This window comes from Schistocerca serialis, chromosome 1, assembly GCF_023864345.2.
Source record: "Schistocerca serialis cubense isolate TAMUIC-IGC-003099 chromosome 1, iqSchSeri2.2, whole genome shotgun sequence".
NCBI classification, from domain to species: domain Eukaryota; kingdom Metazoa; phylum Arthropoda; class Insecta; order Orthoptera; family Acrididae; genus Schistocerca; species Schistocerca serialis.
Window position 1 is genome coordinate 647,376,449 of NC_064638.1, and position 144,179 is coordinate 647,520,627.

Sequence of the window (144,179 nt, forward strand, 5' to 3'; positions counted from 1 at the left end):
ATATATAACAGATGTGAATGTCAGCATTTTCTTCTAAGACATGTCGTCTTTTCAAACATTATGTAATAGTTCCTGCTTGGCGACAGAACGCAACAGTATACGTCACTTTTTGGTCGTTGAATTGTATCGAAACAAACGAGATGTCTCAGACACTGAGCTCCCAGTCACATTATTAGTTCAAAGCAAACAAGCAGATCTCCGCAGTTTGGCCTTGACGGGCCGATCATGACCCACACACTGCCACGTCAACCTCTACTAAAGCAGTCTCTGGATCTGGTAATGGCGGCTAGCATTCCTGGATCTACCTGCTTACTACCTCACAGTCTGCCTGCACCCAGAATCCTCGTCCACCCGTTTCTTACCCCAGCATTAAGGTCCTGTGCGGCCCCGTCCCTGGCAGTCGACATCCTCTTGAAAATGAACAACGTAAACAAAATATCCTACTGCAAGAAGAAGAGCATATGACTATTAAACCATGTATGACTAACGACAATATAGTATAATTTGACCCTTACGCGAATTGTCAGTACGCTTCTCAATGTAATGCAGCGTAAAACAGTTTGTAGTTTGTGAATTAACACAACGAATTTTATTAACAGAGCTAATAATAGCTTCCAGTATTAGTATTTCTCAAATTGTAGGGATTAACAAGCAGAACATTTGAATATGGGTTGTGAGTCGGGACTAAATAAATAAATCGCACAGACAATTTATTTTAACCAGTTAATATGGAAATTCTTCTTTAGAGGATTTCGAAGTAAATTTATGCATGTGGTTGGGGCTGAGAACAACAGTAGATGCGATAGCAGCTTAGCTGACGTAATGATGTAGATGTAGTCATGCGCTTCTTTCTCTTCCATGAACAAAAACCACGTGCTTTGAGCTTCTTGCTACTGTACCTTACTCGTCAGCTTCTTGACGAAACACGTTTTTCCATCACTAAACATCACATCACTGAATAATATCACAAGTTCGTAGAAGGGCGAGTATTGTATTGATTGTATTGTCTACATCTACGTCACACTCCGCAAGCCATCTAATGGTGTGCGGCGGAGGGTATTTTTTGCACCACTAATTGAGCCCTCCTACCCTGTTCCACGCTATCTACATGGTCATCACGAGAAACATATATGACCGGAGGGGGGGGATTAATATGTTGTCCGACTCTTCCTGAAACGTGCTCTCTCGAAATTTCCGTAGTAAATCTCTCCATGATGGACAAGGCTACTGTTGTGCTCTAATCGCTCCAAAATCTTTGTGATACCCTTTTGCGACTTACCAAGCGAGTTAAACTAGCTTTCATCATGCAGTATTTACATATGATGCACAGTTTTGTGCCTAATTTAATAATAAACAACTTAAATACCGCGTCGTGATATTTATTGCCGCATACTACGAATAGAACAATCTTTGAAGAGCAGTCAATAGATGAATGGCCTGCTGTGCAACCGCCGCTCTTTACGTAGCACAGCGCGCACACAGGATGAGCTTGATCACAAACGATAGCGCGATGGTGTGTATTAAGTTAGGTTAGGCCTATTGACACCAGAGTGAGGCAGAGCGTTGCGCGGCAACGGCAGCGGCAAGCTTTTCCCGCGTTATCGCGGCTGCACACGGAATTAGCCCACCTGGAAGCTGTAGGCGCCAGCAGTAGCCAGTGACAGACATCCACTGAGATACCGGTGGGGACATTTCAACGTGCCCCCTGGAGACGGCTTCCTTCGACAACATGGCTCATAACGGTGACAGAATGTGCAGTTTCAGTACACGTATTTCAACCACTCTGCGAGTGTTTCTTAGGGATGCTCAACTATATCTCTAAACTACAATTAACATCATCATAGCAAAGATAGATATAAAACAAACAGCCACCCACCTTAGTGCTACATGTTTCCATATCTACCAACACCACAGCTGATGCACAGTTTGGAAGGATGTACGATAAAATAAAGAAAATTATTTAGATTGTTAAGGGAGACAAAAATTTGAAATATACTGAAAGACTGGAATCCTGTAGCATGGACAGGGAGATGAAATAGTAGATGAATATGAGTTAGGGTGAAGGAATGAAGGGAGTGGCCATATGGTAAAATTTTGCACAGAGCGTGATTTAATCATCACTAACATTTTGTTCAGCGGCCTTGCCTTGCCATCACCGAAGTTAAGCGCTGTCGGGCGTGGTCGGCACTTGGATGGGTGATCATCCCGGCCGCCATGCGCTGTTGCAATTTTTCGGGGTGCACTCAGCCTCGTTATGCCAATTGAGGAGTTACTCGACCGAATAGTAGCGGCTTCGGTCAAAAATACCATCTTACGACCGGGAGAGCGGTGTGCTGACCCCACGCCCCTCCTCTCCGCATCCTCCACAGAGGTGGCCTGAAGCTGGACTGTGCTAACACTTTGCTCAAGAATCATGAAAGAAAGATGTATACATGGTATACAGAAGACCTTTTGAAACCAAATTTGAAATTCTAAGACATTTCGAGGTGTTGGTGCAGACTGACGATAATTTATTTCAGGTTACAACGAAAAAGACAGCTAAATGCCGCGAATTAAGAGATGAAATCTGAATAATGTAAGACCCATAGATTGTCGATATTCTTTGAGGGATCATGAGGCAACGACTTATCGAAACAGAGGAAGGGATATATTACAAGACGAGCGGGTACCTTTGAGAGCACAGTTACTAAGAGCAGCAGAAGATGAAAGTGGGGAAAAAATACAGTAGAAATCCTTGCATAACACACGATATATTGACTTCAATTGACAGCAGGAGAAGTTATAAAAAACAGGGTAAATCAAGCAACCTATCGGAAATATAGATGTCTAACAAATTATACAGACAGAAAGCGCAAAATCGTAAATCAACAAAGGCTTTACAATTGGAAGAGACAGATGCTGCGCGTGGACAATTGAATTTAAAAAGAAAACTTTAGAGACAAGAAAAGCAACTGTACGAATATCAACAGCTCAGATGGCAAGCCATAACCAAGCAGAGTAGAGAAGATGACTGAAGTCTGGAATATGAAAGGAAGTGTGTACTGTGGAGGGGGGGGGGGGGGATATCCAAACTAAATTTAGCACAATGTTAGAATCCAGCAAAATGTGTGAAAACGTCTGACACTTTACTGATCCTACGATTTATCTTAGCAGATGGACTGAAGAAAGACAAACCTACGTTTATGGCATTTGCAGATTTAGAGAAAGCTTTTGAGAATCTTGACTGAAATACACTCTTAGAAGCTCTGGAGGTATCAGCGATAAAACACAAGGAGACAAATTTATTTGCAGCTTGTAAAGAAACCAAACTATAGTTGTAAAATTCAACGACTTGAAAGGGAAGCAGGAGTAGTTGAGAAGGCAGAAGCAGAGAAGACATAAAATGTAGACTGCTAATAGCAAGAAAAGTGTTATAGTCGACACAGTTGAATAAGTAATAGTCAGTAAAACACATTTAGTGCCAGTAACTACATTTTCACGTCCAGGTAAAATACATTGAACACAACAACCAAGGAACATTTAATTACATACATAAAACTCAGAGCGTACAATAGCACCAGAGAGTTCTACCATATTCCACATGATGCACTTCGCCGCCGTTTCACACGAAATATATTGTTCACACAATTCCAACACCCTCCTTTGAACATATATTTTGTGTCTTGCCTTCATAAGATAAAATAAATAGTTTTTCAAAGTTCTCTTCGTCCAAGGGTTTTGTCAGAAGGTCAGCCATCATGTCTTCTGTGCGCAAGTATTCCATGGCGACGTTCTGTTGCTCTATGTGGTCCCGAATAAAATGGTGCTTTAAATCAATATGTTTTATTCTCGCACTAGTGACAGCAAGGTTAATGGTTCCTTTATTCACACAGAAAGTCGTTACGGGTTCCACTAATAAACTAGGTTCTATTTCACATATTAATGTTCTTAGCCACAATGCTTCCTGTGTGGTGTAAGACAGCGCCATATACTCTGCCTCTCGGTACTCAATGCAACAGTTTTTTGCTTTTGACAGGACCATGAAATGAGGCCTCCCATTAATTTAAAGCAGCAGCCAGTAGTGTAGTGCGTATCTCCCAATTCACTCCCCCAGTCTGAATCGCTGTAGCCATCTAGTTTTGCATTCCCTTCTCCATGGTATCATACTTCGTTGTTTGAAATTCCTTTTAGGTATCGGAATACCCTTTTCACAGCTTTCCAGTGCGTTTCCTTAGGGTCTCTGCAATAACCGCTCACTGCATTAGTGGCAAAAGCAATGTCGGGTCGTGACGTTTCAGACAAATATAATAGACTCCCTATTGCTTCTAAATATGGAATATTCTTATCACATACCACATCTGTCTCATTTATATTTAATTTCACTCCTACTTCCATAGGAGTAGTTATGGGTTTACAGTCACTCATGCCAAATTTAATTAAGGTTTTTTCTGTTTATGATGATTGATTTATTCTCAATTCTTGTCTCTCTTCATCCATAGTAATCTGCATACCTAAATAATGTTTAATTTCTCCCAGATCATGCACCTTGAGCTTGGTTTGCAGCTGTTTCTTAAAAATTCTGATTTGACTCTCGTTTTCACACAGGATAATGAAGTCGTCCACCCATATTTCCATTATTATTATCCTTTCTCTGTCACTTTTATAGTATATACTGTGGTCTGACTTAGGTTCCTTCATATTCATATTTCTTAGAGTTTTATGTATACATCGATTCCAGGGATGTCCACTCCGTTTAAGTCCATAAATACTTGTTTTCAAACGCCAAATCTTTTCCCTTTCCGATTTTGTTTTCATAGCTTCTCTTGGTGACATGACATATATCTGCTCCTCCAATTTCCCATTTAAATATGCTATTTTTACATCCATGTAATGAACTGTTAAATTTCATTTTGCTGCCAAGATTAAAAGATATCTCAATGATGCATACTTGACTACGGGTGAAAAAGTTTCTTTGTAATCTGCCCTTTGTTTTTGCGAATATCCTTTTATTACAAGTCGTGCTTTATATCTTGGTGATGAATTTTCGGAAGCCTGTAATGGCTTCTTATCTGCTGGCATATTTACCCATTCAAAGGCTTCGTTCTGAGATATAGATTCCAATTCTCTCTCCATCGCTTCTTTCCATTCATGAGAGTTCGGGCCGCTCATTTCTTCTTCTGCTGCTGCTGGCTCATCATTAATAGAATGGGCTGCATAGATTTCAAAATCCGGATATTCTTTCGGTTTTCGTACGCGAGAAGACGCCTTACATTGTTCTCTTCATTTTGTTCGTCCTCAAACTCATTGTCATCATAAATAGTCTCCATTTGCCTTTGACTGTCGTCTTTCTGTTCTTCACTTTCTCTCTCTTCACATAAGGTTTCACCCTTGGAACTAGGTGCAGTTAACTTAGTAGTCTTGCCCTCTTCAGAGTCCTTTCTACTCTCAAAGAATACTACATCTCTGCTTGTAACTATACTTCTATTCAACGGGTCCATTAATCGGTAGCCCTTTGAATTCTCACAATAACTTACAAAAACATACTTTTCACTTTCGGGTCCCATTTTCTTCTTAGCTGTTTTGGCATTTGCGCCATTGCATCACACCCAAAAATCGTTATATTGCTTCGATCAGGTTTCCTTCCTACCCATCTCTCATAGGGGGTTTTATTCCTTAATGCTTTTGTAGGTGATCTATAGTTCAAATATAGGCCGGTGATACCGCCTCTGCGCAGAAATCTTTTGATAATCCAGCATCAGTTATCATGCTCCTGGCTTTTTCGACAGTGGTCCTATTAGCCCCCTCAGCAACCCCATTCTGAGATGAACTGTACCTTATGGTAGCTTGATGCCTGATACTCATTTTTGCCAGAAGTGTCTTCAATTTCTGGTTAATATATTCTCTCTCGCTATCAGACTTGATGATCTTAATCTTCTTTCCGTCCGCCTTTTGACCATATTACACTATTCCTCAAAAATGTCACTTATTTGGTTTTATGAGCTAACAATATAAACATGAATATATCGTGAATAATCATCAATAAACGTAAGAAAATAATGGCTCCCACCTTCGGATTCGCACTCCATCGGGCCACATACATCTGTATGGATTAACTGTGAGACATCTGTGGATTTACTTTTACTAGTCTTAAAAAGCTTGTCTCGCTTGTTTTCCTTTTGTGCATATCTCACAAGGGCCCTTGGTTGCACAATAATTTTGTATTCCTTTCACCATATCCCTCATTAAAGACATATCCTTTCTATTTAGGTGTCCAAGTCTGCGGTGCCATAAAAAACCTTCCGCTGAGTATACTGAATGACTAACATTTCTATATTTACTGTAAATGGTATCCAACTTAAAAATACAATTTCGTTACTTGCTGTAATTAGAACTTCACCATTTTCGTTGATTACTCTTGCTCCATGCATGTCAAAAAGACTGTATTTCCCTTCTCGACAATTTCCCCTACAGACAGTAGGTTAGTCGCAACATTTTTTTACATAATGAATATCATGTGCTGTATCAATATCGGTTTCACCATTTACACTTACATGTAGGTCTACTTTCCCAGCCAAATGACCCTGAAGCTTGCTGTCATCAACAGTAGATATTCCCATGTAAGTCACATCTTTAACAATATAAAGAAGAGATTTGTCTCTAACAATATGCACAGATACACCTAAGTCTAAAATCCATTCCCGTTGACGATTATCCACATCTCCAAAAGGATAAAAACATGAGACTGCCCTACCTTTATTACCGATCCCTTTCTCTGGGCTTTCAGTGACATATCTCTTTTGCTGCGTGTCTGACCTTGGGTTTACTTTCTCTCTACGCTGAGAAGCAATATGACCCTTCCTATGACGTCTATTCCACATCACTGATTTCTTCCTTTTGTTTTTTGAATAAAGAGCAGATGCAGTTTCTTTCTCCAATACATGACAGCTTGAAGTACTCACTACATCCTGTAGGATTTTCACTTTAACACTGTCACCCGTGATCGGTATACCTGAGCTTTCCTGTCCCATAATCATAGGGGCATACTTTTCGGGCAGTCCTGCCAACAGTAGTGTCCCTATCCATTCGTTAGCGATCTCAAACCAAATGTTTCTCAGTCGGTTCGACGTGGCTATTATTTTGTTGATATATTCGTCTACACACTTGCATTTGTCTAGTTGAGTGGTAATTAACTCACGTCATATTCATACTTTACTTGTAAGACCTCCATCCTCAAATGCACAGCGTAATTTGTCCCAGACTTATTTCGCCGTTGCAGATTTTTCAACGTGAAAATAAGTCACTGGGTCAACTAGTAACATCAAGTTTACTTTCCTATCCTTACTTGGATAATTCTGATCTGTGGATTTCATTGTCCCATCCACCACATCCCATAGGTCGTCTAAACGTAAATACGCTTCTACTTCAAATTTCCACGTTGTATAGTTTTCGCGACCCATAAGTCTTTCAGTCTGCGGAATTTGTGCCGTGCTCATTTTAACGGTAATTTCGATCTTTGGTTCACATGGCTCTGAGCACTATGGGACTTAACTTCTGATGTCATCAATCCCATAGAACGTAGAACTACTTAAACCTAACTAACCTAAGGACATCACACACATCCATGCCCGAGGCAGGATTCGAACCTGCGACCGTAGCTAACTTAGATCTCTCTTGACGAAGGAAATAATAGCGAAGAATAAGACAAGAGTTGAGTTTGTCTTGCAAGGATAACTCGTACTTCAAGCAAGTGCAGTACTTGGAACGTTTCCAATACTTTCTCACTATTATATGATGTGTATACATATTCCAAATGCATCGCTGGGCCCATAACCTGTTAGAGTCGACGCAGTTGAATAAGTAATAGTGAGTAAAACACATTTACTGCCAGTAACTGTATTTGCACTTCCCGGTAAAATACATTGAACACAAAAACCAAGGATCATTTAATTACACACGTAAAACTCAGAGCGTACAATAGCACAAGAGAGGTCTACCATTTCCACATGATGCACTTTCCGCCGTTTCGCACGAAATATATCCCTCACACAATTCCAACAAAAAGCATTCCTGAAAAAGAAAATATATTGACACCGATTATAAATTTAAATGTTGGGAAATATTTTGAAAACTATGGATTGTAGACTTGTATGTGAGCGAAATGTGGACACAGTTCTGTCAAGAAGACAATGGATGCTTTTTAAATGTGATGCTAAAGAAGAATGCTGAATATTAGATATGTGGATTGTATAAGTAATGAAGAGGTACTGAATCAAACTGAGGAGAAAAAAGAAATTGTAGCACAACTTGTCTAAAAGAAGTGGTTGGTTGACAGACATATTATGAGGCATCAAGAAACCATCGCTTTGGTAATGGAAGCAATACTGTAGAGACAACATTAAGCAGATTCGGCCGGATGTAGGATGCAGTAGTTAGGTAGAAAGAAAGAGGCTTACACCGAATAGACTACAGTCGAACGCTTTATCAACATAGTCTTCGGGTTGAAGACTATAACAAACATATAGGACAATGTTTTCTTGTTAACGCAACACTGCAGCAGCTACCAGCACCTTGGTTAACAAAAGCTATGCATCTATTTTCGGAGTATTTTTTTTTAAATATGGCAGCTAGTATTTGTGTGCACATTCCTCTAACTGCAAACAGTCTTGCATTAGGAAAAAGGTTCCAGAGTTTGTGGATACTAAATACGGTGCATGAAATATTGTATTTCATACTTTATGCCAAGGTGTTTCGCAAGGATGTGATTAGCGATGTACAAAGTTTTAGTAAAAGAAACTGACTGATGAGAGGCTATATATATCCTGCCTCTAAAGAATATTTTAGCAATGCCGTAAAGAATAATTGGCAGGTTGCTATTATTACACGTCATTCAAAAGTATTCTAAATGTTGCAAACAAACAAAGTTTCTTAAGGCCAAATGAAACAATTAATATTGTTGATATGCAGCAATTATTTCTTATGACATACCAGCAAACTGGTTTCTGTTCAAGTCATGTGGGTCTATATAGGACATTGTAAATATTACCATGTTATATGTCACTGTGCTTCTCATTTCACGTCCTTTTCAATGGTGTTTGAAAAGTACATCGATCAATTGTAAAAAAACAAAAATATGAACTATAGTAAGCTCCATATGTCAACAGATAAAAAGGTTTCGCCTATTTACCGTACGACAAAATACGCGACTCTTTGCGAGCTACCATTCGCAAAAAATGACATTTCGATATCTTGAACCGTTTACGAAATTTTCTGCTGTTAGATCACATGATTTACAACGAGCACGTCGACTTGCAAGCATGTCATTCAATATCTCGAGAACGGTTATAGCTAACCTTCTGCTCTCAACTTTAAAAACTATTTCGATGTGTAGGCTGTATTTCATACATAGTAAAGTATGAGACTGTGAGATGCGAAAGAATCAAATTTTTTCATCGAATAGTTTGTTTGAGATTGGGTGATAAGTATTTCATAGCTGCCGCCGCGTCCGCGCTTCGGCGAAAGTCCATGTGACTGGGGGTTCCGTACCTGGCGTCACGCTCGGCGCGTTCTGTGATAGGCGGCGCGGACCGGCAGCGCGGCACAGGGCAGCGGCAAGGGTTGGACGTGGGAGAACCGTGACGCAGAGCCGGCTGACGGCGTTTCCGTGGCAAACAAAGCTCCGCCGCGTTTTGACGCGCGGATGCCCTTGTGGAAACCGGCCTTAAGCCGCGATGCAGATCCCGAAATGCTGCACCGCTTTCCATGACAAACATGGTGCTGCCGCGACACTTTGACGAGCGGCAGCCTTAGTGGAAACCAGCCTTAAGGCGGCAACCACCGTGCTGTGTTAATGCGCCATCTATTTATCGCGCGCATCCTCTTGGTACATCTAAGGAGGCTGCGGCGGTTGTACAACAGTGCACTGCAATTGAGCACCCAGAAGGAGCCACAGTGATCACAGACAGCATCCCTGAGTGCCCCTGAGGGCTACAACGCTAAGGAGGAATCGCTTCTCAGTTTCTGACAAGATTAATACACTCCTGGAAATGGAAAAAAGAACACATTGACACCGGTGTGTCAGACCCACCATACTTGCTCCGGACACTGCAAGAGGGCTGTACAAGCAATGATCACACGCACGGCACAGCGGACACACCAGGAACCCCGGTGTTGGCCGTCGAATGGCCTAGCTGCGCAGCATTTGTGCACCGCCGCCGTCAGTGTCAGCCAGTTTGCCGTGGCATACGGAGCTCCATCGCAGTCTTTAACACTGGTAGCATGCCGCGACAGCGTGGACGTGAACCGTATGTGCAGTTGACGGACTTTGAGCGAGGGCGTATAGTGGGCATGCGGGAGGCCGGGTGGACGTACCGCCGAATTGCTCAACACGTGGGGCGTGAGGTCTCCACAGTACATCGATGTTGTCGCCAGTGGTCGGCGGAAGGTGCACGTGCCCGTCGATCTGGGACCGGACCGCAGCGACGCACGGATGCACGCCAAGACCGTAGGATCCTACGCAGTGCCGTAGGGGACCGCACCGCCACTTCCCAGCAAATTAGGGTCACTGTTGCCCCTGGGGTATCGGCGAGGACCATTCGCAACCGTCTCCATGAAGCTGGGCTACGGTCCCGCACACCGTTAGGCCGTCTTCCGCTCACGCCCCAACATCGTGCAGCCCCCCTCCAGTGGTGTCACGACAGGCTTGAATGGAGGGACGAATGGAGACGTGTCGTCTTCAGCGATGAGAGTCGCTTCTGCCTTGGTGCCAATGATGGTCGTATGCGTGTTTGGCGCCGTGCAGGTGAGCGCCACAATTAGGACTGCATACGACCGAGGCACACAGGGCCAACACCCGGCATCATGGTTTGGGGAGCGATCTCCTACACTGGCCGTACACCACTGGTGATCGTCGAGGGGACACTGAATAGTGCACGGTACATCCAAACCGTCATCGAACCCATCGTTCTACCATTCCTAGACCGGCAAGGGAACTTGCTGTTCCAACAGGACAATGCACGTCCGCATGTATCCCGTGCCACCCAACGTGCTCTAGAAGGTGTAAGTCAACTACCCTGGCCAGCAAGATCTCCGGATCTGTCCCCCATTGAGCATGTTTGGGACTGGATGAAGCGTCGTCTCACGCGGTCTGCACGTCCAGCACGAACGCTGGTCCAACTGAGGCGCCGGGTGGAAATGGCATGGCAAGCCGTTCCACAGGACTACATCCAGCATCTCTACGATCGTCTCCATGGGTGAATAGCAGCCTGCATTGCTGCGAAAGGTGGATATACACTGTACTAGTGCCGACATTGTGCATGCTCTGTTGCCTGTGTCTATGTGCCTGTGGTTCTGTCAGTGTGATCATGTGATGTATCTGACCCCAGGAATGTGTCAATAAAGTTTCCCCTTCCTGGGACAATGAATTCACGGTGTTCTTATTTCAATTTCCAGGAGTGTATGTGTTTTTCTTTTTTTTTTCAAACACTATCATATACGGTCATGTCACCAATTAGTTTAAATTTCATATCAATTTTGTTTAACTTTAATAGAGATAGAAAGAGACTCGTCCTTAGACAGTTTACAAGTAGACGAGTCGCTACACCCAAGGGTTTGTCTATGCCAAAATTTCCAGAGGTATCACTACGCATAGCAACTTCCAACTATGCAACAGCCGCAGCCACTCTATATTTACCAAGAGGCTGCGTGCGATAAATAAGTGGCGCATTAACACAGCCTGCTGCCGCCATTAACACGGAGGCTGCCGCTTTAGACAGCATCGCGGTATCGCTTGCACTCAAGGTCATTCCGTGCGCTTGCTGCTATATAAAGAGCCGCTGTTATATAACAGCTCACACTCGTCGAGATGCCGCCGCGACATACTGTTTGCAGTACCGACAGATCGGCGCCAACCATCTACAAAACTATTTGATATCGAGTGTGACTATAATATGGGTACGTGTACTGTTTCTCTTGTCGTTAAACGGTCAGCCCGTGTACCTCTGCAACAATTATTTTCAGGTTGTAAAATATTTTCGATACTGGATATTATTATATTTTAAAGTGTATTCTGGAAACATCTTAGCAAGCTTTGTATAAACCTGACGACAGGTTAAAATACGCACCGCGGAGAAACCAAGACGAATAATTAGCTTATAGATGTAAGGTTTTTTGTCACCAGTGACAGTTACTTTTAAGTGTTTGCAACTTACGAGAATGAGTAGTAAACTTTGGTTGGCTTTTGACGTCGAAATAATGTTGTTGAACGTCAAAAAATGGCTCTGAGCACTATGGGACTTAACATCTGAGGTCATCAGTCCCCTAGAACTTAGAACTACTTAAAACTAACTAACCTAAGGACATCACACACATCCATGCTCGAGGCAGGATTCGAACCTGCGACCGTAGCGGTCGCGCGGCTCCAGACTGTAGCGCCTAGAACCGCTCGGCCACTTGGCGGGCGGATGAACGTTGAAGATGTGTTACAGCGAGAATGGAATCTTGCAGTTATTGAAAAAAATACAATCGAGAGTGTTCTTCCTATCTGTGACAGGTACATTGCAAATTACTCGTTAATAACAAATTATAGAGATTGACACATTTTCCTCCAGTGGTACGAACTAAGTATCCGGCGCATTATACTGCGCAGTTATAGAGAAAGACAAATTACGTTCAATCTAGAGCCATTACTATCCAAAAAGGGTACTGAATCGGGACACTGGAACTGCGGACTGGATAAAAAGAAAGATTGTAACAGAAAGGTTAACAAAATAATCGCGATTGTCCTGCAGCGTTAAGTGGTAAATTTCCCATGAGCTTTCGGCCTAATTCGCCTTCAGTAATATCCGTAGTGCTGTCGATGGCCTACGTCGCCGATTGTGACGTCATTGGCGCTTACTGTACCATAAAATAAGGCAATAATTACGACCTGTATCTGCTTTGCCCGCTTTAACCACGTGATGGCCGGACTCCACTCTTTAACTAAACTGCAGGCCGCCGTCTTTATCGAGGGTATTTTCCAAGATTTTAATCTGCAATTGCTTGTTTTTTACGCTATTCCCAAAAACATTCGTCGTTATATGTGTCCTGTAACATAGTTCGGTATAACTTTATAAATCTTGCTATGCCATTGCCGATTTTTTTTGGAGATACCTCTAGTATCCAGTTGCTCCATATACCGTTTCCTCGGCGCAGTAGTAGCCATACTGGCTATCTTCCATGTGCTGACAGACCTGAACCTCCTATTGCTTTTCACTGGACCCACAAGCTGTCGTATATTTCATGGGAACCTGGAGATGTTTAATGTTGTGTATCTTTTGGGACCGAATAGTCTTTACCAAAAAAGACAACAACAAGTTCGGTAGTATTTTGCTTACGCGTATCAGGATCTAGCGCTAATTGTAGCCGTACTGCTGTAGTAGGGGATGGGCTGAATCAGCACCGCAGTGTACCGGTGACATCACAACAGCCATCGACGACACTACAGTCAGTTACCATTCGACAATGACCGAGGAAATGACTGATAGCTCGTGGAATTTTAAACATCTGATGCAGCTGAAACCATAGAAGCTCTGTTATTTTATATCACAAAGCAGTATATACCTACGTACGGTTGAAAGGTATATCATAAATATCTCGCCTGTCGCCTTCAGTTATTAATTATCGTCATGTCTCTCTGTTAGTGATGCACTTCTGCTTTAGTGTGCAAGTTCCAATCCGGGGATTATAGGAGAATGATCGGGTCGACTGTCGAATGGAAATAGCAAAAGTAAACAGAATCCGAACTTATCAACAGATCAGAAGACATTAATGACTGAAATGCATGCCGAAAGCCGTAAGTAAGTAACAGCATTTTACCATCGTATTTTTAGGAGAGTTGTTTCTCTTAAATATAAGATTATTATAACGATACTCTATAGAAGGTATTAGCTAGTGGATTACCTGTAATAGTAAAGATTAGCAAATGAATATAAATTACGCGCCAAGTATGTCACCGCTATTTTTTTCGGCAAAGTCTCCGTTTCTTATCAAGGGAATGCATTAACGTAACTGACCGGGTCACTCATAACGGCAGTGTTCAGTGTCACCTTGAACTTCGTTTCACCTTGATATCTTGTACGAATCAGGCTTCTTATCTGGATATTTCCTAACGAGCACGACACGCAAAATCTCAATCCGTCACTGCTTATCCCCTGTTCTTGAAGTTATATCGCACTAATTAGTAATGCACGCATTACTGCAAAAATGGAAGTAAGATCGGAAACGAGCAGGATTTCAGCACTGAAGCCCAGAATGACAACGTGCTTCAAAGTGTTGGTGTGGCTAGATGCAGCAGTCTGCGAGTTACATAAACATACAGGATATAGGAACTTCGTTTACAAGCCTTTTCAAATAGTACAGTCAGCCGTATGGATCTTCATGTAATAAACTCAGGAACAGCGAAGGCATTAAATTGCGTGGTGAGCTTTACAGACCGATTTACGCTCATTTTATTTCATTTAACTGGATCTACATCAGCCGGTACATACATACAGAAAAACACGGCAGTGGACTTATAATATTTATAAATTCACAGATGCGAACCATCCTAAATCTTTTCCCTTCAAAATAATATTTAGACCAGTATGATGCTGTTCTCTGTCTTTCCCTATTTGGAGGTAATATTTTTATTTCTCTGGACCTATAAAATTCATCATTCTCTGTAATGTGTTTTGAGTGTTCTAGTTTTTGGCTGCCCCTATTATTTTTCTCCTGTATTGCTCATTTAAGCACCTCCTCATCAGTAGTTGCATAAAGTCCTGATTTATTAAGCTATAATGTAGTATCAGAATATTTACGGACCGGTAACTAAGCTGTAGACTCGATCTGACCACAAATAATTACAGAACGCACACGCGTACATAATATGCGCAATAGTAAATGGTTTTCAGTAGTTGTGCACTTGAGAATCAAATAGTAGATATCCGCTCATCAGATTCTACACAGAAGATGATACAACGTCTACACTAGCAGCTTGTAGCCAAAAGCAGTACCATGACAATCTTCCTTCGTATCTGTAATTACTCAATCTACGATCGAAAAGAATTATTATTGAAATGATTCATCAAATCAATAAGAAATGATGTAATTCAAAATGGATTCATGTTTCTACCATGAGTACCTTTTTAGAAAATGGGTCATTTATTGCAAAAAATGTAGTTTTTTATTACAAATTCTTATACAGACTTACATTTCTGCGTCTTTTATGCACTAGAATAGCCCTGGCCCATAGTCTGTGTCTTCTTCAGTGCCACGACAGCTCAGTCCTTGCCTCCTCCTTTCCTTTCTTGCTTCCTTTGTCATTTGCTAACCGGCCAATTTTGCTTCACGTACTCGTAGCTCATCCAGTCCCGCAGTCCTTTAGCTATGTTCTGTCCAAATCTAACCCCTAACTTCTCCAGAACATTACGTTTTCATAGCTCCTACAATTTAAAGTTATTACGGCATGAGACACTGCTAACTTTAGTCATAAGGCCATGAAATACATTTTTAGGCACATGCCACACACACATTATTGAAGGACTCATTCACATTCTGGGTCTTCCCATGTAAACACTTCTTTAGTAGCTCAGGATTTGCCAAATCTCTGCTAATAGGTTTGATTGTCTCCATTACTGCCAAAGGATGAGAACGTTTATGTGTAAATTCATGCAGGGTGCTAGAAACTTAAACTTGCCTAAATTTACACCAAGTGTTTGGTGGAAGTGGACACAAACCATGATATGGCTTTTCATCGGTTGATATTCGATGAAAGAAAGAGCTCCACACGGCTCTTTTCATCTTCTCTAAATTGTTACAGTTTTGCTAAAGGCAGATACCACCCAAAAACATATGTTATTGTTAAAGCAAACACAGACAAAAGAACTTCAACCTCAAGAGGTCGCAGTTATCTCTAATGGCCTTCCCAGAATATTACTGTAATTCATCAATTACTTTGTCCATTATTCTTCCAACACATTTTATTGTCTTGCCATCAGACAGTTTTGTGTTACCCAGTTTTGCTTTTGATGCCAACTTTTGAGACGTAGCAGTAGGCACAAAACACAGCAATTCACAGCCTTCCAGACTGCGTAGTTCTCAAGATATGACTGCTCAAATGTGGCAGTATATGCATAGCCACAAAATTTGATAGTCACATGTCAACATTCAAAATATTATTTGAAGGTCTCACAATTGTCTAATTTTAATGTACACTCCTGGAAATGGAAAAAAGAACACATTGACACCGGTGTGTCAGACCCACCATACTTGCTCCGGACACTGCGAGAGGGCTGTACAAGCAATGATCACACGCACGGCACAGCGGACACACCAGGAACCGCGGTGTTGGGCGTCGAATGGCGCTAGCTGCGCAGCATTTGTGCACCGCCGCCGTCAGTGTCAGCCAGTTTGCCGTGCCATACGGAGCTCCATCGCAGTCTTTAACACTGGTAGCATGCCGCGACAGCGTGGACGTGAACCGGATGTGCAGTTGACGGACTTTGAGCGAGGGCGTATACTGGGCATGCGGGAGGCCGGGTGGACGTACCGCCGAATTGCTCAACACGTGGGGCGTGAGGTCTCCACAGTACATCGATGTTGTCGCCAGTGGTCGGCGGAAGGTGCACGTGCCCGTCGACCTGGGACCGGACCGCAGCGACGCACGGATGCACGCCAAGACCGTAGGATCCTACGCAGTACCGTAGGGGACCGCACCGCCACTTCCCAGCAAATTAGGGACACTGTTGCTCCTGGGGTATCGGCGAGGACCATTCGCAACCGTCTCCATGAAGCTGGGCTACGGTCCCGCACACCGTTAGGCCGTCTTCCGCTCACGCCCCAACATCGTGCAGCCCGCCTCCAGTGGTGTCGCGACAGGCGTGAATGGAGGGACGAATGGAGACGTGTCGTCTTCAGCGATGAGAGTCGCTTCTGCCTTGGTGCCAATGATGGTCGTATGCGTGTTTGGCGCCGTGCAGGTGAGCGCCACAATCAGGACTGCATACGACCGAGGCACACAGGGCCAACACCCGGCATCATGGTGTGGGGAGCGATCTCCTACACTGGCCGTACACCACTAGTGATCGTCGAGGGGACACTGAATAGTGCACGGTACATCCAAACCGTCATCGAACCCATCGTTCTACCATTCCTAGACCGGCAAGGGAACTTGCTGTTCCAACAGGACAATGCACGTCCGCATGTATCCTGTGCCACCCAACGTGCTCTACAAGGTGTAAGTCAACTACCCTGGCCAGCAAGATCTCCGGATCTGTCCCCCATTGAGCATGTTTGGGACTGGATGAAGCGTCGTCTCACGCGGTCTGCACGTCCAGCACGAACGCTGGTCCAACTGAGGCGCCAGGTGGAAATGGCATGGCAAGCCGTTCCACAGGACTACATCCAGCATCTCTACGATCGTCTCCATGGGAGAATAGCAGCCTGCATTGCTGCGAAAGGTGGATATACACTGTACTAGTGCCGACATTGTGCATGCTCTGTTGCCTGTGTCTATGTGCCTGTGGTTCTGTCAGTGTGATCATGTGATGTATCTGACCCCAGGGATGTGTCAATAAAGTTTCCCCTTCCTGGGACAATGAATTCACGGTGTTCTTATTTCAATTTCCAGGAGTGTATTATACACCAAAATGGTCAGGGAAGTCCAAAGTACGTTATAGAGTAGAAAACAGAAAATGTCAAATTTCAGCGAATTTCATGTACTATGTCCACCTTAATTGTTTTCACATCAGGTGGATCACATTCATACAAACGACGATGATTTCTTTGCACAGTAATCGGCGAATTTCTTTCTCAAAAAGACTCTACTGGTTGTGCACACTGCTGTGGAGTCGCCATTTTCACTGGCGACCAAACTTGCTACTTCTGACACAGGAGATGCTCTACAATGAGGTGCATCTTTCAATGTCATACCTACTGTGGTTTTTCTCTCCTGCGTCCTGTGCATTGGCTGGCTCTGAGCACTATGGGACTTAACATCTGAGGTCATCAGTCCCCTAGAACTTAGAACTACTTAAACCTAACTAACCTAAGGACATCACACACATCCATGCCCAAGGCAGGATTCGAACCTGCGACCATAGCAGCCGCGCCGTTCCGGACTGAAGCGCCTAGAACCGCTCGACCACCGGGGCTGGCGTCCTGTGCATTTTTCAATGTCATACCTACTGTGGTTTTCCTCTAATGGCTCCTGCTGGAAATCAGGGAGGTTTGAGTGGGACACCCTGTATATCAGTCAAATAGCGTATGCAAATTTCATTAAAAACGGACAGCTTTCTCGCTGGCGAATTGTTTGACGTACTGGCTAGTCTGGATTCCGCATCGTGTAGCATGAGCTTCACATACTTCCGGTCAAATTTAAATGTTAACAGCGTTCTGTTGCTTTGTACTCGAGTATTACGTGTTTCAATATCAAAAGAAGTTTTATATTTTTATCAGATACCAACCAGACGCAAACACGAGTTTGTAACTTTATTTACAGTAACGTTTGATGCTGAAGGGCAACGCAGTAACAGGAAGCAGCGGAACTAAATTACTGCAGAGCATACTCGAATAACGTCCACTGTTCACTGTTTCTCCAAAGAAAAATGGTCCAATAAGCCCCTGCCTGAAACTGCGAACCACACTGTAATCCTCGGAGCATGATGTTGTAATTCATAAAGTATTTGCGTTCTTTCACTAGGCCAAAAGCGTATACTTTTTTTGTTAAACACACCGTCCACATGAAAACGCGCCTCGCCTGAATATTATACGTTGTTGACAGTTTGTTCCGTGTACTTCGCCTAGCTGACAAACAGTAGTCTTTGCCACTTAAGTTCTGCAATGAGCTTCTACGTGGAGGTCATCTTGGACGGGTACATCCGGAGGCCACTTTGAAGAATTCCTGGAACGGAGCGTCTGTATGTTCTCAGTTGCACTGCTGCCTTGCCGGACGATTTGCTGGGGCTCATCTGGAGCAACTCGTACCGCTTTAATATTCTCCGATTGCACTCGGTGGCCGAACCTCCCCGGATGGGGCCTTCCGACCAACAATGTGATACGATCATTTCATTTCATTCTCCGGCGACAAACAGTCATCAACCGAGATCGCTTCACTTCCAGGATTGCTACATCCTGTTCAAATTTACCATGCAGCCGGTGAATGGTTCTCTTGCAAGGCGCCCATCGTGCATTAAGCTACTTGTGAATCTGCCTTTGAATGACAGCGGGACTTTCGGCTTCGTGAAAAAGCAAGACAACTGCCGATAGCTGCAGCGTTGTCAATTGTTCATTCTCGGCCACACTAGCGACGGAATCGTGAATTAACCGTCATTTTGTAACTAATTTGTTTTTCCAAGCTCTACTGCTACTGTTGTTAATCAACTCAACGGAATATCTAGTGCGACTAAAACTTATGTACGTAACAATTTGTGACACATTTGGTCTGCCACTCTGTTGACGTAGATCATAAGGCCACCTCATGAGCAATAGCTTGGATGGATAGAAAACAGAAATGCGGGGAATATTAGTGTAGTGATATCCTCACTTAATCCGAATAACAACCTTGTATTCGAAACTATTGAACCATGCGCATATACACGAATGAATAAGCACCATTATTAACCTCGGTTAAACCGGTGTTGTATACATAATTACATATACTCCTCACTTACACAAACGACGCTCCATACAAATAGATAAATAAACATAAGTGAAAATGCAAGACACATTACAATCGTTACAACGGTACTGAGCGTATGAATGGCTCTGTAAAATTCTTCTATCACTGCAAAGATTGCTATCGCCTTCTGCTCGTAAATACAGAGATGTGAATCGCCATTAAATATTTTACAAATTTACCCAGTAGAACTTGCAGTATATAATATAGGATACAAATAATACGCCACTCTTATAAGCCCAATACTTTTTGCCGGTGCACCAACGATATTAAGGAACAGCTTGATTATAGTCAGAGTTATTAATATAACATACACGGATTAACAAATGCTATCAGAGCAGTTATTTCCCTTTCTTTCAAATTAAATAATGCGCAATATTATGTACAGTGCACTCATGCATTATAACAGGGACTAAAATAAATGTATTAATCCATGGATACGCTTAATACGATGTAATGACGAAACAGATCTAAAATTGTAAAGACGCCGTTGCATAAACGATAAGCAGGTTTACTGAAACACATCTGAAAATTGTGTGCCATAAACGGAAACATAATGACAGAAGCTGTAAAAATAAATTAATTTTTTTCTTCTTTTATTCCACAAAAACATTAACAAAAATGGCTAGCTTACAATGAAATGACACAAATAAGGTGAAAGGTAACTGCAGTCATAAATTACAGCAGTAGCACACATTTAGCATCTTCACTGTCACCTTCAATTGGTGGCAGTTCAGCATGCAAATTTTCTTCTTCTGCAGCCTGAGGTTCTTCATCATCATTTGTTCAAACGTGTGTGGAATCTTATGGGACTTAACTGCTATGGGCATCAGTCCTTAATCTTACACACTACTTAACCTAAATTATCCTAAGGACAAACACACACACCCATGCCCGAGGGAGGACTCGAACCTCCGCCGGGACCAGCCGCACAGTCTATGACTGCAGCGCCTGAGACCGATCGCCTAATCCGGCGCGGCTCTTCATCATTTCCCAGACCCGAATTAATCATTCAGTAAATCCTTGATGTGTGTTCCTTTCAGGGTAAATTACGCCGACAGAAGAGCAGTCCCGAACAGAGACATCGCAAAGTCCTTCACTGCCTTGTTATTTCTTGTCAATTCCAGCCTTCTAAACGCATCCTTACAGAGTTCAAGATCTTCCTTTATAACAGGCACCAGATATCTGCTATACTACTGATTTATTTTTCATGTGTGACTTGCAGGTGAGGTTAGGGTCGGGAACGTGATTCAATCCATCCCCTCTGCGCGTGGAATCCACATGTTCCTAACCTATACCCATTCGGTTGAAGACAGTTCGGCGTATGTTACGTTAATTCTTATTGTGATTCTGATACTTGAGCTTTTCCTCGAATTCATTTTCCATATACGTCTTGTATTCAGTATGTTCATCGCTCCCAGTATTGTTAAAAATGTAACTTGTATATTTGCTCAGTTATTTTTTGCCTGAGGGTAGTAACTTTCTTCTGGTCTGAAGGCAGGTGGGCCAGCCATTACACCACAACAGCAGTATAGATAACACGGCTGCACAGACAACCCTAGTCCAATGCCCTCCCTAACACAAATTCCAATTCACATGGTCAGCTTACATTCCTCTAATTAAATCGTCACTATTGCCAAGGCTCTCCAACATTGGAATAGCACCCCAACATTGGACTTAATCGGGAAATCTTGCCTGTCCTTCAGATGCAGGTGATCTATAGACCTAATGCAAATAGATTTTCCTTCAGTTATTTGAGTCTCAACTTCATCGACAGTAACGACAGATGCTGAAGAAATGAATTAAAGTTTGCACCACAGCTGGAGCCTGAACCCAGGTCTTCTTCCTTACTAGGCAGGTGTGATGGCCATTATACCACCACAACAGTGAAAATAAGATATCTATACGGACTATCCCAGTTTATGTTAGGGAGGGCAATGGTCTAGGGTAGCCCATGCAATTGTCTTATTTATACTACTTTGGTGGGGTAATGGCAAACACACATGCCCAGTATGTAAAGAGGCTTGGATTCAAGTCGAGGCCATCAAGCAAATTTTAATTCACTTCTTCAGATTATACCATTATCATAGATAAAGTTGAGATTCAAATGGCTCAAGGAAAATTTAATTATATGAGATCCAAAAATGGAAAGAGTACTGTGGAAAACAAGAAAAGGTTGCAGCAACGTCGTTCATAACCTGAGCTTTTCAGAACTGTGCAGAACTTGTCAATAAATTCTTCATTACGTCACTTTGTTTGTCCACTTAACACATCGGCGGCTCTCTCTTCAAGTGAAAATAAACTTCCAAAGGTCGGTTTGAACATCTGAGCGCTTTACAAGCCATGGAGGTGGTGTGCCGCTGCCATCCTCCGACTTTTTAAGTGACTGACCCAGTGCAGTTCTACCTCTTGTTTTCACCAGATTCGTCCGTTTTGAATTAGGAATGAGCTTTAGGTGACTGTGAGGGAACGATCGGAAGTGATAGCAGTCACGTGTAGTAACTGTTCGAAATTTAGTACTGGAATATTCATATAACGACAAGGCTGTACACTTAAGTTACTACATTTACAGTTTTGCATGAAAATATAATAGGGGAGAAGTTAACAAGTTACTACCCTTATTAAAACCTGCATTCTAATAACGAGATGACTGGGGGAATGGGATGAGTATCATAAATAGAAGAAATTGACTTGAATAACGTAATACCAACACACGTAACAGACACTATTAAACTACGATTATATGAAAACACAAACAGTAAATTAATGGATGTAAAATCCGTGCTGTACAGTGCGCACTGTGGTGGCTGGTTGTGTGTGTAAAGTCGGCCAGTGTGGCCGTGCGGTTCTAGGCGCTTCAGTCTGGAACCGCGTGACCGCTACGGTTGCAGGTTCGAATCCTGCCTCGGGCATGGATGTTTGTGATGCCCTTAGGTTAGTTAGGTTTAAGTAGTTCTAAGTTCTAGGGGACTCATGACCACAGATGTTAAGTCCCATAGTGCTCAGAGCCATTTTTGTATGTGTAACTGTGCAATGAACATTCAGCATCAGTAATTACATGCTCAGCTTTAACACAAATTGCAGTAAACATAAAATAAAAAAAAAAACATTTTACTGAAGTGTAGACACTGAACATTAAACGGCTTAACTTGAACACACGTAACGGTAAAAACTGCTTGCACTGAAATTAGTATCGCTACAGTGCTTTTTCTGAACAGTAGTTGAAGTGATTTATTACCTGCGGCAGTCAGAGTCGTGATTTTCGCTACATGTCGTACAATCTGTGACAAAAAACTTGTTTCCCTCTGAAAATTGTAATATACCTTGCTCCAGCTTTAACGTGCAGACCTGTGAAATATGAATAAACTTTAGAGCATTGACTAGAGGAAAGAGATTCTTTCGCTGTTTACGAAAAGAAAACAGAATTTTTCATTTAAGTCGTAAGTAGAGTCATTTCTCAGACGCGAAAGAGAGCCTGGCTCTACAAACTACAGTACTTAATTACGCATGGCCGCAGGCTGTGAACGCATTCCGTATACGACGCTGCTTCTTTTGTAAAATTACCTGATAATCAGACCAGGCAACCCCTTGCTGTCCATTTCATAAGTACAGAAGCTGACTGTTAAGTAGCTTTAGAGTACGTGGCCAGCTTTACGGACACCGACGGCGTAATTTTAGAACATACTTGGCGGTTCAAAAGTAGGATTTTATACAACTCTAAATAAGTGGGCTTTTTCGTACACAGTGCCCATGACATGCTCGCTTCGCACTCTTTTCAACAGCCTCCACTAAAGTAGATGGGCTAGCAAGTCACTTTTTCTTTTGGTACTTTCCCTAACTTCTATACATCTCTGGTTTCGCTATAAGCACTGCTCTCTCTCTCTCTCTCTGAGCACATTTATCCGTTTTGACAATAACGTTTGTTTACCCAACACGCACTCCTGTTTAATAAGAAATTATTAGACAATAAACAAGTGCAACTTTAACAGTCATGACTGTGTGAAACAATACTGATTACAAAAGTTACGGTTTGAGTTGGAATCTGCAGCTAGTGAGTTATGGTAGTTGCTACCGTATGGCATCAGGATCGCACAATTCAGGTGCGTCCTACGGAGCATGACTACTGCCGGATGGTGCCAGCTCACTCAGTTCTTATATCCATCTCGGCGTTCACCTTATAACAGAGAGAATTCGCTGTTTCTTAGTCTACAACAACGTAAATCAACCTAGTATTACCGAGGCAGTAGTAACTGTGTTGTTCAACCAGCAAGTTACAGGCAGACTTACAGTTCAACGTTGGCTCCAAACCACAACTCGAGATGAAAATAGTGATAACAGACAGATAAAAATCCTAGGACTGACAGGGCATTAGACCAGAAGCCTTTCGACTCGTCGTCTGCCACATCCAAATTGGACCGTCGAGGCATGCATCTTCCAGTTATTGTTGAATATTCAGTACTTCCCTTTTGTTTACCTACCTACGTGCCGCAGAGGTTAGCACACTGGACTCGCTTTTACGACAGTTCAAACCGGTATCCGGCCATTCGGATTAAGTTTCCCTTGATTTCCCGAAATCAAATGCAAATGCCGGGATGGTTTCTTTGAAAAGGGCACAGCCGAATTCCTTTCCCATCCTTGACACAATCAATATTGTGCTCGTCTCTAACGATGCTCCGTCTCTAATGACCTCGATGTCGACGAGACGTTAAACCCATTCTTCATTCCTCGTGTTTGCTACTTGAAGTGAAACCTCCTTGTCCCTAATGAAGTCACTACTGACTTGGGTATCACATTCCAAGACTGTAAAACGTGGAACACTTTTTTTTTTAAATTTGTTACGTACTGAGGGACTACGCTCGCAAAAATTTATTCGTTTGGCCTACGAGTATGTATATCTTAGCCCTCTCGATTAGCCGGCGGGTTAGAGTCGAGGTCCGATGTGCCGGCCAGTCTGTGGATGGTTTTTAAGGCGGCGAATGCCGGCTGTTTCCTTTTATTCCGCCTCAGTTACACTACGTCGGCGATTGCTGCGCAAACACTCTCTCCACGTACGCGTGCACCATAATTACTCTACCACCCAAACATTGGGGTTACACTCGTATGGTATGAGACGTTCCCGAGGAGGTTCACTGGGGGCCGAACCGCACAATAACCCTGGGTTCGGTCTGGGACGGCGGTAGGGTGAGTGGACTGCTGTAGCCTGTTGTAGGTTTGTGTACCACTGCGGGCTATGGCGGGGACGAAGCCTGTCCGTCGTTTCTAGGTCCCCAGTTCAATGCAATAGAATACAATACAATGTATATGTTACGAGAATAGCTGCGTTTTAACTTCATTTACAACTGATTGATTAAACAGGTCGTTTTTCCTCTTACCATGGACAATATTTGCATCTAGTGGCTATTAATTGATTGTAACCATGTTTTGTGGAAATTCTTGCCTTAACGCCACTTTCCGTGGTTCAGTAACATAGTATCATCAAAAACTGAAAGAAAATAGCGTACAGCTGTCTACCGGAATTTTTTTGCTGAAAATGACGTAAAAGTGAGGCATCTGTCACGGTCGTGACAACCTTTCGCTCTGCGGACGTGTAGTTGGTGATGACCCAGTGGACAACGTGTCACGGCAGCTCGCTGCAACGGCGAGCTTCCAAGTTGGCAACTCTGGCGTGTTTGTAGATGGTAAGAGGCTTTACGTGAACGAAAGCGCGTCAAGAAAAGCAGAGCGGGCCGGGCCTTAGCTACGCTGGTAATGGCGAGAGGCGATTACGGCCCTACCCTACCTTATCCTACCCCCCGCACTCCACCCCGCCCGGCATTGGGCTGCTGCTTCAGCCGCGGTCCCATTAGCGGTCCGGAATCACTTCCCACAGCTGGTGCCGCGGCTCCTCACCAGCCACGAGGAGCCGTAAGCAAGCAGTCTGCGAGGCGGCTGAAAAGGCTCTCTGCATGTAGAACATAGGCATACACAAGTCGTCACGGGTATAGGTGCAGAGGTGCAGAGATATTACATATGCACTTACTTCATTTGCTGACTAATAATAATAGCTATTATAGCTATTACAAGGTTGGTTAGTATCTCTGAGTACTTGTAGGAAAATGCTTATTTTCTCTCGTGCGGCAGGTAGTGTGTTGAAGTGTGGACGCATGGTCGCAAGACAGAGGGTCTATACTGACAAGCATATTCCACCTAACGCTGCAGTTACGGCCATGCAGAGAACATCAGCTATTAAACTATGTAACGTGTTTGCGGGAAGACTGTTTTACATAGAGAATGAACATCAAACATGCTGATGTGTGTACGTATTAAGGGACCACATGTAAAAACATTTACAAAACATTACGAGTTACACCCCGTATACTCATTGCAGATCACTTGCAGAATTGATTGTTTATCTGTGCACCTACGGGTTTTAGATAATGTACCTTATAATTTATTGGAATTTCAGTGTTTTCAAAATTCTATACCAGCAAAGAAAACATGAAACAAAAGCTCCTAAATCTGATTTTATTGCGCCTCTTTGCACACTTTTTTCACCGCCAGCGTGATTTACTCCTTTTTCTGTGTTGCCACATTTGGCACTTTTTTTTTTCAGAGCTGTTGCAGCACTTTTTCCTCGTCTTCAAATTTAACTCTCTGATAATAGAACCCACTGACGCTCTTTCTGAGACTAACTATTGAATGTTCAGATCTTTGCACGAAAGTGTTTCTTGTGAGATAAATGCATCACTACATTCAAGACTTTGCTCACCATTTTGAATTTTCAAAATTAGTATGAGAGGGAATTACATCACACTAGAGATCAAGTAGGCTGTTATGAGGACGAAATATGTTGAAAAGTTTTCTGGTGAGAATTTTTAATTACTGCTGATGACTCACAGAGATCTGTGGTATTTCGTTGTGAAACATTCTTATTGTGTTTACATTTTACATGGTAAAACTTCGTGAAGTGCATACTTATCAGGCTGAATTCCAGTTGAATACCTTTGTTGTCGATTACATAATTAAAGTGACACAGTGCTTCCAGGCTCTCTGAATAACATCTCATGCTGTTGGAGTTCCGGCTGACTTTTCACATTGTTCCCCATCTTTACGGCTTAGAAACAGTAAGGATCAACGCTATCTCATGTTTTCTCTTCGGTCTCCTCTTCTGACTCATGTTCATTCTCAGAAAATATATCCTGGAATTTTTTCATTTAAATGGACGATTTACATCCGTTCAAAAATTTGATGGTTACATGTCTGACGCTGATCCAACAAAAGTAGAAAAGGCAGCGCCATTACTTCTAAAGAAATCTTTTGACACTTGACGAGTAGTGAAGAAAGATTTGTGCCGGCCGAAGTGGCCGAGCGGTTCTAGGCGCTACAGTCTGGAACCGCGCGACCGCTACGGTCGCAGGTTCGAATCCTGCCTCGGGCGTGGATGTGTGTGATGTCCTTAGGTTAGTTAGGTTTAAGTAGTTCTAAGTTCTAGGGGCTGATGACCTCAGCAGTTAAGTCTCATAGTGCTCAGAGCCATTTGAACCAAGAAAGATTTGTCTTTTGGAAATGCAACACATTATTGTTACATAATTATAAATCATGAATGATGATACAAAACAAACGAAACACTTATGAAAACAGTTAGTAAAATGCGAAATCTTTATTAGATGAGTTCTGAAAATGGTCGCCGTGCTAATTGTTTGCATTGTACAAATAAGATTAGTTAATAAAAAGCGAAATCTTCAGTAGATGAGTTCTGAAAATGGTCGTCGTCCTAACTGTTTGCATGGACCTATTTCGTGAAAACTCCAGGAGCAGAGGCAGTTCCAGGTTTAGTATGCCACAAACAGTGGAGAGTGTAGCTTGTGTTACTTGTGGTACTCTTTTGCTTGTTCAATATTTGTTGTCTGCAGAGAATATGCAGAAACCAAAACGGAGCACTGATTTTATGACACTGTTAAGCACTTTAGCTAACACCAAACCCAAAACAAGATATCTGTTGTAAGGAGAAGCATATTTAATCTCCCATCGCATATGAGGAAAAGCATCAAAGAGATTGTTTTCATCAGCATGTGGAAAGCGGACGTCGTGCTATGAATAGGTTGACAGTAGGGAAATGTGGCAATTCACTCGTAAAGCACTTGTACCTTCAAGTTATAAAAGTGGAAATGAATTTTTTACAACTTCGTGTCAGCATCTCTAGCATGTAGTGTTTCCCTTTCTACGATCAACAATCCTATTATGGAATCGTATCCTGATAAGTATACCGCAAAGTTTGTTGTAGAGGAGAATACTTTAAGAATGTTGTACTTTCAGCATCCATATGAAGAAAAGAGTCGCAAAAGAGTATATTTTCATTAAACGGTGTGTTTTAATACAGATAAAATGACTGACAGGCAGAATACGTATGTATTACAATTTTCAGATGGGTCTCCTGAATGGAGAGCAAGTCAAATCTTACTCTCTTGATAAAACAGACAATGCTAACCTGATGCTAAATTTCAACAATACGTTAGTGTTGTGGCCTGATGTAGAAAACTATAATCACTTAATGATTGAAGATCAGGTACGTTAGATGTTACTTGTATTTTCCAATCTCATGTCTACGTTATGTAACTTATAAAACGTGGCCTGAATTGTACACACTGTTAATAGAGTTTGCGAAGAATTAAAATAGGGCTACTCATACTTGAACGAATCTGTGTAGTACATTAACAAAATACTGAAAAATTCCACTGCCTGAATACGAAACTAGAGACGAATGACCAGACCTTCACTATAGCCTTCCCTCTTCATAACTACATGGTGTACTCAGTGCAAAGTTTCATTGGTTATTAGTAATAATTTTCAAGTTGTGTGCGTAATTGTCAACTGTTGGTCTATTAATCGTCAATTAATTTAGCACTTCCTTTCCAAACGAAAAATTTAGTGAATAGGCACACACCCTTTTCCTCATGTTTCAACAATGATTACGGCACAAGTCGGACTAAGGTAGTCTTACAATGAGGAGAAGGAAATTTTTAATTGTTGTTAATCTGTGTACCCAGTTTTGTTGTAAGCTGTGCAGTTTATCGTAAGTAAAATACCTGTTGGGTGCGATACTCTCGGCCCGCGTGGCCTTTGTATGAGGGCAATGTTAGCCATCGCCGAGCAACACATTATTTACTCATCACTGATCTTTAGAAATGTTGAATAAATGAACCAGCAGCTAACAACCTCTAAAGGGCATCACACAATTTGGAAAACTACTGTAAGACTCCATTCCGTATTTGATACCATTATGAAAGCAACTGACGAATATAACACAAGTGAACATCAACAAATTTGATCTAGACATAAAACTTAATGTGTTATTCCAACATTAAAACGAAAGTAAGTCTGTTCTAGAGTATACGCTGAATTGCAGTTTTCGGTCAAAACCCTAAATGTGTTGATACATTTCGTTATGACTGCAGATATAAAGATGACATACTTACTTCATTTGAAGGAACAGAAAAGGAAATAACTTCTACACATTGTGAATTACTTGAAGCAAACAAATTACATTTGAAGTCGAGCGGAAAAGGAAAATAGACTTTCTACATACAGCAGAACTAAAAAATGGTCCAGTGCACAATTTCCTCATCTTCCGGACAAAGAACACTACAATACGCATAGTTCACAACAGCTCTTAACATCCTAAAGCACACAAAGAAGCACATTAACAGATCGGAGTAGACATAGTAATGAATTTCTTGAAATAAGACAGTGTCGATTTCAAAATCGTTTTTATTTGCAGGAAATGACACGTTTCATGTTATTGGGGCATCATGATATTGGCCTAGGGGTGAATGTCAACTAACGAAAAAATTGATGTGGAAAGCCAACATTCGTCAGTTAATGCCCACCTATGGCATTAAGATAAAAATTTTTATGAGACCATAGTCCTACCATCATAGGTTGAATAAAAGCACTACGGAACCTGGAGTACAACACCAAGAACAACTGCAATGTCTGCTTGAGAGGAAAACTATGACAAACCAAGAAAAGTTTAAGAAGTCTTACTTAACACGGATCAAACAGCGTTCCGGCGTGCACACCATGGAACGTCGCGCCCAGCTGACAGCAGATATCGCTGTCGAGAATAGGATCGCAGGTTCGAATCCTGCCTCGGGCATGGATGTTTGTGATGTCCTTAGGTTAGTTAGGTTTAACTAGTTCTAAGTTCTAGGGGACTAATGACCTCAGCAGGTGAGTCCCATAGTGCTCAGAGCCATTTGAACCATTTTTTTAAAACAGCGAATTGTTAAAAATGGAAGTTAGGTGTAGGTATATTGATAAAGTAGGACAAAAATACAATATTAGTACGGGTGGAAAGATACCTGTAAACTTTCCTAGAAGCCCTCAATCAGTAAAACTTCAAATCACGCTAAAACATTAGTCAGACCTATAAAACCAGTTAAATGCCAAGGAATAAAAGAAAATTGCCGATATTTTTGTTAACCGTGTACAAGGTGAGTATCTTAAGAACGACACAGTTAGATCCAAACAGATACTTTTTTGTAGGCGTTACGTCAATGACATTTTTATCATCGTTGACTAAGTCCCGTTCCTAGTTGAAGATTGTTACCCGCTACACCCTCAGATGGCCTTCACTCACGGGATAATGAATGACAACAAGATTCACAACTACTTAGACCTACAGTTACAACTAGAGGAAGATAGTGTCAAATTTGACGTCTTTCGTAAACTAACAACAAGTGATTCCATTATTTATTCCTCTTGTAGTCACACACATCGTCAAAAGACGAGTTCCTTCAAATTAATGATTCGCCGCATCACAGAATTTCCCCTGTCAGTCTTCCACCGAAAAAGAATTAGCTAACCTTAAGAATATTCCTATCAGCAACCAATACAACTCTAACACTGTAGATGATCTATAGCAACAAGAATGCCAATTCTGATGAATCTAAAATTCCGTTAGGTCCCTTAGTCAAGAATTCTAGATTTGTTAAGCTCCCGTTTGTGGGCACCTTATCGTATGGCGCTGCAAATCTATTTACAAAATACTGTGTGGACGTCGCTTTTTCTTCGACAAAGTCCAGCATCGGTGTATCCATAATGAAATATCTACTAAAGACAAACACGCTGAATCCGGAGTTTACAGATTAGAGTGCATCGAATGTGAAGCTTCATGTGCGGGCCACAGTGGTAGGATATTTCGAACCAGATATAGTGAACGTTTGCTTAACACGTACGGACAAATTACACAGATTTCGGCCTTTGCAGAGCACCCAAAATCTAGTGAGCACCGCTCCCCGACGTTGAGCAATTAACATGTACGCCATACCGTCAGCAAAGGGAAAACGCTAAATCTTTTTGAGGAAACTGAATTCCTGGAACAATCCAGAACTGGGAACTGTATTTTATTAAACGATCAGTTGGTAAGCGGAAATCAATCTTATTATGATATTATGGTACCCGCTATTCCAACCCATCAATAGGTTTTGTTGTGAATGTAACACTACGTTGTCATTTTTTTAAATTACTATTCTTTTAACTGGTTTTATCGGTATGGCTAATGTCTTAGCGTCGTTTTAAGTTTTACTGTTTAACGGAAGTTAAAAAGAAATTGTGCATTTTATAGATATGTGTTTTATTAACACTTTTGCACTAAATGCCATTTTAATAATTCACTGCTTTATGTAATTCGTCTTCCGGATATGAAATTCAGGTATGCAATCGCTTTCTATAAGCACGTTGGTTATCCAACGCGATCTACCGATAGGATGATAGTTCCTTATAAAATTTTATCTTAATGCCATATGTAGGCATTAATGGACTAATGTGGGTTTTCCACATTACCTTTTATGTAAGTTCACAGTTATGGTTAACTGTGGAGACGGCTGCACATCCAGGAAGTTCCCCTCCTTTGTGTTTTTATAAGAACTCCATTTTAATCTTCTTATGCCTCACTATTGTCATTTCTCACCCCAAGGTCAATCTGATGATGCCCCTAAAGGATGAAACGTGTCATGTCCTATAAACAAAAAAGATTCTGCAACCGAGACGGTCTTATTTCATAAACAGTTGTTGTACCAGGCGCCCAGTATGTAGTGGAACCAGTATTACATACTAATGATATATTCACTAAAGAAATCATAACGTCTGAACTAAAACCATGCACACAAAATTACGCAAAGCAATTGACATAATCCCACCTTAGTCGACAAATTTTACTCTATAAAGCTACACGCAGAGAAATGAAAATAAAAGCATTGTCAAACCATGGACACACATCAAAATGTTCTGAGGATAGACTGGAAGAAATTTCAAAACAAGATTCGGACAGTACCTTAATCTTGTTGGTACAAACCCATCTTTATCTGTTCCACAATAAAAGAATCGAGCGTTAGAATCTCTGACAAAGCACAATGCTTGTCAGTCCTATGTGTCACTAATATGTCAGCGCCATAGCTTCCCCAGTAAACAAACTGTGTAGGTAGCCTCTTTATATGTCTGTGGATTGGTAGCGCTATAGACTGCTTTAATGTCACGGACAATGCTGTGCTCCCTCTGTAAGAGACTCTGGCTGGACGGACTCGCAGTTAGAAGTTAAAAGTTAGCAGTGATACAGGTGAGCAGTTTTGCCGCAAGCGGATGATCTGTACATATGTCCATCATGGGGATTTAATGTTGGTTGGACATGGATTATAAAACGATGATCGATGTATTTGGTAATGGTTGAGAAATTACTGAAGATTACATAATTTGTAGTTAGAGCCTACAGAAGTTTGAATCTTTTCATTTAGCTGTCTGTATCTGTGAGGTAAGTGACTTATGAAATGTATGGGCTATTGTTAGGATTTCTTCTAGTTCAGGGCCATTCTTTTGTGTTCATTATTTGATGACATATGGCGTTCCGTCTGCATACTGTGGGCAATGAATGTATAGGAGAAGTCTGAGCGGTATTTGTCATGGAAAATTCTGTAGATCAGTGTTGAAAGGATAAAAGCAAGTAAAGACACAGTAGGTTCAGTGCGTCCAGTTGCACTCAGCAACATATAGTAAGCATTCAGAAGTTTCGGAACTAAACGTAGTTTCAACTGCTCCTGTGTCGATTGAGCAAAACGTCACCTCGATATCCAAGCACAAGAGCACATATCTACTATGCAAGAACATGTATTCAGTATGGTACGCTGACAATGTTGAAGACACGAGCCAGTGTCTATGAAAGCTGAAGTTATTGCTACTTACAGATCCAAAATGGCTTCTGAAGGAGATTACTACAGAAAAAAAACAAGGCTGATGGAGTCGTTATTGCTCGACGGTGATTTCTGGGCACTCCCATCTGCTGTGACTCATAGGAAAGGTGTGCTGCAAATGGAAAAACACTAGTGAGCCTGTCACAATTCTATTTTTCAGTCATTTGCCTTCTAACTGCTTTCATGCATCCAACCACAAATTCCACTCCTGAGACAACCATCTCATCTCGGAGTAGCATTTGCAATCTACATCCTCTATTATTTGCTGGATGTAATCCAGTCACTGACTACCACTATGGTTTTACCCTCTACAACTCACTGTAACACCTGATGTCTCAGCGCATGTCTATCACCCTGTGCCTTCTTCTTGTCAGAGTTTTCAATTTATTTCTTTTCTTTCCGTTTCTGCAGAGGACCTGCTTATTCCTCACCTTGTACATCATCCTTATTTTCACTATTCTTCTGTAGCACTCCATCTCAAATGCTTCAGGTCTCTTCTGACTTTCACACAGTCCATGTTTCACTACCATACAATGCTGTGCTCCAAACGTACTTTTACAGCAATTTCTTACTCAAATTAAGAGCTATATTTGATTCCATTGGACATTTATTGGCCAGAAATGTCTGCTTTGCCAGTGCTAGTCTAGTTTTTATGTCCCCCTGCTCCGTCCATTATGGGCTGTCTTGGTGAATAAGTAGCAGAGTTCCCTAACTTCGTTTACTTCGTGATCACCAATTCTTATGTTATGTTTTTCGCTTTTATCAGTTCTCCTACTTCTCAATACTTTCGTCTTTCTTCGATTTACTCTCAGATCATATTATGTACTAATTAGACTGTTCAGCCTGTTCGACGGATCCTGTGACTCTTCTTCACTTTCATCGAGAATAGCAACGTTACGAGTGAATCGTATCAGTAATATCTGTTTCATTCGATCACTTTGTTCTTGGTCCTTCAGTCTTATAGATTCCTCTTGGTTGTTGTATATATGTATATTATCTGTCTTTCCCTACAGCGAATCCCTATTTTTCTCAGAATTTTGAACATCTTGCACAATTTTACATTGTCAAACACTTTTACCAGGTTGACAAATCCTATCTTTATAATTGTGGGTGTGATGTTTCTCCGAAAGTATGATGCCATATCGCCCTCTCACACATTCTACACACCAACAAGAATACTTGTTTCGTTGCCAATTCCCCAAATGATTTTAGAAATTCTGATGGAATGTTATCTATCCCTTTTGCATTATTTGATATTAAGTGTTCCGAAGCTCTTTCAAATTCTGATTTTAATAGCGGATTCTATATCTCTTCCCTATCGACTCCTATTTCTCTTTCTATCAACTCAGCAGACAAATTTTCTCCATCATAGATGAATTCAGTGTATCCTTTCCACGTATCTGCTCTCTTTTATACATTTAACAGTGGAATTCCCGTTTCGCTCTTAATGTTATCGCCATTGTTTTTAATTTCACAGAATGTTGTTTAGTCTTTTCCGTGTGTCGAGTGAGTCCTTCTGACAACCAAGTCTATTTCGATTTCTTCACATCTTTCATGCAAATATTCTGCCTTAGGTTACCTATGCTTCCTATTTATTTCATTTGTATGTGGTCTGCATTCTTCTATTCCTGATTTTCCCTGAACAGTTTTGACCTTCCTACTTTAGTCGATCAGTTTAAGTACTTCTTCTGTCACCAATGATTTCTTTGCAGTTACCTTCCTTGTTCCGATGTTTTTCTTCACAGCTTTGCGATTGTCCTTTTCACAGACGTCACTTTCTCTCAAAAGAGAACTGCCTACTAAGCCATTATCACAGTTTCTACAGCCTCAGAGAACTTCTAGTGTATCTCTTCATTTCTTAGTACTTCCATGTCCCATTTCTCTACAGATTGCTCCCTCCTTGCTAATCTCTTGAACTTCAGCCTATTCATCATCTTACTAAATCACCCTCATAGTCATCTGCCCAGATATCCTTGTGTTCTTTCTGTTTGACTATACTGACCCCTACTATCCAGACTGAGTCTTAGAATTTCCCTTTTCAGATATTCTAGCTTCCCTGCCATGCTCAAACTGCTCACATTCCAAGCCCTGACTCGTAGAACGTTATGCTTTCGTTGGCTGCGCAATCTTTTTCATATTGTCACGTTGTCTTCAACAGTCCCTTCCGAGAGACCCGAATGGTGACCAGTCTGGAATTTTTATCAATGGAGGGATCGTGATGACACTTTTTCAGTTACACCTACATCTACGTCAACATGATTACTCTGCTATTCACAATAAAGTGCCTGGGAGAGGGTTCAATGAACCACCGTCAAGCTGTCGCATACCGTTCCACTCTCGAACGTCGCACGGGGAAAAACGAGCACTTAAATTTTTCTGTGCGAGACATGAGTTCTCTTATTTTATGGTGACGATCATTTCTCCCAATGTAGGGTGGTGCCAACAGAATGCTTTCCCTATCAGAGGAGAAAACTGGTGATTGAAATTTCATGGGAAGATCCCGTCGGAACGAAAAGCGCCTTTGTTTTAATTATTGTCACTCCAATTCACGTATCACGTCTATGGTTCTATCTCTCCTATTTCGCGATAATACAAAACTAGCTCCCCTTCTTGGAACTTTTTCGATGTAATCCGGCAACAGTACCCCAGAACAGGGCGGACAAGCGTAGTGTATGTAGTCTCTTTAGTAGACCTGTTACTCCTTCAAAGAGTTCTGCCAATGAATCGCACTCTTTGGTTTGCTCTGCCTACAACGTTTTCTATGTGATCGCTCCAATTTAAATTATTTATAATTGTAGTCTCCAAGTGTTTAGTTGAATTTACAGCCTTCAGATTTGCGTAACCCACCGCGTAATCGAAATTTAGCGGATTTCATTTATTACTCATGTGAATAACTCCACACTTTTCTTTACTTAGTCAATTGCCACTTTTCGCACCATAGAGACATCTTATCTAAATGATTTTGCAATTTGTTTTGGTCATCTGATGACTTTACAAAATGGTAACTGACAGTATCATCTGTAAACACGCTAAGACGCCTACTCAGATTGTCTCCTACGTCGTTAATATAGATCAGGAACAATAGAAGGCCTATACCACTTGCTTGAGGAACTCCGGATATTACTTCCGTTTTAATCGATGACTTTCCGTCTATTGCTATGAACTGTGACCTTTCTGATAGGAAATCACGAATCTAATAGCACAACTAAGGCGATATTTCGTAGGCACGCAGTCAAATTAGAAGACGCTTGTGAGGAACGGTGTCGAAAGCCTACTGGAAATCTAAAAATATGGAATCAATCTGAGATCCCCTGACGATATCACTATTTACTTCATGAGTATAAAGACCTAGTTGTGTTTCACGGAAAACATATTTTCTGAACCCGTGCTGACTATGTGTCATTAAATCGTTTACTTCGAGGTACTTCATAATGTCCAAACACAGTATACGTCCCAAAACCCCACTACAAATCGACGTTAGTGATATGAGCCTGTAATTCAGCGGATTACTCCTACTTCCCTTCTTGGGTATTGGTGTGACTTGAGCAATTTTCCAGTCTTTAGGTACGGATCTTTCTATGAGCGAGCGGTTGTATATCATTGCTAAATATGGAGCTATTTTATCAGCATACTCTGGAAAGAACCTGCCCAGTATACAATCTAGTAGGAGGCCTTGCATTTATTAAGTTATTTAGGCTGCTTTGCTACACCGAGGATATCCACTTCTATGTTTTTCATCTTGGTGGATGTTCTTGATTGGAATTCAGGAATATTTATCTGTTCTTTGGTGAAGGAGTCTCGGAAAACCGTGTTTCATAGCCCTGCTTTAGTGGCACTGTCATCAATCACTTCACCGTTATTATCGCGCACTGTATTGATTGCGTCTTGCTACTTGTGTGCATTATGTATGACCAGAACCTCTTAGGGTTTTCTCCCAGATTCCGAGACAGAGTTTCGTTGTCGAAATTATTAAAATCATCTCGCATTGCAGTACGCGCTGTATTTCGAACTTCTACAGAACTTTGGCAATCTTGGGGATTTTGCGTTCTTTCAAATTTGGCATGCTTTTTTCGTTGCTTTCGAAACAGCGATCTGACCCGTTTTGTGTACCATGGGGGATCAGCACCATCACTTATTAATTTATGTGGTGTATATCTCTCAATTGCCGTCGAAATTGTCTTCCAAATAATTCCATGTATTTCTACGCTTACACAATCAGATCGGAAGGAGTGAAGACTGTCTCTTAAAAAGGCGTTAAGATCATTTTTATCAGCTTTTTTTAAATAAATATACTTTCAATTTCTTTTAATGGCTGTGAGTGATACGGTATTCAGCCTAGCAGCAACTGCGTTGTGGTCGCTAATCCCTGTAACCGTCATGACACTCTCTATTTGTCCAGAATTATCTGTTGCTAAGAGGTTAAGTATGCTTTCGCAGTCATTTACCCTTCGAGTGGGCTCATGAACTAATTGTTCAAAATAATTTTCTGAGAAAGCATTCAGTATAATTTCGGATAATGTTTTATGCCTTCCGCCGGCTTTAAACGTATATTTTTTTCAGCATATTAAGGTTAGATTGAAGTCACCACCGACTGTAATTTGTGTGAGTGGGTTACGTATTTGAAATGACAATAAAGTTTTCTTTGAACTGTTTAGCAAATATGTCTTCTGAGTCGGGGGTCGGTAAAACGATCCAATTAATAGTTTAGTCCGCCTGTCGAGTATAAACTCTACCCATACTATTTCGCAGTAACTATCTACTTCAATGTCGCAACAAGGTAAACTACCTGTGACAGCAAGAAATACTCCATCACCAACTGTATTTAATCTATTCCTTCTGAACACTGTTAAATTGTTTGAAAAATTTCAGCTAAAAAAAATGGTTCAAATGGCTCTGAGCACTATGGGACTCAACATATGAGGTCATTAGTCTCCTAGAACTGAGAACTACTTAATCCTAACTAACTTAAGGACATCACACACATCCATGCCCGAGGCAGGATTCGAACCTGCGACCGTAACAGTCTCGCGGTTCCGGACTGAAGTGCCTAGAACCGCACGGCCAGCGCGACCGGCTTTCAGCTAAACTTATTTCCGACTTTAGCCAGCTTTTTTTAACTATTATTATTTGAGTTTCCGTGCTTTATTTTAGGGCTTCTTGGTTCCTTCCCAACACAGCTACGACAATTTGTAAATACAATCTCGATCGTTTCTCCAACTACGTAACTGTGTTTTGCCTGTGCTTTTTAGACAGACTTCCTTTCTGTAGTTTCCTGAAACCCTCTAATGTAAACACCCGCCCAGTCCCCTCCACACAGCCCCCGCCACCCATGTAGCCGCTTCCTGTGCGTAGTGGACTCCTGACCTATTAAGCGGAACCCGGAAACCCACCACCCGATCGCGGAAGCCAAGGAATCTGAAGCCTATACGGTCACAGAACCGCCTGAGCCTCTGATTCGGACCCCCCACTGGGCTCTGCACGAAAGCACCACAGTCTGTTCTATCGACGGTGCTGCAGATGGTGAGCTCCGCCTTAATCTCGATGGCATAAACTTGTTAAATTACTATAATGATATCGTCTGATTTAAACTTTGATGAGGCCAAATACTCTGTTAGCTCAGTATGTTGACTCAATTTTATTTAATTTTTGATGTGGACATAGATGCCATGACGTTGTTCGTTTAATATATTCTGGTTTAATATAACTAACTAACTATTTGTAGAGGACACAGAGAGGCCACAGTTAAGTCCAGATACGCCGTATTTGAGCAAAAGATTCATCTGGATGAAGAAGAAATAGCTACATAGAGCAAAAGACTAAGAAACAATAAAGCATCTGTGGATGATGGAGTTCTAGCAGAAATCATGAAATCAACAGGATCAGACAACGTAAAAGAAATCACAAAAATCATGCAAGTCATCTGCCAAACAGAAAAAATTCCAGGAGACTGAAAAAAATGGGTTAATTCAGCAGTTACACAAGAAGAGAGACGGATTAGATCCAAATAACAACAGGTGAATCTCACTAATATCATTTGCATGCAAAATTCTATCTCAGTATCTTCGAATAAAGCACAGAAACAAATTGAACCAAAAATTGGAGAATGTCAGGCGGTATTCAGATAGGCCGTCCGTGTCCAGAGCAAATATTGAACCTAAAATTAACCCTCAGAAGACAGATAATTTGTTGCAAAAATTTAATCTGCGTATTTATTGATTTAAAAAACGCCAATTACTTAGTTGACCACGAATGACTCTTCTTATTATCTTAAAAAAGCAAGGTCTAGCTCTGGAAGCATTTGCAGTCGTAAACAGGAGACGAAATATGACCAAATGAAACGAGTTCCACGACTGAAATATCTCGGTGAAATCATTCAGCAAAACTAAATTGAAACAAAAAGAAACCAAATTAGATGCCCCACTCCTGAGCATACAAAACTCAGATAGTATAACACACAATTCAGTTACAGTAATTAAACCAGAATGTCTCTATGGATAAGAAACACTTATTTTGAACAGGAAAACAGACGTTGAAATCATTGACAAAAAGGAAAACAAAATATTAGAAAAATTCTAGGCCTAGATCTTCTAGACGGACAATAACGATTCAGAAGCCATTGGGAAATAAACAATGCACAAATATCCATTGTAACATTAGAATACGGAGGTTATGATTCTATGGAAAAATTAGAGGAATAAACAAAGACGGTCATAAATAACAAATACTCAATTGTTTTGAAATAAGGAGTAAAGCTGAAACGGACATAATGAAATGCTTTAAGTTTGATAACGAACTACAGTTTCAGTTATCGCAATTTATTCCTGAAATTTAACTTAACTGCAATAGGTTTAGATGTACTACGTAAGCCGATTACGTGAAAATTGGTGCTGGACCGGGACTCGAACTCAGATACCCCGCTTATCGGGAGCAGTCGCCTTACAACTCAGGCTGTCCGAGCACGCAACCCGAACCGATCTCAGTTTCCATACGTCACACACCTATCTGTTTCTTCACAGAGATTATTAATTCATCCAAGGCGACCAAGACGAACAACCGAAGCAAGACACCTGGATAACATCGACTGAAGAAAGAAAGGAAGCTCACAGGAAGAGAATGAAAGAAACAGAGGCACAAAGAAAGGAAAATGCCGAACTGTAAGTACTCTACGTAGTCCTAGTGCGCTATTTACAAATAATATTAATAGTAATAAAAACAGCACATGTATTAGTATGACATCCGTTAGTTACCTGGAACACTGTAAATAGATTTAGAACGTTAATGGAAACGTTCCTGACATTTCTTACGCGAGATTTTCCGGAGTATAACTACGTTGTATGTAGTAGAAAAGAATTGTGTAAACCGCGGTGAATAAATATTTCATGCATATCAGTAAACCAGGTCTCCTACTACGATTTATGTGCGTTACACAGATGTGCCAATGCACGCACAGATGGGAGTATCGCGGTGGAGGAAGCGTACACGGAGGTTCGCGGGCGTCACAGAGGAGGAAATTAATTTTTAACGCTTACACAATTAGCGAGCACCGTTTGGCTCATACATCACGCGGCGCGAGCCGGTCGCAGGCGGCGTAACTGATAGCTGTCTACAGGTGACACCGCCATTAATAACGACCAAATTACGGCGACGTCCCCTGACAGGCGGACTATCTCTGCGCGCCACACTGACGAGCAGACTGAAATTTTTTTTCAGGAAACGAGTTCGCCAGAGTATTATGCTTCCTGTAGGGGTACAGCTCTTTTGCAGCCGCTGCTGTGGAGGATAATTTTGTTTTATACAGACACGCAGAGGCGGAATATATGAGTTCAGTTGTACCCTTGTGAGGCTCGACTTATTCGCTCACTTCGCTGGTAATTACTCTTATACTTGGTGATGACAGACTATTGCATGATTAGTGTTATTTGATGACCGATTGCGTGGAGTTCATGAAGCACAATGCAATGAGTGGGCCGCCACTGGTTTATTTTATCCTTTGTAGAAAGGTATTATTGAAGTACACTAATAAACTCAGGCCACGAGATTCAAGTAATTGAGTGTTTATCAATGCTTCAGTTAGGGATGGGAAAGACCGGCAGTTTAAAACCGATAGCGGTATTTTAGCTCCGAATATCCGATATTTCTCGGTGTTTTATCTCGGTCATAACAGGTGTTTTTTTATTTTTCTATGTAACAATTCAGTAAAAAACGAAATATCAATTATCCATAATAGTTTTGCTAAAATTTTTCGTTTTTAAATATATTGTTTTCAAAAAATGAGTAATTGTTATTCGTAAAATTTGCATTGGTTTGAAATGCCACGTCCTTGTAGAAGATGGTAACAACGATCACTGATATTTTAATAACAATGCCGACAGAAACGGGCAGCAAATACATGGCATAAGAATTGGTACAACTTTGCTGAGTCAGTATTGTCCTTATTGCCATATATCGCGGCGTAAGGCACACGTGTATATGTGCAGTGTGTAAGACATGCCCCTATCTGGTCCATAAGGTTGTTTCTCGCTGTTGTCCCAGTACGTCAGTTGTACTGCATTACGACACCAACACTAGCCCGCAAATACTTTTGCAGAGTGGCGTAGCGATGAAGTACAATGCCTCATTTGCTTTAAAAGATTAAATATTTGTCTACCTTTTCTATGAAATAATAAATGAAGAAGAAAATTATGGCAACAATAATAAATTAAAAACTAAACAATTCATTCATAGAATACAATAAAACAAAAAGTAGCTGCTCTGTGGCCTTGTCTACATAATATACCTTTATCTGCTTGTAGCCCTCAAAAAGGGCTACTTCACACAAAAAGTAACCCCAGTTTTCTTCGTTTAACATTGACTATTCCTAATGCCTAAACAGTGGTATGAGCCCCGATTACAAATTGGTTTCTCAGAGGATATTCAAAAAATTTTAATCAGTATCACAATACTGGCGATATTTTTATAGTAGTGTAGGCGCCCCGGTGGTCCTGGTCGCCTACGGTGGACTGGATGGCCGAGCGGTGACCTCTCCAGTTGTCAGGATGCTAGGAAATGGCTGTGGAAGCGTCAGAAACGCAAAAGAAACATTATTGATTCATAACATCTTTATTCCTGCCGAGTACAATGTGGCTTGGTGATATCAACGACCTTCCCGAGTCCTCGCTGGCTCGTAGCGATGACACCAGCTCCAGGCTGCACAGTCTTGCTAGCGCAGTGCCGTGTGCTGTGACATAGCGAAGGAATGTCCTTACTTCGTATTACTGGCCGCGCATGGCTGGTGGCGCCAGGCTGGCAGGCCGGCTCTGCTGCGAAAAGCAAGCTGCTGTGCGTAGGAGGCTCCGGGTTGGAGTCCCAGCGTTGTTGGCACAAGAGGCGTTCTCTTAGTGCGGAGTGTATTCTATCCCACCCCGTCTTCTTCCCTGCTCCTCTGCTCCTCCTGGTGGCTCGTCCGCGGTGGATGGGCGGAACGGGCTGCAGTCCCCCAGCGTCGTCAGCTCACACGGTTGTAACGGCGGATGTACAGGGCCTATGCCCTGCACGATCTCGACGACGGCTCACTGATGTGGTCAGCATTGGCGGCGAGCGAGTCTATCGTGATGTCTGCTAATCCTGGTTTGATGACTGACAGCGGCAGCAGAGAAGACCAGAAATGGTACTGTCCACTCATGTCTACTGCTGGATGGGCCGTCCTTACTGCAACATCTCCTTAATAAAGATTAACATGTCGATCACCGAGCTGAGCGCTACGCAGCGACCCAGTACACATCTAACTGCAAGTCTAACTGCGAGTGCCTTGTTGCTGTCAAAGCTGGCGTATTTAAAGTAAATAGGAGCGATGTCCTGACGTCATGTTCGTTTGTAATGAACGCATTCGTTCCACTTATACTGCTGATTCATCTGTCGTACTTGCCCCTTAGGTGTTCTTGTGACAGAGTTACGTGTAGTTACGACAGACTTACGCGAAGTTGTGAAATGCAGTACAGCTGACGCTATACCTCTGTCTTACACTCTACGAAAGTCTCCATCTAACACAAACCCGCGTGCTAAGCAATTCTCTCTCGCCTGTTGTGTGTAACCAGGCCATTGCCCCTGCATGACGACACATTCCGATATATGTGCAATCCTCCTGCCTCTTGGGTAACCTACTGCCTCTGGCTCTCGGCATAGGCAACGAAACTTTGACAATATTCCACGTTTCCTACATTTTACTATTTCGCAACACTACAGTAGTCAATCGCTTATTACTTTTCGTGAAAAGTAGCGAGCGGTGGACTCAAAGTTTCCTTTTATTTGCTGATTTCATTTAATATTTTCATTCTATGCATGTCAAAACGGCGAGTCAAAATTTTTCAGTCTTATTCGATTTCTACGTTGATTACAGACAATAACAGGAAGCCGGATACTTCGAAGGGTTCTAACGGTTAGGAAACCAGTTGTTTGAGGGATAACCGCATCCCTAGCTTTAGTCTTGGAGGGCACTCACAACTTGCTAATTTCCGAGGAATACAATTTCCATAACAAACATATAGCATATCTGGAGCTAGAGCTCTCAAATAGCTCGCAAAATCATTTTACCGAGATCACACAATAAAAGTATAATATGTGATCAAAAGTATCCGGACACCCCAAAAACATACGTTTCTCATGTTAGGTGCATTGTGCTGCCACCTACTGCCAGGTACTCCCTAATGACGATCATGATGATGATTCGGATTGTGGGGCGCTCAACTGCGCGGTTATCAGCGCCCGTACAAATTCTCAAAATTTACTCAGTTCAGTCAAGCCACTTTCATGAATGATGATGAAACGATGAGGACAACACAAACATCCAGTCATCTCAAGGTGAAAACCCCTGACCCCGCCGGGAATCGAACCCGGGACCACGCGCTAGAAAAGCGAGAACGAGGTACTCCATATGAATGATCTCGTAAGTCATTAGACATCATTGGAGAGCAGAATGGGGAGCTCTGTGGATCTCAGTGACTTCCGACGTGGTCAGGTGATTAGGTGTCACTTGTCTCATGCGTCTGTACGCGAGATTTCCATACTTCTAAACATCCCTAGATCCACTGTTTCCGGTATTATAGAGAAGTGGAAACCTGAAGGGACACGTGCAGCACAAAAGCATACCGGCCTCTGTTAACTGACAGAGACCGCTGACACTTGAAGATGGTCGCAATGTGTAATAGGCAGATATCTATAGAGACCAGCACACAGGAATTCCAGACTGCATCAGGATCCACTGCAAGTACCATGACAGTTAGGTGGGAGGTAAGAAAACCTGGATTTCATGGTCGTGCGACTGCTCATTACCCACACATCACGCGGATAAAAGCCAAACGACGCCTCGCTTAGTGTAAGGTGCGTAACCATTGGACGGTTGAACAGTGGAAAAACGTTGTGTGGAATGACGATTCACTGTACACAATGTGGCGATCCGATGGTAGGGTGTGGGTATGGCGAATGCCTGGTGAACGTCATCTGCAAGAGTATGTAGAGCCAGCGATAAAATTCGGAGGCGGTGGTGTTATGGTGTGGTTGTGTGTTTCATGGAGGGGGCTTGCACCCCTTGTTGTATTGCGTGGCACTATTACAGCACATGCCTACACTGAGGTTTTAAGCACCTTCTTGCTTCCCACTGTTGAAGAGCAATTCGGGGATGGCGATTGCATCTCTCAACACGATCGAGCACCTGTTCATAATGCACGACCTATGGCGGAGTGGTTACAGGACAATAACATCCCTGCAATGGATTGGCCTGCGCAGAGTCCTGACTTATATCCCATAGAATCATTTTTGGGACGTTTTGGAACGCCGACTTCGTGCCAGGCCTCACCGACCGACAGCGATACCTCTCCACAGTGCTGCATTCCATGAAGAATAGGTTGTCATTCCCCAAGAAACATTCCAGCACATGACTGAACGTGTGCCTGCGAGAGTGGAAGCTGTCATTAAGGCCAACACCATAATTAATTGCAGCATTACCGATGGAGGGCTCCACGAACTTGTAAGCTATTTTCAGCCAGTTGTCCGGGTACTTTCGTTCACATAGTGTACGTAGAAATAATGTGATCGCAATATAACAGTGTGAATTGCAGCTGCAGACAGTCAAGATGGGGCTGAACAAGTTGGGCAGGGCTTCACTTGTAAAGCTGTTTTATCAAACAACAGCAACAGTAGTATGAGTGCTACTGCTCTTTTCGAGTATCGACGCATTAATGGAATACGGAGATGGCATTTTTCCGCTCCGCCGTTGAAGAATATGATTCGGAAGTTGGAATTAACTCGCGATTCGGGAACTGTTCCTGGGAGAGTTCAAATGGCTCTGAGCACTATGGGACTTAACATCTGAGGTCATCAGTCCGCTAGAACTTAGAACTATTTAAACCTAACTAACCTAAGGACATCACCCACATCCATTCCCGAGGCAGGATTCGAATCTGCGACCGCAGCGGTCACGCAGTTCCGGACTGTAGCGCCTAGAACCGCTCGGCCATCTCGGCTGGCTCCTGGGCGAGGCCGACGGCCAATTGCTCCAAAAATCATTGATAAAGTTACTATTGCCATGGCTGATAATGCTGGACGCAATGTGCGATCTTCAAGATGTGAACGCCACGTGTCAAGACAGCTGAACATTCCATGGTCCAACGTCCGAAAACTGTTCCGAACAATTGCGTAACGGTATTCGCACAAACTTCACATTACTCATCAACTTTTGCCACGTGACGCAGACATTCCTATAGATTTTGCTCTAACGTGTCTTTCGTGCGTTGAAGTTGACGACACCCACCCTTCGAAAATTGTTTCGATTGATGAAGCAGGCTATACTCTCAATGGGAATGGGAACTCTCAAAACTGTTGCATTAGGGGATCGTCGCCGTCGACATCCTTTCATGAAGTTCCCTTCCACAGTGAACGCGTCACTGTGCGGTGTGGCTTCAGGGCACAGTTCGTGGTTGGTCCATTGTTCATTAAGGAATTCGACACCCCGGGACGATGGACATGCAGCGTGAACATCACACGTTACTGTGATCTGTTTCGCCATCATGTATTCCCTACTATACGGGAGAGATATGTTTGGACTCACCTGTTTTGATGCAAGCTGGAGCTCCATCTCGCATTCCTCATGAAGTCAGTCCGTGACACATTTGGAAAAAATCGAAACATTGCTGGTAGTTCCAAACAGCGTGGCCGCCAAAATTAACACATTTGAACCCATTTGATTTCTGGCTATGGGGTTACATGAAGGACATGGTTTATCAGAGGGACACTTATACGTTAAAGCCTGAACATGAGCATAGGCAACATCCCACCCGAAACGTTTCGGGCAGCATTAGAGCAATTAATAGTAAGCTTCCAAGCTGTCGTGGATGCAGATGGTCTTCACGTTGAGCAAAATTTGTAATCTGGAACGTAAGCACGGTACGCAAATAAGTGTTACCTTTTCATGTGGAAATTAAAATGTGTTTCTTTTAATAGTGTATCAGTCATTACTCTTCTACATGTCTTTACTAATGTTTCCACAATGTTTCACTGTCCTACAACCACTTGTTTTTCATGTGGGTGCTCTCAAGTAAAGAATATTTAATTATAACCACTCTGTATTCCTATCTTTGTCTTCCTTTTCAACTATCTCTAGTACCATAGAAGATATTCTCTGAAGTCCTAACACATGGCCCATCACTATGTTTTTTCTTCCTTCCACAGTTTTCTATGTGTTCCCTACCAGTATGATTCTGCGGAGAACGTCCTCATTTCTAATAGTTCACCTAATTACCAGCGTCTTTACAAAGCAGCATATTTCAAACATTTCAGTTCTCTCCTTTTCCGGTTTTCACACAGTCCTCGATCCACTCTGATACAAGGCTATGCTCCAAAAGAAAACCTCAGAGATTTCTTCGTGAGATTGAAGTCTGTGTTTGATACCGTCAGAGTTCTCTCGATCAGGAATTCCGTCTTTGGCTGTGGCAGTCGGTTTCTTATGTCCTCCTTACTTCATCCATCATGCTACTTTGCTGCCGAAGTAGCAGAATTCCTTAACCTCGTCTACTTCACAGTCATCAGTTTTGACATTAAGTTTGTCGCAAATTACGTTAGTGCTACTAATTTTTATTTTCACCTTCCATCTGTTTACTCTGAGTGCATATTATGTATTCGTTCGACGTATTCATTTGACTGTTCATGCCAATGAACATTTCATCTAATTTTTCTTCACTTTCATTGTGTATACCAGTGTCATAAGCGTATCTTATCATTCTTATATTTATAACAAGAATTGCAATTCCAGTCTTGAATCTTTCGCTTATTTCGTAATTGCTTCTTCCCTGTATGCAGGAGGAGTACAAAAATGTGGTAACATCAAAAAACAACTCATTTCCATGACGAATATGATGCAGGAAAATCCTTGTCCTTCAAAAGGACTTCCAGTCGTCTCTAAATGGGTAAGCATTATCAAGGCAATTTTATACCATTCTTCCAGCAAAGTAGTGCCAAATTTTAATGTAACGATGGTGGAAGTGTATAGCAACCACGCAGCCTTTTCTCCTAAGTAGACGACAAAGATTCAGTAACACTGAGATCTGGTAACTGTAGTTCCATGGGAGATCTGGCAGTTCATCCTCGTGCTCAACAAACAAATCTTGACGATGCGAATGCTGTGAAAAGTGACCACTGGGGAACGAACATCATTTCATGAGATGAACCTTATGAGTCGAAATGGCTACATTATCCTTGGCAGTAATGCGACTTTGTTTCATGGGACTGACCTGAGGAGTCAAAGTGATTACATAGTCCTTGGCAGTAATGCGACCCTGGTGAGTAACCATGGAGCTCATGGAATATCACGATATGGCTGCTCAAATAATGACCGAACGCCAGCCATATTTCACTTTTGCGACGGAAACTCAGACAGACGTTGGCAACAGTGTGAAACAAACATATCCGATCAAAAGCCATTCTTCCATGTTCCATAGTCCAGGTTTTATATCTTCGGCACCCTGTTTTCCAGTCACGAGCATATGCCTGACACGTTCCACATCATTACGAAGTGTCGTATTCATGATCTGTGGAACAAGTATTAATCTAATCTAATCTAATCTAATCTACATCACGGATGTGTGGCTTTGGAATTCCCGCTCGCCCCGCCATTCCTACCTTATGGAGCTTCCTTCTTGTTGCTTTGGTGCTGGCAGGGTTTGCGAGTTAGACATTAGTGCTGCAGTGACTTTTGCATCTGTCATCCTCTTATCTTTCATCATTATCCTCTTCAACGATCGTCCATCACTCAGCATACACCACGAAGTGACTTAGCTGATGATGTTTTTCGGCCGGCCGGAGTGGCCGAGCGGTTCTAGGCGCTACAGTCTGGAACCGCGCGACCGCTACGTTCGCAGGTTCGAATCCTGCCTCGGGCATGGATGTGTGTGATGTCCTTAGGTTAGTTAGGTTTAAGTAGTTCTAAGTTCTAGGGGACTGATGACCTCAGCAGTTAAACCCCATAGTGTTCAGAGCCATTTGAACCATTAGATGTTTTTCGCTTTCCCTGCATGCGGTATAGAACTTCGATATAGTGCCTCTTGGTATGGTAAACACTTTGGCTACCTTGTTTACGGAATAACTCACAATTCGGGCGCCAACCAATCCCCCACGTTCGAATTAACTTAGCTCCGACATAATGGAATTACAACTACGCAGGACACTTTTCTGACCGCGAATGGCACTTGCAACGCATTGAGAACATTGCGCAAGTGTTGTTCGCGTCAGATACAGCAATGACAAACTGCCTATTGGCTTCTGTCTCGGGTTCTTCGGCCGACGTTCATCTAATGATTTTTCTGACGTTTCGCCAGCACGAGTGGCTGGCATTGTCAAAGCTCCACCCTCCATTGCCGGTGGTGAACTGGAGCCGAGTTCGCGGCGGCAGACTATATGTACCTGGAGCGCCAACGTCCGAGGGCTTCTCCGCGGTCATTTCCGGTGGTGCGGTTTTCCTCTTGCTACCTGCGACGGTCGTTCGCTGCAGTACAGGAATCCAGGATCCGTTTACCTTAAGGCTCATTTCCGGTGGTGCGGTTTTCCTCTTGCTACCTGCGACGGTCGTTCGCTGCAGTACAGGAATCCAGGATCCGTTTACCTTAAGGCTTTCCTCTTTCTTGTTGAAACTGTTCGCGTGTTTTTGTATTTCTACAGCTTCTCTGAACAAGCGCGTGCTTCTCTACAGCCAGAACTTCCGTGTCGGCGAATTTTATTACGTGGTCGGTCTCATTCAGTGCGTGCTCTGCCACGGCCGATTTCTCCGCCTGCCCCAACCTGCAATGTCGCTTATGCTCTTTGATCCTGGAGTTAATTGATCGTCCAGTCATTCCGACATAGACTTTTCCGCATGTGCATGGTATACGGTATATTCCCGACATTGCAAGTGGGTCTCTTTTCTCCTTCGCCGATCTAAGTCACTCTTAGATCTTCCTTGTCGGTTTGAAAATCGTCTTTACGCCATGTTTGCGCAGTATACGGCCGATTCTGTCCGTCACTCTGGGAATGTATGGCAGAAAGGCCGTACCCGACATTTCTTTTCCTGATTCCCTAATTCGCCGAGTGTTTGGCTCTGTTACACTTCTAATATAATTTGTAGAGTACCCATTGCTCCTCAGAACAGTTTCCAGGTGTTGCATTTCTAGTTTGAGGTGTTGCGGTTCACATATTCGTCCTGATCTCGTTACGAGCGTACTTATAATGCCTCTTTTCTGGCTCGGGTGGTGGTTTGACAGTTTGTGCAGGTATCGGTCCTTGTGTGTCGGTTTTCAATACACGCTGTGTCCCAAGTTTTCGCCGTCCCTTGTGACCAGCACATCTAGAAATGACAGTTTCTTGACCTTTTCTACTTCCATGGTAAATGTTATGTTGGCATGGAGGCTGTTCGCCGACACGGAAGTTCTGGCTGTAGAGAAGCACTATCACACGCGCTTGTTCAGAGAAGCTGTAGAAATACAAAAACACGCGAACAGTTTCAACAAGAAATAGGAAAGCCTTAAGGTAAACGGATCCTGGCTTCCCGTACTGTAGGGAACAACCGTCGCAGGTAGCAAGAGGAGAACCGCACCACCGGAAATGACCGCGCAGAAGCCCTCGGACGTTGGCGCTCCAGGTACATATAGTCTGCGGCCGCGAGCTCGGCTCCAGTTTACCACCGGCAATGGAGGGTGAAGCTTTGACAATGCCAGCCACTCGTGCTGGCGAAACGTCAGAAAAATCACTAGATGAACGTCGGCCGAAGAACCCGAGACAGAAGCCAATAGGCAGTTTGTCAACAAGTGGCCACGAAAGCCTTAACAATTTTGTAGATACAGCAATGCATGCAGCAGGTTTGGCTAACTGCTTTTATGTTCAAGCAGGCTTCCATAATTTTGTCTAACCCCTTTAGACTGAAGAGCAATGGCGAAACACTGCACCCCTGTCTTACACCCTTTCAATTTGAGCTCATCGTTCTCTATCATATGCAGTGCTCCATAAGGTAGGAGAGGCAGGGTGAGCAGTGCTCCAAAGCGACCAGCTCCAAAGCGGCTAAACTGCTAGAGCTTAACCTGTTTCACTGTGTTTATTCGAAGGCACTGAAGCGTGTCTTGACAGAGAGAAAGTAACAATAGTTAACACTAACATGGAATGCTTTAGAGTCTCAACCTCAGACTAGGGAGGGATAGTGAACGTTAGCTGAGACGATAAACACGACAGTAAAGTAGCAGCAGCAACGAGTGGGATGCATCTGCCAACGAGCTGCGGGCCATCTGGTTAGGCCGCTATCGAACTTCTCCAGGAGCGCCGCGGGCTAGCGGGGAGTCCCCTTTGTCTGCGCGCTACAGCAAGGCAAGGCAAGGCAAGCCGGCCACAAACAGGGCGGCTAGTAGACGTAGCGGAACGGCGGGTCGGTGTTGCTGCGGTCGGCCACAAAAGAACTGTCGCCAGCGACCTGTCGCCACCGGCGGCGGCATTTAATTTAGTGCCGCTGTCAAGTGGGAGCGCACAGTATCGGCTGCTGCAGGCTCGCGTGGCACGACGGCGGGCACGGCCGCAGCTCCCGGTCCACCACCAGAAGGGAAAGCCGAACCACACAGACGCCAGAATGTTGCCACGCAGGGCACAGAGGGAATATCCTGTTTAAGTCGGCTGTGTTGAGACGGTTTAGTAAACGTTGGGCGTTCCACTATTGTTACTTTATAGACTGGTAGATCTTGGTCATCTTGAGATCTACAGCTGACTCTTGTTATTAACAGTAAGAACCACAACAGCTGTGGTTGTATATATATATATATATATATATATATATATATATATATATATATATATATATATAATATCAAGAGCAGTACCATTGAAAAAAAAAGAAAAGAAATAACATCAGGCTATGCTTCTAAGAGTCTTCATTAACAAATCCTCATGGAGTTATGCCAATACCATCACTTAAGATACTTATTTACCTTGCCTTAAGATTTGTTTACACTACGGCATTGGGTTGCGGCACTCGTTGCGTGGAATGAGTTGCACGCAAATGGTTTCATATTTGACTGTAGACGTGACGAAACCAGTATACACTTCAGTTTCGTGGGTTTATGAGTCGTGTCTGAAATGAAAGTTTTGGCAGCTGCACGTCGCGCGAGTTGTGATGGTGTTAAAGCTTGTTGCGTGGATTCGCTACAAAACGAAAAAATAAGAAACGTGTTTCGATTCGTGACTGGGTGAAGAAAAGACGTTAGCTTGGTTGCTCTGCATCCTTGCAGAAATAATTTGTAATGGAAGACCCAAGAAGTTCTTTTAATTATCTTAGAATGTCACCAGAACTGTTCACCTTTCTTCTAAATAGAGTTCATTATGCTATAAGGAATAAAGATACTGTAATGCCTGAAGCACTGTCGCCAGAACTGAAATTACATGTCACATTGCGTGCATTACAATCGAGAGTACTCGGCATGCTATATGATGCGGTTTTAGTTGGTGATCACGCTTTTTCATTAACACCAATAATTATTTACATTAACAGTAATAATTATTAACATTAACAGAAGCAATTATTCGAAGCAGGCCGCATTAAGCAGAGAATGCTTTGCAAACTACTCTCTTGAAAATAGATCTGTACAGTGGCAATATTTCAAAATTCAAACGTATATGAATGGGGAGCATTGCTGCGACGTTTTGAATAGGTGAATATTGAATAAAGCATGCAGCTTCTTCATTTAAGTAGCCTTCCCACCTGTCAACAAAAATCCTTAAAAAAAATGTCGGCCAACTCGAACTATGGGATTTTTGTCTAGTAGACGAGCGCATTTTCACAGCTAGAATTACATTTGCTTGTATTTTTCTTAATTCAGTTGTATATGTGCTCCTAATTCAATAAATTTTGCCCTGCAGCTCGGATATTGTCAAACTATATGTGTTCGGATCGCATGTGAAGGTCTCAGAAGTAGCAATATGTTGCTTATTTTTGTAATCAGTATCACTGAAATACCACAAACGCCTATGCAACGCATAAATATCCAAAACGCGAACATTTTTCTCCGTTCCTCACTCCATATTTCAGTTTGTCTACACTCTACGAACACACATAACCACAAAACTCATGCAACTACTGTCGCCAAAGTTGGAACACGCCGAAAGTGTTTAGTTTCACCGAAGAGTTGCGCAAAACGCACGCTACACATGCGCAATGGCCGGTAGCGCAGTTGCCTGCAACCTAGTATAGTCGTGTAATCTAGGCTTAACGTTAAAGGCAATTTCTTGAACATCCCCGAAGCGTTTTATCAGATAATCAGTCTTCTTATGTCATGATTCTGACACAACTCCATGAAGATATCTTAGGAGAACTGTTGGAAGCCAAACCTGACGTTCTTTTAATCGGAACCGATGTGACATAGCTGTTGTGTATCAGTGTAACTGTGGTGATTCTTTTTAATTTTATAGACTGTCTGACATATGAAATTGAGGTTCGACTATTTTGTTGTGTACTAGTCCCTGCGCATTTCATACCAACGAAAAGTTTGGAACGACTACTGCTTTCATTTAAAGCGCGCTACCGGCAGTTCTAACTGCATACTAATTCACCGGCATTTCGACTGTTAAGATTCAGTGTCAAGCAATACGTAGAAGAAACTGTGAAATGCGTGAAGTTCTGTGAGTTTACAGCTGTGAAAATACACTAACACGACTCACCAGAAAATATTTTGTTTGTCGCTGCGTAGTTTCGTGTCACAAGTTTCGTGTCACAATCTGACTCTCGCAAAATGAGAACTCCTCCTTTGTGAGCAATGTATCGTAGCGTTGTTTCACGACGGCATGCGTCACGAGCTATCGAGGCCAGATGCCTCTTACCCAACAACGTGCATGCGTATTCTATCAACAATGAACCGGGAGCGAGAGACCCTATTATATTTTCAGGAGATGGTGCCTCACAGCTCCTACATATTTGAAAAAATTTCATATTACTTCTTTGAGTAGCTGGTAAAATATCTACACAATCAGTTTCAGTTGTCTGATCATTATTAGATACATAAAAGTATTCACCTCACCACCTTCGGTGAAAGAGAAAAAGCCTTTATTGTCAAGTGATGTTGTTGTTGGTGTTGTCGTCTTCAGTCCGAAGACTGGTTTGATTCAGCTGTCCATGCTACTCTATCCTGTTGAAGCCTCTTCATTTCCGAGTAGCCCGCATCTCGTGGTCGTGCGGTAGCGTTCTCGCTTCCCACGCCCGGGTTCCCGGGTTCGATTCCCGGCGGGGTCAGGGATTTTCTCTGCCTCGTGATGGCTAGGTGTTGTGTGCTGTCCTTAGGTTACTTAGGTTTAAGTAGTTCTAAGTTCTAGGGGACTGATGACCATCGATGTTAAGTCCCATAGTGCTCAGAGCCATTTGAACCATTTCCGAGTAACTACTGCAACATACATCCAACAGAATCTGCTTATTGTATTCATCTCTTGGTCTTCCCCAACTTCCCTCCAATACTAAATTGGTGATCCCTTGACTTCTCAGAAATTTCTTGTCTCCCCAATTCTGTTCAGTACCTCCTCATTAGTTAAGTGATCTACCCCTCTACACTTCAACATTATTCTCTAAGACCACAATTTCGAAAGCTGTTGAAAATGTTTGTCGCTCATGTTTCCACTCATTGCTACACTGCTGAAAAGTCGTCGTAACACTTAAATCCATATTCGATGTTAACAAACTTCTCGTCTTCTAGCCATCGTAGCCTACATTTTATATCCTCCATCCTTCGTCAGTTATTTGTCGCCCCAAATAGCTGAACTCATCTTTGCTTTAAGTGCCTCATTTCTTAATCTAATTCCCTTAGCATCACCTGACTTAATTCGACTATTTTCGAATATCCTTATTTCACTTTTTTATGTCCATCTTGTATCATCCTTCCAGTACACTGTCCATTGCGTTAATCTGCTCTTCCAAGTCCTTCTCTACCTCTGACAGCGTCATCGGCAGACCTCAAAGTCTCTATTCCTCCTCCCTGGGCCTTAATTCCTACTCAAAACTTTTCTTTTGTTTCCTTTGCTGCTTGCTCAATTTATAGGTTGAATAACATGAGGGATGGGCTACAATCTTGTCTCACTCCCATCTCAACCACTGCTTTCGTTTCATGCCCATCGAATCTTATAACTGCCGTCTGGTTTCTCCGCAAATTGTGAATAGCTTTCCATTCTCTGTATTTTACCCCTGCTACCCTCAGAATTTCAAAATGCGTATTCCAGTCAATATAGTCAAAGGTTTTCTCTGCGTCTACAAATTCTTTAAACGTAGGTTTGGCTTTCCTTAACCTGTCTTCTAAGATAAGTTAAAAAGACAGTATTTCCGAGCGTGTGCCTGCATTACTCCAGAATCCAAACTGATCTTGTCCGTGTCGGTGTCTACCAGTTTTTCCATTCTCCTGTAGAGAATTCGTGTTAGTATTTTACAACCATGACTTAGTAAACTGACAGTTCGGTAATTTTTACTCCTGTTAGCGACCGCATTCTTTAAAATTGGTGCCGCGCGGGATTAGCCGAGCGGTCTAGGGCGCTGCAGTCGTGGACTGCGCGGCTGGTCCCGGCGGAGGTTCGAATCCTCCCTTGGGCATGGGTGTGTGTGTTTGTCCTTGGGATAATTTAGGTTAAGTAGTGTGTAGGCTGAGGGACTGTTGACTTAGCAGTTAAGTTCCATAAGATTTCACACACATTTGAACATTTTTAAAATTGGTATTACTACGTTCTTCTTTAAGTCTGAGGGTATTTTGCCTGTCTCATACATCTTGCACACCAGATCGAAGACGTTTGTCGCGGCTGACTCATCCAGGGCTATTATTAGTTCTGACGGAATGTCATCTACTCCTGTGGCCTTGTTTCGGCTTACATCTTCAGCACTCTGTCAATATCTTCTCGCAGTATTACATCTCCCAGCTCATCTTCATCTATGTCGACTTCCCCTTCTATAATCTCATATCCTTTCTATATACTCTGTGTATACTCCTTCCAACTTCCAGCTTTCTTTTGTCTGCTTAGGACTGATAATTTTATCTGAGGTCTTGACACTCTTACAGCTGCTTCATTTTTCCCCAAGGCACCTTCAGATTTTCTGTAGGCAGTATCTGTCTTTCCTCTAGTGAAATATACTTGTAATTCCTTACATTTATCCTCTAACTACTCCCGCTTAACCATTCTGCCATTCGTATCAATCTCATTTTTAATTGTTTGCATTCCCTTCTGTCTGCTTCGTTTGCTGCATTTTTATATTTTCTCCTCTCGTCAATGAAGTTCAATATCTCTAGTGCTATCGAACTATTTCTGCTAGACCTTGCCTTTTTCCCCTGTCTGATCCTATGCTGCGTTCACTATTTCATCTCTTAAAACTAGACATTTGTGTTCTACTATATTTCCTTCCCCCGTTTTAGTCAACTGTTACCTAACACTTCCTTCAAAACTCTAGCAAACTCTGGTTCTTTCAACAAATCCCAATAAAAAACGTACATCAATTTCTCGTAGCTTCGCTGCACAGTCATGAAATATTTTATAAATGTCGTCGTCACCTTTTTAAAGGAAAATTATTTGTTTGTAGAGATCAGTGTTTCAGATTCGACTGTGTGGCCGCTATCAAACAGAAATAATGGCACCTAAAAATCATTTTTCATGATGCGACACGAAAGTTGGTTTCGTCACTTTGTGATCCAGATCAAGACCTCTTGAGTCTATAACACTCTTTGAACGCTGGAAGTATATTTGCTGTATTCTGCTTTATTTGGGTTTTCATTTGTGATATTGCATAGGGTGAATCATTCCGTATTTCTTTGTTTTCTTTGTTTCATATAAAACAGAAGATGGATTTGTGGCACTATGATCTGTGGAATAATGTATACAGGGGGATTCAGTGGCCGTTACTGCTGGGTTTTTGCAGCCAACAACACCTTTAAATACCATGACCAAAAGATTTTCAAATTGTCTCGCTCGCTATATGCGAACTATTAGTCCAACAGAAAAAAATTTACGCCAACCATTTGTAGTAAAGTTCATGTAGTTAAATTTTTTTTACTGGGATACGTTTTGCTGGAGGCACAGTTTCAAGTTACTCGAGAAAAAATATTTGAAGGTCACTTTTTTTATGCTTCTGAATAATTCGAAAACTATGGCCTCTAGGGAAAGAATTACATAATTACCAAATTTACCTACATTAAATTTCATACAAAAAGATCCTGTAGAACTTTGCTGCAGGACTATTTGTTTGTGCTTACCGAGCTGAAGAATGTGAAAATCTTCGGTGTTGTATTTGAAGGCGTATTCAGCAGTATTCAGCAGTAGATCAAGCTGAATCACCCTGTATTTGTTACAGATTACTAATCTGTGTATGAAGTGCTCAATTTAAATGCATTGTAAGTACATTACTTGCACCAACTTTATTTTTATTCGTATCCATTTGTCATACTTTCTCGCACTGAGTAGCTTGAAACAATGTATGTGTGTAGTGTTTGCTGTGGCAGGACATAAGAAATGAATGTATGCTGTAGCACTAGCCTTTCACATTATTAAATAACATCTTCGTAAAACATTATTATTGTATATTATGGCTGAGGCAGCACTGTTTAAAACAGACCAACGGAACCCCTACAGTGTTAATCAGATTTTGATTTATTGTTCACAAGTTTGCAGCTAAATTATCAGGAATATGTTATGAAATAGTGCTGATAAAATAATGGGCTACTGCTGTGGGTGAATTTCATAAATTCTCCCATGTGTGAAGAACTTTATTGAATGCTGTCAGTTGATTGAGCTACGCTACCCTTGCTGTGACTGATGGACTGGGTAATCAGCTGTTAACATGGAGCTCCAAGGCAACCACGTGATAAAGGGTCAGCTGTCAAGGAGCACCCAACTGCGATGTACTATGTCAGATTTGCTCAACTGGAATTGAAATAAAATAACATTGATTAATGATAGCAGGGAACATGCAGCAAAGTGTGTATGAGAAATGGAATGAATCACTGCGAGTGCTTTGCAGTAATTCTTGATTTGTGTTTGGTACTTTGACTTTATTGAAGTACTTTCATTAGTTTACTTGCAAGTCTTACATTGAGAAGATACATGCTATATTCAGTGTGAAAATATTTACATGAAAGTGACAGCCCATGTAACAGAGGTTCGATGCCCAAAATGGAAAATAGTTGTAGGAGTGTAGTATTTAAGATTGGTGGGGAAGGTGAGAAAGCAGCTCAACGTGGAAAGGGATACAAAGCTAAACAAGCAGTGGAAAAGGAACCTGAATGTAACGAGTATGAGGAATTGGAAACTAATTGCAAAAAATTAAAGATTCCAATTTGATATGAAGACTTTAAGAAAAGGAAAGCGTTAAAATCTGAGTGCAGTATACTGAATGAAAATAAGGAAACATTGAAAGCTAGTCTCTTGGTAAATCTTTGTCAAGAGGCTAGACAAGAAGTAGCAAAGGAGAGTAAGGTTATCTACGCTGAGAGGGTACACGAAGTTCAGTTAGTAGTATCTAACTTAAACAATAAAAATGAATTATAGTGGTACCTAAACCAATGGAAAAAGTAAATAACAAGAGAGAAACACATGATTTTTACTACAGTTGAACACTATTCTTTAGTGTTGTATCATCATTAACAACAGACCTCAGCAGTCTATCTGCTATGTTTAGACTTCTTAAGGATAAATTATGTAAAAGCTCTTACAGATAACATGGAACATAAAGTTGTATAGTTGTGTTATGTACAGTATTATAGTGGCTGGAATCTGGTTTTGTGGGAGAGAGAGGATCAGATTGTGGAAAGGAGCCCAAATCAGTTGCTGTTAGTTGCACAAACATACAAACTTTATTTTGCTAAACACTTAATCACATATGCCCTTAAAAGAATTCAGGAACAATATGGCTGAAGGCCAGAACACAAGTTATTAAAATTGCCTTAAGGAATACACATGGCTGAAGGCCTTAGTTACAGAATAGAAGAATAGAGGGCTTAAGTCCTGGAAACAAGAATTTCAGTAAGTAACTTTTAAAAGTTTCAAACAATAACCTTTCAAATCTTAATTTAAGACAGCTGAAGGCCTTATCTTAAATTATTTCACATAAAGTTCGGCTGAAGCCCATATACTGAACATAGAACCACTCAAGGCTTAAAGCCTGGATATCAAAATTAAGGTAAGAAGGAAAATACTCAAATGATTCTTCAAATTTTAATTTAAGATGGTTGAAGGCCTTATCTTAAAATATTTCACGTAGAAGTTCAGCTGAAGGCCATATACTGAACATTAAAACAAACTAAATTAATACAAGGCTGAAGGCCTTGCACAGTACTTGAGACTGAAAGGAAATCACAATTCAAAACAACAGAACAGTGGTGCTCAGAGACGTTCCAAGTGTCGGCCTAGGGAGGAAACTCTGACTTAAGTTTAGGTGAGACAGGCAGCCAAGCGTAAAACTAAATAACCGAAAGGCAATACGACCTAGGGATGGCTGAAGAACCAACCAACAACCTAACCAATTTCCTTCCACCCAACCAACGTCACGACAACCGAAAATATCAGTGAGGACAAAGATACCAGCAGCACTACATCTTGACAATTAGTATCTAAATACAGTCAAGGCACAATAACCACTCAAGAAAATGAACAACACCAAGGCTGTCAAACTACATGCCACGTCAGACAGCATCAACATGGCGAGGAAAACACATTGTCGTAAAACTATGCTAACGACCATGGCAGATAACCAGAACGTTAATGGCCACAAGGCAGAAGACACTGCTGGTGCACTTCACTAATAAGTTACAATCAGTTCAAAAGTTAAATACCACACAGGAAAACAGCTGCAAAATTTTCCTGACTCCAGCACACCATACATTGCTGCTTGCGGGACCGTCCCAGGAAGCAACAATCGGCAATTAACGAAGAGATGTCACAGCAGTTGAGATTTCATAACAGGTTAACCTGATTACTCAACTCCAGTATCCAGGTTCAGTGGACGACGAATTTTGCAGCTCTCGCAGCTAGTGCCTCACAAATCTAACCACACGTAAGTGCCGCCAGTGGCCCCAGCCTGATCTCGCACCAAGGAGACTTCCTTGCTGCTCTGTCGCAACCGACCGACTACCTCACACACACCACCACACAGAAGTATAGCGGTCACACCATAGATGGTACTGCAGTACTAGTATCGATAAGCGCTGCTGCTGCCACTGACAGAGGCAAGTCAGCAACTCGTTATGGTAGTAACTCAGGGAGCAATATGACACCACTCAATTGTGAGAAAATACCAAAGAAGCATAAACGCGAGCCGACCTTGGCTCAATGGCACTGTTATAATATATTTAAAACAACTTCACAGCGCTAAGTTACGTGGCAAAATGTTCTTAAAGGGCCAGGCAAAAGACGTAGATTTGAAGAGATTTATAGCAGGTATCCTTGTAGTTGAGAAGGACTCAGTGAATAACAATAAACTGGAATCACTTAAGTTTGTTACGTACGATGCAGAGGGCTCTCTGTACACCCAGCTACATTTTTTAAGCACGTTGAGGAAGTGTTTCCCATGACTTTGTAACATACAAGGAAATTAAACTCATTGTTGAATATTATGAGTAGAAACAGCAACGAGGAATTCCATCCGCAGCAACGGATTTAAGTCGTTGTAACAGTTCGAAGTACTTTTGAAAGAGAATTCATTTGCCCTAGTGAATACACTACAGTTTAAGACGGTAGAAAAACTGCTTTTCAAAAGTGTTTAAGACATGAAGAACAGAATGATGACGATTAGCAATTATCTGTGAATTGTTATTACGCATGCAGTTGCTTAACTGACGTTACAGTAAGCTTCAACGTTAAGTAGAATCTCTGGAAGGGACAGGAATGTGCTTAATAATATCAATCCTTTGAACTTTGTAAGCAGTGCATCTACAGTAGAGACAACGTGAGTACATGTAGCGGCAGTAATGTGCGTTAGTGAATTAAATCTGATGGTCATAAACATGTTTGTATTACGGATTAATGGGGGGGATGCCTTACATTATAATTAGGTAGTATGTAATCTATTATGTCAAGTGATGTCAATAAAAGGTAAAAACTACGGGTAAGGATTTGATAGTAGTGAACTGTGCTTTGTGTCATGCTTACTACGATTTGTAAATGAAATTTACTTATTGATCCGGAGAGTAATGTCTATTAGAGTTGTTACTGGAAGAGATTTAAGATGTATCTTCACAGGAGGAGGGTATAATGTTGAGTGTAGTCGATATTTTTTTCTTTTTTTGGTCATCAGTCTACTGACTGGTTTGATGCGGCCCGCCACGAATTCCTTTCCTGTGCTAACCTCTTTATCTCAGAGTAGCACTTGCAACCTACGTCCTCAATTATTTGCTTGACGTATTCCAATCTCTGTCTTCTTCTACAGTTTTTGCCCTCTACAGCTCCCTCTAGTACCATGGAAGTCATTCCCTCATGTCTTAGCAGATGTCCTATCATCCTGTCCCTTCTCCTTATCAGTGTTTTCCACATATTCCTTTCCTCTCCGATTCTGCGGAGAACCTCCTCATTCCTTACCTTATCAGTCCACCTAATTTTCAACATTCGTCTATAGCACCACATCTCAAATGCTTCGATTCTCTTCTGTTCCGGTTTTCCCACAGCCCATGTTTCACTACCATACAATGCTGTACTCCAGACGTACATCCTCAGAAATTTCTTCCTCAAATTAAGGCCGGTATTTGATATTAGTAGACTTCTCTTGGCCAGAAATGCTTTTTTTGCCATAGCGAGTCTGCTTTTGATGTCCTCCTTGCTCCGTCCGTCATTGGTTATTTTACTGCCTAGGTAGCAGAATTCCTTAACTTCATTGACTTCGTGACCATCAATCCTGATGTTAAGTTTCTCGCTGTTCTCATTTCTACTACTTCTCATTACCATCGTCTTTCTCCGATTTACTCTCAAACCATACTGTGTACTCATTAGACTGTTCATTCCGTTCAGCAGATCATTTAATTCTTCTTCACTTTCACTCAGGATAGCAATGTCTTCAGCGAATCGTATCATTGATATCCTTTCACCTTGTATTTTAATTCCACTCCTGAACCTTTCTTTTATTTCCATTATTGCTTCCTCAATGTACAGATTGAAGAGTAGGGGCGAAAGGCTACAGCCTTGTCTTACACCCTTCTTAATACGAGCACTTCGTTCTTAATCGTTCACTCTTATTATTCCCTCTTGGTTGTTGTACATATTGTACATGACCCGTCTCTCCCTATAGCTTACCCCTACTTTTTTCAGAATCTCGAGCAGCTTGCACCATTTTATATTGTCGAACGCTTTTTCCAGGTCGACAAATCCTATGAAAGTGTCTTGATTTTTCTTTAGCCTTGCTTCCATTACTAGCCGTAACGTCAGAATTGCCTCTCTTGTCCCTTTACTTTTCCTAAAGCCAAACTGATCGTCACCTAGCGCATTCTCCATTTTCTTTTCCATTCTTCTGTATATTATTCTTGTAAGCAGCTTCGATGCATGAGCTGTTAAGCTGATTGTACGATAATTCTCGCCCTTGTCAGCTCTTGCCGTCCTCGGAATTGTGTGGATGATGCTTTTCCGAAAGTCAGATGGTATGTCGCCAGACTCATATATTCTATACACCAACGTGAATAGTCGTTTTGTTGTCACTTCCCCCAATGATTTTAGAAATTCTGATGGAATGTTATCTATCCCTTCTGCCTCATTTGACCGTAAGTCCTCCAAAGCTCTTTTAAATTCCGATTCTAATACTGGATCCCCTATCTCTTCTAAATCGACTCCTGTTTCTTCTTCTATCACATCAGACAAAACTTCACCCTCATAGAGGCTTTCAATGTATTCTTTTCTCCTATCTGCTCTCTCCTCTGCATTTAACAGTGGAATTACCGTTGCACTCTTAATGTTACCACCGTTGCTTTTAGCGTCACCAAAGGTTGTTTAGACTTTCCTGTATGCTGAGTCTGTCCTTCCGACAATCATATCTTTTTCGATGTCTTTACATTTTTCCTGCAGCCATTTCGTCTTAGCTTCCCTGCACTTCCTATTTATTCATTCCTCAGCAACTTGTATTTCTGTATTCCTGATTTTCCCGGAACATGTTAGTACTTCCACCTTTCATCAATCAACTGAAGTATTTCTTCCGTTACCCATGGTTTCTTCGCAGCTACCTTCTTTGTACCTATGTTTTCCATCCCAACTTCTGTGATGGCCCTTTTTAGAGATATCCATTCCTCTTCAACTGTACTGCCTTCTGCGCTATTCATTATTGCTGTATCTATAGCGTTACAGAACTTCAAACGTATCTCGTCATTCCTTAGTACTTCCGTATCCCACTTCTTTGCGTATTGATTCTTCCTGATTAATTTCTTGAACTTCAGCCTACTCTTTATCACTACTATATAACGTTCTGAGTCTATATCTGCTCCTGGGTACGCCTTACAATCCAGTATCTGATATCGGAATCTCTGTCTGACCATGTTGTTGTTGTTGTGGTCTTCAGTCCTGAGACTGGTTTGATGCAGCTCTCCATGCTACTCTATCCTGTGCAAGCTTTTTCATCTCCCAGTACCTACTGCAACCTTCATCCTTCTGAATCTGCTTAGTGTATTCATCTCTTGGTCTCCCTCTACGATTTTTACCCTCCACGCTGCCCACCAGTACTAAATTGGTGATCCCTTGATGCCACAGAACATGTCCTACCAACCGAACCCTTCTTCTGGTCAAGTTGTGCCACAAACTTCTCTTCTCCCCAATCCTATTCAATGCTTCGTCATTAGTTATGTGATCTACCCATCTAATCTTCAGCATTCTTCTGTAGCACCACATTTCGAAAGCTTCTATTCCCTTCTTGTCCAAACTATTTATCGTCCATGTTTCACTTCCATACATGGCTACACTCAATACGAATACTTTCAGAAATGACATCCTGACACTTAAATCAATACTGGATGTTAACAAATTTCTCTTCTTCAGAAACCCTTTCCTTGCCATTGCCAGTCTACGTTTTATATCCTCTCTACTTCGACCATCATCAGTTATTTTGCTCCCCAAATAGCAAAACTCCTTTACTACTTTAAGTGTCTCATTTCCTAATCTAATTCCCTCAGCATCACCCGACTTAATTAGACTACATTCCATTATCCTTGTTTTGCTTTTGTTGATGTTCATCTTATATTCTCCTTTCAAGACACTGTCCATTCCATTCAACTGCTCTTCCAAGTCCTTTGCTGTCTCTGACAGAATTACAATGTCATCGGCGAACCTCAAAGTTTTTATTTCTTCTCCATGAATTTTAATACCTACTCTGAATTTTTCTTTTGTTTCCTTTACTGCTTGCTCAATATACAGATTGAACAACATCGGGGAGAGGCTACAACCCTGTCTTACTCCCTTACCAACCACTGCTTCCCTTTCATGTCCCTCGACTCTTGTAACTGCCATCTGGTTTCTGTACATATTGTAAATAGATTTTCGCTCCCTGTATTTTACCCCTGCCACCTTTAGAATTTGAAAGAGAGTATTCCAGTCAACATTGTCAAAAGCTTTCTCTAAGTCTACAAATGCTAAAAACGTAGGTTTGTCTTTCCTTTACCTTTCTTCTAAGATAAGTCGTAAGGTCAGTATTGCCCCACGTATTCCAGTGTTTCTACGGAATCCAAACTGATCTTCCCCGAGGTTGGCTTCTACTAGTTTTTGCATTCGTCTGTAAAGAATTCGTGTTAGTATTTTGCAGCTGTGACTTGTTAAACTGATAGTTCGGTAATTTTCACATCTGTCAACACCTGCTTTCTTTGGGATTTGAATTATTATATTCTTCTTGAAGTCTGAGGGTTTTTCGCCTGTTTCATACATCTTGCTCACCAGATGATAAAGTTTTGTCAGGACTGGCTCTCCCAAGGCCGTCAGTAGTTCCAATGGAATGTTGTCTACTCCGGGGGCCTTGTTTCGACTCAGGTCTTTCAGTGCTCTGTCAAACTCTTCACGCAGTATCATATCCCCCATTTCATCTTCATCTACATCCTCTTCCATTTCCATAATATTGTCCTCAAGTACATCGCCCTTGTATAGACCCTCTATATACTCCTTCCACCTTCCTGCCTTCCCTTCTTTGCTTAGAACTGCGTTTCCATCTGAGCTCTTGATATTCATACAAGTCGTTCTCTTATCTCCAAAGGTCTCTTTAATTTTCCTGTAGGCAGTATCTATCTTACCCCTCGTGAGATAGGCCTCTACATCCTTACATTTGTCCTCTAGCCATCCCTGCTTAGCCATTTTGCACTTCCTGTCGATCTCATTTTTGAGACGTTTGTATTCCTTTTTGCCTGCTTCATTTACTGCATTTTTATATTTTCTCCTTTCATCAATTAAATTCAATATTTCTTCTGTTACCCAAGTATTTCTACTAGCCCTCGTCTTTTTACCTACTTGATCCTCTGCTGCCTTCGCTACTTCATCCCTCAAAGATACTCATTCTTCTTCTACTGTATTTCTTTCCCCCATTCCTGTCAATTGTTCGCTTATGCTCTTCCTGAAACTCTGTACAACCTCTGGTTCTTTCAGTTTATCCAGGTCCCATCTCCTCAAATTCCCACCCCTTTGCAGTTTCTTCAGTTTTAATCTACAGGTCATAACCAATAGATTGTCGTCAGAGTCCACATCTGCCTCTGGAAATGTCTTACAATTTAAAACCTGGTTCCTAAATCTCTGTCTTACCATTATATAAACTATCTAATACCTTTTAGTATCTCCAGGGTTCTTCCATGTATACAACCTTCTTTCATGATTCTTGAACCAAGTGTTAGTTATGATTATGTTGTGCTCTGTGCAAAATTCTACCAGGCGGCTTCCCCTATCATTTCTTAGCCCCAATCCATATTCACCTACTATGTTTCCTTCTCTCCCTTTTCCTACGCTCGAATTGCAGTCACCAATGACTATTAAATTTTCGTCTCCCTTCACAATCTGAATAATTTCTTTTATTTCATCATACATTTCTTCAATTTCTTCGTCATCTGCAGAGCTAGTTGGCATATAAACTTGTACTACTGTAGTAGGTGTGGGCTTCGTATCTATCTTGGCCACAATAATGCGTTCACTATGCTGTTTGTAGTAGCTTACCCGCATTCCTATTTTCCTATTCATTATTAAACCTACTCCTGCATTACCCCTATTTGATTTTGTGTTTATAACCCTGTAGTCACCGGACCAGAAGTCTTGTTCCTCCTGCCACCGAACATCACTAATTCCCACTATATCTAACTTCAACCTATCCATTTCCCTTTTTAAATTTTCTAACCTACCTGCCCGATTAAGGGATCTGACATTCCACGCTCCGATCCGTAGACCGCCAGTTTTCTTTCTCCTGATAACGACATCCTCTTGAGTAGTCCCCGCCCGGAGATCCGAATGGGGGACTATTTTACCTCCGGAATATTTTACCCAATAGGACGCCATCATCATTTAATCATACAGTAAAGCTGCATGCCCTCGGGAAAATTACGGCTGTAGTTTCCCCTTGCTTTCAGCCGTTCGCAGTACCAGCACAGCAAGGCCGTTTTGGTCATTGTTACAAGGCCAGATCAGTCAATCATCCAGACTGTTGCCCTTGCAACTACTGAAAAGGCTGCTGCCCCTCTTCAGGAACCACACGTTTGTCTGGCCTCTCGACAGATACCCCTCCGTTGTGGTTGCACCTACGGTACGGCTATCTGTATCGCTGAGGCACGCAAGCCTCCCCACAAACGGCAAGGTCCATGGTTCATGGGAGGGGTGACTGACCATGATGTAATCTAATTGAAATGTTGCCGTATCTCCCGGCCTTTTCCAAGTATACCTCTTCCTCTTATGATCCTTGAACAGGGTATTCGCTATTACTAGCTGAAACTTGTTACAGAACGCAATTAGTCTTTCTCCTCTTTCATTCCTTGTCCCAAGCCCATATTCTCCTGTAACCTTTTCCTCTACTCCTTCCCCTACAACTGCATTCCAGTCGCCCATGACTATTAGATTTTTGTCCCCATTTACAAAGTGCATTACCCTTTTAATATCCCCATACACTTTCTCTAACTGTTCATCTTCAGCTTGCGACGTCTGCATGTATACCTGAACTATCGTTGTCGGTGTTGGTCTGCTGTCGATTCTGATTAGAACAACTCGGTCACTGAACTGTTCACAGTAACACACCCTCTGCCCTACCTTCCTATTCATAACGAATCCTACACCTGTTATACCATTTTCTGCTGCTGTTGGTGTTACCCGATACTCATCTGACCAGAAATACTTGTCTTCTTTCCACTTCACTTCACTGACCCCTACTATATCTAGATTGAGCATTTGCATTTCCCTTTTCAGATTTTCTAGTTTCCCTACCACGTTCAAGCTTCTGACATTCCACGCCCCGACTCGTAGAACGTTATCCTTTCGTTGATTATTCAATCTTTTTCTCATGGTAACCTTCCCCTTGGCAGTCCCCTCCCAGAGATCCGAATGGGGGACTATTCCGGAATCTTTTGCCAATGGAGAGATCATCATGACACTTCTTCAATTACAGGCCACATGTCCTGTGGATACACGTTACGTGTCTTTAATGCAGTGGTTTCCATTGCCTTCTGCATCCTCATGTCGTTGATCATTGCTGATTTTTCCGCCTTTAGGGGCAATTTCCCACCCCTAGGACAAGAGAGTGCCCTGAACCTCTGTCCGCTCCTCCGCCCTCTTTGACAGGGCCGTTGGCAGAATGAGGCTGACTTCTTATGACGGAAGTCTTCGGCCGCCAATGCTGATTATTTATCAAAATTTAGGCAGTGGCGGGGATCGAACCCGGGACCGAAGACGTTTTTAATTATGAATCAAAGACGCTACTCCTAGACCACGGGTATCATAGTGATACGATACTTCTCACTGGGCCTGGTACAAGACAGTGAGAGCAAAATTCATTGTGCAATTATATTTGGTTATGTTGTTACTTTAGTGCCTTTTGGCTTCATAGTTTCACTTACCGCAGGATACATCTTCATGTTAATTATTTATTTCCTTAATATTATGTGTCGGATGACGTTAAAAGAAGGCTGGCCATTTCGTTATCTCTGATTTATTGTAATGCTTCAATTGTTTCACCGACTTTGCAGTAAGATTCAGGGTTAAGCAGAATCGCTTTGAGCTACAGAATGTGCTCAACAACATTTATTCTTTGACCATTACTGATGGGATAAGGTATTCTAATGTACCCTGTTACGTAATGGGAAGGATATGGTTGGTAAAGATGGGATGCTGAAAGAGAGTGAGACTCGTTGCTGACGTGTATCTACCCTGAAGTTGATTGAGTACAGTAAAGAATATTTTAGAATGAGATTCACTCTGCAGCGGAGTGTGCGCTGACATGAAACTTCCTGGCAGATTAAAACTGTGTGCCCGACCGAAACTCGAACTCGAGACCTTTGACTTTCGCGGGCAAGTGCTCTACCAACTGAGCTACCGAAGCACGACTCACGCCCGGTACTCACAGCTTTACTTCTGCCAGTACCTCGTCTCCTACCTTCCAAACTATACAGAAGCTCTCCTGCGAACCTTGCAGAACTAGCACTCCTGAAAGAAAGGATATTGCGGAGACATGGCTTAGCCACAGCCTGGGGGATGTTTCCAGAATGAGATTCACTCTGCAGCGGAGTGTGCGCTGATATGAAATTTCCTGGCAGATTAAAACTGTGTGCCCGACCGCGACTCGAACACGGGACCTTTGCCTTTCGCGGGCAACTGCTCTACCAACTGAGACGGGGTAGTGGCAGAAGTAAAGCTGTGAGTACCGGCCGTGAGTCGTGCTTCGGTAGCTCAGTTGGTAGAGCACTTGCCCGCGAAAGGCAAAGGTCCCGAGTTCGAGTCTCGCTCGGGTTCACGGTTTTAATCTGCCAGGAAGTTTCAAAGAATATTTTAGTTTGCGTTACAGGATGTTGAGAACTAATATATATCTTTGTCGCTGAATGAAGACATACTTGGGCGAGATTTGCTTTAATATTTATTGTTTATTGATGTATAAAAGTAATGTTGTCATGTAGCTAAAATACGTGTGTGATATAGAGAATGTACTGTATCATAGTCCATTTGTTTATCAACTGCGGCTGAGATTCTGAGATAATGGTATCGTTGGCATGAGATTAGCGCACTCTAGCATCGTCGAACTACACTAATGCTCATAAATTAAGGATAATTGCAGAACGTGGTGCCACACAACGTGGCACTACTCAAAACTGGCGTTAATAGCACAGACACATAGGGAACACACACGACACAGATCTGCAAGTCCACGGTATTGATGATAAGTTTAGAAAACCCTCCCGAAACACATTGCACGTTTCACGTTGCACACACTGCACGTTGCTGAACGTCGTGATCTGCAGCAGGTGAAATTTACGTGTTAGCATGTTGGCCCAACAACAGTGTCAGTTACGATTGCAGTAGACACGGAGTTATCGTGAGTGGATCGTGAATCAATGGAAATGTGTCGCTTAGTCCAGCGAATAACGTTTCTCTTTGCTCCATTGTCGATAGCCGTGTCCGGGTATGCTGCGATGTAGGCGAACAGCTGGTCGAAACTGTACCTGCACCAGAGTCCCAGGAAGGTGGGGAAAGTACTATAATATTATAACCTCCCCACAATAATTTAAAATAAATAATATAAATAAATATCCTCATTCAGTGTAACCTCCCCACAAAATTTTTTCTCATTTGTAGCCTCCCTACAAAATTCTTTTCATATTTACTTCCACACAAAATTATTTCTGATTTAATCTAAGCTTAAAATTCATTCACATTTAGCGTAACCTCACAACAGAAAAATTCCTAAACCTCTCAACAATAAAAAATTATAATTATGTCGTTCACATTCAGTGTAACGTCCCAATAAAAAATAAATTCAGTAACCTGGTAATAATACAATGTAACTAACCTCTCAATTAAATTGTCGCTCACTTTGACTTTTCAATAATTCACTGTGAATTTAACCTGGTAAATTTTGGACGTCAGCAGTGTTGCGTCATAGCCCTGAAAGATCATTCTGAATAAAAAAGAGAAAAATTGTTATTTATGAAAGGAAGCAACTGATTTTTTTTTCTTTTGCAACAATTGGGATGATCATGGACGGGAGAAATTAACAAATTCTTTAAATTGAAATGAATGGTTGTTAAAAGTTAGTTTTTATGAGGAAGATTATTATTACGAGATTTTTTAAAACATTTACATGGGACTTGACATAACATCATTACATATGTGCGAGGCTGCTTTTTACCTTATACAATAATACTCAGGCTCCGGCATCGCTGCACTGCGACCGGACCACCCAACACGATACACCATACCAGACCAGAGCAGATTCCAGACTAGCAACAACTTACTGCTACAGCTACACAGTTCCTACTGCAGTCAACACTGCTCTCTGGTCAGAAACGTTGCATATCGCAGCCAGCGCATGAGCAATACATCGAAATTACATCTGCTCGGACCTCTTACATAACCCTCCACTGGGGGGGGGGGGGGGGGGGGGGGCAAAAATTTGGCAGCGATGGTGAGTCAATTGGGCTTGCCATGAGCAACAAATTTTTCTAAAATCTACTTAATTAACTAAGTTTACAGTCACAGAGTATATACATATATATATAAGTGCAGAACATGAAATGAAATAGAGTGCACATGCACTGAGTACAGAACATATCAAGCAATGACAAAATGTATACGCAATGAGTACAAAACACATTAACAAATGACATAAAGTGCACACGCACTGTATATATTTTTTACCATTTTACAAGGACTAGGATACGCAATGAGTACAAAACATATTAATAAATGACATAAAGTGCACACGCACTGTATATTTTTTTACCATTTTACAAGAACTAGGAAAGGAAAGGGAAGGATTGCATCACTGAAGGTCCATATCTTTCTACAGAAGCACAACACCAAGTGAGACAATCTGAAGTTCTCTTCCCTGAAGTATTCATCAGTGTAGCCAAGACACTGAAATATCGTATTAATATTCAAAGTTGTCATTTTGGTAGTATATTACGTACACCAAACAGTGGGACCATAATAACATCTCCATCGTTCAAGGTGGTGGACAACATGATGTGTCAACACCACACTCTTGCAGAATCCATACTCTTTCACCAACGTAGAATTAGTGCAAAAACCAAATATAGTGCTCCATGATCATGAGGATGGACAGGACAAACGGATATTGCAGTAATTTCGGGTAATCAGATCGGAAGGCGAAGGACATTAAGTCTTATGCTAGTCATCATTGAGAATTACACTAGTCTATCAACCAATTTGAGTAATTGTTGGCACTCATTGCCTAGTTACTAAACATTTCTGTACTATGTATGAAGTATTACAGAACATTATTCATAAGTCATCTGATTACAGTAAACATTGGCACTCATTGGCCAATTACAAACCATTTTTTGCATTGTTCAGAAGTCGTCATTCAAAACAAGAGTTAATGAGTGTAGCATTTAGCTACTGGTATTCATATATGATATCATGTAAGTGACATAAGACAAATTTAAAATATAAGAAACAGTGGCATTCATTGGCCAGTTACTAAACATATAGCAAGTATCATCTGATTACAGTAAACATTGGCACTCATTGGCCAGTTACAAACCATTTTTATGCATTCTTCAGAAGTGATCATTCAATGCAAGAGTTAATTAATGGCATAGCATTAACATAATTCATCTAGTTATAGTAATCATTGGCACTCATTGGCCAGTTACAAACCAATTTTATGCATTGTTCAGAAGTCATCATTCAAAACAGGAGTTAATGAGTGTAGCATTAAGCTACTGGTATTCATATATGATATCATGTAAGTGATACAATACAAATTTAAAAAAATAAGAAACAGTGGCATTCATTGGCCAGTTACAAAGTATTCATATAGTTTTATAAAACATTATTCAGTATTATTCAGAAGTCATCATTCAAAATGAGAGTTAATTATTGGCATAGCATTTATAGAGTATAACAAAAATATTATTTACAGAAATTATTGGCATAGCATTTATGCATTATTACAAAACATCATTCAGTATTACTCAGAACTCATCATTCAAGTGACATAGGACATATTTAAAATGTAACACACTATAACTGTTACTCAAGGTGTGTGTTCCAATAATACATAGATATAATGGATTCAATACATCTGAGAAATTTGCTTATATTTAGTACTAGAAATATCTCTTAAACTAGTAGCATTATTTAGGTGTTAAATTTCTTTCCATACATTGTCTTTATTCTACTCTTGTGCTATGTCTCGTAATGACGCCGAAATGAAATTTTCAAATGCAACTTGTTGAATATAAATGACGCTAAAATTTGCTTGGCAGAAGTTGGTTGCACTGTCTTGCAGATTGTTGCTGAGAGAACGGGATAGTACGTCTGCTACAATATTTTGTGTACCGGGAATGTGAACAATTGTAAAATTAAATTTCTGTAAATAAAGTTTCCATCTGCTTAATCTGTCATGTGTAAATTTTGCGGAAAGTAAAAACTGTATAGCTCTATGATCTGTGCAAACGGTCGTATGTCTTCCATAAAGAAACTGCCTGAATGTCGTAAATGCCCATACAACACATAATGTTTCAAGTTCAGTAACAGAATAATTGCGTTCAGCAGGTGACAGAATGCGACTCGCAAAGGCAATGTTTTTAATTACTGTAGTACTTTCTTCTTCAATTTCCTGAAAAATGTGTACGCCTAAAGCGGTGTTAGAACTGTCGGTGGCAATGGAAAAATTTCTAGTAAGATCTGGATGTGATAAAAGTGGTGCATTCAAAAACGTTTGTTTCAGATTGACAAATTCAGAATGTGCTTGGCTATCCCAGGACCAAATAGTGTTTTTACCCGTCAATTGACATAATCTAAGGGGGGCCCAAAAGCAGAGTAATGAATAAATTTACGAAAAAAGTTAATTAAACCCAAAAAGCTGCGTAGTTGTTTCTTCGTCGTAGGTACAGTAATGTCAGGTAAAGCTTGAAGTTTTTCCGTGTCAGGCGCAATGCCTTCTGCTGAAATGACATGTCCAAGAAATTTTATAGAAGTTTTGCCAAAGTACGATTTGCTAAGATTAACTGTGAGTCCTTGTGCACGAAAAGTTCGTAACAGTTGTTCAAGAATCAAATTGTGTTCAGACCAGTTAGCTTCTCCAATAAGAATGTCGTCTACATACGTTGTGATTCTGTCTTTTAATTCTGTCGGAAGTATAGTATTCAAAACGCGAATAAATGCTGCTGAAGAAATAGTTAAACCGGACGCTAATTTGCAAAATTGATAACAGTCACCAAAACAGAGAAAAGCCGTGTACTTTCTGCAGTTCGGATGGAGCTGAATTTGCCAAAATACCGATTTCAAATCTAATGCGGAATAAACAGCAGTACCATGAAATTTCTGTAGAAGTTCTTCTAGTGTCTGTGGGCGATCTGTTTCATTAATAATAATGACATTGATGTGACGCGAATCAAGCACGAGGCAAAGTGAACCAGCATTTTTCTTAACAATATGGAGTGGGTTTATGTACGGACTAACTACCGGTTCAATAATTCCTTGGTCAAGCATAGCTTGCTATTCTTTCTTAACTTGTTCTCTGTGAATATACGGAATGGGATATTGTTTGACTTTAAACGTGTCGTGCTGTTTAACTTGAAATTCATACATAAAACCGGACATAGTACCAGGGACGTTGTCAAAAACTGGAGCATGCTGTAAAAGAATTTTGCGTAGCTCCGAACGTTCGTCGTCTGTATTTGCACTGCTCTGTTTAATTTTATCAGAAATCATCTGTATAACGTCATAATCGCTTTCGTCTGGAGAATTATAGTTGTGTACGTACGTATCCGTGAACAATGTGGGATTACAGTCTATGTTACGTGATACGGAAATGACCTCTGTGCGATTAATTGTTTGCTCTTCCGCAGATAGTGAGTGCTGAAATTCTAAAGCAAGTTGTACATTTTCATCCTTTAACATTAAATAAGAATTTTGAAAATCGATAATTGCGTCGTGTTGTACCAGAAAATTCGTACCTAAAATAACGTCTGTTGTCAATAAGGGAACAATCCAAAAATTTGAGTGAAACGTATGACCTGCAATACAAAACGATAAGTGTGTCTGTAATTTTACATCTACTCCTTCACCAGAGACTGCTCCTTTAACTTTAGTTTTGCCTAATGGTAACGTAGGATAGGTATTCTCTTTGTTACATTCGTTGAAAGTTTCTTAATTTATAACTGACATACGGGATCCAGAATCGATTACTTCTGAAAATTTGGATGATCCAATCTTTACTTCAATGACAGGGTGTGAAATGGCTTTTTTAATAACTGGTTTTTCCTGCAAAAGAGTGTCTCAGATGTCATCAAAAGTCATAACATTTTCGTGAACAAGATTCTGTGTGTCAAAAGTATTGCTTGCGTTGCTGGAAGACGCAATCTGTACTGTATCTAGTCAATTCTATCTGACGTGCTATTATTTGCGGGAGGATGCTGTGGCATTTCGACTATTTGTACTGTTCTGTTATTTCGTCACGACGCATTAGGTTCGGGATGATACCAACTGTCTGGTTCATTCATGATAATCTGTTGTTGCGGATGATTTTGCCGCTGGTAAGACCGACTGTTATTAAACGTACGCTGAAAATTGTGCTCATTACTTTTACGTCTGTCATGATAGTCATTTCTATATGGTGCATTGCGATATGAGTTGAAATGGTGTGTTTTCTGTACGTACTGGTTTCCTTGTTGCTGTGCGTTACTATTTGGCGAAGCCGACGCTATACGTGTAGGCGGCGAAACATTAAAGCTTCGTTGACCTTGCACATTACATTGTTGGTTAGGTATGCTAACCGGTTGGTTTTGTTGCTGTTGTTGGGAAAAACCTCTATTGTTACCAAAATGTGGTACCTGTTGCTGATAATGTTGACGATACTGATAATTAAAATTTTGTCTGTTATTAAAATTACGCTGGTAGTTCTTGTCACTTCGGGAGTGTCTAAAGAAAACTATCACTTTCGGTAAAACTTGTCGTATCAGGTTTTCTTTACTCTTCTTAACTCTAGACAGATCGATAGCTGAAGAGCTGTTTTGACAGATATAAAGGATAGTAAAAGAGAAGGCAGCAGTGCAGAAAACTAAAGATGAAATAGCACTACTACGGCTCGGGGCCCTGTGCACGCTACGGCACATATTCATCGAAATGTAATGAATCCCCTGAGGTCAACTACGCGCTGCAAATAAATTTTGGTTTCTGCATTACAGGCAATGGCGGTGAAAATTCAAAAGCAAGTTGCTGTATCCAATCCAATTCTAGTTTCTGCATTACAGGAAACGCCGGTGAAAATTCAAAAGCAAATTGTCGTATGCAGTCGAAAGTGTGAATCTGTGTTCTGTCATTCTTAAATACCTTAAATTTTCTCATCAATAGAAAGTGGTTATTATCAAAATTATCGTCTCTACATCACTGAGCAGGTTCAGGTTTGTGTAACAATCTGTTTGTCTGTGACTGTTCTGAATCTAAAACACGTACGCTCTCTAAATTACGGAAGTTACACTGGCTGTGTGAGTGTGACAAATGTTCGGAATGTGGCGTATGCTGTGATGTGTTAAAGGCTGAAATATTTTTCATCTCTGTCACTTCTTGCTGTAAAGTTGACAATTTTCTACGTAATGTATTATTGGACGAACCTATCTCACTGGTCGCCTGCTGTAAATTTTGGAATTCGAATGCTTGGTTAAACGAAACTGGTGACGTATCGTCTGATTTGGTGTCATTATTACTTTCGATAACGTCAATACGACTGGCCAATTCATCATTTTTTCAGTCAGTGCTTTTACCTGATCATCGTTTTTAGTATCACAAGCATTAATTTGTTTTTGTATTTGACTTGTGGTTTTGTTCAATTTTTTAACGTCTGCTTTGATGGCATTAGGATCCTGTATTAGTTCCAACTTTTCAAGTCTGTTGGTCATTGTCTGAAAGTCTAATGTGTGTGTGTCTGTTTTTGTTTTAAGATCGGAGATTTCATCATGCAATTCGGTGTTCAACTGTTTGATTTCGTCTGATACTGTAGCAATATTGTTGTCTACGTATGTTTTTGCTTTCGTAAACAATTTACGCTTATCTTCCTGTCTTTGTGCAGAAATTGTTTCCATGACATGTTGCTTTAGTTTATTCTGTTCCTGTATAAATTTACTGTAACGCGTTTCACTGTTTTGTAGGTGGTGACTAAAACGTTCGTCAATTTGGCTGTTCTGCTGGTCAAATTTCGCGTCTACTTTCGCATCCAGTGTGCGTGAAAATTCTGCTGACATTAATTTAAACTCGTCGCGTAACTGTGATGCGTTCTCAGAACATTGTTTAGCGACTGCACTAATTTCGTCTCTAAGTAATTTAGTTGTGGCTGGATGTGTTTTACTTAATTCTTGAGCCACAGATCTAATTTCTTCACTACTGCTCCTAGCACAAGCTTTAATTTCCTCAAGTAATTGTTCTTTAGTATCATGACATTGCGCGGCAACGGCTGTAATCTGTTCACTGAGTAGTTTGAAATTGTTGTCTTGTTTATCATTCGACTGTTTGGAGTTGCTGTCTAGTTTTTCATTAAGTTGTTGTTTGCGATTTTCATTATTTTCATTAATTTGTAGCAATAATGCCATAACTTGATCCAAGCCAAAATTAGCGACTCTTTTCTCTGAGCTGTGTGGTGGTGTGTCTGCATTTGTCACGTTTTGTGTAACCATTTGGTCATTCTCTGATTCACAAAAAGGTTTGCCAATTGGATGTGCACTGTTAGTCACTACCTCGGAATCAAATAGATGTGTCGTACTTTGAGTACACTGTTCATTTTCGTTAGAAACATTTATCTGTTCGTTACGTAAATTTTGCAAATCGGGTGTGTCAAGCTGGGCACCGTTCATTTTAACGGAACGTCATCATTTGCCGTTAAATTAAGTGTGGACATAAATGAATTTGTTTGCTCATCATCTGGAATAAAACCATTACTCCAGAATGAGAATTTCACTCTGCAGCGGTAGAGCACTTGCCCGCGAAAGGCAAAGGTCCCGAGTTCGAGTCTCGGTCGGGCACACAGTTTTAATCTGCCAGGAAGTTTCAAAACCATTACTAATGATCGGCACACACTGATTATCTGTAATTAGAGGATTATCACTATTACACTGAGTGTCGCTAGTATTATCGGTCAAATTATTCGAGTTGTCTATTTCACTCATTGCACATCGCGATGTACTGTTAACAGTTTTTCGCGGCATTTTTCACAAATCAAAATTAAGCTCAAAATGAAACAAAAATGAAGTAAAAATGGAACAAACACAATTACCACAAAGAGCAATAAATTGCCGATGATCTGAGAAAGAAAGAGTGACAAATTAGTAAATGCGTTGCGCCAGATACAAACTACATTTAAGTAAATAAGAGCAGATATATGACTACTTCTCAGAGATTCACAAAGAAATACGATCCTGGCCGGTTATCGCCAAGTGTAAATTCCCCACAATAATTTAAAATAAATAATATAAATAAATATCCTCATTCAGTGTAGCCTCCCCACAAAATTTTTTCTCATTTGTAACCTCCCTACAAAATTCTTTTCTTATTTACTTCCACACAAAATTTTTTCTGATTTAATCTAAGCTCAAAATTCATTCATATTTAGCGTAACCTCATAACAGAAAAATTCCTAAACCTCTCAACAATAAAAAATTATAATTATGTCGTTCACATTCAGTGTAACGTCCCAATAAAAAGTAAATTCAGTAACCTGGTAATAATACAATGTAACTAACCTCTTAATTAAATTGTCGCTCACTTATGACTTTTCAATAATTCACTGTGAATTTAACCTGGTAAATTTTGGACGTCAGCAGTGCTGCGTCATGGCCCTGAAAGATCATTCTGAATAAAAAGAGAAAAATTGTTATTTATGAAAGGAAGCAACTGATTTTTTTTCTTTTGCAACAATTGGGATGATCATGGACGGGAGAAATTAATAAATTATTTAAATTGAAATGAATGGTTGTTAAAAGTTAGTTTTTATGAGGAAGATTATTATTACGAGATTTTTTAAAACATTTACATGGGACTTGAGATAACATCACTACATATGCGCGAGGCTGCTTTTTACCTTATACAATAATCCTCAGGCTCCGGCATCGCTGCACCGCGACCGGGCCACCCAACACGATACACCATACCAGACCAGAGCAGACTCCAGACTAGCAACAACTTACTGCTACCGCTACACAGTTCCTACTGCAGTCAACACTGCTCTCTGGTCAGAAACCTTGCATATCGCAGCCAGCGCATGAGCAATACATCGAAATTACATCTGCTCGGACCTCTTACAACATGAGGGAGAATAGCCTGGGTCTCCAAGACACCTATGGTAGTAATCGATGGCATCATGACCGCTTTGGTCTGCATACCTGTTATTGCGGACCGCATGCATTCCTTCGTGCTTGATATACTCTCCGACATCGATGACTTCTTTCAGCAGGATAACCATTCGTATTAAAAGCCCATTATCGTGCTGAAGTGATTTGAGGAGTATGATAGCAAACTCACGTATCTTACCCACTATATTCGACTGATATGAATCGGATGAAACATACATGGTGCCTTGTCGGCTGTAATTTACGAGAACCGCGTGGCATGTACTTAGTTAGGTATCTATTGTCAAGTAACTCCATAAACTTGCCAGTGACTTGTTGAATGCATCAATACGCTTCTAAGACGGCAATAATAATGCTTTAACTCACCAGTGTTTATTGGAATTACGTGGGAAAAACGGAGCACCGAACACGTTTGGTATAAAAAAGGTTCAAATGGCTCTAAGCACTATGGGACTTAACATATGAAGTCATGAGCTCCCTAGACGTAGAACTACTTAAACCTAACTAACGTAAGGACACCACACATGTCCATGCCCGAGGCAGGATTCGAGCCTGCGACCGTAGCAGCAGCGCGGTTCCAGACTGAAACGCCTAGAACCGCTCGGCCACAGCAGCCGGCCTTTCGCTATATGTACCACACTGAGATGAAGAGGTTGCCAGTAGAGTGGATGTTATGAAGGGCCTTATAACACCAGGCAGTATACTGATGCCCCACGAAAGCAAGTTATACATGGGGCGAAGAAAGTTCGTCCATTTAAAGTGTGAACTCCAGCAAGTCTGGTTATCAGTGAATTTAACGGCTAGGCCCATGTTATGACATCATTAGTTATTTCCCAAGTATTCACATTTATCAAACATTTGTTTTTTTTTAAAAAAAAAACAATAGTAAACCACAAATAACCTTTTAGAAGTGAGCAGTTCTTCAAATATTGAGTGGAATACCTCAAATTAAAAGGATCGCAGTGGCTTAGCCAATTTAACAACGATAGAAAAACGTCGAGAGAAATGTAATACCTTAAATCCCCAGGCTAACACAATGGTTTTAAATTACATATCCAAGATTTAAAACGGTCCTTTAAGGGATCTGGCAAATTTAAAGTCAAATTTTGGAGGTCATATGTGACAACAACGAGCAGAAAGCAAGCAACAGGTAAAATGTTTAAACAAATGAAAATATCCCTAGCTAACAAAATGGTTTTAAATTAAATACCATTTTTAACACAGTCTTTTGAGAGCGTGGACAAACTAAAGCAAATACAAGTGCCAACAAATTGTCCGGATGACTAGGGAAAACCTGATACAGAAAAGGCACGGTACCAAAAGGGACCCAAGCCAATAGTCAAGGAATGCGTGAATTCTGAAAAGATTTAGGGCCACGGGAATCAGTAAAGAAAAGATTTAACTTGCGCAGTGGTTACCGTGCCATATAGCAGGTTCCCACGAGGTAACGGGAGCGGTGAATCCAAATTTTCCGTCCGGTAATATCGTGCCGCCGGTGCTCACACCCCTGTCAGGCGGGGCCAATTGCACGTATATACCGCAGAAACAGTAGCTGACCCACCAGGCAACAGCAGGGCGCTGGTAAAGTAAGCGTCATGCGACAAGAAGACGCCTGGGAAAACAAAAAACGTCAATTATAGGTACGATAATACACATTCAGTAAATAGCTGCCTGAAAAAGGAAACCAGAATAACGTAAGCCAACAACCTAAAAAAAATGGTAGCCCAATTAATTGACTAAACTAAGAATCTCAAGAAAAGTATAATTTAAAAGATACCGAGAAGCAAGAATAAGTACGGTAATATCAACAAGAAAAGACATACACTACTGGCCATTAAAATTGTAACACCAAGAAGAAATGCAGAAGATAAACGGGTATTCATTGGACAAATATATTGTACTAGAACTGACATGTGATTATATTTTCACGCAATTTGGGTGCATAGAACCTGAGAAATCAGTACCCAGAACAACCACCTCTGGCCGTAATAACTGCCCTGATACGCCTGGGAATTGAGTCACACACAGCTTGAGTGGCGTGTACAGGTACAGCTGCCCATGCAGCTTTAACACGATACCACAGTTCATCAAGAGTAGTGACTGGCGTATGGTGACGAGCTAGTTGCTCGGCCACTATTGACCAGACGTTTGGAATTGGTGAGAGATCTGGAGAATGTGCTGGCCAGGGCAGCAGTCGAACGTTTTCTGTATCCAGGAAGGCCCGTATAGGACCTGCAACATGTGGTCGTGCATTAGCCTGCTGAAATGTAGGGTTTCGCAAGGATCGAATGAAGGGTAGAGCCACGAGTCGTAACACATCTGAAATGTTACGTCCACTGTTCAATGTACCGTCAATGCGAACAAGAGGTAACCGAAACGTGTAACCAATGGTACCCCATACCATCACGCCGGGTGATACGCCACTATGACGATGACGAATACACACTTCCAATGTGCGTTCACCGCGATGTCGCAAGACACGGATGCGACCATCATGATGCCGTAAACGGAACATGGATTCATCCGAAAGAATGACGTTTTGTCATTCGTGCACCCAGGTTCATCGTTGAGTACACCATCGCAGGCGCTCCTGTCTGTGATGCAGCGTCAAGCGTAACCGCAGCCATGCTCGGCGAGCTGATAGTCCATGCTGCTGCAAACGTCGTCGAACTGTTCGTGCAGATGGTTGTTGCCTTGCAGACGTCGCCATCTGTTGACTCAGGGATCGAGACGTGGCTACACGATCCGTAACAGCCATGCGGATAAGATGCCTGTCATCTCCACTGCTAGTGATACGTGGTCGTTGGGATCCACCACCTATTCCATATTCCGCTAACAGTCATAGGATCTCGACCAACGCGAGCAACAACGTCGCGATACGATAAACCGCGATCGCGATAGGCTACAATCCGACCTTTATCAAAGTCGGAAACATGATGGTACGCGTTTCTCCTCCTTACACGAGGAATCAGAACAACGTTTCACCAGGCAACGCCGGTCAACTGCTGTTTGTGTATGAGAAATCGGTTGGAAACTTTCCTCATTTCAGCATGTTGTAGGTGTCGCCACCGGCCCCAACCTTATGTGAATGCTCTGAAAAACTAATCATTTGCGTATCACAGCATCTTCTTCCTGTCGATTAGATTTCGCGTCTATAGCACGCCATCTTCGTGGTGTAGCAATTTTAATGGCCAGTAGTATAGTTTAAGTGTTTCTTAAAAGATATCATAGTCGCCGTTGAGAGTATGAAATATTAATTATTTCGATAGCAATTTCAGCCTTAGGGCAATTTTCAAGTAACACTGCAAAAATTACATTCTGTCAGAATTTAACTTTTGCAGTGTTATTTAAAAATGGCCCTATATTCTGTCAGAATGTAACTTTTTCAGTATTACTTCAAAATGGCCCTACATTATGTCAGAATGTAACTTTTGCAGTGTTAATTGAAAGTGGCCCTAAGGCCGAAATTGCAATCGTAGTAATAAATATTTCATACAGACAACGGCGACTATGATGTCTTTTAAGAAACATTGTATGACTGTGAATCTGAACCATGAGAAGTTAATCACCAGTTTAAGTGGGTTTTAAATGACGGTATTTGAATTTCCTTTCAGAGTTGAAATCCTGATTCTGTTAATAAAATAATGGCCAAATACCAGTACGAGACGGCCCGCAGAGCTAGTCAGGCTCTAAGAGCCATATAAGGAATCTCGCCTTACGACACCCAAGGGCGCCAACACGGGAAGTTTCACAGCTTTTAGGCAGCGCACCCGGTGTATTGAAATATGTGTCCAGATCGGAATGTAAAACGTAATTAAAATAGTGCATTAATCATAAATGTTCATGAGAGCAGCAGTAGCACCTGTGATCTCCCTCACATTCCCACCACTTCCACAGAAAAACTTTGTGTTCTGCCTTAGGGCGCCGGCCGAAGCGGCCGTGCGGTTCTAGGCGCTGCAGTCTGGAACCGCGAGACCGCTACGGTCGCAGGTTTTAATCCTGCATCGGGCATGGATGTGTGTGATGTCCTTACGTTAGTTAGGTTTAACTAGTTCTAAGTTCTAGGGGACTAATGACCTCAGGAGTCCCATAGTGCTCAGAGCCATTTGAACCTATTTTTTTTATAGTGCTCAGAGCCATTTGAACCTTTTTTTTTTTTTTTTTTTTTTTGCCTTACGGCAGGTCTTGTCATGGGGGAAGCCTCGTCAGAGAGGTTCACCGCATGAGCTTCTAGGGAAGTGATTCCAGTGGTTGTTTCCCGTTGCCTTCCACTGATGATGATGAAATGAAGACGAGGACAACACAACACCCAGTCCCTGAGCGGAGAAAAATCTCCTACCCAGTTGGGAATAGAACCCGACCCCCTTGGCGTGACAGACCGCCGCGCTGACCGTGACAGTAATAATGTTAGGCATCATTTGGCATGGATAAATGCTATCAAGGGATAAGGTTCACCAAGGCGAAAATTGCTCCGCTACGGAAGGCATCTTAAAATGAAACAGTAAAAAGGTATCACCATAATTGACACATCACCATAATCGACACACGTTGGGATCACAACTAAGTTATTTTTGAACAAAGTAACACAGAACGCTCAGCGAACAGCGAGTTGGGCAGGCTTATACTGTTTCTGTAAGAGATACAGGCCTCGCCAATGGCGGATCCAAACTTCCCAAAAAGCACAAATTCAGAGAAAAATCACATACGGCATGGAAGTAACAACAGAGTCTGCTAACGCCGCCAAACTAGAACACGCAATACCGCTCGACAACAGGAAAGAGGTGCCCTTTCAGCGAACCGCTATCAGCCAATCATAATCAATGCCGTTCCCGTTGCAGTAGTTCCCTCGGAGCGAATCGGTCAAGACACTGACCACCGGCGCGTGTCAACACACGCTTCCTGCAAACGACTACTTCCCTCCTCGCCCCCTTTGACTGTTTGTTCCACATTCGCCCGCCTCGGAAACGTTTCAAACCGGAAGACGCTGCGCAAGAGCGCCACTCGGTGACCACACGGAAAACAATCCAGAGATTCGATCTACAGACCGCAATCGATACGAGCCGACACGGCTTCAAGACCATATGGTCATAAACGGACCGTCTACAAACAGAGTTTTTCCGCTCCAGTGAATTATGTTTCAGCAACTTGCTTATGATAACAGATAATAATACTGGCAAAGTTGGATTTTTTTTTAATTTCTGAAAATTGTCTTGATGTTGAATCCATATCAAATGAACATGCGTTTGCGAAATGTAGTACTGTTATCAAACAACCCTCTCTAATCGGTTGTATGTATTCGTGACTTTGATTTGCACCATGGTCTAAGAAGGTGAAAACTGTTGTTCGTTTTCTCTGAAATCCAGTGGAATTTTTGTACGTCAACGCCACGTATGATTTTCAGTATGTTATTGACGCAGGTAATTAGATGTTACGTTCAGTTTTCAAATTTAGTATTGTTATCAGCTATGTTTCTGAAGAAATAGAGGCACGTTTGCCCACAACGCTTTTAAAAACGCCCAAGTATTGCATATATACAGAATATATCATTAAAATAACTAACAAAATTACTATTAAAATAGAAAGGTGGTCATGTCAGTTTGATTTTTGTATGTCATCGAAGCGCACGTCAGAGAGAGAGAGCAAGTTACGTTACTGTTAAACAGTCTTAGGTCTTGTTGTGGCACAGTCTTTGCCTCTGCGCAGTCTGATACATTTATAAAGGCACATTTGCATGCCGAGCGTGAGTTTCCTCGGAAACGCGAAATATTAATTAAATAAATAATCAGTGACAAATAAATAAAGCCTATGGCACACAACTGCAGCGCTGTGTCGCTGATAAAACAAAAGCACAATTACGTTACTCTTATGTTTGATTAAGAAAGAGAGAGCTCTGGTTGAAGTGGTGCGAGAAGCACGTATTTTATTTTATTGTCTGGCACACCGCCATATTTCATGTTATAGAAGAATACTGCGAGTTGCAACCACACTAGGCACTCGATTCTGTAAAGAATTTTTATTTATAAAAGTAAGTAGGATTATGAACTGTAGGCTTATTCATTGAATATGTCTGATTTAACTAACTGTGTAACCTTTTTTTATGTTTAGTAGACAATCACCTCTGTACGACGTATTGGCATGGCTGGCAAATTATTGTAATATTGAGATTTAGATTATGAGTCCGCACCTACCGCAGCAGTCTTTGGAAACGATTTAATTACGAAGTCCGATTATTTCAGTTTTATTTCACGGTCAACTACGAGTAACATTGCCTTTACGAAAAAGCCATTGTCAAGCGTCTGATAACGAATAATTAAACGTCCACGATCCAGATAAGCAAATACAATTGCAACCACAATCACCATCATACAGATAGAATAATCAATATCTAAATAACAATATATTTTTATTTATTTATTTTATTTATTTTATATTGGCGACTGCGTGTCGGACTTGTTATTTTGTCATTTGTTACATTGTTCTCTTTGTTTCATGTAAAAAATCAACTTTCTGGACCTGGACGTCAATGTATGAGAGATAACAAAATCTGAAGATATTTTCCAATTCTGAAATTTTGCCGGAAGACGCAATGAAACTTCCAGCAAAATAAGGTAAGACGCAGCATCTTTGCATTGGTAGGCTTGACCAGACGTATAATTCAGTGTATTAGCTTTTCAGTAAATTCTGTAGTGTTTCTTTTCTGCATAACAGTTTCAGTGATAAATTTCATTCTCAGTACTTTTCCCTAAACAATAACGTATGCAACAATACCAATACACGAGTGTACAATATGGCCGACTTCTGTACGATATCATGTAACATGGCCAGCAGCCATTACCAATAATCTCAAATTCAGTTTATATTTTTAAATTAACAGACAGCCATTGTTGCTACGAGCGATTCATGCTCAACTACATTTTATTTTAAAATCAGTGTAAAAAATTTTCTTGAAACATATATCACGTGTGGCATGGTAATAACTAGAAAACAATACGCAAAAATGGAACAGCAAGGACGTACTATTCAGACGCAATCCGACTCGGACGTGAGACAAGTGTTAGAAAATGACTTTACGACAGCAACCGGTAGTGACGATTCATCAAACATTGACGCAAGTGTTGACGAAAATTTTGACGATAGGCCGTCCACTACAAAAATTTCAAAATCTCAATCAGAGCCCATGTTAATGCATGACGTCACGTCTAATGACGCGGCGGGGGCAGAGACCTTGCAAACGGTAAACATTGCCGACATGTTACAAATGCTAATGAAACAAAACGCCGAAAACATGACAACCTTAAAGGCACAATTAGAGACACAAAATGAACAGTTAAAAACACAAAATGACGAAATCAAATCTGATCTCATAGCAATCAAGATAGGTAATGACACTTTATGTAAGCGTGTGGAACTTATAGACGCCACACTGTCCAAACAGATGACCGAACTCAGTACTAAATTTTCCCAGCTCAATACGAGACAAGAAAAGACTACAACTGACGTAGCACTTTTACAGACACATGTAAAAACCTTAATGTCACGTGTGAAGTTCTTACTGCACAAATTCAAACATATCCTTCAGTACATGACAACCTTGAAAAACGAATTACTGACGTACAGAATAAATTTGACAATGTTGAACAACACCTGACTGACATCTTACAATCAGATGCCACAGCTCATTTTCAAAATATTAATAAAGAATTTCATGATTGGGTTGAGAACAGAGACAAACATTTTGATAGATGCTTACGTGAAAATTTACCAACAATTGTGCACGACTCCGTAGCGCAATACATTACTAATAACAAACAGCTGATCAGTGACGCAGTACAATCCGTCACTGCACCCATGAGACAATTCACTGATCAACTACAGTCTGAATGTAACGAAAATATCAGTCAAAATGTACAGTTCAGAAACCAATATACATTCGAGTATGATACACACATTCCGCACACGACAAATACACAAGAACAAAACACACCACGACTACAACACATACCACGATGTGGAAACACAAACACAAGCTATTATCATGGTAAACCACAGCAACATTATCGTAATTACTCGCCAGCTGAACATACCAGTAATTACAGTGGAATAAATCCATATCACAATGCGAATGAAGATGAAAGCTTAATGAAACACAGGCAATTTCAGATTTTTATCCCAGAAAAACGAACCATTCATCCGGTGATTTTTCTTAAATCTTTTAGTAACGCATTTCCACGCACTTGGAGTGACCGGAAAAAGATTTCATATATTGTCGGTTACATCCAAGGCGATGCAGCTGTCTGGGCATACAGTCAAGCTGACGTATGTACCACGTACAGTGAGTTTGAGCGTGCTTTTCTGAACAAATTCTGGTCGCAATCCGTCCAGGAGCGACTCAGAAGACAAATTTTAGAACCTGAAACTTTTAACAGTAAAAATGGTAACTTACGCAGATATTTTGAAAAATACTTGAACATGGGACATTTTTTAGACGAACCAGTCGCAACGCGTGATATACTCCGAGCGTTGAAGGCCAAATTGCCTTTCAACATTAAGGAAAAACTTCTACATATCCCGGATGACGATTCAGATTATTTTTTAACAGTTTTAGATTCGGTTGACATGTTACTTGAAGATCAGCGCTTCGCGCGGCAAAACAGCAGCCACAATGTTTACACTAGTGGTATGCAAAACATGCAGGCTTGCCAACACAATTCTGGCGCGCCCACAGTTGGATACGCGGTACAACAAAAACAGCAAACTCACATGCCGTCTCAGTACGGAAATCAAAATCAACACGCGTATTCCAATACAAACAGTAGTTACAACAGTAATAACATTTCATGCGGCAATCCATACAAAAGGCACCGCGGTAATAACTACAACGGTAACAACGGATACAAAGGTAATAACAAAAACACAAACAGAAATAGAAATAATAATAACTACGAGCCAAGACAGCATCAAGGTTGGACTCGTAACGATCAGTACTTTCATTCAAGCTCTGCTTTACCACAGCAGCCACCAGGTCAAAATTGGAGCATACCTTACGACCGACAGGTAAGTTATAATGCGCAACAGCAACAACAACCGCAAAAGTTTGGAGATCATAATAGGCAATATCCGAATGTGAATATAATAGAAATGACACCTGATGCACAACCTCAATCTGTGTCAGTACCTAGTACAAATGATAATCCAACAAACTAGAAACAGTCACTACTTTGCCCCAGGTCGTGGCTGAAGAATTCTTGGGGGGCGACTTCAATGTTAATCAGTTATTTGACATCACACTTGAACAACAGAATAATGATATGCCGAGTAATTCTAAACAAAAACTACCTGTTTTATTTATAAGATACAACCACAATAACAATATATCAGATGAACTTTTACAAGACAGTACACAATGTCGTTTAAACACAAATGAAATTGTTTTAGCATCTACTACTGGTGTAGTAGGTGGGATTCCAACTACTATTATCCTAGATACAGGTGCAGCTGTGAGCGTTTTGTCTTTTAATTTCTATAAAAAGATGTGTGAATTAGAACCTGTGCCTGAGTTTCCTGCCCAAAACTGTAAAATAACTACTGCACTAGGTAATAAGTCATGTAGGGTTACGAAGCAAGTTTTTGTAAACGTTAAAATAGGTAATGGAACCGTACAATGGCCATTCCTGGTTGTACAAAACCTTGTGACAAATTGCATATTAGGAATAGATATTATGAGCGAGAAGGACTGCATTATAGACTTCTCCAAAGGTAAATGTATTTTAAATGATAAAGGCAGTGTAATTATTATTGATTTGGACAGGAGAACTCTAAAGCATGACAAACACTGTACAGGGTACAAGGTTCAGTTAGTACTTGACAATGACATTCAAGACATGCAAACACACTCATCTGACACAGAGCTAATGGACTTGAAAACATTGCTTGATCATAAGATAAGTGAAGCTACAGCTCTCAGTGTACATGAACGTATAAAACTACAGGAAGTGTTATCCAAATATTTACAAGTTTTTACCAAACGATTAGGTGTTATCAACACGTATGTGTACAAGATTGAAGTTAAGCCTCACAAGATCTTCTACCATAAGACATATAACGTACCGTTATCTCAACGACCTGCTGTGTGGCAAGAATTAAAACAAATGTTAGACTGGAAGGTCATTGAACCATCCACCTCACCTTATTGTAGTCCTCTACTTGTTGTCAAAAAATCAAATGGAAGCATTAGGTTAGTGTTAGACGCACGAGCTATTAATGAAATAATTTTACCGGTTCACACAAAACCTGAAAATTTAGAAGAGCAATTACAGAAATTTCTAGATGCAAAATATTTTTCCACAATAGATCTCGCTAATTCGTTTTGGCAGGTGGGTATCACTCCTGATTCTCGGAAATATACTGCATTTATGTTCGGGGGGCGAACCTATCAGTTTTGTGTTCTACCCTTTGGACTGAATGTCAGCTCTGGGGTATTCATTACAGCCCTGGATACCGTGCTTGGCGACGATTTAGTTGAGACAGTCACACACTATGTAGATGATATACTGATAGCTACACAGTCTTGGAATGAACACGTTAACACTCTTCAAAGAATTTTAGAAAAATTTGCACAAGCTGGAGTCACAGCCAACCTAAGAAAATCAAAATTTGGTTGCAGTGAGATAAAGTATTTAGGACATATCATTAATTCACAGGGCATACGTCCGGATCCCAGTAAATTAGAAGCTATCAGAAACTTTCCTAGCCCTCGAACTAAAAAGCAGTTAAAATCATTCCTTGGGCTATGTTCATTTTTCAGACGTTTTTTGCCACAACCACTTTTGAACAGTAAACATCTGCTAAATCTACTCAGAAAGAATCAAGTTTGGATCTGGTCGGAACAGTGCCAGAATGACTTTAATACAATTAAACATGCTTTAGTGAATGCTAACATATTGAGCCATCCAGATTTCAATTTAGATTTTTGTATGACTTGTGACACTTCACGTACTGGCTTGGGCTGTTGCTTATTTCAAGTTGTAAAGAATAAAGAGGAGGAACAGATAAGAATTATTGGGTTTGCGAGTCGCACTCTAACTGAATGTGAGCGTACATACTCCACTACTGAGTTAGAAACACTTTCCGTAGTATGGGCATTCAAGAAATTCAATTATTATTTATTTGGAAAACATACGGTAATTTACACCGATCACCAGGCCCTGACATTTTTGTTAACTTGTAAACTTGTACATCCTAGACTATCACGATGGGCAGTTACACTTCAGAACTACTCTTTTGAAATTAAGTACATAAGAGGTAAGGACAACACCATTGCAGACACTTTGTCTAGACTTCCACAAGGTATGAATGATACCAACAGTGACTTAGAAAATATAAATGACTACAGGATTCTCTTAATGCAAGACAAGTAGTATCACCAATATTATATTGATATGTGCAGAAACATGGCTGAATTACAAAAATCTGATCCTCACTGGTATAAGATAATAACATTACTGGTAGAAAAACGCAATCATCCTTTGACTAAGTATTACAAGTTACACAATGATGTGTTATTTTACGCCGACATCCAAATGCTACTAACTGGTGTGTATGCATTCCCAAAGAGTCTGAACGTAATCTAATTTGGCACACACACTTAGTTTGAGGTCATTATGGGACGAAAAAGTGTTTGGCAAAGCTCAGCACATACTGTTATATTAGCAATATGAGAAGAAAAATTTACAGGGAACTGAAAACATGTGTCATATGTCAAAAATCAAAACCTCTGAATTTATCCACAAAAACAGATTTACATTCTATTTTACCTAGTAAACCCCTGGAAATTCTGTGTACTGACATCAGTGGACCGCATCCAGCAAGCTCTGGAGGCGTCAAATATATCTTAGCTTTTTACGATATATTTTCCAAACATGTAAAACTTTATGCTTTAAAATCCGCCACTGCAAATGCTATAATACGAAGATTCTCAAGTGATTACCTGACGCACGTGGGAAAACCTAAAGCAATTCTATCAGATAATGCAGCATACTACTCTGGGTACAAATGGAGAAATTTCTTGAAGGACAATAACATAAAAGTATATTTATTTCGAGGTTTAGTCCACAATGTAACGCGACTGAGAGACTTTTCCGAGAATTAAATCGATTCATGAGGACCTATATTTCATCAAAACATACTAATTGGGTGTCCTACCTAAGTCTTTTCGAAGACGTACACAATAACTTAAATATTTACGATACGAATTACACACCTAACGAGATCATGTTCAACTGCAAACAGAACGATCAGTGGATGGAACCATTACCTAAGTTGTCAGACAAGGAAATCACACCTGAACAGAAAATAAAAGAAGTATTGACTACATTGACACATCACGCACAAATACGAAACAAACATCACAGAAACATAATAAAAAGAAAACAAAAATTCGAGGTAGGAATGCTTGTACTACTTCGTACTCATCATAAATCTGTAGCACTCAAACGACGCAACGCTAAGTGGCGTCTGCTATATGAAGGACCTTATATAATTGTTAACATACCGCATCCTAGTGCGTATCTGTTACAACATCCTAGAACTAACAAAATTATTGGGCTATACGCACACCGAGATCTTAGAGCATTTCATGCTGAATAATGTCAAAGTCATACCCATCAAAATATTGCTAAGCAACTCGAAAAACTCTGTTGTTACAACACAGATAATAAGTAGTATAGAAATTTTCATTTCAGCGGTTCCAGTGACGCAGTTGAAGTCAGAAGAACTCTTCTTTCAGCGCGCGCCTCCACCTGAAAGACGGAATATTAAAGTAAAATTTATGATTACGTAGCAGTGAATGACATACTAATTTTTCACGGAACATTTGTTACTGAAGGTACCACTGACTTGGTGTGACACCTGACGAACTGACAGACGTCATCTGTGAAGCGATCTTTTACTTTGAGAAATAGATTAGACGCACATCTCTCAACACGAAAAGCATCTATCAGTAGTCAAGGCCACACAGACACTCTACACACACGCACAAAACGCGAGGAATCGAACATTTTCTCTCTCTTACTATTTTGAATATTTATTGAGTAGTGAAAACGCCTGGTCTTGCCTACGGATGTAATGAATGTTGTGTCTAACCTATCTTAATTTCAGATGACATCACAAAAAAACATCGATAATATCCCAGCAAAACCGCTAAAGAGGATGTAAATATCTGCAATTCATGTAATCAAATGTGACACAATGTAATAACCTATAGCGATGTAATGATGAGGTAAACATGTTTATGTGCAACTATATTATGTTTATGCTAAGAAAATATGTGACGTGTGTATGTATAATTACTTATTTTTTTGAACTGATGTATAGTGTAACTGTTACTATGTAAAAATTTGAACAAAACGAGTGCCAAAAAGACATTGCATAGTGAACCACTGTTCACGGACATTAACGAACATTACTAACTCTGCAACTACGCGGAAACCTATGTGAAAGAAACTGTTAATGCCATTCATTATGCAGCGTATCTATGTGAACGCGATGAACGATTTCCCTGATTAATAACTACGAACATTTAGGTGAGCTATATTCAGCAAAAAACTGAAAATGTGAAGTGCATAATTCGTGCATCGTCTAGTGATATTACTACAGTACCCAACTTCAAGATGTTTACTGGATTAAATGGACACAAAGTGCCTGTCCAGAAAACAACACGACGGGTGGAAGAATTTTGGTTGGAACTTCAGGGAATGAAATGTTCTCGAAATGTGACGGACACTCTTACCTGGACTGTCCAAGGATCGACGCCAGCTATGTGCCGTTCGAGGTTCTGCAACCAAGCTTCCATGGAATGTAAAAAACGAACTGCACGTGGACCAATTACTCGACGGGTCACGTCTGATCTGTAATAAGCAATGCTTTTAGTCACAACGAACTGCATCACTACGACTATAATGGAAATGAGAAATGGACACGCTTATGTATTAATCACGTTGTTATACAATGATGTTACTGTGATCAAAAAACTTTACCACGACGATACTAACCTGTAAAAAATTATTGTGCAGCGGATGAATATGAACTGTAATAACGACACGATGTGTATAGGTCAACGCACCTGAAAAATACGGACATTTTTCTTTGAAGCATTTCAAAACAATACTATGTAACTAAGAACATTCAACAATCTAAGTTGTATTGTGTTATAACAAATATTGTAAATTTAAAACTAAGTTACCTGTCATAGAATGTAGTCTTCATATGTAATCTTGGTTGAATATTTTCTTTGTGCAACGACTGAAAAACGCGCGCACACGAACAATATGATCTGCAATACTGTGCCGCGTGATCTAACTGTACGATATAACGGCAGTGCCGCAGTTACACAGACGCTTCTGCGCATCCGCGCACTCTATCTGCCAACATTAGAACTTTTACGGCGCACCCGCGTCATTCAAATTTTGTATATAATGTGTATAATGTGTAATGTAAGTCATGTAAATAGTTGTAGATAACTTAGATTTTCTTGTGCCTTTAGGTGAATTGCTCGCCTGCAGGTGTGTCCTTTCGCCTCGCAATTCAGGGGGCAATATAAAGGCACATTTGCATGCCGAGCGTGAGTTTCCTCGGAAACGCGAAATATTAATTAAATAAATAATCAGTGACAAATAAATAAAGCCTATGGCACACAACTGCAGCGCTGTGTCGCTGATAAAACAAAAGCACAATTACGTTACTCTTATGTTTGATTAAGAAAGAGAGAGCTCTGGTTGAAGTGGTGCGAGAAGCACGTATTTTATTTTATTGTCTGGCACACCGCCATATTTCATGTTATAGAAGAATACTGCGAGTTGCAACCACACTAGGCACTCGATGCTGTAAAGAATTTTTATTTATAAAAGTAAGTAGGATTTTGAACTGTAGGCTTATTCATTGAATATGTCTGATTTAACTAACTGTGTAACCTTTTTTTATGTTTAGTAGACAATCACCTCTGTACGACGTATTGGCATGGCTGGCAAATTATTGTAATATTGAGATTTAGATTATGAGTCCGCACCTACCGCAGCAGTCTTTGGAAACGATTTAATTACGAAGTCCGATTATTTCAGTTTTATTTCACGGTCAACTACGAGTAACATTGCCTTTACGAAAAAGCCATTGTCAAGCGTCTGATAACGAATAATTAAACGTCCACGATCCAGATAAGAAAATACAATTGCAACCACAATCACCATCATACAGATAGAATAATTAACATATTTAAAATAACAATATTTTTTTATTTATTTTATTTATTTTATACATTCTCAGTGTGGTAGATGATTGTAGTATTTAGTAGTGCTGTGTGAATCTGTGATTGTACCTGTTAGATGAAGAAAGGACAGCAATGGATGAATATGATGGGTACATTGAAAAATTGAAGGAATATTAATTTTGAATAATGTCATTATTTTTGAAGAGAAAAAGTTTGAGGTAAGAATGCAACATTGCGCAGCTAGTAATGTTTATTTTTAGCTAGTTAAATTGCTCTGAGCTGAGAGAAAGGCCATACCACTTCCATGAGTCATGTATTTGCATATTAATTAATGAAGCTGTTTGATTTTATAGAAAGTCTCTGCTAACTCTGTACCCATTTTAAATTATTATCCACTTTGTAAAGCGTAGTATTGCTCAAATCAATGTCATATATAAAGCTCACGTGAAGTATTACTCCTTCTCTTTGAATACATATTTCATGCTAAAATCGTTGTGTTGGTATATCATTTCATAGGAATACTTACTCTCCCCATCCCACTGTTTATCATTACGCATTACTTCATGCAACAGGTTGAAAGGTTGAATATGTATTTTGAAACAAAAATCTAGCTTAGCCGCTGCCTAGTTGCTGTTGTGCTTTCGAGAAATCCACAACAATGCTGTCAAGACGCGAGGTAAGTGGAAATTTTAATTAGGGCCAGATAATAGTTTTACTTCCGTTGCACATCTAATACAAAGTCAAGCTACTCAAGCTAGATTCAGATCAGTCACATTTCAGTTAATATTACATTCTATAAAATTAGGCCAAACTTCATACAGAAACAAATACAGGGAGCAACTTACAAAATGAATGAAGAAAGAATGTTGACTGCCAATTGATGTGTATGTGTGTTTTTACCAGTTTGTGTAGGGTTATGAATATATTCATTGAATAAATAGTACTTTATGTTGAGTTAACGTACATTCCTTCTTGAATCAAACTTCGGCCTACTTTCCACTCTTGTGTTGTCTTTCTCAAGGTCCAGTATACGGTCCAAGTGAGCTTTTATTTTGCACCCTCCCACCTCCAATTTTCCCTTTACATCCGTTTCCTCGTTATCCTCCAGTCTTCTATGGATATGTATACACAACGGTTACTGTGTATCTAATGTACTGTAACACGAGGTTGAGCCACTTTCATGCCGTAGCGCTGGTTACGCTTTATCCTAAAAGAATGTCACGAGATTTACTCAGAATCCTCACAACATGGGTCCAGTGCCACAGGCTTTAACGAATTCCTGTGGATTATTTCGACATTACTTACGGCGCTTTTCTAGCCATTGTTGGACGGCAGCTGCTCTGTTATATATTACCCTGGATGTGTCACGTTAAGCTGTGAGCTATAAATTTATCGTCCACTTCGATTTCATGTAAACCTGCGCGTAGGGCTACTCTGTTGCAATATTATCAATATTTTCGCGTATTTGTGGAGTACTTTTGGCCAGATCATAGTTATTAGATGAAATAAATACGTATAATAATCATTAGGCGTGGTCTGTTCGTGCCTGCCGCTATAACTACGCAACCCACACTCGCTGCCTCATGGGTGAAATACGATACGGTAGCCATGCATGGAAGTTCCGATTTTTGACTACAGGGCTTGGACCGAAGAAATGGGTAGAAAGAAGGTCATCTCACCGATAAACTTCTCATAGGCAGCTGCTGAAGCAAATGATCATTGAATGCTGAAGTGGCCGAGACTGGCCAGAATGAGCCCTCTATAATGTTCGGGAATGTTATTCACAGTTCCAGATGGCTGGACTAGGTAGTCTGTGTGTCACCCTTAGGCTCTGATATGGGTCAACATCTATCTACCTTAAGGTGAACGCTGAAAATTCATTGGTTAAGTATGCTATGGAGCATAGGAAGTGCTCAGAAACTGCACAAAACCAGTCAAGTCATACGGGAGATAAATTTTCTACCGTCCATAACTGCAGATGGCAAGATGCGAGAATGCAGAGTTCTGTATTCGTGTGACTGGTACCGAGGGACTCCCCGTTCAAGGAAACATGGGCTTAATACGCTGGGCTATATGTTCTCCAACTTTCCTTGTGATGGGTGCAGTCAAGTCACTCCCTCGTGACTTATTTCCGAAACCATCACGCAACTGGTGGAAGTGTGCTCGACTCTCTTCGTATGTAGTTACGAGTCTTAGCCTTGTTTGGCATAAATAATAACAATTGTTGCCTGTGCAGAATTTTGTGGGGCGGGCTGAGCGTTTATAGGTCGCTGGAGTAGGGGCACCCCTGCTAATGATCCCCCCTTCAGCGTTTCCACGCAGAGGTTACACACTGAACTATGAATTCGCAAGGAGGTTGTTTAGCACCACGTGCTAACGGCAAGCCTGTCACATCTGTTTTACCATACACGTGAACATTACTGTCAGTGGTCCCTTTAGTAGGGTAATCTAGATTTCTTTTAGTTGAACACTGATAGTTGTTGTTGACCATAATAATTTTAGAACGTTTCACAGTTTGAGAAAATTCCAGAAGGTTCTACTTTGATCTAGAATGCTAAAGAACGTCGAGAATGTTTTAGAATGTTTACGTTCTCGGATTTACCATTATCTTGTTGTGATGAGGATAAGAAATACGTCAATGCAGAGTAAGATTAGGACTTAGTATCACTATAAGTAAGGCACAACAACAAAAGTTACAATACTGTAGTATTAATTTAAAAGTATGTTGTTTTTCTCACGGTTAGCAATTATTAGTAATTAGTTGTAGTGAAGAATTATTAGCATTGTGTCTTATGCGTAAACCACATTTATTGCAATGACGTAAAAATTGTAAAAGTAGCTGCGATAGGAAACAGAGAAAGATAGTTTCAGCTTACCTTATTGCGGCCCAGTGTCCAGGGGTAGTTAAATTTCATCGAGATATTCTGTAAATGGCGTCTGGGCTGTTTACAGAACAGCTTGACACAAATTTTCTTCATTGATTTCTCCGGCTTTCTTAATCCCAATAATTACATTTATGAAACTGTTCTAGCCAGTATTTCATCAAGTATCTAAAATTTTCAACACTATTTCACAAGACCAAGACGAAACTAATCTGGACGGTGCCATATTCGTAACATAACGCAGGCTGCCATAACACATCGTATTAATTACAACGAAAGACAGACCCATGTCAGAGACGATTATTCGAAAGAATTAAGACTGTTTGATTCTGTGACATTAATTCTGTATATTAGAAAAATAAAATTTCGTGTAATAACTTGTATTGACAATAATAATTATTTTTAGCTGATTTTGTTCAATGTGAGCGTAAAAATACCTGGATGACTACGTTCTCAGAATAGGCACATATTTGCATAAAATTCTTACTGATTTTTTTATAACAATCTGGTGGGATAAACGAATAGAAATAATCAATATATAAAAGTCTGCACCCCAGCAAATACCAAGAATTGCGCGATTATCGACAAAAAGTGATTGGTAGTGAGGCAAAGAGAGAGTCACCCCACTCTGCATTGTTCCCAGATTTATTCAAAGTGGCGGATTCAAGATGGCCTCGATACATGTGGCAATGTCGCCATGATGCCATGGCAAGAAGTTTAAATTTCTCCAAGAAAATAGGTCAGTTCGGTTAACTCTACTAACCTAAACCCCTCCCATCCTCTATAAAATCGCGGTCAAAAATGGAAGGAAATGGTGGGAAAATATGTCGTTTGGGCTACTTCCACTGACCTAAGTCATTCAGCCACCACCTCTTCCTTGTAACTGGCGGTTAAATGACTCAGTCTGAGCTGGGCTGCTGGATAGGGTGGATGTAAGTTTTTATTTTGCATACGTTGTTTACTCAAACAATTTGAGTTGTGAAACTTCCTGGCAGATTAAGACTGTGTGCCGGACCAAAACTCAAACTTGAACCTTTGCCTTTTGCAGCCAAGTGCTCTACCAGCTGAGCTACCCAAGCATGACTCATGACCTGTCCTCATAATTTTAGTTCCGCCAGTACCTCGCCTCCTACCTGCAAGTTTTGTAGGAGACAAGGTACTGGCGGAAGTAAAAGGCAAAGGTCCGGAGTTCGAGTCTCGGTCTAGAACACAGTGTTAATCTGCCACGAATTTTCAAAGCGGCACCCATTCCTCTGCAGAGTGAAAATTTCATTCTGAATTTGAGTTCTCCTAGGCAGTAGCTCAATCCAGTGTGTTCGCCATGAGGTTCAGAGTCCAAATGATATAGTATACAGTACCACCACCAGAGGCCACCTGCTATTCCTCCCCTGATGTAATCCAAGATGGCAGTCTGGGGAAAAATAGTGGGAAAAGGACTCAGTCTGTGTACAGCTGCTGGAAAGGAAGGAGTGTGCTTTATTTATTTTCAGCGGGAAGTTGGGGCAGTTTATTTAGGGATGGATTTCACATTGCTTATTTATTACACTGATAAAAAAACTTGCCCTCACATGCTTTGGGTCACAGTAATTAATGTACAGACCTGTAATCTGCTCCTAAGTTACCGAAATAATGCAGTACACTGATGTACAGACATGCAAAGGTCTCATAAATTGTCAAAATAATGCATATAAAACGCTCTGCAAATCGCTCACTAATTGTAAACCGTCGAAATAATGCATTTCGCAGATTACAGACATACTTGCAAAATACACTGATGTACAGACATGGTCACTACGTATAAAATCGGCAAAATAATGAATGTTTAACACTCTGCAGAAACGCTTACAGCCCTTAAACAGCCGAAATCATGAAGTGCACAAACTCCCTTTGCACGTAAAAATGATTTTGAACTATCATTAAGAAATTCGACATCAGCGTATCAGCAGACTGTTCACTACAGAGGTCCAAGATGTAAACACCAGAGCGGTGCATGCACAGCAGTCCAGCCTGTCCCACATGCATGACGCCTCTTGCCACACACACGTTTACGTAACCACCGTTGCTGAAGCATCACCTTTGTACCTGAGGGTCCAGCAAGATGTCTGCCTAGCGACTCATACTCACAGTGCAATTAAAAGGTTGTCGGTAATATACGACATCTCATGCCTATACGAATAACAGCCAAGTCTCCCTTTCCACACGCTATAGAAATCTTTTGCAGTGCTTTCAGAAACTGTTTACGAAAATATCCCATAATAACACAGGACACATTATTCCTAGCGCTCCTAACAGGACCGCCAGTCCATTACATATCAATCCATCCCGAAAATCATAAAGTCTCACAGAAATAGTTACCCATCTCTTTTGTTGTTGTAGGAGCTTTGATGATGTCTCAGCTTGTCTGCACGGAAATACTTGCCCTAAGAGGACCTGTTTACGAAAATAGCCCAGAGTAACACCGAATGCCTTGTTCCTGATGGTCCTAATGCGGCAACCGATCCATCACATGATCCCCATCCCAGAAATTGCAACGTCCTGCTTTCAGCATACGGTTCTAAAACGTTAGCAATGCTCTCAACTCAAAAGCCTTCATCATGTCTGTCCATGCTTGCAAAAAATACCGTTAACCATAAAAGCATTCTTGTTGTTTGGAAAGAGAGCACTGCATAAGTACAGATAGAAAAATTAGAACAATTACGCAAACAGAATTCGAAGTACTGTCCTACAGAAGAGAAAGACAGCAGAAATCTTACGTGTCCTACAGCTGCTGGTCTAGAGATGTCTTGATGCCACAATCGCTGATGAGGGACAATATAATGCCAGAGATTGATGGTCTGCTGCTACTTGTCTTTGATCACTTGAAGACATCACAAAACTCTCACAACTCTGTAGATACCTCGTCCCCATCTTGTTCGAGTCTGCAAAGTCTCTTATGTCCCTTTACTAAGTATGTCTTGTGAATGGATGGAGCATTCTGATCGGCTCTTGCTGAATTTACCCACCAAAATATTGTTGGTGTCAGTGTGGGAGCACTAAACTAAACTCTGTCTGAGCAGGACTGGGAAGGCCCAATGGTACTGACCGGCCACAGTGTAATCCTCAGCCCTCAGGTGTCACTGGATGTGGATATAGAGGTCAAGTTGTCAGCACACTGCTCTCCCAGCTATATGTCAGTTTATGTGACTGAAGCCAGTACTTTTAATTCAAGCAGCTCCCCAGTTTGCCTAAAAATGGCTGAATGCACCCCACTTTCCAACAGTGCTCGACGGACCAGATGGTCATCCATCCTGGTTCCAGTCCAGCCTGACATGCTTAACTTTGGTTATCTGACAGGAACCGGTGTTACCACTGCGGCAAGGCCGCTGGTGTGGGAGTACTGACAGCCATATTTTTCTACAGACGAGACTCTCACTTGCAAAGCTGTTTTCTACTGATCGCCATTTGCACTGACAGTTAAACCTAGCAAAAGTGGTCTACAGATCATGAAATAAAGAAAGAAACTTCCTCAATTACACTGCTCTGATACTGTTGAGGAAGGTTTGAATATTCCAGGCTGAAGTCGGACTCTAACCAGGCTATAACACTACAAACCATATCGATGAAATAAACTCCAAAATCGTATCTTGCACCATACAAATCGCCACTTCTGCACCCTGCATATACCTGTCGACCACCAGACACTCGTACATAACACAAAGACAGATAACATAAGCACATGCACCGTACATACTCCTCGTAGCACTAGCTGTTTCCCTCGAGGTAGGGCGGTCATCCACCAAAGCTGATGGTCACAAGTCATCACTCCCTGTGCACACACTAGCCCAGCGCATGACCAGAGCTCTGTCAATGGACCAAGGTCGCTCTCCAAACTGCTGTACAAAGGCTGTGTCATTTCCTCTTGGCACAATGGCGTTACTATTTGTACCTTCGACCTGCTTGCTTGCTTGCTTTCTACACCCATCTCCATACCCTGGGATTACAAGAACATAGGTACGAGGGTCACTCCAAAAGGAATGCACACTATTTTTTTAAAATCCATATTTTATTCTACATGTTTGAAAGTTTTACAGTGCGTAGATACATCCTTTAGGAACAATATTTTCATTTCTCCACATAATTTCCATCCTTCTAAACTGCCTTACGCCATCTTGGAACCAGCGCCTGTATACCCGCACGGTAAAATTCTGCACTAACTTGTTGGAGCAACTGTTTGGCAGCGTGCACAAGCGACTCATCATCTTCAAACCTTGTTCCACGAAGAGAGTCTTTCAATTTCCCAAAGAAATTACAGTCACATGGAGCCAGGTCAGGACTGTAAGGTGGGTGTTTGAGTGTTCTCCATCCGAGTTTTGTGATCACTTTCATGGTTTTTTGACTGACATGTGGCCGTGCATTGTCGTGCAACAGCAAAACATCCTGATAAAATCAAAATTAAATAATTGAGGAAATATTCTGAAAAAGGGGAATAGCTAGGAACCAACAGTGATGTTCAGTAGTTATGTATTTCCCGTATTTAAGCATGAGGAGCTGTACAAGAAGTATGTTGGTGGTGCAGAGGGACTGCACAAAAAACGCAAATTCTGCGAGAGGTGTAACAGTGCCAGTGCTAAGTGCTGCTTGACTGAGTGCGGAAATACACAGTTCTACATGAGTGGTCGGTAAACGACCGTCACAGGTTCGGCACTCCTGTAACTAACGACCAAGAGTTTTATAGGCTAGGATATCTCATCTGTAGCTTTCCCTGACGTCAGGACAGGCAGTCAGTCAGTCCCGGATGTTGGATTTATCTAAAGTGTGCTAATTTCCCATTACCGACTACGCCGCTAGGAAGGGTTCTTTGCCTGTTTTGGTGCAAATCATATTAGTAATTGTCACCTGTACAGCGTTTGCAGGACAGTGAAGTCTTTGCCTAATTGCTTTTCCTGATTGTTCCGAAGCATGAACGACTGCCGTTTTTACAGTACGCCTGGTGCAGCTATGACGCTGGAAGTATCGACATGACCAACAAAGACCTATATTTACGGTAGCAGCTGCCTTCCGTGGCTCCTGACGCTTGAGCCAGCTGGGCAGTACCTGAGGTGGACTGTACTCGAGGGGATGCAGTAAGAGCGTTCGCGTTTGTGCAGTTTGTTCATCCTTAAGTTCGCGCTTGAGGATTTGCCTCTCCCATTGCTCCCCGTAGATGTAGATCATGACAACATCTACCATGTTTATATCAAGTAAGTAAAATAAAAAACGACGTGTGACACTGATTATTTTATGTGAAGTAGACGGGCGAAATCATCGACAGCAAATGCCACAGCCAGCTATTCACGTGAGCAAGGAGATGAAACTCGGACGGAGCTCTATGGTGGGTGATCACTTTCCATCGAAAACGCTAAGGAGGATCTTTGATGCAGCTGCCATGTGCGGCCGAGCATTTTCATAAAGAAGGCAGTAAATGGTAACTACATCGCTCTTCTCTTGTTCCAAATTGCCCTTCGCAGACGATCCATCGCCTGATCAACTCACTGAACAAGATTCGCTTCAGTCCAGATCACCTACATCACACTCGGCGGGAGACTATTGTTCTATGCAATTCACTTGCTCACCGTGCGCATTTAACTGAAAAGTGCGAGGTGGCGCGATCTACGGGCATACTAGAGACACTTCGCTACACACCTGCGGAAATTCTCATCGGATTTGCACCGTGGTTTCAATTTCGTAACAAATCGGCCGTTGGAAAAACATAGCTCCGGTGTCATCCTACTGTCAGCATCAAAATGAAATTGGGCTAAAGCAGTGCCGCAACTTTTAATTACAAGAAAGAGCGAAAGACACGGGGACAGTCAATGAAACGTTCACGCTGCCGACAGCTTCCTCCTGCATTATATACGTGAGCCAAACAAACAAAATTGTCACTGACTGTGAACGGACAGCTGTGCGACATCTTCACGTGAAACAGAGATTGTCAGATGCCAGGGCCCGTCGACACGGGGACACCCAGAGTAACAAGGTTTATAAGCCATAACAGAACGGAGTGGAATTTCATTAGCAGGCGCACGTGCAGTTGCTCATGTAACGCCCTCATCAGTTAGGCGAGTACTGTGTCATGGCGCTCAGCCGCTGATTCATTAACGCCCTCCGTCTGATTGGCACCGGCGTAAATGCCTGTGACACACGAGCAGCGGCCGTGTTGGGCGTTTTGTTATTTTGTTTCTGCGAAAATGTTGCCCAATTGAAACCGTATAGTTCGGAAACGAGGAAAGGGGTTACCGGCGAACCGAATGACACAACACCTGCACCACGTCCGCATGACATTCCTGTCACACCGATGGGCAATGAAGTAAATATGTTGTCATTGTAATTAGCATGGAAACGAGCGCACTATATTACTACTATTCTGGTCGGGAATAAAAGCTCATTTTGTGTCATTTTATTCGTATCGCCCATACAGCATAGCTCCGGAGAATCTGTCACAATAGATTCATGTAAAGACCCGGTAGTGCGTATAATAATGAGGTTTGCTTAAGCCCACACTGGATGGATAAGGTTATTTCCATTAGATGCACATGTCACACAACAACAAGTATACGGATAATGAAATTTCTTCGACTATGTCGTTAAATGTAGTTATATACACGTGTGACAGGCGCGAACCATGACTGCAGTATCTGCTCCAGCTGTAATAACAGTTCACGGCCTTCCTCTGCTTACGTTTAAATCGTGACAGGCTGTACTCCCTGTAGGCACATATCGAGTTGCACCTTTCTAATGTAAAGCAATCTAGGTGCTTAAGAAGATTTGTTTATTCTTCTCATATTAAAATAATAAGCAACTAGGCCAATGAGAACACTATGCAAAACGCGATCCACTTTTCTCCACTGAGTTGTGAGATCGGAATTACAAAGCGACTGACAGTTGAACATACACTGAAGAGTCAAAGAAACTCGTGCACCTGCCTAATATCGTGTATGGACCCCGCGAGCACGCAGAAGTGCCGCAACACTACGTGACATGGACTCGATTAATGTCTGAAGTAGTGTTGGAGGGAACTGACATCATGAATACTGCAGTACTGTCCATAAATCCGTAAGAGTAGGAGGGGGCGGAGATATCTTCTGAACAGCACGTTGCAAGGCATCCCAGATATGAGCAATAATGTTCATTTCTGGGGAGTTTGGCGGCCAGCGGAATTGTCTAAACTCAGAAAAGTGTTCCTGGAGCCATTATGTAGGCAAATTCTGGACGTGTGGGATGTCACAATGTCCTGCTGGAATTTCCTAAGTCCGCTGGAACGCACTATGGACACGAATGGATTCAGGTGATCTGACAGGATGGTTACGTATGTATCACCTGTCAGAGCCATAACTAGACGTATCAGGGTTCTCGTATCACTCCAACTGCACACGCCCCATACCATTACAGAGCTTCCACCAACTTGAACAGTCCCCTGCTGGCATGCAGGGTCCATGGAGTCATGAGGTTGTTTCCATACCCGTACACGTCCATCCGCTCGACAAAATTTGAAGCGAGACTCGCCCGACGCGGCAACATGTTTCCAGTCATCAACAGTCGAATGTCGTTGTTGACAGGCCCAAGCGAGGCATTAAGCTTTGTGTGTTGCAGTACACGAGTGGGCCTTCGACTTCGAAAGCTCATACCCATGATGTTTCTTTGAATAGTTCGTACACTAACACTTTTTGATGGCCCAGCACTGAGATCTACAGCAATTTGCGGAAGGGTAGGACCTCCGTCACGCTGAACGATTCTCTTCAGTCGTCGTTGGTCCCGTTCTTGTAGGATCTTTTTCCGGCCGCTGCGATGTAGGAGATTTGATGTTTTACGGGACTCCTGATACTAACAGTACAAACGTGAAATGGTCGTACGGGAAGATCCCCGCTACATCGCTACCTCGGAGATGCTGTATCCTATCGCTCGTGTGCCGCCTATATTACCACGTTCGAACTCACTTAAATCTTGATAACCTGCCATTGTAGCATCTGTAACCGATCCAACAACTGCGCCAGACACTTGTTGTCTTATGTAGGCGTTGCCGACCGCAGTGACTTCTTCTGCCTATTTGTATTGGAATAGCCATGCCTATATCAATTTCTTTGGCGCATCATTGTATAAGGACGTGATATAGTTACCTGCCTGCCCCATATCGCTGAGATAACAACATCTGTGTCACGCTCCATACCAGGTACGTTCAAGTGTTCCCTGCTGATGCAAGGGAAGACCGAGTAATACCGGATGCATAAACGTTTTCGAAATTACAGTTTTTTTAGGGGTGGTAAACAATACCATCACACTTGATAGACATATAAAACTCGTTGGTACACGAATGTACATTAGATGGTTTTTATAATACTTTTCCATCATTTGCATTTTGTCCACTTAAATTTTTAGGGATTTTTCGGAAAGGGAATTGTATTATTTCAAAATTTTCTTTTCGAAAAAGCTTTGATTGGAGTGAGAAGGGTGTAAGTAGGCTACTTAGGTTTTTTTATTGGTAACGCCACATAGCGCACTGAATGAAAATCACCGGCTGTGCTGTGTGCTGTCTGTGGCTAGTTTGCATTGCTGTCTGCCATTGTAGTGTTGGGCAGGTGGATGTTAACAGCGTGTAGCATTGCGCAGTTGGAGGTGAGCTGCCAGCAGCGGTGGATGTGGGGAGAGAAATGGCGGAATTTTGTAAGAATGGATGTCACGAACTGCTGTATATATTATGAATTTTGAACACTTTAAAGGTAAATACGTTGTTTGTTCTCTATCAAAATCTTTCATTTGCTAACTATACCTATCGGTAGTTAGTGCCTTCAGTAGTTTGAATCTTTTATTTAGCTAGCAGTATTGGCGCTCGCTGTATTGCAGTAGTTTGAGCAATGAAGATTTTTGTGAGGTAAGTGATTTGTGAAACGTATAGGTTAATTTAGTCAGGGCCATTCTCTTGTAGAGATTATTGAAAGTAAGATTGCGTTACACTAAAAAATATTGTGTGTCAGTTTAAGCACAGTCATTTATAATTTTTCTACGGGGACGTTTCTTATGGCGACCCTGCCAGGATACCTCACTGGAATCTTCTGAATCTTTCTTGCAGTTTGTGTAATTTGTGTAGCTTTTGTTTATTGCTAGTGCATAATTGTAGAGAGAATCTCCTTTTTAGTTGCAGTCTTTCATTGTTGTACAGTAAAACAGTTGTGGCATACATTTAGATTTGCACCAAGTATTTCGCAGCTGTGCTTGCTATTAACTAGATGTTATTTTCAGTACTATGTTAATGTGTTCTCTTATTTTTGCTCTTCAAATTGTGCTTTTCTGTGTTATCGTGTGAAATATTGTGACAATAATGGAGTGTGAAAAACGTAACACTAGACTCCAAAGTAAACTGAGAAATAATAGTGACGACAAACGTAGCTTATCAGCACCACTGTGTACTGTATTAACATACATTCAAAGTAGTAATTTGGTAATTGTGCATAGGGAAATGGAGTGGGTGGCAAATAATGTTGCAGACAGTGAAACAAGTAATGAACAGGTTAGCATTATCGATCGATCGGTCGGCAATAGCTCGCCTCAGGAATCCGAAATAACAGAACACAATATTGCAAATACTTTTGGGTCCTCACCGTTTTCTCCTATGAGTCAAGACACATTTTCTGCTTGTCAAAATGTGAATGTTTTCTGGTGAAAATGCACTGCCAAAAAGCATAGAGAAACAGATTCCAGACACTAATACATTATTATTGTAATTAATGCAACAAATGGAACAAAATCAGAGACAAACACAGCAAAAACTTCAAAAGTTAGACACAATGGAATAAAATCTTCGAAAGTTAGACACCACACTTGAACAAACACGTGAAGATTTAACTACTGAGTTACATAACATTGAATCGAAATGTCAAAAAGTCTGTAATGACATAAAAACACAAATTTGTGAGCATTTTCCACCTATTTTTTGTGGCATTGAAATGCATTACAGAATCACGAAGCAGCCATAAAAGAACTGCAAACTATTGTTCATGAAAATCATGAGACCTTGCAAGCTAAAATTGACTCAGTTGCATCTACTGATTCGGTTAAACAACTTGCAAAAACTCAGGAAAACTTAAAGGACACATTAGATACTCTGAAAATTGGTTCAGAAAGACACATGGAGGAAATTAGTTCATTATCAGAGAAAGTAGTTGAACTTTCGGATCAGCTACATAATTTATCTACGAAGGTAGATGATAATATGAATGACGCAGAAGAATGCGAACAGATTAGGAAATTCAAACAAAATCAGAATCAAATTAATACGCAACACCAAAAAGAAATCCGGGATGTACAAGATCAGCTGACACAGGTAATACAAGAATTACGTATTTCAGAGGACACTAGCGCTCCAATGCGGGAAGAGGGACATAGAAATACGGAACAGCCACAAAATAATAACATGGGGTACTTCGGAAATTATGAAAGAAATTGGCAAGGTACACCAAATTTTGAGATGGAACTGCCGAAACGAAGTAACAATGACCGATATGCGACTCGCCAAAATGATGATTTTAACTATAAGCTGTTTATTACTACACGTAAACTCAAAGCATTTGAGAATTCCGGCAACGACATTCAGCCACAAGCGTGGCTTCATCAATTCTATCATTGTTTTCCTCCGAACTGGTCATTAGAGCACAGATTGGACTTTATGTGTGGCTATTTAGAGAATGAACCAGCTGTAAGAATGCGATCGGTCATTCACGATTGCCACAGTGAAGGAGACTTTTATCATGCCTTTCTCTCAGCATATTGGTCTCAAACTACACAAGACCGAGTAAACATAGCATCGTAATGATGAAACATTTCGAACAATCTGAATTTTCCAGCCTTGTGAAATATTTTGAAGACATGTTGCACAAGAATCAGTACCTGTCAAATCCATACAGCCCCTCAGAACTCATCCGCATTTGCTTAGTCAAATTACCTGAACATTTAAGACATATTATTTTGGCAGGACGTTGCAAAGACGACATTGAAGCTTTTCAGGGACTCTTACAAGAATTAGAAATTGACACTGACAATCGCGGAGCGAGAAACACGAACACAACAACTACAGGTCACATCCGTCACAATTCCGCGATGAAAGAAATAGTAACTGGACCCGACAAGGCTATTCTCACAACACAAATCGTGACCAAAACAGACACCACCCATATGACAACCGTTGTCAGAGTAGTAATAATTACAGGGAAAGATCACCTATCCGCGGTAGTGACTATCACAGAGACAATCAGAGAAACAGACAATATGGGAACCCAAAATAATTATTATCAAGGGAGATAGAATAACTTTAGACGCAACGGTCCAGTGGTCAGCTACGATTCAGAGAGAAATTCTCCACCACGTGACCGACAAGAAAGAAACTATGGAATCTACGGACATGATGACAGACGACATGATCGTAACGAGAAACCTGAATTGCATCAAAACTGGCGGGATTCAAACAGGGCAGGTCCCTCTCGACAAGGTGAATTTGTAGAAGTTGGGTCTCCAAATCTCAATAATGATGCGCGCCAACAAAGACACAATAGGCAATGACTCATACAGCTGGCAGCCACAAAACGTACTTATGAAACTGACGACACAGCTGCCGTAGCTAGTAATTACGTAAAAATGGAGGATATTAGGGACATCTTACTCCAGGAACACGACGTAAAACATAACAACATTGCATATCCTGTGATTCACATTACAGTAAATGACGTAAAATTTACGGCAGTATTTGACTCTGGCAGTCCCACTTCAGTAATTAGCGAAACAGCCTTTATCAAATGCAACAAATCGAACGATTGCCCCACACTTCCGTTACGTAAGATTAAATTACAAGGTGCAATCTTCGTAAAAAGTGTAGATGTACGCCAACAAACCAACTTAGAATTGCTTTGTTAAAGCCACAGCTTCTCTATGAACTTTCATTTTGTTCCATTATTGTCGACGGAAATTATATGGGGAGTAGACTTTTTCAATGAATACAAAGCAATCTGAAACTTTCACGATGCTGAAATAAGTTTAGAGAAAGAAGGTAAGTCAATAGCTTTGAAATTTGAAGGTTGACTCTCAAACCATGACGAAGAAATTAATCGGCTTTACCTCCTGTTCGGAATTTTCGACGGAACGTGACACCAACAATCACTCTGCAAGTACTGACAGGGATCATATCACGACGCTACTAATGAGTGACACAATTTATATTATTGCTTTTGCGCTTTATCTGTTTTATATATCCACAGTTTTTCTGAATTCTTCTGGAAAGGAAAATATGTTTTAGTAGTAACTTTTGTGGTATAGCTACAATGATACAGCTTTTTCTGTAGCACAACAGTACGTTTACAGTACAGTACTTACTTCATCACGGCAATAAGCGTAACAACTACGATATCTATACGCAAAGCATTTCACTTTTGTTTATGATGAGGTGAGTACACTGACTTCAGCAGAATTTTGCGATAACTACGACACTTCCACAGAATTATCTTACAGCAAGACGCACATTTAGCGCTACAGGACACGCATTTGGGTGACTAATTTTGTACTTAAAAAATTTATTTTTAAAGATTTTTGAATTACAATGAAAGTTTTCCGTGATACATTTCATTCCATTGCTGTAATCTGTAACACCTGAGGGTATAATTACATTAATCCTCAGGGGGTTCACGCTTACTTTGTGTACCATGTGTTTGGCAAGCACAAGTAGCCCCAGCTAATATCGTATTTGCTTATACAACTTTACACACCGGTACCATATTTCTCTAACACATAAATTACACAGCTATCTGATCATTTAACTGAGAGAGACAAACATGTTTTTATTACTACGTCAGTGACAGAGGTTTACTCAATTACACAGTTGGATAACTTCACACTTACGAAATTGTATTTTGTCTGTACTTTGTGAACTGTTCATATTTTTTCAGAAATGATGTATTTGGTAAGGGATCATGATTTTTGAAGTTCGTTTGAGGTAGATGACTATATTGAAGGTCTTGAAATTATTGAAAGAAGCTGCGACGATTCTGAGATGTGATTGATCTGTTATGACGTTATTATTATGATGACGATGTGTATTATGCTGTTGAGGTATGTTTACGATTAATAAGCTGAGAATCGTACTTTAAGAGCTATGAAATGTGTGTAAATGTGTGAATGTATCAATGCAGGTGAAAATTTTTTCCACACTGTTATATTCATAGGATTTTGTTTCTACACATTTGCAACGCAAATTCTCGACCTGTGATATTTTTTATATGGGACTGTCACTGTAGTGCAAACTGGTGTCGTAAATATTTTGGTAAGAAAGTTGAGTGACCTTCACACATCATGGGCACCCAGCTGGGCGACAGTCGCCTGGACAAAAGCCGTTAGTGTGTGCCTGTCAGAGGCACAGGTGGATACAAAAGGAGGCCATTATCCTCGCTATTGACATTTCTTTGTAGAAAGTACCACAAATACGACACGCTCGAACTTGAAAACATATTATTACACTGTGGAGTTCTTAATTTATGATATTTACTAAAATGCCTAATGAAATGAAGAGAAATATTTTACATCTATTGTCTTTCTAGTTGAGAGGTTGCTCATTTTGCTTAGTATCTAGTTTCTAGCTGCACTGCAGCATTGGTTAAAATAAAATTTTATAGATGTACTAATATAAATATTTTATGCCTAAAGATCCAGTAAATAATAACTGTACGATCTACTTCAAAAAAACGAAGGAGCACAAAAAGACTTTTCCCTTCACAGGAATTTCATACATAATTTTTGTCAATGACTGGTAACTTTTTAGCAGTGTATGTTAAGGTGATGCATCATCCTAGTGTTAAGACCTGACATAGTTATTAGACATTTCCTATCTTTACTGTGATATTTTTTCTACTTGAGCTTTGTCATGTTTAGATATAAGTTATAGCATTTGCTGCTGCTGTTTGCCAGGCATAGTGCTACTGAATTTCACTTTGTATCACTCTTTTAAGCCAGTTTTACTACTGATTTATTTTTCTTGTTTGTGGCACAGTGCCTTATATTAGTCATAATATTGGAATTGCTTTGCTAATTTATATTTATTGCTGCTTGCTTTGCCAATTTGCATTTTTTTGTCATTGCTGCTTCGGTTAATTGTTTTGTGCTGCTGCATTGCCTCGTCCCTTAGTATACATATCTGAGCTCAGTAGATTTAAGTTAGCTTAAGAGTGGGGTAGACTATATAAGAGAATGAGTTGCGATGAATTGGAACAAATGCATGGAGAAGTTATACAAAAAAAGTACAGAAAGCAGGTATAGATCGAACTTTTTTGAAATAATGAAGAACGAAGGGAGATCTCCAAAAACTAAAGAAAGTTTTGTTTGCAAAATACTGCAGTAAAACAAACCCTGTCCTTTCCTTGTGTTATCTCACTATGTGTTTGTGTACCTTGGGTATTTGTGTTCTTCCTGTCTTTATGTGTTTATCTGATTGGAGTTATGTTGTAGAATTTTTCTAATACTATGTTATTTACTTTGTAACGATGTTTAGACATTATTTACTCTGTTTTGTTTTAATGCACATGTGTAAAGTTGATGTTTCCGAAGTTATTCTGATCTTTTATGTATTTACTTATGTCATAATTCCTGTAACCTTGATTTATATGTTTATTTCTATTCTTTTGTAAAGCCCCTATTACTACAAATGTTATCTGTATTGTTATGTTCTTTAATGATGCATTTTGTACCTTTGTCATTGTATTCTCATGTTACAAAATTGTAATTCACACCAGTTCATCAAATTAAGTAACTTGTAAGCATTCATTTCACTGCACACATTTCTGTTGGTCATAATATATGCACAGTATGTGAGACGTTGGAACTGTTAGTGCTCACACGTGTGTTGATAATTCAGCAAAGGACTGGTTAACAGCATTGCTGGTTCTAAGGACGTTTCAATTTTTTTTTTGTGAGTTAAGAAGTGGTGGTTTCTGGACTTGCTATATTCTCCGCAAGACTCTTCGATGGTGATTGTGCACCTGCACAGTCGCAACAGATGGCTGCTGGGCGTCTCTACAGGGACTACAATAGGTCTGCATCTTTGATGGCCCCCCAATACCATTATTTCTACAAGGACTGCACTGGGTCTGCACCTCTGGTGGCCCACCAATACCGTAATCTCTACCAGGACTATAGTGGATCTGCTCTGTGATGGCCTACCTACCAATATTCTTCAAAACTTTGACTGGCTCTGCTGTGGGTTTGCTCTGTTGTGGCCCATTACCTGTCTGCATGTCAAGAGTCAGCACTGTCTTTGCGTTGGAAGTACAACACTACTTCTTCAAGACTGCATGGAAACCCATACTTCCGTGTGCATTCTCTTTTACTGCTCAGACTTTGAGAAAAAAATAGACACTGCAATTTTACTGTGATGTATGATCAGGACTGTCTTTATGGACTCTGAGAAAATTTCAGCTTTTGACCAACATTGTATCAATAAGTGTGTGCATTTGATATCTCAAATCATTATTGGCCACTGCCCACAAAAATTTGTAAAATTTTTTGTGGAGAGCATGGGGGCTATGTAAGTAGGTTGTTTAGGTTTTTTTATTGGTAACGCCACGTAGCACTCTGTATGAAAATCACTGGCTGTGCTGTGTGCAGTCTGTGGTTAGTTTGCATTGTTGTCTGCCATTGTAGTGTTGGGCAGTTGGCTGTTAACAGCGCGTAGCGTTGCGCAGTTGGAGGTGAGCCGCCAGCAGCGGTGGATGTGGGGAGAGAAATGGCGGAATTTTGATAGCGGATGATCTGGACGTGTGTCTGTCAGAAATAGTACATTTGTAAGAATGGATGTCATGAACTGCTGTATGTATTATGACTTCTGCACACTTTTAAGGAAGATACATTGATTATTCTCTATCAAAATCTTTCATTTACTAATTATGCCTATCAGTAGTTAGTGCCTTCAGTAGTTTGAATCTTTTATTTGGCTAGCAGTATTGGCGCTCGCTGTGTTGCAGTAGTTTGAGTGATTGTGAGTTAAGTGATTTGTGAAACGTATAGGTTAATTTAGTCAGGGCCATTCTCTTGTATGGATTATTGAAAGTCAGATTGCGTGGCGCTAAAAAATATTGTATGTCAGTTTAAGCACAGTCATTTATAATTTTTCTAAGGGGACGTTTCAAGGGTTATAAACTTGTTCATCAGTTCGCCTACTCAAGGTGTCTGGGTACATGTATTTTCATAAATTCATAGTAGAGATGACTCTCATTTAATCGAATGCCAATTCGTTTGAATGAAATTAGAGTTACACACTTTTAATCCTCTTTTGAGAAAGCCATAGTGAGGATTGGTAACACATGGGCGATTTCACTAGTCTTTTCTTGAAGCACAGGACAGGATAACGGAATTTGCTGTGAGCACATGTGTTGAAATCATTCAAACAGCCATCCTCCACTTCTTCATGGTTGGTTGACCTTTGTGCTTGCTATAGCCGCTAAATGGACAGCTATTATCGATGAGAGAGTGGACTTCGGAATCTTAAAATTTTCTGCAATCTGTATTTTAGTCTTCTCTCCATCTCCACTCTCGACTATATGTGGAATTTTCTGCTCCTTTTTGGCGTCGGGGCATTTTGGGCTCGTTTCTGCTTTCAGCGGCATATTTTGCCGGTAGTGCAAAACTAAAAAAGCAGAAGAATCTGAAATAATTGCTGCAAAAATTTTCATTGTTTTGGTTTTTTCATTTGTGACCCAATATGTCTCTCCTAGGTTTTCCAGTCTGCCGGAGATGTGCTCAAATGGTGAGACTTAAAATGTACCCACCGATGCTGTATTTTTGAGGTTTCACGGTTACATCTTCTAGAGGAAGAAACCATGGTCCTATTAAAAGTTGAACTAAATTCTGCATTGAATGAGACCAGAGAGATAATTTCTGGACCAAAATGAAAACAACAAAATATTTTCCGCACATGCCGTGAAGGCCCTACCGCACCGGAAGTCGCCGTGTCATCCTCAGCCCTTAGGCGTCACCGGATGTGGATAAAGAGGGCATGTGGCCAGCCATTGTTAGTTTTTGTGACCGGTACCGCTACTTCTCAATGAAGCAGTTCCTCGATTGGCCGAACAATAGCTGAGTGCATCCCGCTTGCCAACAGCACTCCGTAGATACGGATGGTGACCCAACCAAGTGGTAGTTAAGCCCATCAGCCCGGAATTTCGGTGATCTGACGGGACCGATGTTACCATCGCGGCAACCTCGTTGGCTTGATTTTTGCACAACACGTTCCCATACTTGAGTTTGTCAAATTTGGAACAATTTTACATTTTTCTGCAAAAGTTTTCGTTTTAACTTTGCTCTTTGGTAGTACCATCTAAACTAGCGCATCTATCAGTAAAGTGACACGTACAAAATTTATAGAGGAATAACTTCTGCTTTCTATGAGACCAAAAGTGAATTTTTTGGACCACCCGTTTACATGCAGCATCACCATAAATTTTGACCATTTCTAATCATTGATTACGTCTGTTTCAATTGCAGTTCGTCAGTAAAAGAACTAAAGCAAACATAATAATATAGCATTTAGCAGATATACACAACCTGATCAAAAGTATCCGGACGCCTGGCTGAAAATGACTTAGAAGTTCGTGGCGCCCTCCATCGGTAATCGATGTCGGTCGGTGAGGCCTGTCACGAAGTCGGCGTTCCAAAACGTAGAATTCAGGTCAGGACTCTGTGCAGGCCAGTCCATTACAGGGAATTTATTGTCATGTAACCACTCCGCCACAGGCCATATATTATGAAAAGGTGCTCGACCGTGTTGAGAGATGCAATCGCCATCCCTGAATTGCTCTTCAACAGTGAGGAGCAAGTAGGTGCTTAAAACATGTGTAGGCTTGTGCTGTGATAGTGTCATGCAAAACAACAAGGAGTGCAAGCCTACTCCATGAAAAACACGACCTCACCATAACACCACCACCCCCGAATTTTACTGTTTGCACTACACACTCTGGCAGATGACGTTCACCGAGCATTCGCCATACCCACACCCTGCCAGTGGATCACACATTGTGTACCGTAATTCGTCACTCCACACAACGTTTTTCCAATGTTTAGTCGTCCAATGTTACGCGCCTGCATCAAGCTAGGCGTCGTTTGGCATTTGCTGGCGTGATGTGTGGCTTATGAGTGGCCGCTTGACCATGAAATCTAAGTTTTCTCACCTCCCACCTAGCTCTCATGGCACTTGCAGTGGATCCTGATGCAGTTTTGAATTCCTGTGTGATGGTCTGGAGAGATGTCTGCTTATTACACATTGCGACCGTCTTCAACTGTCGGCGGTCTCTGTCAGTCAACAGATGAGGTTGGCCTGTACGCTTTTGTGCTGTACGTGTCCCTTCACGTTTCCACTTCACTATCACTTCGGAGACAGTGGACCTAGGGATGTTTAGGAGTGTGGAAATCTTGCGTACAGAAGTATGACATAAGTGAGACCAAATCACCTGACAACGTTCGAGGTTCGTGAGTACCGTGAAGTGCCCCATTCTGCTCTCTCACGATGTCCAATGACTACTGAGGTCGCTGATAAGCGGTACCTGGCAATAGGTGGCCGCACAATGCACCTAACATTAAAACCGTATATTTTTGGGTGTGTCTGGATACTTTTGATCCCATAGTGTAGTAATACAGTAATACATTAAAACTGCGGAATATATAAAAAGATAATACTATAAAACGGTTTCATACAGGATATTATGAGATCCATTCAACGGATGTGAACATGGAGGCAGGACAAGATACACAATTCTTGATGATTATATTTAATAATAAAAAAAATTGTAGTTAAAGGTGTGAAGGTGAAAAGGGGCGAAAATTCATAGGCACACAATTTTCACAGACGTCTACGTCTGAGTGTCTTTGAGCCACTTGGCTCCTCAAAGAGCATAATTTCTGGAGCGCAGTCCGTCTTCCCATCACTCGGCTCCTCGAAGTTCGTAATTTTCGTCGTCCCATATATGCAGTCCAAGTTTTCGTCAACTTCGTCAGATTCATCTGTTTAGGAGGGAGTTAGTGCAGACTTCATCTTGCAATTGGCGCAAATCACAGGGCTCTTAATCCTAGCCTTCCGACAACCACAACAACCTGGACATTCCTTGTTGCTTTGCAGAAAATTGTGGAAACAGGAGACTGTGCAGGAGGTTCCTTGGCGGTAGGAACGGGGTCATGACCAACCTTTGGTGTCTGCTATCCCCAGAGGAGTAGATCCGTCTGGTGTCCTAGTAACCTTTGTACTTGTAGGCGACATCACAAAGTTGACGGGCTGCTTTGGATGTTGGTGGAAAGGATGCAGGGTGAATTTGGATTTCACGAGGGATTTGTAAAACAGGTCGAATCGCAATTTATCTAATCTCCTGCCTAGCTCCGTAGACGGTGTTAAAAATCGTAGTCCAACTTCGGCAATAGCTTCAGCTTGAGTGTCATGCTCGAAGGAAGGTATGATTTCGTCAATGAGACATTTATTTTTGACCAAAAGTTTGACGAACTTCTTCTTGCCCTGCTTGAAGAGTACTGGAATACTGTCACATCCACTTACGGCCTTCTGATGTTGTCTGCCAGTCTGAAGCTGTAGGGAACAAATAATTTTGATTCGGCCGTTCCTCTTACAGGTATTGAGAAAAATATATATCTAGTGAGCATGATGAGAAAGTCGGTATTCTCATCAACTGCCACAACCTTCTCGTGCTCCTGTGATACCTCACGGGCAGTGGCAGTAATCAGGTGGTCTGCTGCTTCATTAGCTTGCTTTACTCGAAGCCTTAACCGTCATACCTCTCAGTAAGCAAGCTAAGGAGACGCGCTTCATCTCTGTCGCTGGAAAGAAACTGCTCCTGACTCATGGTTAACTCGGTGAAGATAAGCTCAGGAGTTGTGTGTCTTTTGCTTCGTCACAGTTGCTTAGCATACTTGATGCTCTTAGTAGGCATATCTTCTGTGTAGCCATGAAACAGCACATTTGTAACACTTCGGTTGTAGTGTCTTTTTAGGTAATCAACGTATTTGGTTAGGATTCATCGGAATGTTTCACCAGTCTTCCAGACAACCCGTCGGAGAAGGAACTCACTGATAAAAGCTGCTCTTTCCAGGTTTACCTCCTTCAGTGGTGCGAAAGTAGATTTTTCTCGTTTTGTGCCACTAAACAATATTATTGCTTTTTATAAAGCACCCTTTTCCATGCGAATTTGAAGCCCTCCTCCTGATGCGCTGCTCAGAATTTACGGATTAACAAAGCTTAAGCAAGTATGGGCAAACCTACGCAAAATTATTAGTAAACAAAGTTAACAACATAATAATTAAAAATACCACAAACTAATCATATTAAAATGTGTATAACGACACCCGCTATCATACACTGCCTTGCTGTTTTTGCATCTGTCTCATATTATTTGTTTTAATTAATTATTAGCAACAAATTAATAGAACTGTTCAAATGCTATAAAATATTCAATAAATTGCACAAATTACCGATTTGATTATTTAATATCTTTCGGATAAATCGTATTAGCATCTCGGCTAATTAGAATCAACTTCTCCTTCATTTGCCTTATCGCACCTTGTCATATTGATTTGCATTTGCGTGTAATCAAGACAAACGTGATGAAGCATTGCCTTACAGCTGTGAGCTGGAATGGGATAAACCCTCGTGACGTCACATAACCGCCAGCTGTCTGAAACTGACAGGCCCCCGTGCAGCGATCTGCCGCTGACCACTCCCTCATTATTACTAGAGGTCAAATGCTGTCCCTAAGCATTCCTTTGAAGGGGAGGTTGCGTCAGTAGCCTGTTGCTGCTGAGCTGTGCGCTCCATCTGTCAGTTGTGGGCACCTCAATTGTCGACTTTCTGTCGCACGATGTCCCAGTACGCATACTTCGAGTGTTCTTCTTGCTATCTCTCTTCTTCAGAGCATGGCACTGAAGTATTTGCACACCGTAGGTGCAGGGAAAATCCCTATATCATGCACTGCGGAATGTACGCCATGTCATGAATTTTGTGCTGCAAGAGGCAGAAGAAGCAGTAAACACCCAATTAAAAACTGTTCTAGAGACGATTGCAGCCACCACTGGTATTACTCATCGCACTGTAACGAGAATTAAGAGCGAGGGGAAAAAAAGACACGGAGGAAGGAGAAGAAAATTTAATATTTAAGTAATTTTAATGAACATGTTGTCAGAAGACTAAAATCTAACCTCCCTATGAAAGGTAAACAGCGCCTAACATGAATGTAACTAGTTCCATTAATCAATGAAAATAAGTTGTTTAAAGGAGGCATTTCGCCACTAAGATTCTTACTACGCAAGTTAGGCTACAGGAAGGTCAGTTTTTATTATTTTGTTCCATCCCATTTATATAATTAATTATTAATATATCTCACACTTTATAGCAGTGATAAGGTGGGGAAGGTCATCAGAAACAGGAAATTGCTACCTGAACGTTTAGATCTACCAAGTAGCCTTACCAACGTTCTTAACAATGTGAGAAATTACCGTAACTAGGGCAAATCCATCGTATATATCGACGAGAAATTTATTCGTGGATCTCACATTAGACGCAACGAGTGGTCAGGTGGATCAAGAGGAGCTATAAAACGCCACTCTCAAAAGTATAAGCCAACCCAATATTACAAAGAGGTAAAAATCTTATATCACGTGAACGTGTGGTTGTGTAATAAACAAGAAATTTATTCGTGTCTTGAAAATAAGTAGATGGTTCTTCTACATGAGGAAAATCTGGTTTTGTTGCAGATGCGTTTTTTTCTGTTCAATTCAGGAGTGAAACTGCACATTAGTATGAAGAGATTATTGCTGTAAATGTTCCATGGTAATTATTACTATTCGCTTCAAATGTGTGCATCAAGTTATATTGCATTTCGACGTAATTACTTACAGTCTTTTTTACACTAGGTGGCTGGAACAGAAATCAATAGCAAAATTTTCCAGTAGGTCCGTTATTGTGCTCGATAACACTATTTTGAAATTTTGTACTTGTCAAGTTATATGTCGGAGTGACATAATCTTTAATACGATAGTTTGCATTCTAGCTATTGTAGCTTACAACTCATGCTAAATATGCTTTGAGTGAACAGTTCAGTTGTCCTAGCTACATCTCCCCTGCCGTACGTGGCCGTTCGCAAACGAACCCTACCACTAATATGCCTCTGTCGGTGGAGGTAGGTGCCGCGTTTGTTTTGCCTCTATTTGGGTTAGACATTGTCGAAGCCTCTAATGCAGAGTGTAATGAATGTTACTTTTGTACTCCGCCTGGAAGGCGGCGCGTGGGTCTGCTCCTGTAAACAGAATGGGTAGGCCGAATGTAGGAAGTGAGTAGGAGCAGGTGAGGTAAGATTCTCGGTACAGCTTTTTACGTGAAAGAACATTTAATAGAGAGTTTTAGTCAATGACATACGTAACTTTGCAACTGAAGAGCTCGTAGGTGCGAAACCGTACCTCCGTCGTTAGTAGTACAAAGTCTCAATAGCAAGCCAACACCTTCTGAAGTTAAAGTGATGCTTCTAGGCCGTCTGCTCTTGATGAAATGGGCTGAAAATGGAGCGGAGCTCGTAGAGCTCCACAGCGCCGGCTAGAGGGCGCTGTCGTCGGTGTCTGTCGTAGTGCCAACCTATGAACTTGCACCTACGCTATCGATACTACAGTAACTTTTAAAGACACTATAAACATGCAACACTAATACTTGAAAACAAAAGGAACGCTCCAAAGTTGGTGTGCACTGGAAAGCTCACTAGGAACAGATAAATTTTTGTCATTCTGAAATGAACTGTTATATTGATTCTTAACTATGTTAGTGGTCCTATTTCTCCATAGCAGATATTGCTGTGTCGCGACAGGTGCTGACAGTATCACAGGAGTTTAGAACCGCCACTTTTCGCACACTAGCCGACATTTCGCTACAGTAATGAGTTCGTAACGTCCTTAAGTGTTCAGCTGGAAATTTTTACTGAATGCTCCGGTCATTCTGCTGCGTGAAAATAACGCGTCACAAGAATGAGCAAAGCACAGAATGATAACAGTTTTCAACAGCCCTGTTGCAAACTGAAACTGTCGTCCCTTACAGGCTGACTCAGCTAACGAGCGCCTGTAGCGGGAAAGCTATTACGTCAACAGTGAGCCATATTGGGGGAGCGGCCTAAATTCATTTTCTGATTGGTTGTTGCTACCGCAGCTTTCTTGTAAGCAGCTAGGTGTCTGTCTCTTTGTTAAATCGGCGTTCTTAAATACGTCTTGAAATACTGGTGAATTATCTTCATTGCCATCTCTCACTATGAAAACTTTTCAGTTAGATAATTGTTGCTACTCTAAATTTAACTTGGATACCTCACAAAATTTTTATTTGTTATTTAAATAAGTATTTAACTTTCGAACTAACAACACGTTACAGCAGTACGCCGCAATACGTTATACCTGACTAGCTCTCCACCACTGTACAGCAACGTCAGTTGACCACTCAGCGCATGTTTGAAGGTGAAGCAGGTAAGAGATTTCGGTTTGTTGGTAGAATAGTAGGGAAGTGCAATTAGTGGACAAAGGAGATTGCTCACAAAACAATCTTGCGTTCCATCTTAGAATATTGCACAAGTACCAAATAAGACTAACGGTGGACACTGAAATATTCGATGAAGGGCAGCATGGATGGTCACCACAGATTAGTTTGAATTGAAGTGGCAGTCGCTAGAAAATAGAAGCAAACTATCCCGTGAAACCTTAGTAATTTTCCAGAACCAACTTTATGTGATGGTATGATGAACCTAGACATTTACTAAGACCACTTACGTACCGCCCCGTATGTATGCTAAAAGATCAGCCTAGTTAAAACGCACCCAGAGGCGTCTGAATAATCATTCTTACACGATCCACATGTGAGCGGGAAAGGAAGAAGCAGTAATAGCTGGTACAACGGGAAATACAGAGTTCGACAAACGTATGGGAACATCGCGGGATGTACATTCTTGAACAAAAATGCCACAGCTAGTCAATGACTCACGTTGCGCCTTTATATTTGATCATGAACGGCATCTGTACAATGTCTTCAATACGTTGCAAGTGTCATCGTGGTCAGAACAGTGTTCCGTGTAGTTGTACACACAGCTCGCATCGTCCATGGCGGGTATCGACATCACGACGATGAAATGTAGCATCTTCCCTGGTCACTACTGTCACAGATCTCAATATTTTTGGCCTTTCTGGCTTACTTTGGAGAGAAGTTACCGCCATTACGTTCCAGTTACCTGAAGTTGCCACTATTTTGCTGTGAGAATGGTGTAAGATTCCCTTGAAACCATACAACACCTGCATTTACCCATTCCGAGATGCCTGGAAGCTGTTATGAATGCGAACGGTTTTTCTAAACCGTGTTATGTATGGCGATGGACTGTGTTTGTGGTGCTTCCATACCTTGGTGCAGCTCTGAACAATCTGAAATTCATATTACAGTGGTCTGCGGAGTATGTATACGTAACCACGCATATGGAGAATGGGGGTACAGAGACAGCATATGTGAGACGCCTCGTTTAGTGAGTCTATAATCGTATTGCTGAGCTCCGTGCCGCTCATTCTGTGGTTAAAACAGGAATGTGGGACACGTCCAACCTCGACCGCAAAGAGACTGTGTTCCTCCGGTGAAGGACTGGCAACGGTGCAAATTGTTTCGCGTCCCTGGGATGCCGAAGGCAGGCTTACACGCGTGTTGAGGTACAAGTGCCAGGGGAGCGCCGAGCACAATAAAGTTAACCTGTCCACAGCAATGTCTGCTGCGAAGCCTTTGCAAAACTACGAGCTGTTATGGAAGCACCAGTAACTCAGAGACTGTTTGCAAATGCCGAACGAATGTGGTTTGGCTTTACTTTAATGTTGCAGGTAATCTGCAGGGCGTCCCAGAAATGTTGAAGGAAACTTCTAGGGGAAGTGGGGCACATCATTATGATTGAGAACTGCATACCAGCGCATGGTCGTAAACGTAGCCGTATGCCGCTTGGCGGTGCTGTATGCGATAATACAGGAGCGGAAGGCCGCTACGTGGTTCTGTACACGATGGTACTGGAGGGGGACGTGAAGATTTCCTCATTCTATCGCAAGCCAGCATACGAAGAGCGTGGAACCGTATGCGAACAGTAAGTCAGACAGCATCAACCGTACCACAGTTTGTATGTATTTTTGCGAATGGGGGTCATTAAGAAGTGGCAGGGCTTGTGAGGCAGGGAAGAAAGTGTGTTGGACGCCGTGGAGATTAATCCGAGGATGTGCAAGAGGCCGGGATGTGCATTCCTAGATTATTTTTTGTTCACCGATGAGGCCACGTTCACTGGGGATGGTATATTCAGTCACCACAGAGGGAGCGGTTGTGGGCACCAGAAATTACCCACGAAGTGCGGCACCACGCTGTACAACGTCGCTTTATGATATGTCGCATGCGTTGCCTTCTTGCTATTTGAAGTCACCGAACCCCAATGAGACGTCGCAGAACATTACGCTTTTGCACCACTACGGAAGAGGAAGAAGGCAACTTTTAGCCATATTTACACCTTATGTGTCTCAATGGAGGGTAGTAACGGCATACCAAAAAAGTAATCCTTTAATTATGTTACCCTGTGTACATCGCTTTCCACCATTACTCATCTATCAGTTAAACATCGAGTTCAATACGTCAGCTCCTCTGTATAGTACACAGGACGCACATACACATACGAGTATATACACTCATGCTCATAAAGTAAGGATAATGCTGATACATGGCGAAACAACGCTCTGGTGGGCGGTTTTCCGGTTTAAATGACCTCGGGGTGTGACCATTCGGAGCATTTGACCAGATACCAACCCATTAATGTCCTTGAAAGGGTCCTGTGTGGGGGTCGTGGTTTGATGGTGTGGGGTGGGATTATGATTGGTGCACGTACACCCCTGCATGTCTTTGACAGAGAAACTGTAACAGGTCAGGTGTATCGGGACGTCATTTTGCACCAATACGTCCGCCTTTTCAGGGATGCAGTGGGTCCCACCTTTCTTCTGATGGATGATAACGCACGGCCTCACCGAACTTACCTTCAAACAGAAGATATCAAGCCCATGGAGTGGCCTGCCTGTTCTCCTGACCTAAACCCCATCGAGAACGTCTGGGTTGCTTTCGGTCGACCTATCGCTGCACGTCTTCAAACAACTAGGACACTTCATGAGCTCCGACAGGTACTGGTGTAAGAATGGGAGGCTATACCCCACCAGCTGCTCGACCACCTGATCCAGAGTATGCCAACCCGTTGTGCGGCCTGTGTGCGTGTGCATGGCGATCATATTCCATATTGATGTCGGGTACATGCGCAGGAAACAGTGGAAATTTCTTTTATTTCTGCCATTACTTCTTTGATGTATAGGTTAGACAGTAGGTACATATAGTTGTTCGATTAGTGGTACTCTCAGTTAAGCGACTCCCCCAAGCAAAGCAAGCTGTGGGGTAAGTTAATGAAATTCATAGAGCAGACAGAAATAGCATACACACGGCCCAGTCACATTAAAGTGACCACCGCCTATGCTCGACGTCAACATCCAACAACCACTTTTAGACAGCAGGTAGGAGCACTAGCAGTACAGGAAATATAAAGCCTATCGGAGGGACGCGAAACACAGTGCAGTCGATGTCGTAATGCAGTAATGGAACAATTTATCCGACGTGCAAAAGGGAATGATTATTGGCTTTTGGGCCAAGGTTGGAAAAATTTCTCAAATGGCTAAGTTTGTGAACTATTCTCGAGCCGCCATGGTTAAAGTATATCGTGCGTAGCAAAAAGGCGCTATCCAAAATCTGGACCAAAGCGACTGTGGTGAACCAAGGGCCGTAGAAGACTGAGATGAACTACGACTGTCGCGCTGCTGTTACAGTCGCAGTTTCGAATCCTGCCCCGGGCATGGAGGTGTGTGATGTCCTTAGGTTAGTTAGTCTAAGTAGTTCTAAGTTCTAGGGTACTGATGACTTCATATGTTAAGTCCCACAGTGCTCAGAGCCAACTACGGCTGTGGAGATGTATATAGGTAAATAGACGTACGACCGTTAAACAAGTGACCGCCCAGATGAACCAAGGGGCTACTAAAAACGTCTTCTCAACGACCATTCAGCTAACGTCGCTGCTTATGAGCCACCGCAGCGGGCGCCTCGTTCCTGCCTCCCCATGCTGACCGCTGATCGTCGCTGCAGAAGGCTGGAATTTGCAAGAAATACCGCAACTGGGAGTGCTCCGAGTGGTCACAGGTGGCATTTTCGGAGGAATCAGGTTTTACATTCAATCGATCAGATGATCGTTGGCTTATACGGCTTAAAACGTCAGAAACTAAACACATTGCAACCAGGCCGAATGTTATGCTTTGGAGAATGGTTTCGTGGCATTCCCCGTATGAGCTCTTCATTCTGAGATGCAAAATCAATCGACAGAAGTATACATGCAACCTTGGTGACCACATCCACCCCTACATGCCATTTGTTTTTCCTCGGCACGAAGACAACTACCAACAGGACAATGCAACGTTTCAAATAGTTCTCAGTGTACTTGCGTGGTTAGACGAAGAACAGAATGTGTTTTGTGGTACTCACTTGGCCACCAGATTCCCCGATTTAAGCCCAGTCGAGCAGATGTGGACCTTGTCGGTCGGGCTCTCCGCGCCATGGACTCTCAACCGAGAAATCTAGGGCCGCTGGCTACGGCATTGGAGTCGGCATGGCTCCATATCACTAACGGCACTCTCTGAACCTCATTCATTCTCTTCCTGCATGACTCGCAGAGGCCTGCTCTGCAAAAGGTGGTTCTTCAGGCTTTTGACAGGTGGCCACATAAATGTGACTGTGCAGTGTAATTTAATCGTTATGTATCTTTTGAATCTCTTCAATTATTTCCGCTGATTTCTGACTCTTCTACGTTTCCATGCATTGCCCACAAGCCACTGTACAACGTATGGCGGAATTATATAGTACCACGACTATTATTTCCCACCTCGTTCCACTCACAAATGGAGTAAGCTGAAAGTGAATACCGTTGCATCCCCCCCCCCCCCCCCAGTCAACAGAACCGTTTTTCAGCCTGACCCAATTTTTAACGCTCTCTTCGAGTGTTCCCATCTAAGCTCATGGAGAAGTAACAAACATAGCAAAACTGAACACTTTCGGTTATCTGTCTTTAATCGCTTTGTTCACAAAATGTAACTTTGTGGTTTTCTACATCTACATTTATACTCCGCAAGCCACCCAACGGTGTGTGGCGGAGGGCACTTTACGTGCCACTGTCATTACGTCCCTTTCCTGTTCCAGTCGCGGGAAGAACGACTGTCTGAAAGCCTCCGTGCGCGCTCTAATCTCTCTAATTTTACATTCGTGATCTCCTCGGGAGGTATAAGTAGGGGGAAGCAATATATTCGGTACCTCATCCAGAAACGCACCCTCTCCAAACCTGGACAGCAAGCTACACCGCGATGCAGAGCGCCTCTCTTGCAGAGTCTGCCACTTGAGTTTGCTAAACATCTCCGTAACGCTGTCATGGTTACCTAATAACCCTGTGACGAAACGCGCCTCTCTTCTTTGGATCTTCTCTATCTCCTCCGTCAACCCGATCTGGTACGGATCCCACACTGATGAGCAATACTCAAGTATAGGTCGAACGAGTGTTTTGTAAGCCACCTCCTCTGTTGATGGACTACATTTTCTAAGGACTTTCCCAATGAATCTCAACCTGGTACCCGCCTTACCAACAATTAATTTTATACGATCATTCCACTTCAAATCGTTCCGCACGCATACTCCCAGATATTTTACAGAAGTAACTGCTACCAGTGTTTGTTCCGCTATCATATAATCATACAGTAAAAGATCCTTCTTTCTATGTATTCGCAATACATTACATTTGTCTATGTTAAGGGTCAGTTGCCACTCCCTGCACCAAGTGCCTATCCGCTGCAGATCTTCCTGCATTTCGCTACAATTTTCTAATGGTGCAACTACTCTGTATACTACAGCATCATCCGCGAAAAGCCGCATGGAACTTCCGGCACTATCTACTAGGTCATTTATATGTATTGTGAAAAGCAGTGGTCCCATAACACTCCCCTGTGGCACGCCAGAGGTTACTTTAACGTCTGTAGACGTCTCTCCATTGATAACAACATGCTGTGTTCTGTTTGCTAAAAACTCATCAATCCAGCCACACAGCTGGTCTGATATTCCGTAGGCTCTTACTTTGTTTATCAGGCGACAGTGCGGAACTGTATCGAACGCCTTCCGGAAGTCAAGAAAAATAGCATCTACCTGGGGCCTGTATCTAATATATTCTGGGTCTCATGAACAAATAAAGCGAGTTGGGTCTCACACGATCGCTGTTTCCGGAATCCATGTTGATTCCTACATAGTAGATTCTGGGTTTCCAAAAACGACATGATACTCGAGCAAAAAACATGTTCTAAAATTCTACAACAGATCGACGTCAGAGATATAGGTCTATAGTTTTGCGCATCTGCTCGACGACTCTTCTTGAAGACTGGGACTGCCTGTGCTCTTTTCCAATCATTTGGAACCTGCAGTGCGGTCTTCCTCTGTGAAACAGCTTTGGAAAAAGGTGTTTAGTATTTCAGCTTTACGCGTGTCATCCTCCCGGAGTGTCTGGATATGCTGTTTCGAGCCACTTACTGATTTAACGTAAGACCAGAACTTCCGAGGATTTTCTGTCAAGTCAGTACATAGAATTTTACTTTCGAATTCACTGAACGCTTCACGCATAGCCCTCCTTACGCTAACTTTGATATCGTTTAGCTTCTGTTTGTCTGAGAGGTTTTGGCTGCGTTTAAACTTGGAGTGAAGCTCTCTTTGCTTTAGCAGTAGTTTCCTAACTTTGTTGTTGTACCACGGTGGGTTTTTTCCGTCCCTCACAGTTTTACTCGGCACGTACGTGTCTAAAACGCATTTTACGATTGCCTTGAACTTTTTCCATAAACACTCAACATTGTCAGTGTCGGAACAGAAATTTTCGTTTTGATCTGTTAGGTAGTCTGAAATCTGCCTTCTATTACTCTTGCTAAACAGATAAACCTTCCTCCCTTTTTTTATATTCCTATTAACTTCCATATTCAGGGATGCTGCAACGGCCTTATGATCACTGATTCCCTGTTCTGCACATACAGAGTCGAAAAGTCTGTTTGTTATCAGTAGGTCCAAGATGTTATCTCCACGAGTCGGTTCTCTGTTTAATTGCTCGAGGTAATTTTCGGATAGTGCACTCAGTATAATGTCACTCGATGCTCTGTCCCTACCACCCGTCCTAAACATCTGAGTGTCCCAGTCTACATCTGGTAAATTGAAATCTCCACCAGTATTTAGAAAGCTTCAAAATCGAAAAGTTTCAGTAAACATAAGAAATATGTTGAACAAGTGAAGGAAAACTGAGGACGGGGATATTGATGGAAACAAAGGGATAAACTCTACCATTAGCAACAGTAGTGCAAGTACCTTCATGAGGACTGATGATCAAGACGCAAATACAGCCATAGCAGACTACCACGAATACTAAAATAAAAAGTATGTGAAAGAATTGAAAAAAGAAAAAGATTAAAACCAGCAACATGGGAACTGTGAACAATGTTTTAATACCTGAGATCGAGAACTAAGGCAGATTATAATTTAGTAAGATAGAAATCTGGGCGACATTCTAAATGTGAAGTTCCAAAAATCTAACGATGGTAATATACCGCTGTCCACTGAAGTTGAATATTCACCAAGGATAGGAGATAACGATTTCTTTACTCGTTTCAGATTTACTACGTATGTTGTACGATACTACGAGGAATATAAAACTTTTGACGTCTTGGTCGCATTTAACGGAGCACAATTGACAGATGTACCGTCAGGAGGACAAGTAAGCGTGATAGAACCGTTACTGTTCACAATACACCGGGTGTTTAAAAAACAGTACAGAATCTTTGCGGGATTCAAGCATTACGTAGATCCACGTAATCCGATGCAGTTTTGGACAGGTATGTAGGGCAGTGCCTCTACTATGCTCGTCGATCGCGTTACGTCTTTCTTTTTAGTTCGTAGCACACAGGGAGCACATAAAGATACATAGAACAATAGTGTCTCCCGCCAAATATGAGGGCCTGGTCAGAAATTTCGGCTGGAGCTATGCTACCACCATTACATAACTGTCATGCGTTTTATTCTTCAAGACAATTCTCAGCTGCATTCTGCAGGGGCAATGAAGATTCTCCTGCATCGTTTTCAATTGGAAATGTTTGATTACCCACAATGCAGCCCGTAATTGCCTCCCTTTCAGTTTCATCTCTACTCACATGCACTGCTGGCTATGAACACAACATTTTGGCGCAGACAACGAGCTGTAGGCCACCGTAGAGATTTATCGGAAAGCACTGGCGGCTGCTTTTTATAACGAGGGTATTGGAAAGTTGGTACAACGCTACGACAAACGTCTAACTCGGATTGGTGATTATGGAGCTAACTGTTGCAAATAAAACAGTTTTGATTTTCACTGTGGTTTCCAATTCGCGACCTGTCGTTCCTTACATTTCGAACAGCACCAGTCAGCCTTTGGCTGATTGCGATCGACTGTAATAGTTTTTTTTTTTTTGTTTTAGAAAATATGTGAAGAGTGTTCCGGTTCAGATCTCTCTCTCTCTCTTGTCTGTTAACCTTTATAGTGATAGGACGCACTATGGTTGCGTTCTTTGCGTTTCTTTAATTAATCTTTCTTTTGTGTGGACAAACGCGATGTGTCACTTATTAGCTTTAGAACCATATGGAATTAAATTAATGTAAATTAGTTCTCGTGAGTTCTCATTTTAACATCTCTTCTAGTAGATATTTGATACATGAAACGTTTTTATGCTTTACTGTTACGACGAACGACCAACACAAGCTTAAGAGATCTTGGCGTGGACACGCAATGGCAGAATACAGGAACCTTAAATGATCTGACCACAACCTCCCGGCTATGATTCCGTTTGGCACCGATGACCTTGCTGTTTTATCCCGTCCCCGGAATTAATCAACCAACAAAGCTATGGTTTCATTTCGCCGGTAAATAACCGATACCGGCCCCGCGAAACTGATGGTGATATATCTAAATTTTATAGCATTCTTCTAGAGATCAGTGTGGCCACTAACAGAGATGCATCCGCCATCACTCATGGCCGACTGCTTCAGTTACTTTTAACACTTTTCATTCTAGTGATTTATTTCAGTTTCCATTTATAATCAAGTTACCACACGCTTTGCGTAAGTAGACGCGTCAGCCTGATAGGTTGAATACGGGCAGTCATTTTAAGTATATGGACACGGGATCGCTGACGCATGTTTACGACTGCAGGCGACATCAAAATTCATCGGTCCTCCTGGCGATGTGATAACCGGCGGTAAGTTTCCGTATGGATGTCTAGTGCCATTTGTTTTCACTGATACCCGTGCCCTAACGATAAAACTCTGTACTGGTTCCCTTTGTCCTCATTTGTGGCTGTGTACCTGAAGCGAGCTGTCGTTTGTATATTTCGCTTCCACCTCAACTAATTCGTAATCAACTGTTGTTCAGAAGGCAAGATAGTGTGTTATGGAACAATGGCATGCATTTGAAAATGTAAAAAAGATTGTTCACTTTGTATTATCGTGCATAGGTCATGGAACGTTTCACTTGGTCTTTGGTGCTGCAAGAACTATGTGAAGGAGCATGACGTTTGTACGGAGAACGTTATCCAGACAGACGAATACGAAATCAGAGAACATCTTCTGCTATGTGTCGTCGTCCCCGTGACAGGGACACATTAGATTTCCTTGCTCGTGGTCGACAACAGAGTGTATGGAACCTAGGTTTCGAGGAACGAGTACTATAAAGGTTCGACAACAATCCTTCAGCTAGCGGACTGTCCGCTGCTCATGCTCTAAATGCTAAATATAGCAGTGTTTGGAGAACTCCTTGTGATGATTATCGTCATCCTTACAAGATGTGTAAGTTACAGGACCTTCTACCCACTGATTTTCCAGTTCGGAACGACTTTTCAGTATAGTATTTGCAGCAAAGAATGCTAACTCCCGATTTCGCAAGCGTTGTTCTGTGGACTCATGAATCGAATTTCACTCGTGAAGGAATGTTCGACAGTCACAACTCCCATGTATGGTCTTGTGAAAATCCTATTGGTACAGCTGTCTACGATTTTCAGTTAATGTTTGGGCTGGAATTATTCGCAACTAAGTAGTGGAGACTTACGTTCTTCCATACAGTCTAACTGGTCGTGTTTACCGTGTATTAGTCGAACACATACGTACTTCACGGTCTTCTCGAAGATGTGCGTTTCCAAACCAGAAGATAAATGTTCTTCCAGCATGACGTGGTTCTTACCAAATTCACTAATCAAGCAAGAAGATTCTTGGACTGACAATACTCTGGACGCTGGGTTGTACGTAACGGACCTGTTCACAGGCCTGCGAGATCCCCAGATCTCACAACACTTGATTTTTGTCTTTGGAGCCACGTGAAAGCTCTTGTTTACCAAATCCTGTAAACATTGTGGAAGAACGCGTGACTCGTATTCCTGTTGCTGCAGTAGACGTCCGAGATCAAGCAAATGAAACATTATCCAATGTCCACCGTTCCGTGGTTCGACTTCTTGAGTTGTACCACAAAATCAACGCCACACATTTCGAGTAGTTACTGCGTTAATAACAATGTACAGTGATGTCTCCTCCAGGAAATATGAATGGGCTTTGGCGTTGTCTACCGCACTAACTAGGAGTCAGAGGCCCCACGATCGTATACTTAAATTGATTGCCTCTATTCAGCTTATCATCCCACAAAAGTTCTGTACTTATTTCTGTAATACCCGACACACACATTTACGCGGTGTCCATAATTAAAATTCTGGCTTAAAATCGCTGTAGAAATGGATACAGTGCTCATAATGAAGTCAAATTTAAAAAGAAACAACACGTGGCATACGGCCGTCCCTCAGTTTGCGTCGATCTCCAACATGGTGTCTCCATGAAGTATCTTCCACCGCTTCTCAGTCTCTTTTAAGAGGACGGTGACTGTGCGTCAGGAGCCCCGCAGCAGTTCCGGACACTCAAGTCTGTGGGAAAAGGGACTGGTCCAAAGCCTGATACGGGTCTGGTTAAAATGATTACAGAATTCGAAAAGGCAGGTTCTTTTGAAGCGCACTAGTGGAAATGTGGAAAGCAGTTTATACGTTGTCTGTCGGAAATGTGGGCACAGCGCTGCAGGAGTGGTCAAGAAGTGGTGTGGAAACATGCAGTACACGTGGATTTGCCCGAACGTTGGACACACATGCAAGCACAGTGCATAAAATCCTACGAAACTTCCTGCATTGCTGTCCTTGCAAAATTGACCATGTCGATTAGTTGCTTTTTGCTGACCTGGCAGCTCTGGAATTTCTTGCTCACAAGGAAGTGGACAACGAATCCCACGGACCATTATGCGGACAGTCAGAGACCATTTCCGTCTCGAAGGACTTGTCAATACGCAGAATTGCCGAATATCTACATCTACATATATATTCCGCTAGTCAAGAATCGGTGTGTGGTGGAGGGCACGATTCGCGCCAAAGTCATATGTCCCCACCTCTGTTCCACTCACGCATCGCGAGTGGGAAAAACGACTGACTGAATGCCTCAGTAGGAGCTCTAATTTCTCTTATCTTTGAATGGTGATCATTGCGCGATTTGAAGGTTGGTGGTAATAATACATGCTCTACATCTTCGGCGAAGATCGGATTTTGGAATCTAGTGAGCAGGGCTTTCCGTTTAGCGCGTCGTCTATCTGCAAATGTGTCCCACTTCAAACTTGTTATGAGATTTGTAACGCTCTCGCGATGGGTAAATGTACCAGTCACGAATCTTGAAGCTCTTCCTTGGACCTTCTCAACCTCTTGAATCAGACCCAACTGGTAAGGGTCCCATACAGGCGAACAATATTCTAAGACTGGACGAACTAAGGTATCATAACCAATTTTCTTTGTTGAAGGACTGCATCGCTTCAGGATTCTACCAATAAATCGCAATCTAGAGTTCGCCTTACCTCTTACTTGTGTAATCTGATCGTTCCATTTGAGATCATTTCGAATAATCACACCCAGATACTTGACGGATGTTACCGCTTCCAAAGACTGGGCTTTTATTTTGTACTCGTACATTAATGGGGATTTTCGATTTGTTTTACGCAGCAGGTTACACTTACTATTATTGAGAGATAACTTCCAGTCATTACACGACACATTTATTTTCGCAAATCCTCTTTGATTTGTTCACAACTTTCTAGTGATACTATTTTCCTGTAGACTACAGCATCATCGGCCAATAGTCTAAGGTCGCTGTTAATACCACCAACCTGAACGTTTATGTAAATCGTAAAAAGTAGCTGACCTATTACGCTGCCCTGGGACACACCTCAAGTTACTCTTGTTTCTGTTGAAGTCTCCCCATTCAGGACGACATACTGCTCTCTGTCAGTTAGAAAACTTTCTATCTAATCACATACGTCATCGGATAGACCGTAAGAGCACACTTTTTGGTGCAAGCGACAGTGCGGAACTTAGTCAAGCGCCTTTCGAAAGTCGAGGAATATGGCATCAACCTGGGAGCCGGCATCTAGAGCCGGCTGAATATCATGTACAAAGAGGGCCAGCTGCGTCTCGCATGACCGCTGTTTTCTAAAACCGTGCTGGTTTCTGCAGATGAGCATCTCAGAGTCTAGAAAGGTCATTAGGTCTGAACACAAAATATGTTCCCTGATTCTACAATAAATCGATGTCAGTGAAATTAGCCACTAATTATATGCATCTGACTTTCTACACTTTTTAAAGATTGTTATGACGTGAGCCTTCTTCCAGTCCCGTGGGCAACGGAAAAACCGCACGCAAATCAACAGCTACCATTTCACTCTGCAAAGATGACTCTGTGATGCGGGTTGGCGGAATAGTTTATCGTAGGCCGTATTCCTTCGAGGAGATAAGTCCTGGGGGTCCTGTTACCTATACCGTCACTGGTAAACGGTATGAGAGTCTTTTGCTCGCCAAAGTCATCCTAACTCTTCAACAGCAGTCGTTTGCCGGTTGGAGCATTTTTGTGATATGTGTTGTTCTTCCGCATATCGCACAGCCAGTGAAGATGCTGCTGAGAGGCATTTTGGAAGTGCTAGATTTATCAGCCGTCAATTCTCTGCAGCCCGACTGCTCATGTTACCTGATTTTAATCCATGTGACTTCAGGCCCTGGGGATATCAGAAAGATATTGTGTTCAATATCGCAATTACGAATGTATTTGAACTAGCAGGCAAGGCGCAACGCATTCTGAACGTGGCCGCGGAGACATTCCGAGCAATTACGAATGTATTTGAACTAGCAGGCAAGGCGCAACGCATTCTGAACGTGGCCGCGGAGACATTCCGATCTGTAGCGAAATATGCCGTTCCTCGATTTCAACTTCTGGCATAAAACGGCGACAGCGTATTGAACGTGTCTTGCCCCAGTCTCACGACAGTTAAAAACCGAACCCGTTTTGATTTTTATGTGGTTTTTTATCTTATGGCTATTAAAAGCTGATGCCATTATGCTTTTTATGCGGTTTTTGGCTTCAGGGCAATTAAAAGACGATTTTCCAGTTTGATGATGATGATGTCTGGTTTGTGGAGCGCTCAACTGTGTAGTCATCAGCGCCCTTACAAAGTCCCAATTTTTACACAGTCCAATTTTTACACAGCCACATCCAGCCACTGTCACGAATGAGAATCATGATGAAATGATGAGGCCACCACAAACACCCAGTCCCCTGGCAGAGAAAATCTTCAACCCGGACGGAAGTCGAACCCGGCACCCACTACAATTTGATGTGGCACGCCCTTACCTAGATGAATGGGCGTAGCTCACTAACAGTGCCAAACTGTTGACTGCCGACCATGTGTAGTCACGCACATTAAACAATAGGCATGTCGTAATTTGCAACCCAAACCATAGTCGTCGTATAGCGCTTCGTCTGTCGTTTGTAGCCGACCCCATTTACTTACGCTTACATCGTCATCTATTAAATTTTTTTCCCATGACGTTTCCACCTGCGTCAATAATATGCTGTTCAAATTTGACATCATTCTGAGCAGTTTTCTTTCCATAGCCTTTTGAAACTGTATTTTTAATAATATATATTGGGTTGTTTCATAAGTTTGTTCGCTTTCCGTTACAGTGCGATCACAAAGAACGCCTGGGATCTCACCTTCCCGCAGGACCGCTACGACAGAGTGGCTGCCGGCCTCTCTGCAAGCATACTTCAGCCACACGGTTGTGCACGAGACAACTAAATAAGGTTGAGCGGCGTTTTAAACAGCTATTTGTGTCCAGCACTATGCGCCATTAATGTCGAGAATATATTGCCATTTCTATGGAAGCCTGTAATTCTGGTCTTACAAAATGGTGGGGTTTCCAGGTCGATGAACTGTTCGAGGTTCAGTCTGCAGTTCTGAAAGGAGGCGAGGCGTTTGCCATTCAGGAAATTTTGCAAGGATCGGAGTAGATGAAAGTCGCAGCCAGCAATGTGTGGCAATTATGACGGTTGGGGTAACTCATCCCACAGAAAAAAACGCATCTTTTGACGGGTCACCTTAGAAGGACGTGACTTGGCGTTTTCGTGGTGAAAGACGTGTTTGAAAAAGGCCGTAAGACAGATCAACACATTTATAGACCTATATCGTTGACGTCAATATGTTGTAGAATTATGGAACATGTTTTACGCTCAAGAATTATGACGTTTTTGGAGAATGAACATCTCCTCTATAAAAATCAACATGAATTTCGCAAACAGAGATCCTGCGAAATTCCGCTCGCTCTGTTCCTCCATGAGACCCACAGCGCAATGGACAACGGCACTCAGGTTGATGCCGTGTTCCTTGATTTCAGTAAGACATTTGACAACGCCCCGCATTGCCGTTTAACGAAAAAAATACGAGCTTACAGGGTATCGGAGAAGACTTGCGAGTGGATTGAAGACGTTCTTGCAGACAGAGCTCAACATGTAGCCCTTAACGGAATAAAATCGACAGATGTAAAGGTAACACCCGGAGTACCATAGGAAAGTGTGGTAGGACCGTTGCTGTTTACAGTATATATAAATGATCTAGTAGAATGCATCGCATGCTCTTTAAGACTATTCGCAGATGATGCAGTTGTCTACACCAAATTAGCACCGCCAGAATATAGTAAGAATTTGCTGAATGACCTGCCGAGAGTTGATGAATGGTGCAGGCTCTGGCAGTTGACCCTGATGTAAATAAATGTAATATATTGCGCATACACAGGAAAAGAAATCCACTACTGTACAGCTACACTATTAATGACAAATAGCTGGAGACAACGTCTGCCGTAAAATATTTAGGTTAGGTGCAACTGTCCAGAGCGACCTGAAGTGGAATGGCCACATAAAACAGATAGTGGGAAAAGCAGACACCAGACTCAGATTCATCGGAAGATTCTTAAGGAAATGTAAGTCATCCAAGAATGAAGAGGCTTATAAGGGGCTTGTTCGCCCGATTCTTGAGTATTGTTCATCGATCTGGGATCCCTATCAGGTAGGAGATAGAGAATATCCAACGAAGAGAGGTGCGTTTCGTCACAGGATCGTTTAGCTGACGCGAAAGAGCTACGGAGATGCTAAACAAACTCCACTGGCAGACGTTAGAAGAGGGGCGTTGTGCTTCACGGAGAGATTTAGTACTAAAATTTCGGGACTGCACTTTTCAGGAGTCGGACAACATACTACTCCCCCCCACTACCACAACCACATACATCTCGCGTATTCTGGCAGAATCGATGAAAGCAAACAATTTGAAGCTCCATTATGATGCAAAGTGAAAAGGCACATTCAAGTCTGGAAGATTGGGTACAGAGAGAACACCTGACATCTGCCTGTCAACTATGGACCCTTCGGAGAGTAGTAGCGGAACTATTATCAGAAAGGTCCTGCAGGACTTTCCATGAAGCCAACATCGCCCCATTCTCATCTCCTATGGGCTACACATTGCCATAGTCCGATCTGCTCCTGTATCCCGCTGGAACTTTCAAAATGCGGATTGGGATAAATTTTCTAAATTGCTGGACGAGTCAATATCACAGATCTCTGCACTTCCAAAATCATACTCAAAGTTTTTAAAGATCGAAATACCTACTGCCAAAAATAGTATACCCAGAGGATGCCGGAAAGAATACATTCCTGGCTGGAATGAAGAGATCAACCAGCTGTTTAACCAATTCAAGGAAAGTGGAGGGCAAGAAACAGCTACGAACCTGATGAATTCCTTGAATGAACAAAGGAGAGAAAAATGGCATAAAGAAACAAGGGACCTCGATTTCACACACTCCAGTAGAAAAGCATGGACGCTGATTCACAAACTTGGAGAAGGCCCCTTCCACAACAAAGAAAACTCAACGGTCTCATGCGACTCAATCGCCAGTCAGTTAGTGAAAGTTTCCAAGGTCCCAACAGATAAAACAATTCTTCGGCAAGGAAAGAGAGAGCTTCCGGAAGTCAAGAACGCTCTGCAACGTAACCCGGAATTCTCTTCTCAATTTACAATCACTGAACTGGAGACAGCCCTTAAGCATACGAAATGTAGAAAAGCTGCAGGTGCAGATGGGCTTTACCGTGAATTTTTGGTGCACAGTGGACCAGTAACGTGAATTTTGCTAGTTTGCTTTTTTAACGAAATTCTTTGTACAGCGACATTACCCAAAAAAATTAAAAGAGAAAAAATTATCGCTATCAAAAAGCCAGGGAAAGAGGGAACAGCTGCAGAACACTTCCGCCCAATATCTCTACTTAGCTGTGCTTACAAGCTATTGGAAAGAATGATTCTAAACCGAATCCAAGATCAAATAAATGCTGTGATACCACCTGAACTAGCTGGATTAAGACTTAATAGAAGCTGCTGTGAACAAGTGCTCTCCTTGACTACTCACATAGAATCTGGATACCAAAAGAAACTTAAAACTAGAGTATTTTTCATTGACCTGTCATCAGCTTATGACACAGTTGGCGTGAGGGCCTATTATTGAAATTTTTTAGAGCAATATCTTGCAAAACTCTAGGCAACCTCTTAAGTAACATGTTAAGGAATAGGCGGTTTAAAGTTCATCAAGAAGAAGAGAAAAGCAAATGGCACGTACACAGTGACGGATTGTTATTCAACCTCTACACAACTGACCTCCCGAATTAGACCTGCCGAAAATTTCAATATGCAGATGACCTGCCAATTTCATATCAGCGTGAAGACCTTTCTGAATGTGAAGAACATCTAACGAATAGCCTTACTAAACTTTATGAGTGTTTTGACACGTGGTGAATAAGAACAGTTATTTCTGAAACTGAAGTAAGCCTGTTCGACCTCTCTAATCGCCTTTCATCAGCAAAGATCAGTCCACAGTTCGGCCCCCATGGCACAGTCAGATACAACAAAAGCCCAAAATACCTGGGAGTCACTGTGGACAGAACTTTAACATACAAAAAACACCTTTCCAACTTGTCCAAGAAGATACAAACACGAGTGAACCTTGTGAGAAACCTGGCAGGCAGTACATGGGGAACAACCACATCAGTCCACCGAGGAGTTTCCCTTGCACTGGTATATTCTGCAGCAGAATACTGTGCACCAGTTTGGCTCCGAAGCGCCCACGTAGTGAAAGTATACGTCCAACTGAACTCAGTTATGAGAGTAATTAGTGGTACAGTCCGGTCTACGCCTACTTGCTGGCTGCCAGTGCTTTCAAACATCTGTCCACCACACCTCTGTCAGCAAGTTTCTGAAAACAACTCGATCCCTCTTCATGACGATTTGCTATCACTGCCCAGGAAACGCCTCAAATCTAAAAGACCAGCATATGAAATGGGAGTCCAAATGAAATGGAGTCCAAATGCTATCCACAGGATTCGACCAGGACGCAGAGTGAATACGTGAGTGGCAAGCTGCAAGAACCCGAAACCACGAACTTGTAGACAATCCAACAATTCCAGTTCCAGGCTTCCACCAACCAAGGGATGTGTGGGTGCAGTTAAAAAGATATAGGAGGAGGAGGAGGAGGAGGAGGAGGAGATTAGTGTTTAATGTCCCGTCGACAACGAGGTCATTAGAGACGGAGCGCAAGCTCGGGTTAGGGAAGGACGGGGAAGGAAATCGGCCGTGCCCTTTCAAAGGAACCATCCCGACATTTGCCTGAAAGGATTTAGGGAAATCACGGGAAACCTAAATCAGGATGGCCGGAGACGGGATTGAACCGTCGTCCTCCCGAATGCGAGTCCAGTGTGCTAACCATTACGCCACCTCGCTCGGTAAAGATATCGGACTGAAGAGGGTAGGTGCAAATACAACATGCACAAGTGGGGTTTTTCAAGTGACGGTGTGTGTGACTGTGGTGGCAGCCAAACAATGAGCCACATTGTGAATGACTGCCCAATCAGACGCTTCCCTGGTGGCACTGAGAAGCTCCATCAAGCTTCCCACGAGGCATTCCGCTGGATCGAGTCCATCAACATCCGAGTGTAGTCTGAGCCGTTTTAAAACTTGTGTACTGTATGTAATTTCACATGTTCATTTTTATATATCTTTTTTTGTTTTGCTAAATGTGTATTACTGTAATTGATGCATACGATAATAATAATAACCAGCAGTAGAAAATTCGAGAAATTGGAGCTAGCACAGAGGTTTACCGACAATCATTCATCCCACGCACTACTCGCGAGTGAAACAGGGTTGGAGGGATCAGATAGTGGTACCAGAAAGTATCCTCCGCCACACACCATTAGGTTGCTTACCGGGGTATGATGTAGATGTAGACATCCTATCCCGAATCCGGTTCCAGTCGTTTCTCATCAACGGCTGCCTTGAGAGATCCAATTGCGAACAGTATTTCTCTGAAGTAATAGTCTAGTCAGAAGAAGCTCATAGCTCATGACGCCTTTGCAATCCTACCTTTTTACTACCAGGATCTCTCACGAATGCAGCCCTGGTTTAGGGACCGATAGTAGTGGCTGCGCTGTTTTGCTTCACGATTTACTCTTCTGGGCGCTTTTGTCCACGATCTACTTCTCATCTCCAGTTACCAGCCGTTCCAGAAAAAGAGTATTCAGATTGTGTCTCAGTAAGGACTCACAGATGGTCACGCGATGAATCCAATATGTTTCACTGAATTCATAAGGAAACCATGCGCGAATATTTACGTAACATATCTTCTTCAAGTTCCTCGCTTCAGTAGCACGAGTGACATGGAGCTGCAATGCCAACACCCGCGTTATGATTCGTGAATTGTTGGCTATCGTGCCATTAAGCCGTTCCACGTCAGTAACTGTTGGCCGTTTCGATTGGAGTTTGTTTGTTAAGGTGAAATTCCCAGCTCGAAGTCGACTAAACTACTTTTGACATGTTCGAAACGTTACCTCATCGGCTCCGTATACGGCACAAACCTTTTGCCGGCACTGTGAGTCGGTTTTCCCCTTAGGATAGTAAAATATTATTATATGTCGGACATGTTCCTTTCGCGTTCCATAGTTTGTAAACACAAGTTCCCGCCGTGCCAGCCATCGCCAGGCATAAACACACACTAACATATCCAATGGTGTTTCAGATGGTCGACCTGTACGTCGAGAGGGGGTTAGGCACTGTGTTACACTGTAACATTTAAATCATACGTAAGAGAGGAAATCCTCTATTTTGGAACTGCACCATTGATGGAAAATTACAGAAAACAATGTCTAGAGTAAAATATCTGGGAGTAACAATCCGGAGCGATCTTAAGTGGAATGTCCGTATAAAAAAGTAGTGGGGAAAGCATATGCTAGACTTTCAAAGGAAGAATCTTAAGGAAAAGTAACTTATTCGGGAATGAAGTGGCTCACAGAACACTTGACTGACCGAATGCATCTCTCTGGGACTCTTTCCAGTAAGATTAGTAGAAGGGAAAGAGCAGATCAAACGAAAAGCAGTGCTTTTTGTCACGGGGTCCGTTGGTCAGCGACAGAGCGTTACAGAGCTGCTTAAGAAATTCCAGTGGTAGATGCTACAAGAGACGAGTTATGCATCACGGAGTGGTTTACTGTTGAAATTAACGAGTCAGAAATGTAATGGCTGCTGCCCAAACTACCGCCTATGCGAACCAGAGGTGATTATATTGCGTACGGAACTGCAACCGATACCATCACATCATGTAGAGGTCCCGTATGACAATGACAAATTCAATATTTGCTACGTTCATTCTCATCTGAACCTGCACTCGTTGATACACCCGCCGTAATGCCATATGCCTGACTGGGAATGCTGTCAAAACATATGTGTGGCCACCACTGTACCTAGTGTTGACACTCGGTGCACCAGTGTTGTAACCTCTCTCTCTTCCGTTGCGATGGGATGGTATAAGTTGTTAATAACGTTACAGAGCACGCAATGCTGTTACCAAGCTGTGCTAGTGTGCACGGGTACTGTCAACTTCAGAATGTAGTGCATTGAGATCTCTTTGTTATGCTCTAGTGCCACTGTTCCAAAAATACACTTTCACATCTGAGCATTATCGCAGGACTGATACGTTCACCACAAGGTATGCAAGGAGCACAACATGAGCAGGAATTATTTAAACTCCAAGGTCGCCACCGAGTCCCAACCCGCAGTAACAAAAGCAAATTCAAGATAAGACCGTGTTTTATTACTATAATCTTTCACCCTTTACACCGCAGCAATGAATTGCTTTCGGTAGTTGCAAGTTAGTTAGCAATAAACGTTAAAATAGCTCTGCTCCTTGAGAAGTCGACACTCTAATCGAGCCCGATAATGGTTGAATATCATTACGCTTGTCTTGTTCTGGTCTTCAGTCCGAAGACTAGTTTGATGCAGCGCTCCAAGCTACTCTAACCTGTACAAGTCTCTTCATATCCGAATGACTATTCCGAACTGCGTCCTTCAGAATCTACTTGCTGTATTCATCTCTTCGTCTCCCTTTATAGTTTTATCGAACCACACTTCCCTTCGTACTAAACTGGTGATCCTTTTGTGTCTCAGAAAATGTCCTACCAACCGATCCCTTCTTGTAGTCAAGTTGTGCCACAAATTTCTTCTCTCTCCAGTTCTATTCCGTACTTTATTAATTACGTGATCTGCCACTCTAATATTCAGAAATCTTCTGTAACACCGCATTCCAAAAGCTTCTGTTCCCTTCTTATCAAACTGCTTATCGTCCATGTTTCACTTCTATAAAAATACTTCCAGAAAAGACTTCTCTCACATAAATCCATATTCAACGTTAACAAATTTCTCTTCTTCAGAAACGCTTTCCTTGCCATAGCCAGTTTAGATTTTATATCCTCTCTACTCCGGCCGTTATCAGTTATTCTGCTGTCCAAATAATAAATTCATCTACAAATTCAAGTGTCTCGTTTCCTAATCTAAATCCTTCAGCATCACCTCATTTAATTCGCATACTTTACATTATCCTTCTTTTCCTTTTTTTATGTTGATCTTGTATCCTCCTTTCAAGACAACGTCCATTCTTGTCTCTGGCAAAACTATACAATGTCTTCGGTAAACCTCCTGTACATTTTGTGTATTAACAGTCTTTCCCTTTAACTTACACTTTTTTTGAGAATTTCGAAAATTTTGCACAATTTTTCATTATCAACTGTTTTCGCAAGGTTCACAAATCTTATGAATGTTTGTCGACTTTTCTTAAGTTTTACTTCTGTTATCAAGTGTAACGAACCCCGGCTTCTCTAGTGCCTTTGATAAATTCAAACTGATAGCAGTCTAAAGAATTCTCAATTTTATCCATTCTTCTGAATATTATTCTTCTCATAAATTTGACGCTTTAACTGTTAGGCTGGTTTTAAGTTTTCGCTTTTAACTGCTCTAGCTATGTCGGGAAATTGTGGCGATATTTTCCCGAATGTGTGACGGGAAGTACTTTACACATGCATTTCAGAGATACTCCGCAAGCCACAGTACGGTGCGTGGCGGAGTGTACCTTGTATCACCACTAGTCATTTCCTTATCTGTTGCACTCGCTAATACAGCGAGAGAAAAACGATATCTATATGCCTCCATACGAGCCCTAATTTCTCGTATCTTACCATCGCCCAGTTTAAATCGGGGGCAGTAAAATCATTCGGAAGTCAGCTTCAAATGCTGGTTTTGTAAATTTTCTCAACAGTGTTGCCCGAGAAGAACGTCACCTTCCCTCCAGGGATTCCCATAAGGGTTCCCGAAGAATCTCTGTAACACTTGCGTGTTGTTCGAACCTAAAGGTAACACAGTATGTCTCTGAATTGCTTCGATGTCTTCCTTTGAAGTACGGATCCCAAAGAGTAGAGCAGTACTCAGGAGTAAGTCGCACTAGCGTCCTATATGCTGTCTCCTTTATAAAAAAAATGTTTAAATGTGTGCGAAATCTTATGGGACATAACTGCTAAGGTCATCAGTCCCTAAGGTTACACACTACTTAACCTAAATTATCCTAAGGACAAACACACACACCCATGCTCGAGGGAGGACTCGAACCACCGCCGGGACCAGCAGCACTCTCCTTTACAGGGGAGCTTACCGTACACCTCAACATTATCAACTAACAATAGTAGATTTCTGCCCGTCCTGTCAGCCATATCAGTTATGTGTAACAGCGGTCATACGACATTTCCGTGAGGCGCACTTGATGATACGCTTGTCTCTGATGAACACTCGCCGTCCAGGACAATATTATGGGTTGTAATACTTCAGAAGTCTTCTAGCCACTCACGTATCTCTGAACTTATTCCATATGCCCGGAGTGGAGTATCGTGTGAAATGCTTTACTGAAAGTTAGAAAAATGGAAATTGCCTGCTACCCTTCTTCCATAGTTCCCAGTATATCACGTGAGAGAAGGGTAAGTCGAGTTTCGCACGAGTGAATGCTTTCTAAAACCATGCTGATTAGTGCACATAAGATTGTCAGTTTCAAAAAAGTTTATGATATTCGAACTCAGAATATGTTCAAATTTTGCAGCAAACCGAAGTTTGGCATCCTGGTCTGTAACTTTGCGGGTCTGTTCCTTTAGCCCTCTTATATACTAGAGTCGCCTGCACATTTTTTCCAGTCGCTTGGATCTATGTATTGAGGGAGAGATTCACGATAAATGCAAGCTAGGTAAAGGACAATGCTGCAGAGTATTGTTTGGAAAACCGAATAAGAGTTTTATCCGGACCTGGTGATTTATTTGGTTTCAAATCTTTCAATCTGTTTCTCTACGCCAGGGACGCTTATAACAGTCTCGTCCATACGAAAATCTGTCCGGTGGTCAAATGACCGGCATGTTTGTAGGATTCTCCTACGTCAACGATTTCTAGAACGCCAAATTTAAAACTTTGGCTTTGGTTTTATATCTTCAACTGCAACGCCAGATTGGACACCAAGGGACTGAATGGACCCGCTTAGCTATTTTCCATAGAACCAGAATTTTCTCGGATCTTTGCCAGATCCTTTATTAAGGTTTGACGGTAGTAGTTGTTGTACGCTCCGCGTACAGACATTTACTCACACGTACGAATCTCTACTAACCTTGGCTTGTCGTCATTTGTGCGTGAGTATTCATACTATTAGATTCCATGAATCATTTCGAATAGTCATTTTGTTGCCTTCTCGATCCATTATTTCAGAAATTCCAGAGGTATGTTGTCTGTGGCTTCCACCTTACCTGTTTTGCAGACCTCTGTTACACGTAAATTATGGATCATTTATGTCGTCTTCTTCCATCACGTCATCAGAGAGTTCTTCAATTCGTAGAGACCGTCAGTGTACGTTTTCATCCTATCAGCTCTACCGTTTGCTATCAGTGGAATTGCTTTTGCACTCTTAGTTAAGGCGTCTTTATATTCAGTTTCACTGACGGTTGTTTGAACTTTCCTGTACGCTGAAGTTGTTCCCCAGATGATCATTTTCTTTTCGATTTTTTCACATTTTTCCTGCAGCCATTCCGCTTTTGCTGCAATGCAGCTCCGATTTGTTTCATTTCTAAGTGGCTTATATTGTCGCATTCCTGTCTTTTCCTGAACGGTTTTGTACTTCTGTCGTTGGACGATTGATTGAAATATTTCTTTTCTTATCCAAGGATTCTTTGCATCTATTTTCCTTGTAGATATACTTTTGTTTCCAACTTCGGTGAGTGCCCGTTTGAGAGACGTGCATTCCTCTTACACTGATCGATTATTGTAGTCCAAATTATCGCAGTTTTTACAGGCTTGTAGATTACCAAAAGCTCATAATCGTTTCGCAGTTTTCAGTACATCACTTCACTCTATATTGATTTTCCCAGATGATTCTCGCAACTTTTCATAACGAAAGTGTGATTTTAATATAGTCTTACAATCCATTATCTGACTGCTTGTGTTTTACCATTTTGATAGATCTAGAGGATGCAAGGGTTAGTCACTGGACTGGCATTCGGGAGGATGACGGTTGAAATCCGCTTCCTGCCATCCTGATTTAGGTTTCCCCGTGATTTATCTAAATAATTCCACGCTTCTCTGAAAAGGCACGGTGGATGTTCTTCCCCATCGCCACAACGTTCCAAGCTTCTGCTCCCATTACGTGCTGCTCTTGATATTATTCTGTATGAGAAATCTTTATCTGCTTCCAGTTCCATTTCACTGACTTTCATTAAGGATAAGAGAGATACTACATTTCTTATCGGTATCAAAAGCCATAAACGAAACACGGTCCAGGAGTCAAACTGAGTCAACGAAAGTAAGATGCTTGTATTTCAAGCAAATAAGGCGAAAATTTGGATAAATATGTTTTTTATTAGACGTGAGTAAGTTTTTGTCAGCATTCGAAGAAAAATATGATTTCGACATTTAATGATGAAAAAGTTATATTCTTTAAAGTTGTAATTTATTGTAGAAGGAAAATACAGAGTTATTCTAAATGGTGGACCCATTTTCAAAAATTCATATGTATTCAGGTACAAATTCAAAATGAACAGGTTTTATACTAATGATAATTTTTAATTGTCATCTTGAAAAATTAAGCTGTGACCATGAAACCTGGTCCTAGTCCTTCTCAATATATTTACCCTTAACTGTAGCACAGTTTTTTCTG